Below are 143,606 nucleotides of genomic sequence, written 5' to 3'. Positions count from 1 at the left end.
GAGCAGGGTGTGGCCCTGGCTTGAGGAGATAGAACTGGGGGACTGGGGAGGCCAAGGGGGTTAGAGCATGCAAAGCAGAGACCTGGGGAGCAGAGAGCTACACACAGAGAGCTCTGGAGATGGGCAAGGATCCCAAGTCTTCACAGGAGTTCTGATCAGAACATGCCTGTGGGCAAACAACTCAAGGCCAGAGAAAGAACCACCCAAAGGAGCAGAGGGAAGAGTCCTCAGAGCTCACACAGGGCGGGGAATAGTCAGCGGCAAGAGTGGAAACGCGCCATTCATGGGGCGTCAGGCTGAGTACTCAGAAGGTCTTGCTTCAGTAAGTGGGGGAAAATTGGCCCTTAGCTAAAGACTGCTCAAAGATCAGACCATTTGACCTTCCAGAAAAAAAGCTCAACAATATTTATAGAAATACGAACATATCCAATATCCAACAAGATAAAATTCACAGCATCTGGCGTCAAATTGAAAATGACTAGGCGTGCAAAGAACCAGTGAAAGGTGACCCGTAATGAGGAGGAGAATGAATAGAAACAGATCAAGAAGTGACACGGATGAGGATGTTACTCATCGAGTATTGAGAAGAGCCATGGAGACACGGAGAAAGCAGAGGGGAAGCAGACAGACAATGCCACATGTGGAAGGAGGGGTTCTGATGGGAAGAGGTGGGTGGGGGGCTCTCCCTGAATAGGCGATCTTGGAGTTGACATCAAAGTGGAGAAGTGAGCCATATGGCTGGACTTCTGGGGAAAGAGCCATCCAGCAGAAGGAAGGCCAGGTAAAGGCCCTGAGGTGGGACGAGGCTGGCAAGTTGGAGGCCAGTGTTACCCGAGAGGGTGGAGGAGGGCGCTCTGCCCGAGGGTGGAGGCTGTGCACCCTTAGGTCTCCGAAAGCTTCCTGGAATCAAAACTCTCCATCCTATCATCCTCGTTAACCCCCAGATGTCCTTACATTCTAAACCCCATCTCCCAGAACGTCTGCCTCTTAAACCTGGAAGTCATACAATTCCCACCCCCCAGCACATCCTGATGTGGGATATGGAAAATACAGTCCAATCTGGCAATTCCTATGAGCTGTCCATTGGGCGCCGTGCTGGGCTGTCAAAACAATCGTTTAGGACCTACTCTTTCACCTCTGACTCTGAGTGGCTTCAGGGAAAACAAATGTGAACACACAGACACACACACACACACACACACACAGGCTGGAAGCAGCAACTGAATCCAAAGGAAAAACACTTTTTTCCCATGAGATGTTTATGCTCACAATTTAAGATTAAAATCAAGTCAGAAACAATGAGCAATTCATCCAGGAACCCTGCAGTGACAGCCCTCCCCACCCCACTCCTGGTTCCTCTTCAGACATCAGGATGGTGGCATCTCATGGTGCCAGCTACCCACCCTCCATCAATCCGGTCCACCTGATGCCTGAGGCCTCTGAACTCGCTGGCTCCCCTCCTCTCTCCCGTCTCCTTCACTCCCTCCAGGATCTTCAGGTACCATCTATGTGCTGCTGGCGTCTGGCTGTTTATCTTCAGGCCAGACCTGTCCTCTGACCTCCAGCTATCATATATCCCCACGTATCCATATATCCAGCTGCCCACCCTTCCCCTCCCCTTGGCTGTTGAAACGCCATCTCCAACTATGCGTGTCCCCAATGGAACCACTGCTTTCACTGCCCTCTCCATGCTCCCAGGCTTTCCCATCCTCCTTGACGGCAACTTGATTCTTCCAACTGCTCAGACCAAAAACTTGTAATCATCCTTGACTCATCTTTCTCTCACACTGGACGTTAATTCACCAACCAATCGTATAGGTTCTTCCTTAAAATACTTCCAGAAGCCAAGCACTGCCCCACCTCCAGGGATGCCCTTATCATGTCTCACCGCAGTAACACCTCAGTTGGTCTCCCTGCTTCTGCCCTGTTCTCCCCGACTGTCTAACCTCAGCATAGCAGCCAGAGTGGACCAGTTAACGTCCGAGTTGACTGTGTCTGTCTTCTGCTTACAACCCTCCAAGGGTTCTCATCTTACTCAAAGGAAAAGCCAAAATCCCGACCTTAGCCCCCCGAGGGCCTAAGTAATCCCCCCTCTTGCCTCTCTCATTCCATTCCCACCCTGCCCACTCTGTTCCAGCCACACGGGCCCTCTGCGGGTCCTCAGAAGGCCAGGCATGCTCTTGGTCTCAAGACCTTTGTACCTGCTGTGCTGTCTGCCCCAAATGCTCACCCCACTGAGCTGCCCAGTCCTCCTCGTTCACAAATGCTTCTGAGAGCCCTTCCCTCACTCAGTGTCAATTGTCAATGCCAGCCCCTGTTCCCCAGCCCCCTTCCCTGCTTTATTTTTCTCCTTAGCCCTTATCACTGTCTCTCCCACTGTATATATATTTTTTATTATTAATTTTTAAAATATTTATTTATTTATTTGGTTGCACCAGGTCCTAGCTGCGGCAGGCAGCCTCCTTAGTTGTGGATTTTAGGCTCCTTAGTTGAGGCATGGATGTGGGATCTAGTTCCCTGACCAGGGATCGAACCCAGGCCCCCTGCATTGGGAGTGTGGCGTCTTAACCATTTTGCCGCCAGGGAAGTGCCTCCCACTGTATATTTTAATTATCTGTCTGTCTGTTTGTCTTTCCCACTAGGATGTAAGTTCCACACATTTTGCTGTTTTATTCGTTGCTATACCCCCAGTCTCCAGGATAGTTTTGGCACATAGTGGGTGCTCATCAATAGTCACTGGTTGAACGAAGGACATTTACAACTGAAGGAGCATGCCCCTCTTCTTCTGACCGCCAAGCCCTCCCCCACCCCCACCCCCCCACCCCCACCCCCCCACTCCCCTCCACCCACCCCCCCACCACCCATCAACCTGCTCAGAGGCCAGTGCAGAGCAGGCATTCAGGTGCTGTTGTGGGCCGGAGGGGCTTGTGACAAGAGCATCTCCCCCAGCTCCACTCCTTTTCAGAAGGTTGAGGACGGTGGTCCTCAGACCTGTGGGAGGCTGAGTGTGTAAATAGCCAGTGAGCTCCCTGCATTTCCATCCCAGGTACAGCCTTCTGGAAGTTAGGAGGGAATACTCTTTCCCGCCCCTTTGGGTGGGGAAAGAAGCCTTCCTGTGAAGGAGATTCAAATCAGAACTCCTGGGATGTTCCTGTTGGGTTTGGTCCTGGCGGTGACGGCGTTTGTTTTCCCCGGAGTCGTGTTCCTCTGGTTGCACAAAGCCTGGGAACAGTGAGGGCGTTAGGACCATGAGCAAGGCGCACGCCTGCGGCGTCTGGCGGAGCTTCTCGGGCCGGCTGAGCGGGGAGCTATGTGTGAAAGGAAATTAGGCTGCTGCCGGCTTCACATCTGTTGAGCTGACCCGACTTGCAGGGTCCAAAAGAGGACGGCTGTCAACTTTGCCAGACTGAGGACCCACCGGCTACCCCCAGACATCTCATAGCAGCCTGACAATTCGTGCAAGGGGGGGAAGCGAAACACGTGGGACTAGACCCCTGAGCAGAAAGGAATCATTATTTTTCCCAAAGAGGAAAAGGGCATCAAAGGGTTGGGGTGGCGGGAAGCGCAAACAGTTCAGTCTGAAGTCCCTGTGAACGGGCTTTTGGAAGGCAATTAAAGACGTCCGCTCAGAGAGGACCTGGGCTGGGACTTGGGTCCGTGGCTTTCTGATTGTAAGTGGAAGCCGGTCTTACACACGCTGCTGGCAAATGTCAGCCGGGGAAAAAAGGAGCAGGTTAAGTGACCGGCAAAAAAACCTTCCAGGTGGACCCAGGAAGCCAGGTTCTGCTGCCAGCTTGGAGGAAGCCGGAGCAGGAGGAAACAGTGAATTTGAACATGACCTGTTGCGTTTGGCAAGTTCCAGCCACATGCTGCTAAGGAAGCGATGCAGGCGTGGACCTTGCAGGCTGCAATTCCTGCTGCTGGGATGTGTGTTGCTGATGCTGGCCGTGCTGCACCCTCCCCTGCCTACCCTGCCCCAGGCTGTCCCAGCTCAGGTCGCCGAGCACGGCCCCGAAGCCGGGTACCGCCTGGACTTTGGGGAAAGTCCCCAGGAATTGGTGCTGGAGTCCAAGGACGAGGACCAAGAGTACGGCCGTCTGGAGGGCTTGCCGCCCTTCATCTCGCTGCGGGAGGATCAGCTCCTGGTGGCTGTGGCCTCTCCCAGGGCGAGAGGGAACCAGAGCCAGGGCAGGAGAGGTGGCAGCTACCAGCTCATCAAGCGGCTGAGCAGGAGGCCGGACGAGGACGCCCCAGAGAGGGACTGGGCGGCCGAGGAGGAGGATGCGGGGGCATCTGAAGAAGAGGCGCTGACCTCGCTCAGCCTGGAGGAGGCGCTCAGTGCCCGCATCCCCCTGCAGAGGGCGCTGCCGGAGGTACGGCATCCGCTGTAAGTAGGCCCTTGCTTCCCCTTCCCCCGTTCCCGGAGGGCAACCAGCAAACTCAGGGATGCAGACATTCTGCATTCTGCTTCCACTGCCTCGGGGCAGCGCTTCTCCACGTGTGGTCTCTGGACCAGCGGCGGCAGCAGCAGCATGCCCTGAGGACGTGTTAGAGATGCAGAGGCAGAAACCCTGGGTGGGGTCCAGCGATCTGTCTTTAACCAGCCCTCCAGGGGAGAACCACCGTCCTAGAGACAGAAAAGGAGGAACCCTTCCTTGTCCCTTCTCTTCCCGTCCTGGGTTCTAGCCCTTCTGTCTCTGTGGATTGTCAGGTCAAACAGCTTTATCTCTATAACCCAGAGGGGCCTAGAGTGGATGTTCTCCAAGACACTTTCAGTTCCAGCACATTTTAATAGTATGATTGTTGGGTTTACTTTTATTTTGGATGAAGGTAACAATGGCAGCTAACCTTTATGTGGCTCTTGCCATGTGCCTGACTTTAATCAAAGAGCTTTTCATGTATTGACTCAAAAATCCTTACAACTTATAATGATGGGTGCTAGCACTACAATCATGCCTATTTTATGCGTATGAAAATGAGGCACAGAGAAGCCAAGTGACTTACCCGCAGTCACACAGCTAGTAGGTGCCAAAGCAGGGATTTGCTCCAAATTGCCTGAGCCCCCCACTCTACGCCCCCTTCCTTAGTCAGCGAAACTAAGGGGACAGGTCCAGGACCCAGGATCTAGAACACTGCACTCAAGCAGCCTGACCTGGCAGGGTGCCCCCACCCCCAGGAGGCAAGCTGGGAAGTAGGATGACATAGGCTGTGGCCAGGGAAATGGTGGGCTCGTCCTGGACCCCCTGCCCTCCCCACCATTACCATAGTGGGTGCAGAGGAGGGGTCTGGTTACCAGCATCCAGGAGCAGTGCAGCTGGGTAGTTGGGTGACTAGGTCCCTTCCCTATAAGCACTGCTCTTCCCAGAGCCCAGAGTCTCCCGGGAAGCAAACCCATCCTCCAGCCCTCTGGGTGGGAGGACTGGAGTGAAGCAGCAGCTGGGAGCAGGACCACATACTTCTCAGACTCCTGATGGGGCTCCTCTGAACCTGGCCACTCAGCCTCTCGCCCTCAGGGGCGTGCAGATGCAGTCGCCTGGAGGGTGAAGCCTCCTTAGACTGTGTACCTCAGAGTCTCACTCATGTCACCAAAGCCCCGGCCCTGATGCTCCGACTCTAGGTCTTGGCTGAAACAGCTCTTTTCAGGCAACTCCCAGACCCATCCAGGCCCCGCCCCCTCATCACAGGTTTGTGCTGTCTGCAGCCTTAAATCGTAACACTCATGACAACCGAAGCTAAATGGTCATTGATGTATCAGTTTATTCAGTGCCTGCTTCCCTTGCCATGCAGTGAACCTGTAGTCTCAGCACACAGTAAAGAAACGATTGCTGAAAGAATCAATATATCATTTTCCAATTCTTTTGATACATCTTTTCATTGGCCTGGAGCAAGGATGTTTTACCAACCAGACACACGGCCTCGATCAAAAGTCTCTGGCTCCCAAAGCTGTGAGTGTGTGTGTGACTCTGTGTGTCCGCATCGTGCAAGTGTGGGTGCATTGTGTTGTGCGTGTGTCAAATGGATGCTGTGCATGTCTGTTGTGTGTAGTGCGTTAGTGGTGCCCGTGTGCCTGGTGCCTGTGTAGGCTGTGATGTGATGTGCACGGGTGCAAGCTGTGTGGTGTCTTTTCATGTGTGCATGTGTGTTGTTGATGTGTCAATGTTCATGTGTGTATGCATCGTGATGGCGTGACACGTGCACGTATCATGTATGTTGTGCACATGGCATTGTGCCTGTGTGTGTTGTTATGTGGTGCTTGGGCTGTATGTTTTTGTGGTACGTGTGTCATGACTGTGTGCACATGTGTGATATGTATGATATGCTTGTGTGTGTGGTGTGTTTTACCCATGCGTTGTGTGAGTGGTGTGAAGGGCATGGGTGTATTGTGTGTGTGTGGTTCATGTGTGTATGTTGTGTATGTTGTGCACGTGGCGTGATGGGCACGTGTGCATGTCTGCATGTGTGTGTGCTGTGATGTACGGCTTGTTTGGCATGTTTGTGTGGTCTGCGTACATGCATATTTGTTGTGAGTGTGCTGCACATGTGCATTGTGTGGTGTGTGCTCCGTGTGTTATAAATGTGTTGTGCAAGGGGTGCGTGGGGCTTGCAAGTGTGTTGTCTCTGTTATGCTTGTGGTGTGAAGTGCATGGGTGAGTGTTGTGTATGTGTGTGCATGTGTTGGTACACTGTGTCATGTGTGTGATGTGCACGTGTGTATGTGTGCATGCGCGTGTGTGCACCACTTCTGAGGGTGCCTCTTCCAGCCAGGGTGACCAGCTAGTCTCAGTTTGCCGGGACTTTCCCATCGCAGTAACCCCTCGGTCCCAGGCTAACCGGGCCGGTAGGTCCCCCGCCCACAGCTTGGCTCTGTCCGGCAGGATGTGGCGCTCTCTTCTGGCCGCATCCTGTCCCTGCAGCCTGTGTGCCCCGCCTGAGACCCCAGACTCCCCTCCCCCAGAAGCACACAGGCACTGGCGCCGCCCCTTCCTGGCAGGCTCCAGGATGCACAAGGGATTCTCTGCAAAGTAAGGCCACAACCCTCCCTCCAGGGTGCCAGGACTCTCCTTCTCCCATCACTCTATTTATTAAAAAAAAATTTTTTTTATTGGAGTATAATTGCTTTACGATGCTGTGTTTCTGCTGTACAGAAATCTGCTGTATGTATACATATATCCCCTCCCTCTTGGACCTCCCTCCCCCCCATCCCACCCATCTAGGTCATCACAGAGCACCGAGCTGAGCTTCCTGTGCTTTATAGCATGTTCCTGCTAGCTAGCTATTTTACGCATGGTAGTGTATATATTTCAATCCTAATCTCCCAATTCATCCCACCCTCCCCTTCCCCCCACCCCACCGTGTCCACATGTCCGTTCTCTACCTCTCCATCTCTATTCCTGCCCTACAAATAGGTTCATCTGTACCATTTTTCTAGATTTAAAACTGGGCCCAAATACAACCCATAAAAGAACAGCCATCTCTTAAGCACCTACCCTTTGTGTCTGAGGACACTCTTTATGCCCACCAGATTGCATAGAGCCTGTTTCTCAAATTTTAACATGTATGCATATCGCCCCAGGCATCTTGTGAAAATGCAGAGTATGCTGGTAGTTGGCCAGGGGTGCAGCCCCAGATGTGACATTTCTATCAGGTCCCAGCACTGATGGTCCAGAGACCACAGTTTTGAGCAGCAAGGGACTACGTCACTGGTTCCCAAACGTATGTGCATATTAGATTCCTGCAGATTGTTTGTTTAAAACGTAGATTTTTCAGACTCCATCGCTAGAGACTATCAGTGGCTCTGAGTTGGAACCCAGCGATCTGAATTTTTACAAGCTGATAGTAGACAGTTTGCGGAACCACTGGTATAGACGGTGAGTGGAGAGGTAGTACGGTTCTGGAAGTTTCCATGGAGGAGGTAGTTCTGGGATTGGAGAATAGAGAAGAGAGGCAGAAAGGAACACAGTCCCCTTCATGGCCCAGGGTTTTACACTTAAACACAAATGTCAGGTCAGCCGTAGCTGGCTGCACGCTACCTGCTTGTGCCAACTTATAACTTGTGTTTACGGTTTGGCCCGTGTTTCCCTGGTTTATATGCCTGCAACTGTGACTAAATCATACGCCATAGAACAGTGGACCTGGGGTTGAATTCTGGACACCACCCCTTACTGTGTGACCTTGTGTAATCACTCAACCTCTCTGAGCCTCGGTTTCTCCAACTGTAAAATGTCGATGAAAATAACACCCTTGCGTAGGGTTGTGGATCAAATGAGATGAAATGTGTGCTGATTCCCCCCCGCCAGCCTGCCCCCCCACCCCCCAGTGTTCAAATCCAAACAGAAGATGCCCTTATTGTAGTCTCTAGCATAGGACCTAGGAGTGAGTTGGAAAGAGGGAGGAAGATTGGAGCAGGCAGCTGTGGGCCTCACACCACTGTCTTTTCTCTGACCCATGAGTTATTTTCTGCCCCTCCAGCTGCTAAGTCATCACAAATTTGGCAGCACGTCGGAATTACCTGGGAAGTCCTAAGAAGGAATCCTGAGCGGGTCCCACTTTCAGGGATTCTTATTTAGTTGGTCTGGGGTGAGGCCTGGGTGTCCCCTGGTAGTTCCAACGTGCAGCCAGGGCTGAGAACCAGGGCTGCGAGGCACCAGGCGCTCACTCCCCCGCCAGTGGGGGGAGGTAGGAAGGAGCATCTCCTCCTCTGCTCACCCCCCACCCCCGACTCCTGCTCCAGAGGCCCCTTTGGCAGGAGCTTTGTTGTCAAGGAGGAGGGGTGCTGCAGTCCACAGGGTCAGGTCAGTTCCTGGTGGGCAGCGAGACACCCCAGGATGGCTTTGGCACCTGGGCTGCAAAAGAGAGGAGAGGCAGCTGACAGGGCATCATCAGTAAATCTGGGAGAGTGGGCATGCCCCTTGGGGAGGGGTTAGTAGCCTGGGGCAGAGACTGGGGGCTGGAGCCCAGCTCATCCCCCTCCATCAACGAGAGAGGGAAAACAACCCAGTATGTGTGGGACTTGGCCAGCCAGGTGTCGAAGGGAATCCACAAGCACCAAGCCCCCGAGTCCAGCATAGCCACGGCCGGGAGCGGCGCCTCCCTGGATCTCCACCCTGGACCCGGCCCCCACAGTGGGCTTGTGGTATAGACAGAGCTGAGTGTGACTCCTGGAGATCGAATGCACTTGTGGTGCCCAGTGCAGTGGGGTCTCGCCTTGCGCTTCGGGCCAGCCTCGGGGGTTAGATCAGAAGTGATCAACCTGCATCTTATCTTTTTTTAATTACTAGGGAAAGCTGGTGTTATTTACCGCAGTGCCACTCAAGGTGTGGGCCTCAGACCTGCAGCGTCAGAAATGCTGAGTCTCAGGCCCACTCAGCCCTACTGCTTGAAAAACTCTGTTTTTAACAAGATCCACAGGCGGTTTATGTCCGTGTTAAAGTTTGAGTAAGCTGATGAGGCCTACGGTTCACAGCCCTGCCTGCATGTGAGCGTTTTGTGAATCATCACGGCCAGGCTCCCCACCCGCAGACCAACCAAGCAAAATACAACTCACCGGGACTCGCTCTCTAAGTGATGCTTGTGTGCAGCCAGGCCGGGAGCTACTGATCTAGGTCCTCTTAGGTGAAAAGGAACAGAGACACTCATGTGACTGCAGGTGGCAGGGTTACTTGGAGTCTTCCCAGGGAAGTAAGGAGCAGGGACTGCCCGGGGAAGACTGCAGGCAGTGCAGGAAGGGGACTCACGGGTCACAGTGCTCCTGGGAATGTGCCTTCCTGATGTCCTCTGGCAGCTAGAGGCCCGGCACTCACTCCTGCTGCAACTTCCCTGTTGATGTCCTGCTGATGTCTTGTCCTCTACTCAAGCCGTCGTCTAGCACCCACCTGTGTCAGCATCACCCAGGAGCTTGCTCACTAGAGATGCAGACTCTCAGGCCCCACCCCAGACCTCCTGGACCCCAAATCTGCATTTATGGAGATACAGGGTGATGTGGGTGCCTGTTAAGATCTGAGAAGCGCCGGGCTACCTCTTGGCTTCTGATGCCTCATCGTTGGCTTACTGCCCTTTCTGTGACCTGCTACCAGCTGCTGACCCTCGCCGTGTGTCTGAATATCACCTTGAGACCAAGGATTGATCTGGGGCATCTGGCCATTCTTGGGGCAGCTGTCCCTGTTAGGTGGAGATCTTGCACCAGGAGCCTTCAGTGTTCAGACCAGAGACTCCTAGTCGGTACCCATCTTTAGTCCAGGGCTAGGGAGCCAGGATCAGAGCAAAGCCAAGGATGCCTGGAGTCCCTCAGAAGGAGGCTGGGAGACTTCAGAGGACTCCCACAAAGAGAAGGGGATTGCATGCACCTTGTGTGACTTGTCTCCACCGTGGCGAGTGACAGGCTGGCAGCCTCAGCCTCACCTACAGGCTCCAGCCCTTCCACATTTCTTTCTCATCTGTAAGCTCCTTTGTCCATCCTTCTAAGGCATCGTCCGCAGGCTGTGTCCCCAGCCGCTCTATCCCCAGGTCTGGCCTGGAAATTGGTGTCCCCAAGATGAACTCTACCAATTAGAGACACAATGGGCTGAACCTTGGGGTTTTCCCAGAATGCAGGAAATTGGTATTATTGTCCTGTGTCTACAGCCAGCCAGCCTATACAGCCCTTGAGAGCAAGAACAGTGTCCACCTTCATTCATTGAATAATTATTTGTTTAGCGACTATTAAAAGTGAGAAGGTGAGCAAGCCCCAGCCCCACCCCCAAAGAACTCAGGGTACACTGAGGTATGCAGACAAGTAACCAGCTGTTACATCGCTGGGCTCAGGGCTGAGACAGGGAAGCCCGTCTCAGTGGGGGGGCCTCTGCTGATTTGGTAGGAGCAGGGGGTCAGTCACTCCAAACCAGCTTTAGAAAACCCGGCAGAAACCTTTCTACTCTGGCCAGGCAAGGGAAGAGCAGGAGAGGGTTTGTGTCACAGCCAGGCCATCTGGTGCACTGCTGTGACTCATTCTCTTCAGAATCAGCCTCCACATGCATGTTCTGAGTTCACGGGGACCCTGGAGCTGCATGAAGTGAGGGCGTGCATCTGTGTGTAAACACAGACGCAGACTCTCCTGATCTTGGAGTGTGAAGACATAAAATTTGCACTCATTGAGCGGCTCTCCTGGGCCTGAATGATCCCTTTTAATCCAGGCAGCAGCCATGGGCTGGAGAAAGGTCTCAGACTCCCTGTGCTGGCTAATTAAGGGATATAAATAAATAACAGAGCCAAGATTCAAAGCCACATTGATTTGATTCCAAAGCCCTGGGTCTTTCCTTCCCCACCTGCTGCCACTCAGAAGATGGACAAATGAGGTCAGGGTGGGCTTTTGGACACTTGTGTGATGTATACAAACTGAGACAGTAAACTATTCACCAGGTGTATGGTTGAAGGACAAAGAAAATGCCTCCATTATTTAATAATGAAAGCATGCATTTCTTCCTGGATCCCTTCATGAGTACCTGGTGACATTTGGACACTGCTTCACAATGTACAAAAGCTGTTTCTCTGCCCCGCCTCATTCACACCCCCCAGCAAAGCCGTGGCACAGACAGAGCAGGAAAAACATCCCCACTGGACAGAAAGAACCCAGGTCGCCAGGGGAGGGAAGCGACTTGCCCAGGGCCCCTGCGTGGACCACTGACCTTTTGCTCTCTTGCTTGTTTACCTGCCTACTTTATTCCCTCAAAGGATTTGAAGATATATTAGGAAATAGAAAATTGCTATTAATATCATGTTTAGTCAAGATAAAGGGAAGTATACTTTAGAAAATCTTTCCTTCCTTTCCTGGTACAGGCCAAGCCCCTTCCCACCTCCAGGCCTTAGCAGAGGCTGTGACCTCTGCCAGGAACACCTCTCCTGACTCACACACCTTCTCTGACTGTGTCCCACCCACTCTCAGGTCCTGGCTTCAGTTGTTGAATAATTCTTCGGTTTTCTGTTTAATAGGATATAAACTCCATGATATCAGAGACTATCTGAGTTTGGGTTCCCCCAAAGCAGACCCTAAGGAAAAGAGTTGTTTTGCAGGTGATGCCCGGGAGCCCTGGTAGGGAACAGGGAGGGTGGAGCAGCCAATGAAAAGTGGGTTTGCAGGCAGTTACCTCTGCAGGCAGCTAGAGCTCAGCCCTGGGGGGAACCTGGGAGATAGCATCTCGTGGTTACCCGCCCCCACCCTTAGGGTCTGGGTTGCTGGATATTAATACAACAACTCATTTTAGTCACTGACTAAGGGCAGCTCCCAGGGGTGGAGGGAGGTTACGATCCACCTCTTCAGGCATCTGGTACTTAAGGAGAGCATCTCTGGCAGTCAGAGAAAACGCTCGGGCAATTGGAAGTCAGGCTGTGCTGTATTATATGATATCCCCGAGGGGATCCGGGCAGGGCACCACAGATTCTTCTTCAAGGATTTTATCTACTTAATTCATCTTCCAGTCCTCACACATAGTAGGTTGTCAGTCAATATCAGTTAAATGACTGGATGGAAAGATGGAAGATCAAGATCAAAGAGAAAATTAGAATGAAAATAAGCAACCAATGACTAAATATCCTACTTCCTTACTCTGAGCTTCCTGGCAGTGGAAGTGAAAAAGGAAACACGGTAAGTATCATGATCCTTGTTGCTCAGGAAGAGGAAACACACCACGTCCTCAGAGGAGGAAAAGCTTTTCCTGGCACTTCTATGTGACAAGAATTTCCCTCCAAAGTTTCATGGAGGGGATAGAAAGTGCTGGAGGAGACAATTCCCCTCCACAGGTGTTACAGAGACTGTAATGCAAAACAGGTGTCCTGAAATGCCCTCATGTACTGTTCTCTGATCAAAGCTGAGAGCATGATGTCAAGCAGAACTCCACAGAAGCAAATTTCTAAGGCAGCCAAGACAGTGGGATCAAAGTAAGTTGCTTTCTAAGGATTTTACTGAATCAGTGTAGACAGTCCAGAGCTTGTGATGAAACCAATGGATTGCATGTTCTTCAAAAAACACCCCCCTCATCACAGTCACTGTGATCTGGATATCAGAATCCAAGCCTTATGACTCTGAATCCAGAACATTCTGTTAGCACTTCAGTCCAAGATGGGGATATGTATATACTGGTCAAGAGCACAAGGTTTAGAGTCACACTGACCATCAGCAATTTGCTGTGCAACTTTAAGCAAGTCACTTAAGCTCTCTGGGCTCTAATTTCCTCATCTTTAAAACGGGACTGTGTATCCATTATCTAGTGCTGCATACACACGACCTCAAAATTTAGTGGCTTAAAAATTGGACATCATAAAATTTTTAAATTTTGTGCTTGAAGAAAGTGAAGACACAAGCCCAGAAATGGTAGAAAATATTTGCAAATCATGTATCTGATTAGGGATTTGTATCAGAATATATAAAGAACCCTTACAATAACAATAAAAAGATATCCAACTTAAAAATAGGCAAAGGATTAGAATAGACATTTCTCCAAAGAATACATAGAAAATAGCCAAAAAGCACATGAAATGATGCTTAAATCTTTAGTCAGTAGGGAAATGCAAATCAAAATCACAGTGAGGTACCATTTCACCCACACTGGAATGGCTAATAAAAACCCCAGATAATAACAAGTGTTGACAGGGATGTGAAGAAGTTGTTGGTGGAATGTAGAATGGTGCAGCTGCTTTGGAAAACAGTTTGGCAGTTCCTCAAAATATTAAACATAGATTTACCACATGACTTGGCAATGCCAGTCCTAGCTCTATACCCAAGAGAATTGAAAACATATGTTCACACAAAAACTTATACATGAATGTTCACAGCAGCATTACTCATAATAGCCAAAAATGGAAATACTTAAATGTCCGTCAACTGATGAATGGATAAATAAAATACGGTCTATTCAAACAATGGAACATTATTCATCAGTAAAGAGGAATGAAGTACTGATACATGCTTCAACATGATGAACCTTGAAAACATTATATTAAGTGAAAGAAGCCAGACACAAAAGGCTGCATGTTATATGATTCCATTTATATGAAGTTTATAATCTTTAAGTAGTCCTCTAAAATAACTCTACTTCTTATTCTCATTTTACAGATGAAGAAACTGAGGCCTAGAGAGGTATTCAGGCCCTTGGGAGGCTTGCAAGAAATAATAATAACTAGCATGTATTGAGCTGTTACTTATGAGTAAGGCACTGCTCTAAGTATTTTGTATGAATTAACTCATTTGATCCTTCCAACAAACCCATTTTACAGATGAAAAATACTGAGGTTAAGTAAAATGCATGCTCAAAAAGGACTTACTGGAATCAAAAGTATTTCGAAAAATAACAACTGATTACTACACATGTGACTGGTTCTGGGGATCTGGAAATTGTTGAAAGGAAAGATGGTTATCAGAGAGCTTATGTCGCTTGTCCAAGTCTCGCAAGGACAGATCCAGGATTTGAACTCAATGCCAAAGCTTGATTACACATACGGACTCTTCCTAAGATGCCCTGAACTGTCACGGTGTTTGAGCTCTCAGGGTATCACATGCCACACACCCCTTCTCCACGCTGTGCTACCACATGGGCCCGTCTGCCCATCCCTACGAGACCCAGTGCTGATGACCACGGCCTGATGACCACGGACCGCAGAAGCCCAGGCATGTATCCAGAGCCCTTCCTTCCACGGGGGTCTACACAGCCTGCCCTGCCCACAGGCCCTTGCGCCTGCTCACCCCGCCCCCCAGAAACAAAAGAATCAATCCTGGTTCCTCTGAAGAGCATTTCCCTGGCCCCGAGACACAGGCCTCGCCACACCTCTGTTGATGATACTTAGCGCCGCTCTCAGACCACGGTGCGAGCACTGGCCTTCCCGCAGGAGCCCACAGCGCTCAGCCCTGAAAGGCCACGGTACCGCCACGGCTATTTCCAGTTCACGGCTCCGGGCAGCTCTGCGGTTGCCTGAAGAGGTGTTCCAGCGCCACCTGTTTATGTCTTGGAGGCCGTGTGAGCATGTTTCCACGGGGCAGGTGAAGGGTCCTCTTGGAGCTGGTGCCAGGACACCTGCCTCCGCGGCTCAGGGAGGTACTGCCCTTGGCCCTGGAAGAGCTTCTAGAAGCCCATTTGCCTTTCAAAGTCCTCTCAGCCTATTGAGCTCATCCCAGGCTTGCCTGTCATCTCTTCACCCACCTCTCTCACCAGGAAGAGAGAACACAGTTCTATCTATGCATAAAACCTAGAAAACCCTAGTGGAGGGAGAGGAGGGGAGTCCTCTGAGATTCCCTTTGAAACCCCTGCTCCCCTGGTTTGTCCTCTTCCCTTCCCCCTCTCCTATGCAAAGAAGAGCCAGGAACACAGAATTTCAAGGCTGGAAGAGCCTTCTTGATCCATCCTGTAGTGATAATACATCCTCTGATCATGGCAGCGAATACTTACACAGCGCTCAGTGCCAGCACCATTCTTAGTGCTTCGTGAAAAAGCCATCTCATCTTCACAGCAGCCCTGCAACACGGGGACTACCGTCACCCGCCTGCAGACACCGAGGCCCCAGGAAGCCACGTTACTTGTCCAGGGTCGTCTGCACAGCTAGAAAGTAGCAGGGCTCCCGCGTCCACAGCTGAATCATCTCTGCAGGGAACGTCCTGTGAGGCCAAGGAGAGAAAGTCGGTTGCCCCGGGTCCCCAGCTCTGTAGCCCGGCAGGAAGCTCCCGCGTCTCCTGACTTGAGGAGCGTTAAATATTGAGTATATTACCCAAAGAAACTCAGCGAGTAGCAGGGGAGAGATTCAAATCAAAAGTTGTCTGATTCCGAAGTCCAAGCTCTTTTGACCACCATTCTACAAGGACACATGCGTGCACACAGACAAAGACACACAGACACAGAAGTGTTGTTTCCTGTCCACATATTCTATAGATTGGGGTGGAGAAGGGGCCAGGCCCCAGGGAAGGTATGGCTGTGTTCTGCCCTGAGGTGATGAACTTCAGTCCCTCTGAATCTGCACCCATGGGCATCCCATCTGCAGGCCTCCCTGTCCCCCAACTCTCCTGTCTGACATGGAAAACAGCCAGCCTCCGAGCAATCGCCCAAGTAACGTTTTTGGGTTTTCTGTACTCACTGAGTCCACTGAGGCAAGGTATCTTTTCAACAGCCACTGGAGGTCCCCATCTCTAGAACCCCTGGATCTGCCAATATGTACAACCACACAGGAAATGGAGAACACACAAAGGAAAATTTGAACCTGTTTGTTTGTGAGCAGATCTAGAGCAGTTCTGGGGGCAGAGTGAAACTTCTCGAACTCGGATAGACTGCAGGAGGAAAGCTCCACCAGGGCCTGGAGTGAGAGGAGGGGCTGTGGGGTGGGAGAGAGGGAGGGTAGAGAGGGTCGAAGACTCAGCCGAGAGTGCAGCATGCGCTGGGGCCTCTCCGTTATCGTCGCAAAACTTCATGGGAACTGGTTCCACCTTGGATGTGTTATTTGACCATCCCTGAAATCAAGCTGTAAAGGTTCATGTATAGTATAGTTCATTATTTTATTCATCTTAGGGATGCTTCTAAGAACACTGTCATCTCTTGAGGGACTTCTTTCTGAAGTCCATAGGAATTTCTTTTAGAAATTAATGCCAGGTATAAAAACTAGTAAAATCTAAATGAGATCTGTATTGGAGTTAATAGTATTGAACCATGTCAGGTTCCTGGTTTGGATCATTGTGGATCACTCGGCGAAGCTGGGTGAAGATAACACGGGAACTCTCTGTACTATTTTTGCAACTTCTTTTGAGTCTTAAATGATTTCAAATGAAAAAGTTATAAATTGTAAAAAAAAAAAACAGTCTAGAAAGAACATTGCTTCCCCTAAAATATCTGGTATGTAACTTTTCTGATGGTAATAATTCTATTGCAGAATAAACCTCCCATTTTATTTTGGCTACCAGGAAGCTCAGAGTCAAATTTTAAATTCTCTCTAGAAATACCAAGGCCCTTTTGACCTATGAATGTATGTTCTTTCTCCAGATGTTGACTTTCTACTTGTCAGCTAAAGAAAAATGCACAACCTAAGAGTTGCCAGTTATGTTTTATTTGGGAACCTTACTGAGGACCATAGCCTGGGAGACAGGCTCTCAAATAGCTCTGAGAAACTGCTCCAAAGAGGTAGGGGAGGATATATAGGAGGTTTTGCTGAAAACAAACAAACAAACAAACCATGGAGTTGAACGTCAAAAGATAACTGCTAATCACAAAACACAGATATCTCAAGTTAATGATTTTAGTGCTTTTCTACATAAGGGAAGATGCAAAAGTCTGGGCTCATTGAAATTATTCCTTAGATAAGTATCTTAAGTATCCTCTTTTTCTGCATCCTGAATCCCCTCAGGGTGCATTGTGGGTGAGGGATGCACTGGCTGTTGGCTTGATGGCTACAACATTCTTTTCTTTTTACTGGAATGGCAGGTGACATTCTTTGTCCACACACTCTTACTTCTATTTCCCTACTCTTGACTTTTCAGCCTTATTTTTTCTTTTACCATTATTTTATGGTACATATTTCTTGAGAGTGACTTTAAATACTTTATGAAAAGAAATAGTGTATAAATACAGAAACAATAAGACAATTGTCACAGCTACCTTATGAGATGTTCATGTGCTTTTTTGTTTAATTGTCTAAGATTTCTGTTTTACCATTAAGTTAAAGCACTTACCTAGTATCAATCCCCCACCACATAGGATTTTGCCCAGAAAGTCACGGGCAGTTTTCCAGAGTGTTGAGAGCTCCAGCTTTGGCTGGGACGCACCCGGCAGAGGGATGTCCAGCTGGTGAGAAGCTCGGGCTGACCCTTCAGGTGGCATCTCCCCCGAGCAGGGCCAGCCTCCTCTGATCATCCCTCTGTGTGAAGTCCCACCAGCACAGATGCCTTTAGATGCTGGAAGTTTGAGGTCCTCGAGACAACCCCAATTCAAATGCAAATACTCCTCTGAGGAGGGACCAGTGGTTTCAGCAGCTGCAACCTAGAAAGGAGCACTCTGGAAGTGCATTTTAGGAAAGTGCCTTTTGTGGACAATGTGAGCCACACACTGCTCCATGGATCAGATTGCTATTAGAATTCATTCCACTGTGGATTCGCTCAGAACTCTCAACAGACCCCATGCACAAAAAATATAGAGCATCCCATTCACCTGGAGAGGAAAGTGGGACCTGACAGCCTCCGGGCAGAGGCCACACCACGCCCCACACCGCCCCACAGGTTAAAAGATAAAAGATAAAGAGAGGATTCTAAAGGCAGCAAGAGAAAAACAAAGAGTTCCTTACAAGGGAACCCCCATAAGACTGTCAGTTGATTTCTCTACAGGAACGTTGCAGGCCAGAAGGGAATGGCAAGATACATTCAGAGTCCTCAAAGGGAAAAATCTGCAACCTAGGATACTCTTCCCAGCAATATTATCATTTAGAATTGAAAGAGAGAGAAAGAATTTCTCAGGCAAGCAAAAACTAAAAGAATACAGCAATACTAAACCTATCCTAAAGGAAATACCGAAAGGTCTTCTCTAAATAGAAAAGAAGTAAGAATCTATAGGAAAGAGAAAATCACAGTTGGAAAGTAAATCATTTAAATAAACCAGTACACAGATTTTTTAAAAATTAAAAATTTTCTGTTAAAGCGATCGTAACCACAATGAACGGCAAAAGAATGAAAATGAAGATGTAAAATCATAAAATCATCAAAATCATAAAATATGAAGGAGGAGAGTAAAGAAATATAGATTTTTTTTCTAGAATGTGTTTGAGTCTATATGACTACCAGTCTAAACCAATTAGATATAGGAAGATGAGTTAACATACTTGAAAAACAGGGTAACCACAAATCAAAAATATACAATAGAGTCACAAAAACCAAAAAGAAAAGAACATAAGCATAATACAAAGAAAATCATCAAACTAGAAAAGGAAAAAGAAAAAGAAAGGGACAAAGAAGGAATTTAAAATCAATGGGAAAACAAGGTTAAAATTGGCAATAAATACATATCTATGAATAATTACCTTAAATGTCAATGGATTAAATGCTCCAATCAAAAGACACAGAGTCGGGCTTCCCTGGTGGCGCAGTGGTTGAGAGTCTGCCTGCTAATGCAGGGGACACGGGTTCGAGCCCTGGTCTGGGAAGATCCCACATGCCGCGGAGCAACTGGGCCCTTGAGCCACAACTACTGAGTCTGCGCATCTGGAGCCTGTGCTCTGCAACAAGAGAGGCCGCGATAGTGAGAGGCCTGTGCACCACGATGAAGAGTGGCCCCCGCTTGCCACAACTAGAGAAAGCCCTCGCACAGAAACGAAGACCCAACACAGCAAAAATAAATTAAAAAAAAAAAAAAAGACACAGACTCGAAAAAGAAAAAGACACAGAGTGGCAGATTGGATTACAAAAAAAAAAATCTACAGTATGCTGCCTACAAGAGACCCACTTTAGGGCAAAGGACATGCATAGATTGAAATATTGATTAACACGTATTATGTGTCAGATGTTGTACTAGATTATAGGAATACAAAAATAAAGAAAATAGTGTCCCTACTCCTAAACTGATGATCTCTCATGTTCACAGGACACTTACTATGTACCTCGTCCTGTTTAAGCCTCACAACAGCTCTAAGAGGTTGGTAATATTGTCATTCATTCCCACTTTACAGATTAGGACAGTCATCTGCTGAGAATGGTGGTAATACCTCTCAACTGCTATGAGAGAGGCACGGGTTAACACTGTAAAGAAGCTCTCGGAGCCTGAGTCCTGGGAGATAGTGGACAGCACTTCTGTCAGGGTGTAATTGGTTCTATTTATGTGGAAATTCTGAGAAAACCCAGAGAGAGCTGGTGAGTTGGGAGGAGAGCCATCGGCTGAAGAAGCCCCAGCCAGGGCCTGCCCGTCCTCTCAGCGCCCTGCTTCTCTTCCCTGCAGGTGTCTGCAGCAGCATCCCAGAGACAGCCTGCCCACAGCCAGCATCATCCTCTGTTTCCACGATGAGACCTGGTCCACCCTCCTGAGAACTGTGCATAGCATCCTGGACACAGCGCCCAGGGCCTACCTGAAGGAGATCATCCTGGTGGACGACCTCAGCCAGCAAGGTGCCCGTGGGCTTCCTCCAGGCTCCCTGGGGAGGGCCTGGACCCTGGGGGGTTCCCGTGCACAGACTGGGGTTTGGAACCTGTGCAAGCAAGGTTCCCCAAAGCAGACCTGCAGATGGGATGCAGCCGCAGGTAACTCATTAGTGAAGGGCCCCGGGGGCACTGCTTCTCTGTGAATACCAAAGACGTATTCTGCTGGTTGAATCTGCAGATGCAGAACCCTCAGATACAAAGGGCCGACTACACTGTCCTTTTAAATAAGGCACTTGAACATCTGCAGATTTTGGTATCTACGGGGGGTCCTGGAACCAATCCCCTCACCCAGATACTGGTTCTTCCCATCTCCACTAGTTTGCTTATCTGGGGGTACTCAGCATGCCCATACACATAGCGTTTCTGATCTTGAAAACAAAGCCTAACAAGCTTGTCTCATCCTGTCAACTCTATAGATTGTCATTCCTAAAAGAACGTTTAGACTTTTGGTATCAATTTCTTACCTCCCTTTTTCTCTTCGACCCACTGCATTGCCCAGTCACCGCTACCACTGCAGTGAGACCGCTTTGGCCAGTGCCACCAATGACCTACTGGCAGTCACATGAAATGGACGCTCTGTCTTTGACTTCCTTGACCACTGTGTCTTAGGTCAGGTACCCTAGAAGCAGAGCCTGAGATGGAGCATCATGTACATGTGATTTGGCGGGGGCGGTGCCCTCAGGGGAACACTGTAGGGGAGTGGGGAAAGCAGGAGAGGCAGAGGAAGGAGCTGAACTTAGATGTGGTGTCAGACGAAGTTCAGCCACAGCCTGATCCCAGGGGGAGTTCTGCAGTGTAAACTGCACCTCAGCATCTGTCTTGCCTTGAGGCAAGGGAGCGGGCCTGGTACCCCGGCAACGGCGGGTCATTGACTCTGGCACCTGGGGTGAGGGGCATCATTCTGCATGACTCCCTGCCACTTGCAGGACAGGTGGTTCCAATACTCTAGGGCACATCTTCAGGGAAGGCTGCTGATTGCCGTTAGCAGCCAACCCACAACAGCTGGGCACATGCAAAGTAAACCAAATCAGTAAAAGGGGTCTCAGGGCTTCTGAGTAGGGCACCAGCAGTATCTGCTTCAACCTCATTGCTGCATTTAGAGAATGTGAACGAGTTCTCTCCTCTCTTAGTTTTACGACACCATTCCTTTTGGTGTTTACTGGGGAGAATCCTGACCCACCGAAACTAATGAAGCATTTTACACCTTAACAACTACCACCATGTACGCGCTGCTCGGGACTCTTGTGCTCACCACTGCTCCCAAGATAGACCTGTTGACAATGATCCTAGTGAGGGTCATCACAATCTCACAGGCTGTGGCATCTGTGACCCCACTGTCCCGTTGATTCCAGGACAGCTCAAGTCGGCTCTCAGCGAGTATGTGGCCCAGCTGGAGGGGGTGAAGCTGCTCAGGAGCAACAGGAGGCTGGGCACTGCCAGGGCCCGGATGCTGGGGGCCACCAGGGCCACCGGGGACGTGCTGGTCTTCATGGACGCCCACTGCGAGTGCCACCCGGGCTGGCTGGAGCCCCTCCTGGCCAGAATAGCTGGTGACAGGTAACTCACCCCCGGGGGCTGCAGAGCGGGAGGTGGGAGACGGGGAAACAGTCCACAGCCTCCGCCACTCAGAGAACACCCACCCACCACTGCCTGTGCTGACCGCCAGCTCTAGTGCCCAAGCCAAGGAGTAAGAGTCATGGCCAGAGAAAAAGGAAAATTTCCAAGGGGAAATGAGCAGCACCCTCTTAGAGGTATTCCTGGCTCCAGAGGCTGTCAAGAGGCTCAAGAGCTGTTTCCCACTTGAAGACTGGTCTGGGCTCCTGTCTTAGGAACACCTAGCTCTTAAGGTTACCTAGTTCTCAGCCGGGGCTGGGCCTGCTCCATAGGGAGAAGCAAGGTGGGGCAGGGAACAGAACACCTCCATTCGGGGGCATAAATGATGGAAGGCAGTCTGAGGAGTTGTGTGTGTGTGTGTGTGTGTGTGTGTGTGTGTGTGTGTGTTGAAGAGGGGATCAAGATGCCTCCAGCCCTGCAAAGGCAGCAGCCTTCCTCCTGTCGGATGCCCACAGGAAACTCTCCAGCCTCCATCCTTCTCCACTCCCCTCAGCAGGCAGAGTCCTGGAAGGGCCAGCGTCAGTCTTGGGGTCGCACCTGAGCAGCAGAGCTCTGGGAAGAGGGAATTCAGAGCTTTTTGCTTCTCAGTATAAGATACTTCTCACAAACACGGAGAATTTGCGTGAACTTCCAAAATGACTTTATACATCGTAGAGCTGGAGGAACATCCAGGCCTGGGGAAAATAAAGAGGGGTGAGATGAACTAGGGTTCATTCTTCCTTGTGGTAAAAAGTTTGGTTGGTAAGTTTGCAACTGCAGGTAGCTTTTGGCTCTCTGGACAGTGGTGCCTTGGTTGACCTCACATATTTCAGTTAGCTGGTGTTTGTTGGTGGCTCCATTGAAACCCAAACGCTTGACCTCCTGGAGCTTAGAAACGCTTAAGAGAGGATCCATCTTGTGTCTGCCTGAGAGTTAAAACTCAGTTCACAAGTGACAGGATGATGGAGTGAGCCCTCTCCTAGCTCCTTCCAAGTCAGAACGGGAAGCTTTGCTATTTTGTTTTAAGTGAAGTCCAAGAACACCAGCTACATCTGTAGATTTGAAACACAAAGCTAAATATGTTATTTTTTTTTAACCACCTTTTTTCGAGTCCCTAGACTGTAGTTACTTCCTAATTCAGCCCTGGTTGGGCAGCCGCTATGGTCCATGGGAATGAAAACCAAAACAAGGAAACATCTTTCACTTCATTCATTGACATTTTATTCTTTATCTCTATTCAAAATGTACTCAAAGAGGCTTATGATGAATCACTTATGTATCTGGCTAAAATAGAAGGGAAAGGAGATTTCAGAAAGGAAACGATAGTGTTAGAAATCAGGGATAGGGACTTCCCTGGTGGCTCAGTGGTTAAGAACCCACCTGCCAATGCAGGGACACGGGTTCGAGCCCGGGTCTGGGAAGATCCCACATGTTGTGGGGTAACTAAGCCCGTGTGCCACAACTACTGAGCCTGTGCTCTAGAGACAACGAGCCACAGCTACCAAGCCCGCGCGCCACAACTACTGAAGCCCGCACGCCTAGAGCCCGTGCTCCGCAACAAGAGAAGCCACCGCAATGAGAAGCCTGCGCACTGCAACGAAGGGTAGCCCCTGCTCACCCCAACTAGAGAAAGCCCGTGCGCAGCAACAAAGACCCAACACAGCCAAAAATAAATAAATAATTTATTTTAAAAAAATACAGGGAAATCTGGCAAATTTAAGTTTAAAAAGAAAAGAAAGAAATCGGGGATAATACAGTTATTAGAAGTGAGCTTTACGTAGGACTGAGCCTCCAGCAAGACAGAGTAAAAAGAGAAATTTGATGAATTTTAGGGTTTTCTGATGAAAAGGGATGTACACCTTTTATCAAGAAGGACACAGCTCAAAGGTCTGGGACGAATTGATTGTGTGGACGCTTGAATGCAGTTTCCTTTCTTGTCCTGTTACCATTACTAAGATGGCACAGACTTGATGGGGTTCTTTAGAATTCAGTCACACAGCTTCCCTGGCTCTTGATTCTGAAATTCCACAAAGTGCTTTGCCAGTGGCCAAATACATCTCGATTGCTCAGCTTATTCCACAGTAAGCGGAGACTTGGGAGGGTGCCCTCCTTCCTTCCTTGACCTTGCTTCTCACTTTTCTTAGGTCAATGCGAGGTGCCCCAAAATAGTGGAGGCCAGAGAGATTAAGTTCCCCTTACCTTCCAGAGGGAATGATGTGAAAAGCGCAGGAAAAGCATATCAAGATCCTTGCTGTAAATATAAACCCCATGACTCTTCATGCTGACGCCAGTCACTTGAGGCCACAGATTAAAGCAGATCATTGAATCCCAGGACCACCCTGGCCCTCTGCATAAGGGCTGGGCTCGTGCCAGCCCTGGCTGTCTCTGAGGTGGATGGAAATTGATGGGAGTATGAACAGCATGGCTGGCATCTCTTTTCCAGGAATCTTCCTTTTCTTAGACTGGTAACTTCCAGCACCCCTGAGTTCAGGCCTGATTCATTGCATGGTACGGATTTTAGAAGAAACTATTGTGAGAGGCCAGAAAAAAAATGTGAGTGAGATACTGACTAGGTAGAGGGCAGCTCCTGCTACACCTAAGTGATTACTTGTTTAATTAAGAGGCAGAGTTTCCAACCTGTACCAATTTCCCACATCACCCTCTCTGAGGTCACGTAATCCCAGGCTGTGCAAAAAAATTGGGATAAAATACAATTACCAAGAGCAACAGTAAATGAAAAAATCAACCTAGACTCACGACTTTGCTGAGAGACACCACGTACTCATACATACACACACTTTAACAATGAGGACCCTTTTGGGGCTTGACAATCCTGATTCCTCAAGCCAATGAAGTTTTATGATCCAGGGAGGAACAAGAACTAGACCCTAGAGCAGGGCCCCTCTGCAGCTGTGCACGATATTTTGTGTATGTGCATATGATTATTTTTCTGGGGAGGGGTCCATAGATTTCCCCTGATTCTCAAAGGGATCAAAGACCCCCAAAGAAGTCAAAAGCCACAGTCCTAGAGCATTACAGCTGAGAAAGACCTTTGTGAGAAGTAGTTCAACCTCTCATTTTACGAATGAGGAAGCTGAGGCCCAGAGATGTGCAACAGCTATCTCAAGATCATACAGCACATTAGTGGCAGAGCTGAGCCTAGGTCCCTATTCCCCTGTGTCTCAGTTTTATCCTGAGAGGTTTTTAAAGAAAGGGGCAGGCATGCTTTTTAATGAAATGGGCCCCCGATTCCTTATGGAAAAATATATTTTCTAGGAGAGTACTGTTCAGTAGAAATAGAACATGAGCCACAGATATAATTTAAACATTTCTAGTAGTCCCATTACAAAAGAAAAAGAGACAGATGAAATTAATTTTAACAAAATATTTTAGTAAACTCAATATGTCCAGAATATTATCATTTCAATATGTAATCTGAGATTTGTACATCTTTTTTTTCAAACTAAGTCTTCTAAATCCAGTGCATATTTTACACTTACACCACATCTCAGTTCGGACAGATGCTATTTTACGTGCCCAGTAAACGCATGTGGCTGGTAGCTGCCATATTGGACAGCATGTGTCTGGATTATGTTTCTGTCCCCCAGCAAGTGGAGGGTGTGTATCCCTTATCTGATTCCACGATTCTTTCCAGGAGCAGGGTGGTGTCTCCAGTCCTAGACGTGATTGACTGGAAGACTTTCCAGTATTACCCCTCCAAGGACCTGCAGCGCGGGGTATTGGACTGGAAGCTGGATTTCCACTGGGAGCCTTTGCCGGAGCGAGAGAGGAAGGCCCTCCTGTCCCCCATCAGCCCCATCAGGTGAGGCTCCTTCACTCAGCCTGCTTTGCTTTTACTTCCTCAGGGTGGACTCAGCACCAGACTGCCTGGGCTATTCCTTGTTCTCCTAGTTTCTTACAAGTTATTACTTAATCAGTAAATTGGGGATAGTAACGGGACTTACCTTATAAGGTTGTTGCGCGGTTTGAATGAGCTAATATATGAAAAACATTCAGAAAGTGCCAGACGCGCAGGTATAGGTGTTATTATTCTTACATTGTTACATGAATGGAGTCCAGCGAAGCTTCCAGATACTGGGGTGGAAAGTGGAAGCACCTTATCTGGGGCCTCAACCCAGCTCTGTCTTACCAGGTAACACTGGAGTTTCCCTGCCTGGGGTGCTTTCTTGGTAAAAAGGAAGAATTCAGCCGGATGAAAGCTAGGACACCATAAGTCTCAAAATATGTCCAACTTTATGGTTTGCTTCTCATGTGTTTCATTTTTGGACAACTATTCTGTTTAAGTCAATGTTCTAGATATCTTCTGCTTTATAACAAACCATCCAAACTTAAAGGCGTGAAACAGCTGTTTTATTAAGAGCATGGACTCTGGGTTGTGAATTCTGAAAGGGAGCATTGGCATTGGCTGTCTCTGCTCCATGGTGTCTGGGCCCTCAGCAGGACTATCCTTTACTAGACTAGACTGGCTGGAAATGACTCAACAGCTCTGGGCAGGAATCCCCTGGAGTTTGACGCTGGCTGTCTCTGGGACCCAGCGGGAACTTCTTCCTCATTCTCTCCTTGAAGTCACTGAAGGCAGGTTAGTTGGGATTTCCTACACCCTGGCATTGGGTTCATAGAGCAAGTATCCAAAAGAGCCAGGCAAAGCAAGTTGTATCCCCCTACCAATTAAAAAAATAATTTATTGAGGTGAAATTCATATAACATAAAATGAACCATTTCAAAGTGAACAATTCAGTAGCATTCAGTACATTCACAATATGGGGCAACCACCACCTCTTTTTAGTTCCAAAACATTTCCATTATTCCAAAGGAAAATCCCTTACTTAGTGTCTCCAGCTGTCCCCTTTCCCCAGCCTCTGGCAATGCCCAATCTACTGTCTGTCTCTATGGATTTATCAATTCTGGGTATTTCATATCAATGGAATCGTACAATAGTTAACCTTTATGTGTCTTCTCTCACTTACTGTGATGTCTTAGAGTATGTATCCCCTTTTATAACTAAGTCTCAGAAGTCACCTAAGGTCACTTCCTCCAAAGTCACAGGCCCACCCAGGTTCACAGGAAGGAGACTTGGACCCACCTCTCAGGGGGGTCAATGTCAGTGTCACGTTGTAAGAAGAGCCCATGGGATAAGGAATCTGCCACAGCTGACCTGCCCAGTGCCAAGCAATTACCCAAGTTGTTTCCAAATGCCTAGTCCAGGGACACGAAGTGAAGGCATTGGGCACAAACAGGACTTCCAAGGGTCTGCCCGATGGTGTGCAACTCTAACAGCTGACATGTGATAAACCATGAGCTTACATACGCAAAAAATATTTTTTTATTTTCTACTAACCGGACTTAGGCAATTTCTGTCTTGACCCCTGCTCCCTAATGGCAGAAACCTTCCAGACAAATAAGACAAATTCAGTGATAGCTTAGTCATCTCATCTTTATTTTTATTTTATTATTATTTTTTTTTTTTGCGTTACGCGGGCCTCTCACTGTTGTGGCCTCTCCCGCTGCGGAGCACGGTCTCCGGATGCGCAGGCTCAGCGGCCATGGCTCACGGGCCCAGCCACTCCGTGGCATGTGGGATCCTCCCGGACCGGGGCAGGAACCCGTGTCCCCTGCATCGGCAGGTGGACTCTCACCCACTGCGCCACCAGGGAAGCCCATAGAGCTCTCTTTTCATGAAATACTGGGATTTCTGACATGCTTGCTTGGCTCCAGTCTTGAGATCTGTCTGAGCCCTGAGTCCACTCTCTGGGCCGCTGGAGCGCCCCCTACCTGCCATCCCCCCACCGCTCCCCAGATGCTCCAGGTTCTGAACCTTTCTACATAGTCTCACCTTCTCTCTCCAGGAGCCCTGTGGTGCCCGGCGGGGTCGTGGCCATGGACAGACATTACTTCCAAAACACTGGAGCGTATGACCCTCACATGTCACTGAGGGGTGGCGAAAACCTCGAACTGTCTCTCAAGGTACTTCCTGGGCCAAGGGAGGCCCAGGTGGGTTCTTTGGAGCCCTGTGTCCGGTCACAGCTTGGAGGTCAGGGCTAAGGCTTCGGGCAAATTACAGAGTCATTATACGTAGTGTGTCAAACCCTCATTTCTCCCCCTTTCTCATCTCTCTTGATTTCACCCCAGCCTGCTTCCTGAACTCGCCTGTCAAAACTGCCCTTAGGAAAGGGCGAGTTTTCAGTCATCTCCACCTGAGTGCAAAGCTTCCCCTACGTTCTCCATTCCCAGCACCCTTAGCATCTTGATAGTTTTCACAGCACCCATTGGCCAAAGCAAATACCAAGCAGTTCTGTGCATTGAGTAGTTAGGTCCAAACAACTTAATAAGTATTTGTCCGAACAACTTAGCACCCACTGGGTGCCAGACAGTTTCTCAAACCTTGGAATCAGATTGGACCCGCCACCCTCATTTCCTGTTCCATGTTGATTTTTAGCCTGATGCTTGCTTTTTCATGACAGCAACCACTGAAAACCCACCCCAACAAAGACATATGCCATTAAAAGGGCAGTGATCTAAGGCTGAAACAATGAATTGCCTTGAACTTGTACTTTTCAGAACACAGATGTCACTATGTTTCTCCTGAACAATGAAAATATCCCATGTGGCCTTTTGAGTTTGCTGCAGCACCCTGGGGTACCTTGGCACCCAGTTTGGGAACCCCATTGGTTTGGGTTCTTGGTGTGTTTTGGTTCATGTACTGCCTATCCTAGGCATGTTTTCCCTTTCCTCTTTATTCCCAAGTGGGGAATAAAAGGCTTCCTGTCAAATGAACTTCAGGCATTTGGGAGTAGGAGGGAGTGAGTGGAGAGTAGAGAAATTTCCAGAAGTAGAAAGATTCTGTTTGAGGAAAGCTTGCTTTGACCTCCACACAGATGGCTTCTGGTGCCTTTGCAGCAGGAGACTTCACAAGCTTTTAGAAATCCCCTGGCCACTAGGTATACCCTCTTCCCCGAGGAAGCAGCCTTGGGAGAATCCAGGCACTAACGGTATGGCTGCACCCTCTAAGTGCTGAATCTGGTCACGTGTTTCAGTAGGGGTGGGGAACCACAGGTCACTACCTGGGTGTGAGCCCCTCACACCACGGGTTCTGACCCAGGACAACCACCCTCATTCTCCCCACCTTGTCCCTCCCCAGTCCAGAACCCTCAGATCTGGAAATTCTGCTCCATCCTGAGAACCAGAACCAGCTTTCTCTTTTGTACTCATGATTTCCGGTGCATTTCGCCAGCCCCTCACTCCCCACGTTGCTGGATGGGAGTACAGAGGTGTTGATCTTCTCCTTTCACTGCAGACCTGGCTCTGTAGGGGCTCCGTCGAAATCCTTCCCTGCTCTCGGGTGGGGCATGTCTACCAAAATCAGGATGCCCGCTCCCCTTTTGACTGGGAGGCCACCCTGCGGAACAAGATTCGCATTGCTGAGACCTGGCTGGGCGTGTTCAAAGAAACCTTCTACAGGCACAACCCAGAGGCCTTCTCCTTGAGCAAGGTAAGAGGAGAGCCTGGCAGGGTCTTCGGTGCCCACCCAGGGCCACCAGGTGGAGGCTGTGCAGGACCACCTCCCCTCCCACCTGGAAGGGCAGATAGAAGCTTCTGGCTAGTACTTCCATGAGTGGCCCCTGTCAAGTGGCTCCTCTACCTGGCGGGGTTGTCCTCTGTCTCTTCCAGCATCTCCCAGGGGCATCATGGCCTGGAACCCCCTGATGTCTGTAGGGGTTCTGTCATCACATCTAAGGGGTGTAATCCTTCATCCTGTGGCCGGAGGAGAGGCTGGGTAAGGAGTGAGCACTGCAGTGGGCCTCCAAGGGCCCTTTCATCCCAGGCAAAGTGCTCAAGGCTGTGAAATTACCTAAGATGTGAAACAAATATAACATTGATTTACAATGTTGTGTAAAATTACCCAAGATGTGAAACAAATATAAGTATTTTTTACTTAAAAAATAAACATAAAGGACATCCCCAAAAAGGCACAGAAAAATAAACATTTTAAACATTTAATGAAGTGTCTGCAAACAGTGCATTTTCACCTGGTCCACTACCACTCAGCGCCATTCTGATGGCGTGACACGTAAATGCTATTTAATGTGGGACGTGGTTCACAGTGATGCTTGCTGTCCCCCTCCTTCAGCTTGCTCCCAGACACCTCTGTGCCTCCCAGCACATGAACTGTGATGTAAAACCAGCTTCCTCCGTCCTGCCGCCTGTGTCTCTCTCCTCCCCAGGCTGGGAAGCCGGACTGCACTGAACGCCAGCAGCTGCAAAGGAGGCTGGGCTGTCGGACCTTCCACTGGTTTCTGGCCAACATCTATCCCGAGCTGTACCCATCCGAACGCAGGCCCAGGTTCTCTGGAAAGGCAAGTCATGATAAAAACAAAGTGCAGAGAGAGAGGAAGAGAAGGGGTTGGGTGGTCTCCCAGCATAGGAACTGAAGTTCAGATGCTCTTCCATGACCCTGGCCACCCAGTCCCAGCTCAGCAGGGCCTCCTTGCGGGGGGTGGCTCTGCTGCCCCATAACACGTCCCAGGGCCCCTTCACCAGAACAGGTGCTGTCACCTCCTTCAGGAGGCCTGTCCTTAGGGTCACTGGCTTCAGCTTGACCTCGATCATTTTTATGATCTGAGCATGGGACCTTGAGCTACACTGCAGAGAGTGAAGGAGTGGTCGACAGAGGGCGTCTTTGCAGCAGAGGGCGGGATTCACTTCCGTGTGAACGTTGCTTATAGCTCCACAACACCGGACTTGGCTTCTGTGCAGACTGCCGGACAGAAGGGGACGTCCTGGGCTGTGCCATGATTCTAGCTCCTTGCAGTGACAGCCAGCAGCAGCAGGTGGGTGGTCAGTGTTCTCAGACCTGCAAGGGGTCTTTGCTGGGATGGCCCTCCCTTCCCTTTGGGGCATCTCCTTTCAGTGGTCCCACGTCCCTTGACTGTGCATGGTCCCCCACTCTGACGACCCATTCCCCAACCTGCCCCAACCCCAAGCCCAAATGTGGACCCATCAGAGAATATGAGCATCTGAGCTCGAGGGACATGGCGAGCCTGTTTAGCCAATGTTTTCATCTGACAGATGAGGAAACTGAGGCTTGGAGAGTGGCTAGCCCAGGGGCTTCAAACTCAGGTGTGTCTCCAGGGTTTAAGTGGATAAAGGAAATAAACACAGGGAGCTGGGCGGAGGCTGTTGTCACAGAGGAACACCTGCCCCAGCCTCAGTAAATGTCTTTTGTTTTGTATGAAAGAGGATCCAGTATTACAAGATCATCCAAAAATTTAAAAGACACTGGAAATCCAGAGTTTATGGAAAAGATCCCCATTTTTTTCTTTTTCTTTTTTTTTTAATCGAAGTATAGTTGATTTACAATGTTGTGTTAGTTTCTGGTGTACAGCACAGTGATTCAGTTATACATATATAAATATATATAAAATCTTTCTCAGATTCTTTTCCATTATACCTTATTACTGGATATTGAATATAGTTCCCTGTGCTATACAGTAGGACCTTGTTGTTTATCTATTTTATATATAGTAGTTTGTATCTGCTAATCCCAAACTCCTAATTTATCCCTCCCCCCTTTTTCCCTTTGGTAACCATAAGTTTGTTTTCTATGTCTGAGTCTGTTTCTGTTCTGTAAATATACTAAGTGAAGTAAATCAGACAGAGAAAGACAAATATCCTAAGATATCTCTTATATGTGGAATCTAAAAAAATGATACAAATGAACTTATTTACAAAATGGAAAAGCTCCCCATTTAAATTAAAAATCTATAATCAGAGGTCAAAGAAAACCTGTGTGCAGGCAAATTTCCACCAGGGCACCTTTCTGAAACATCTGGACCAGCTCAAGATCATTAGCCAACTAGAACCAGAGATGGAGAAAGTGGGTCACTGAGTGGGCACTATAGGCACAGAAACACTGAGGAATCAAGGGGACCCTGGAAAATGTTCCCCATTTGCAGCAGCACCTCAAACCCATAGCTCGTGACTGTTCCTAAGACTCCAGGCCTCTGACGCTGTGTCCTGCCCAGAGTAGATATGCTATGTCTTTTGGGCATTTAATGGGGATCTATGGGGGCCAATACTCCTGGGCCAGAGGGGGAACTTTAGGGCATCACAGGAGCCTGGGGCGTGTGTGTGTGTGAAGTGGGGAGAGGGCTGGATCTGGGTAGACAAGGCTCATGGCCTCTGGTGACCCTCTACCTCACTTGCCAGAGGAGACCTTACACACAGATGGGGTCATCGGGTTTCAGAGCTGTGGCCTCATTCGGAACGTTCCCACACACAGAGCAATGTGGTTTGTGAAACTCCTTCCACAGGGAGAAAGGCTTCCACTGCATGGTCAGGAGGAAGGCAGAGGGTGTAAACGCCCCTGGGGATGGGTGGGAAAGAGCACACGAGCTCTCCTGGGGCGCACTGGATACCAACTCCACGGATTTCCCGGGACCTCACTCTGCAGCGTGGCTGGACCCTTCGGTACCGAGGAAGGGCGGGGTTGCCCTGTGACAACAAAAGTTTATGGCCCAAAGGGCGACACTGAAAGTGACTGGCAGGCACTGACCACAGGGAGACTCTCTCCTTGAGCCAGAGGTCCTGCTCGTGGGTACATATGGCCAGAAGGGACCTGAATCAGGTCTGAAATCCACACTGAGTCAGGGGAAGAATCTAGAGACAGAGGGTCCTTCTAGCATCATGTGGGCTCCTTGGATATCAGGAAGGTCTCCTTCTATGTTAGGGTATTTCTTCTCTTCAAATATCCGTCTCAGGAATAACTGCCCAGGTCGTGGGACGTCCCCATGACGCTGGATGAAGGTTGGTGTGTCCACTTCTTATCACAACTTGGATGACAACCTGGAAAGTCTAGCCCACCCCCCAAACCTCTGCCTTTTCAGCCTGTGATGGGGTCTTTGCATAAGTTGTCCTACCCCAAAGGCCTGTATTAAAAAATAAACAACAAAGTGTAACTTCCTGGAGATATTGATCAAAGGAGCCAGGTGAGGCCCCAAGAGCCTGGGGTAAAAGGCAGAACAAGTCTTGGAGGGTCCAGCCCTGCAGGCAGGACTGGCGAGGCTCTGGGACCCCAGGGGAAGGCCCTGGGCCTGGAGGACACCTGGGGAAGCAAGTGCTCAGTATCCATTTGTCCCCTTTCAGCTTTGCCCTTTACCAGTGTTCTAGAACACCCCAATAGGCACTCACACCTGGCACAGGAGGACAGAGAGAAAGCTCTGTGATGGTGGAAATAGCTCACCTTCTAGCTGTGTGACATCAGGCAGACCTCTTAACCTCTCTGAGTCTTGGTTTCCTCATCTGCAACTGGGGATAATGGTGCAAAAAGAATGTTAGCTTTTGGATTTATTTATTTATTTATATTCTTGGTGGGGAGGTGGGGATTAGCAAGGGCTTCTGTATCCAGAAAAATTGTGAGCTTGCTAAGCTGAAGACACCATATGCCATATAAAAAAGAAGAAACACCCTCTTTTATGCATAAGTAACTATGTTTTTAACAAAGGGAAATCTCCAGGGGCCCCGAATCCAGAGGCAACTGAAATAGAGTCATAGGGCCATGGCCAAGCTCTCCTGCAGGGTGAAGGGGACAGTTTCTGTCAAACCTCAGGAACCCAGAGGCGTTGGTTCCAAGCAGGAGATAGTGACAAAAGCCCATCTTCAGCCCATGACAGATGAGGGGTTGGAAATGGGACACCCATACAAAGCCAGCTTTGACCTTCACAGAGTAACCTATCTGTGAAAACCTGGACTAGAAAAGACTACCTACAGCCACCGGAAGTTGACAAGGAAGCAGGTCTGTAGACAGGTCTTTGCGTCGGAGAAAATGACTCTTCCCTGAAAATTTTTAACCACAAGCTTGTGTCCAGCGTGGGTTTAGGGTTCAAATTTATAGGAACTGTGTTGTCTGGGAATCCTCAGGTGGGACTGGCTACCTAACTTGTTGGGCTCAGTGCAAATGAAGATGGTGAGACCTGTCACTCAACAATTATTAAGAATTCCTAGACAATATCAGCATTAAATCAAATATATTAGACCAAGAACATTAAACCCTTCTAAGCATGAAGCCCCTGCAGTTACACAGGTCACATGCCCATGAAGCCAACCCCGTCTCCTAGCCACAAAGTTAGCATAAAAATTAGCTCAGGCTGCATTTGGCAGGAACAAATGGAAAATGGTTTTATCAGGATGTGTTTCCAACCTGGCCCCACGAGCATCCCGCAGCTAAAGCCCCTCTGCAAAGGAATGCATGATCCAGCCCTACGGAACCCAGGAGGAAATGAAAACCATGAGCGAGCGTCAGCAGATACAAAAGACAGAAGGAAAATCACTTGCAGGGCCAGCACAGATGTGTCCAGAAAGAGATCAACTCGGGCCTCAGGAGTTTCCTCATCTGCCCTTCCAACTGTATCCTCACAAAACACACAGCATCCTTTATGGCCTCACCTATGATACAGTAAATAGAATAATGGAGGAACTTGCCAGAATGTATAAATATGAATGCAAAAGTAGATGGAATGTGGAGATTTCAGAGGCCAGGCCTAGTCCAGCATCATATTTGTGGACTTGACTATGAGATAGGGTCTTGCTGACCCCAGTAGAATTTGAAGATTGCCCCCAGACCTCAGCCCTATTGCAATGAGCTCTCCTTCCTTTACCTCCAGCTTTGGAGAGGATCTCCTTCTAGCTGTGCTAACAGCCATTTCCCTCTGTCCCAGCACCTGGATCACATGGGCAGGAAAGAGATCCACTATGGCAGCCCCCAGCACCTGTGCTTCGATGTCAGGCGAGACCAGGTGATTCTGCAGAACTGCACCAAGGAAGGCCCTGACATCCATCAGCAGCACTGGGACTACCAGGAGGTAAGAAACCCAGCTAGGAAGGATTCAGCAGTGCTGCTGGCTGGTGCGTGTCTCAGGCTTTTCCAAGAGGTCAAGTATTACCATACAAGCCTGTGTCCCTGCTGTTGAACTGAGTGACTTGACACTAAGGCCTCAGGGGGAGGTGAAGCCAACTTTGCAGCAAAGCTAACAACCAGCATCTTGAAATGTACTAGTTTTCCAGGTTTCTGTATAGCTCTGGTCTTGATATGGTAGAGATAGGAGACAGCCTCTTTTTAAAAGTTTATTAGCTTAGGTCACAAGTAGGACCATGGAGCGTGTTACAGAAGCAGTCAACCACGTTGGTGGTGTGGTTTTAGGGGCAGTGGAAAGGCCTGTCTCCTGTTCCACAACCGGATACATGAGGATGTAGATCATTCTTTCTTGCTTTGCAAATTCTGCTCTGAGCATTTCATCAGTTTAGTAAGACTTTGATTCCCATGACTCCAGAGAGAAGCCTGAGATCCTTTCCAGAGGTTATGCATCAATAAAGAGGAAATACGAGGAGGGTAAGTATTTAGGGAGAGTGAGCCATTTACAGGATTGGGATTGGAAGGTGACAGTAAGTATCAACAATAACTGTCCATACGTAGTTTTTCCTTCACCTCAAATCCCTTCTGAAATGAGTTAGGGTACAAGTATACAAACAAACAGATTAATACACACATCTTTCAAACATGCCATTCTTCAACTTTTGCTTGGGAATAAGGGGGTGGGGATTAAATAACTAAGCAGAACTCCATGCATCGGTACTCTTAAAGCAGGCTGTGAAAGAGGAAAATCGTATAGTGTAAAACTTAAGCTGAACTCACGATAAACAGTTGAGAACAAAGCTCTTGGGGCTTTGGTGACAAGTGAACCTAGGACTCAGGGGGCCCACACATGCTCAAAGAATTCTTAGAAACCAAGTTAAGGCCCTTTATGAATGATCATAAGGGATCATTCTAAGCAAGTCCTCTGGATAAGATAGATTTAGAAACAGCATTTAAAAATAATATGTAAAAGATTAGTGACTAAGATACACCCAGCATCTTTCAGGCATTAGAAAATAAGGCTTTAAAAAAGTATTCTTGGGCTTCCCTGGTGGCGCAGTAGTTGAGAGTCCGCCCGCCGATGCAGGGGATGAGGGTTCGTGCCCTGGTCCGGGAAGATCCCACATGCCGCGGAGCGGCTGGGCCCGTGAGCCATGGCTGCTGAGCTTGCGCGTCCGGAGCCTGTGGTCCGCCATGGGAGAGGCCACAACGGTGAGAAGCCCGCGTACCGCAAAAAAAAAAAAAAAAGGATTCTCATTCAGCCATAAGAAGGAGCAAGATACTGTTCATAGCAGCAGGATTCACAATAGCCAATAGGTGGAAGCAACCTAAGGGTCCAGTGATTGATGAATGAATAAACAAAATGTGCTTTATACATACAATGGAATATTTTCCTGCCTTAAGAAAGAAGGAAATCCTGTCATTTACTTCAACATGGATGAAGCTTGAGGACATTATGCTAAGTGAAATAAGCCAGGCACAAAAAGACAAATACTGTATGATTAAACTTACATGACATATATAGAGAAGCCATATTCATACAAACAGAAAATAGAATGGTGGTTACCAGGCATGAGGGGAAGTGGGGAGAGGGAAGTTGTTGTTTAATGGGTATAGAGTTTGTTTTGAATGAAGAAAAAGTTCTGGAGATCTGTTTCACAACAAAGTGAATATACTTAACATTACTAGCTTTTACACTTAAAAATGGTTAAGGTAGAAAATTTTATGTTACATATTTTTACCACTACAAAGAAAGAAAGAAAGAAAGAAATTAGGTACTATTTTGTGCTACAACATGGATGGAACTTGAAAATACCATGCAAAGTGAAAGAAGCCAGTCACAAAAGGCCCTATATTATGATTCCATCTATATGAAATGTCAAGAAGAGACAAGTCCATAAACACAGAAACTAGATTAATGATTTCCAGTGGCTGGAAGGAAGCAGGAATGGGAAGTGACTGCTAATGGATAGTACTTTTCTTTTTACAGTGATGAAATTTTCTGCAATTAGATAGAGGTGATGGTTGCATATACTTTGTGAATATACTAAAATCCGCTGAGTTGTATTTAGGGCATGTGAATTATATCTCTAAATAAATAAATGGACATTATCAGCACTGTTGGTTAAGGTTGTTTAACTTTTCATAAAGAAATTGAATTTTTTCTTGAAAAGGGGATGGCTACATTCAGTATTAAGTTTGGTAGATTTTGAGCAGGAAGCAGCTATGGTCTTCCAAATATGGCTGACTCAGGCCCTCAGTGTATCCTTAGAGCCTTACTCTATACTGCAACTTGGTGGCAGCAGTACTAAACTGCAGGATTAACAGAGGGCAGAGATTAAATTAAATCCTTTTGAAAGCAGAAATTTACAAGTACAGTGCTAACAATGAATGTCAACAATACAGTATAACGGTTGAACATGATCTTTACACTGGCATTTTACTAGCCAGAACTCTCCAAGAAATGGCATAATTACCCAACCACAATAATAATAATTGAATTAATGACCCCAAGGCTCTGTATGGTATTTCAATTTTAAGGTTACCTAAATTATATTATATAGTAACGAAAATACTCCAGTTCCTTACCAGGCCAGTTCATATCACCTTTATTATTCTCTTAATGATTAGCACAAATCTTAGAAATTTCCTTCTTTGCTGACTGATTGTGGGGGACCAACTCGTTTTCTTTTTTTTTTTTTTTTCCTTTTCTTCTCTCTTTTCAGAATGGAATGATTGTTCACATTCTTTCTGGGAAATGCATAGAAGCTGTGATGCAGGAAAACAATAAAGATTTGTATTTACGTGAGTGTGATGGAAAAGCCAGCCAGCTGTGGCGATTTGACAATGTCAGCACCGTGGATGAACAATGAATGCCACCATCAGAAGGAAAAGAGAAATGTGGCCATAGAGGTTCAACTCAAGGGAACAACAGGAGCATGTGCATATCATGAAGGAGACCCTTTGTGTTTGTGCAGTGATGATAGTAGAAACAAAAACTCCACAAATGAATATGGGAAGTCTTTCCTTCTCATACCTTACTACATTGACCACTGGCTGTTTTAGAAAAAGAAAAACATGGACCCATTGTCTCAATGTCTTCATCACTGGTAGATGATCATTACATGGTACATAAGATTCTTGGGGTTTTTTTTCATTGAGCAGTAAATAATTGCTTTTATCTCTGACTAAGGAAAGAGGCCTGGCAACACCTTCAGGATACACAATTCTGATTGATCAATTTATTTCAAATGGCCTTATCTTGGATTGTCTGTGTCACCAGCCATGAAAATTAAAGCGTGAAGAAAGTGCAAAGTCCTGACATCCAAAAAACATTGCAATAGGCTTATGAGGACAAATTTCATGTTCATTGGTTGAGGCATAGCTCAGAGGAAGGAAGGGAAATAAGCTACTGAGAGAAAATAGGGTTGGAGAGAGCTTTGACCCAATTCTTCAGCTCAGCCTAGTAGCTGAAAAGAGTCAGTAGACCTGGAATAAGATGTTCTCATGTTAATGAGAATTTCCTCAGAACTTTCTATCTCCATTCACTCTGCCCTTGCTATTCTCAATCTAGGTTAACCACAATCGGATTCTCATGCAATATTCTTTTCTTTAATCATTGGTGTTGGGTCAGCTTAGATTGAACACTCCCACTAACAGAAGTGTGTACAGTTGAGAAACTCTCCTGATGCCCTGTTACAGGGTTTGCACTGATTGGACCAGAATGAGCAACATTTGCAAAGAGGCAAATATCCCTGGGAGGGAAATGCCAGTGTCTGAGCCAAAATTCTTATGAGAGGAACTAGAGGTGGGTGTTAATGTCCATGAAGGTTGAAAGGGCTGTCTCTGAGCCAGTAGGAAATGTCTGGGACCCTCAAATATGCCCACACCTGAACATTCAGCCATAGAAGAACACATCTCCACCAGGGCAGAGCCCATGCTAGCAAAAGCTGAATGGCTCTCTTGTTGTGACTTGGCCCACCCAGTTGGGTTGTAAGAGTTGCTGAGTGGGGGTGGTTATGTGATTGAGAAGACATGGTGCTTGGTGGTGGACCCTGACACCCAAGGAGATGGGAAGAACCCCCAAGCGAACCAGTAGGATGTCGGGGGACTGAGGGGGAGGAGAAGTGGACACTGGATAGGACCGGCACCCCTGAGGGGTGGCTGAGATGGGGGAGGGGTTACCATGCCTGGAGGAACCTCAGGCTCAGACCAGGGGCCCAGCATTTCCCCTGCCCAATCAGCCGGGGAAGTCTGCCAGGCTCTTGGGCTGGGTCCTATGGCCTCAGAAGTCCCCTCTGGGCTGAGTTGGTCCTGGGGGCATAGGAGCAAGGCCGGGAGAGAACAGGAGAGGCAGACGGGAGGGACCCTCCAGGACCAGAGGAGCAGGAAAGGAGCAGAGAGGGTTTACCCCACCCACTCAGGCACAAGGAGCCTGCTGAGCTGCCAGGCCAGTCCCCCAACCTCCAAAGTCCCCTCTGGGTGCGTGGGTCCTGGGGGCATAGGAGGGAGGCTGGGGAGATCAGGAGAGGCAGGTGGGAGGAGCCCTCTGGGACTGGAGGAGTGGTAGAGGAGTGGAGGGCATTTGCCCCACCCACTCAAACCCAGGAAACCTGCTGGGTTCCCACGTGAGGTCCCCCACCCTCTGAGACCAGAGGCAGGGGCACATCTGGGCCCTTCTGTTCTGTTGAGCCTAAGGCCCACCCACCACACCCCCCACCTTTTCCAGGCCCGTGGGTCCTAAGCATAGGCCCCACTCACTGCTCAAACCTCACCCCTGCTCAGGCCCTGCCCTCCACAGTGAAGGCCTTTTCCACCTTTTCTTTTTTCTCTTCCTCTTTTTTAGTGTTGTGGTTCTGTTTTACTTTCCAGTTGTTGTTTCATCTATTTTCATTTTTAGTCTAGGAAACTAACACAGCTGTTAGTTTCCTAGTCTAATTTTATTTTTTACTTTGTTATTGTTCTCCTTTTTATTTTTTTATTTTTATTTTTTTATTTTTTTTACCACCCCATGCAGCTTGCAGGATCTTGGTTCATGAGCCGGGGGTCAGACCAAAGCTCCTGTGGTGGGAGCTCCAAGTCTAAACCACTGGACTAACAGAAAACCTCAGAATCCAGGGAATATTCATTAGAGTGAGGTCCTCGTCTCAGCACCAAGACCCAACTCTACCCAGCAGCCTACAAACTCCAGTGTTGGAAGCCTCAGGCCAAACAACCAGTAAGACAGGAGCACAACCCCACTCATAAGAAAAGAAAAAAAAATGAGATGGGAAAAAATATGTCACAGATGAAGGAACAAGGTAAAACTCTACAAGACCAAAAAAATGAAGAGGAAATAGTCAATCTACCTGAAAAAGAATTCAGAGTAATGTTGGGAAAGATGATCCAAAATCTCAGAAATAGAATGGAGGCACAGATTGAGAAGATAGAAGAAATATTTAACAAAGATCTAGAAGAACTAAAGAACAAACAAACAGAGATGAACAGCACAATAACTGAAATGAAAAATACACTAGAAGGAATCAATAACAGAATAACTGAGACAGAAGAATGAATAAGTGAGCTGGAAGACAGAATGATGGAAATAACTGCCGAGGAGCAGAATAAAGAAAAAAGACTGAAAAGAATTGAAGACAATCTCAGAGACCATTGGGAAAACACTAAATGCACCAACATTCGAATAATAGGGGTCCCAGAGGAAGAAGAGAAAAACAAAGGGTCTGAGAAAATATTTGAAGAGATTATAGTGGAAAACTTCCCTAACATGGGAAAGGAAATAGTCACCCAAGTCCAGGAAGCACAGAGAGTTCCATACAGGATAAACCCTAGGAGAAGTACAAAAAGACACATATTAATCAAACTAACAAAAATTAAATTCAATGAAATAATATTAAAAGCAGCAAGGGAAAAACAAAAAATGACATACAAAGGAATCCCCATAAGGTTATCACCTGACTTTTCAGCAGAAACTCTGCAGGCCAGAAGGGAGTGGCAGGATATACTTAAAGTGTTGAAAGAGAAAAACCTACAACCAGCATTACTCTGCCCAGCAGGGATCTCATTCAGATTCAATGGAGAAATCAAAAGCTTTTCAGACCAGGAAAAGCTAAGAGAATTCAGCACCACCAAACCAGCTTTACAACAAATGTTAAAGAAATTTCTCTAGGCAGGAAACACAAGAGGAGAAAAAGACCCACAAAAACATACACCAGACAATTAAGAAAATGGTAATAGGAACATACATATTGATAATAGCCTTGAATGTAAATAGATTAATTGCCCCAACCAAAAGACAGAGACTGGCTGAATGGATACAAAAACAAGACCCACATATATGCTGTCTATAAGAGACCCACTTCAGAACTAGGGACACATACGACTGAAAGTGAAGGGATAGAGAAAGATATTCCATGCAAATGGAAATCAAAAGAAAGCTGGAGTAGCAATACTCGTATCAGATAAAATAGACTTTAAAATAAAGACTGCTACAAGAGATAAAGAAGGACACTACATAATGATCAAGGGATCAATCCAAGAAGATATAACAATTATAAATGTTTATGGACCCAACATAGGAGCACTTCAGTACATGAGGCAAATACTAACAACCATGAAAGGGGAAATTGACAGTAACACAATAATAGTAGGGGACTTTAACATCCCACTTACACCAATGGACAGATCATCCAAAGAGAAAATAAATAAGGAAACACAAGCTTTAAATGATACAATAGACCAGTTAGATTTAATTGATATTATGGAACATTCCACCCAAAAGTGGCACAATACACTTCTTTCTTTTCAAGTGCACATGGAAATTTCTTCATGATAGATCACATCTTGGGTCACAAATCAAGCCTCAGAAAATTTAAGAAAATTGAAATCATATCAAGCAGCTTTTCTGACCACATTGCTATGAGATTGGAAACCAATTACAGGAAAAAAAAACCTGTAAAAACCACAAGTACATGGAGGCTAACAGTGCGCTACTAAATAACCAAGAGATCACTGGAGAAAGCAAAGAAGAAATTTAAAAAACGATAGCAACAAATGACAATGAAAACACAACAACCCCAAACCTATGGGAGGCAGCAAAAGCAGTTCTAAGAGGGAAGTTTATAGCAATTCAACCTCACCTCAAGAAACAAGAAAAATATTAAATAAACAATCTAACTGTACACCTAAAGCAACTAGAGAAAGAAGAATAAAGAAAACCCAAAGTCAGTAGAAGGAAAGAAATAATAAATATAAGAGCAGAAATAAATGAAATAGAATACAAAGAAAACAGTAGCAAAGATCAATAAATCTAAAAGCTTGTTCTTTGAGAAGATAAACAAAATTGATAAACCCTTAGCCAGCCTCATCAAGAAAAAAACAGAGAGGATGCAAATCAATAAAAACTGGGAATGAAAAAGGAAAAATCACAACTGACACCACAGAAATACAAAAGATTACAAAAGACTACTACAAACAACTATATGCTAATAAAATGGACAAACACGAAGAAATGAACAAATTCTTGGAAAGGTGCAATTTCCCAAGGCTGAACCAGGGAGAATTAGAAAATATAAACGGATCTATCACTAGTAATGAAATTGAAACTGTAATTAAAAATCTTCCAACAAACCAAAGTCCAGGACCAGATGGCTTCACAGATGAATTCTATTAAATATTTAGAGAAGAGCTAACACCACTCCTTCTCAAACTCATCCAAAAAATTGCAGAGGGAGGAACACTCCTAAATTCATTCTACAAAGCCACCATCACCCTGATACCAAAACCAGAAAAAGATATCACAAAAAAAAGAAAATTATAGACCAATATCACTGATGAACATAGATGAAAAAATCCTGAACAAATACTAGCAAACAGAATCCAACAACATATTAAAAGGATCATACACCATGATCAAGTGGGGTTTATCCCAGGGATTCAAGGATTCTTCAATACACACAAATCAATCAATGTGATACACCATATTAACAAATTGAAGGAGAAAAATCATATGATCATCTCAATAGATGCAGAAAAAGCTTTTGACAAAATTCAACACCCATTTATGATAAAAACTATCCCAAAAATGGGAATAGAGGCAACCTACCTCAACATATTGAAGGCCATATATGACAAACCCACAACAAACATCATTCTCAATGGTGAAAAACTGAAAGCATTTCCACTTAGATCAGGAGCAAGACAAGGATGTCCACTCACCACTCTTATTCAACATGGTTTTGGAAAGCCTAGCCACGGCAATCAGAGAAGAAAAGGAAATAAAAGGAACACAAATTGGAAAAGAAGAAGTAAAACTGTCATTGTTTGCAGATGACATGATACTATATGTAGAAAATCCTAAAGATGCCACCAGAAAACTAATAGAACTAATCAATGAATTTGGTAAGGTTGCAGGATACAAAATTAACACACAGCAATCTCTTGCATTCCTATACACTAACAATGAAAAATGAGAAAGAGAATTGAAGGAAACAATCCCATTTACCATTGCAACAAAAAGAATAAAATACCTAGGAATTAACCTACCTAAGGAGATGAAAGATTTGTACTCAGAAAACTATAAAACACTGGTGAAAGGAATCAAAGATGACATAAACAGATGGAGAAATACACCATGTTCTTGGATTGGAAGAATCAATATTGTGAAAATGACTATACTACCCAAAGCAATCTATAGATTCAGTGCAATCCCTATCAAACTACCAATGGCATTCTTCACAGAATTAGAACAAAAAATTTTACACTTCATATGGAAACACAGAAGACCCCAAAAAGCCAAAGCAGTATTGAGAAAGAAAAATGGAATGGAAGAATCAGTCTCCCTGACTTCAAACTATACTACAAAGCTACAGTAATCAAGACAACATGGTACTGGCACAAAAACAGAAACATAGATCAATGGAACAGGATAGAAAGCCCAGAGATATACCCACGCACCTATGGTCAACTAATCTATGACAAAGGAGACAAGGATATACAAGAGAAAAAACACTCTCTTCAATAAGTGGTGCTGGGAAAACTGGACAGCTCCATGTAGAATGAAATTAGAACACTCCCTAACACCATACACAAAAATAAACTCAAAATGGATTAGAGACCTAAATGTAAGACCATACACTATAAAACTCTTAGAGGAAAACACAGGAAGAACACTCTTTGACATAAATCACAGCAAGATCTTTTTTGATTCACCTCCTAGAGTAGTGGAAATAAAAACAAAAATAAGCAAATGGGACCTAATGAAACTTAAAAGCTTTTGCAAAGCAAAGGAAACTACAAACAAGACGAAAAGACAACCCTCAGAATGGGAGAAAATATTTGCAAACGAATCAATGGACAAAGGATTAATCTCCAAAATATATAAACAGCTCATGCAGCTCAATATTAAAAAAACAAACAACCCAATCAAAAAATGGATAGAAGACCTAAATAGACATTTCTCCAAAGAAGACATACAGATGGCCAAGAAGCACATGAAAAGCTGCTCAACGTCACTAATTATTAGAGAAATGCAAATGAAAACCACAGTGAAGTATCACCTCACACCAGTTTGAATGGGCATCATGAGAAAATCTACAAACCACAAATGCTGGAGAGGGTGTGGAGAAAAGGGAACCCTCTTGCACTGTTGGTGGGAATGTAAATTGATACAACCACTATGGAGAACAGTATGGAGGTTCCTTAAAATACTAAAAATAGAACTACCATATGACCCAGCAATCCCACTACTGGGCATATACCCAGAGAAAACCATAATTCAAAAGAGTCATGTACTACAGTGTTCATTGCAGCACTATTTACAATAGTCAGGACATGGAAACAACCTAAGTTGAATGAAACAACAGATGAAATAACAGATGAACGGATAAAGAAGATGTGGCATATATATACAATGGAATATTACTCAGCCATAAAAAGAAACAAAATTGAGTTATTTGTAGTGAAGTGGATGGACCTAGAGTCTGTTATACAGAGTGAAGTAAGTCAGAAAGAGAAAAACAAATACTGTATGCTAACGCATATATGTGGAATCTAAAAAAAAAAAAACAGGTACTGATGAACCTAGTGGCCAGGCAGGAATAAAGACGTAAACATAGAGAATGGACTTGAGGACACAGGAGGTGGGGAGGGGGAAGCTGGGGCGAAGTGTATGAGTACATACACTACTGAATGTAAGATAGATAGCTAGTGGGAAGCAGCAGCATAGCACAGGGAGATCAGCTCGTTGCTTTGCGATGACCTAGAGCGGTGGGATAGGGAGGGTGGGAGGGAGGCTCAAGAGGGAGGGGGTATGGGGATATATGTCGGCATATGCCTGATTCACCTTGCTGTACAACAGAAACTAACACAGTATTGTGAACCAATTATACTCCAATAAAGATCTATTAAAAAAAAAGACCTGGTACCCATCTCTCTTCCAGGTGGATTTCACTCTTCACATGGTCAGCTTAAAACCTCCCCTCAAAGATGTCGATCTCCTTTGGGCTGTCTCAGGATACAGTGTGTTTCAAATAACAAACACTAAGCAGGAGGTAAGGGTTTCTAAACAGTACACATCATAACTATGCATTTCTTCACCTGTTGAAGTCAATGGAACACTGCATTTTTCCTTCCTCAGAATACACTCTAGACCTGGGCGAGGAGCCACTGGTCACATGTGGTTATCTAAATGTAAATTCGTTAAAATTAAAGAAAATTTAAACTCAGTTCCTCAGTTGTACTGGCCACATTTCTAGTGCTCAATAGCCACTGTGTTGCAAATCACAGAGAATAGAACATTCCGTCCGTGCAAACAGTTCTATTGGATAACATTGACCTAGACAGATTTATCATCCCACTGAGAGAAGAGATTCAGCCACCATCGTCTTGCTTCAGACTTGTCTATATGCAACACAAATTCCCCTAACATCCTGAGGCTGAGATAGAGCTAAAAATTCTCAGATGGCAACCTTGTAAAGGGTATTATGGTTGAAAAATAAAAATTAAACAAGACCTCTATTTTTAAAATGAACTTTGTTATTGGCATTGTTGGTATTTGAAGTTGCTGGAATAAATTAATATAATTAAATAAAAGGCTGAATTCAATTGTATAAGTTGTGTTTGACAGTAATTAACAAAAGAACCCAGAAGGCTTATTGCTTAATTGGTTGAACAAAGCAAGAATGTGGTGTTTCTTGCTTCTTTAACCATCCCCATGATTTATTACTTTATTACAGAAATGGCGGTCAGCTCAGTCCCTGGCTGGTACTTCAAGGCCCTTAATTTAAACAAAACAGATGCCTCCATTTAGTTCTTAAAAAATTCAACCTTCTTCTCCTCATAGAGGAACAGAGTATTCAAATTCTCTTCTCTATGGGCTCATCTCTGACTTTATCCACAATGATCAATTTAAAAGTAGAGAAACTTGGCAGTTGGAAGATTTGATTCCCAAGAGTTTCATTTGTCTACCTGAATTTTATGATTGACTTTATTGTTTGGATTGTAAGACTGAATTCATCATCACCCCCAACAAGCTCGCCATCATTAGTAAGCATCCCACTGAGGGGACAGAGAGAAGTATTCAGCCAACAATCTAGAGTCAACACTCTTTGTGTTATTACACAATGAAAGCAGATGTTATCCCTGGAGGGGCCCTGATCTATTTCCTCTTTGGTCTCAATGCCATCAATCTCACTGACCAACTTAGAATCCCAACTCCCACAAACATCAAAAAGTCCCCCAGGTCCATGAGATGGTGCTGTCACTGCACCAGAATCTGACATCATTAGAGTTCGTGGTATTGTGCCCACCACAAGAGGAGTCTTCCATTTTCCACTGAAAGGCCATGAAAAACCAGTTGGACACCAAGTGATCTGTGACCAGTCACCAAATCTGGACATTGACACGGGCTGCCTTGATGGGCACCACTCTACACATTGTATACACTGTTTATGCTTATTCTTTAAAAGCTCTGTTCAGAATGCAACTTGTTTGGCCAAAGCCCAAAGCACCTACAAGTCCGGCCCTGATTCTTCAAACACCTTGATTTGGGCATATTTCCAGTGATGATGTTAAGTGCAAATAGCCAAGGAGGTGATATTTTCAGGATTCTAGAATCCTCTCCTATTTCTTTATTAATAACAGTCCCTCCAATCTCCAAACTCTTTGCAGTTTCAACCTCTTCCTCCATAAAATGTGCTCTTTAAATATGGAAGTGTGTCCTTAGCATTGTTTTAATATTGTGAGGGTCTTTGCTGGTGTGGTAATTCTTTACACAGGACTGGGATGTTGATGTTCTCTCATCACTGAAGTCTCTACATGATATCAATACACTATGCTATAATGACATAAAAGCAGCTCCCCTGATTTTATTTGGCTCAAAAACAGAGTCGGCCTGGTTACTTCACTCCTAGTGTGAAAGTTTGCAAGCTCAGCCCAAACAGATTAGATTCATGTTTGAAAATGAAAGTTTCCCAACAATTCCTAAACCGTACAGCTAACACACAGTTAACTTATATTCCAGAACCCTTGACAAATGCTAAATGAAGATGACAGGGCCAATTCTGCTGCAACTTGGGCTTATGAAAGCCTTTTAACTTTACAGTAAAATGTGACCAGAGGGTAGGGCAACTTTACTTCACTGGGCAACCTTCACGAAGGCACTGCTGACCCCTCTCCTTTAGGAATTGGCCAAGGGTGGCATTGCTTAATGTTTTATTTAAATAAGACCCAGGAGAGCATGAGAAGCTGTTTTTAAAGTCATGACCTGTCCAGATACACAAATGCTAACCCTGTTCAGAGGGTGGAGAATATCTGTTGTGTGGGAGGAGAGCAGCAAATGGATTATCTAAGCAACACAATTCTCCAACTCTAGCCATGTGGCTCCAGTGGGACCTGCCTGTTACCTCCACAGGATTCCACCCCCTGATTGGTTCCAGGGAGGACACTTGACCTAATTGGGTTAACCAGCACATTCACCAATAATTTTGTTACTGAGACTAAGAAATTAGTCTCTCTAGCAGAAATGTAAGAGATAATGTAAGAATTTATGAGCACTGAACAAATCAATTAATTGCTCAAATTTTCAGCTGTTCTCTGCCTCAGCTCCTCTCCTGGAAGAATATGAAGGCACAGAAATACCATTTACTATGGACATAGGATGAGAGGCTACTAGAGGTCCTGCCGATAGTGGTGGGGATATGGCCCTTGTCTCGAGGAGGCAGCTGGGGCCCTGGAAAGCAGATAGCCCCATCTAAGTAGAGACTCTATAGGAACCCTCTGGAGATGATCCAGGACCTGTGGCCTCTGAAAATAGCCACATCTAACAGAGAAACATGAGATTATACGATCAGAAAACAAATCATGCCGAAACCCAAAATTTGATTCTCTCAATCCTGAATCCCACAGTAAAGTTAAAGCACCATTAACTAAGAAAGAGATGCCAAATTCACCCTTCAACACCAGACTCTGTAATAGTGACATAGAGTGTTCTGGCCCTGCCCACCTCCATCTGGTCTTACAGCTTCAGTGAGCTCCTGAAGAAATTGTAACAGAGAGCATCTGCATTTCTTTGCCTGAGGGTTTTCCTCAAAGACAAAGAAGGCTTCTTTATGATATGGGGAAGCCCAGCCATGCCTTGGAATTCACCCCCCAGGGGCAACCCTCAATCACTGACTGACAGGAGTTGGAGTATAAACACCTCAGCTCCCTCACCTCTCCAGCAGGACAGCTCTGAGGTGCACGTTCTACACCATTTCCCAGCGTTTACTGTGGGATTAAGCTCTGATCACCCAAGTGGTAAATGGCTTGATGGTGCATCTGTAATTGGCTGCATTCCCGTCCACACACCCCAACTGGTACTTCCTAGGCTCACCTTCCAGATAGACCACTTGCCCTCAAATCCTTATCTCCTAATAGGGAAACCCACCCTAGAATACATGGCCTGGCCCACCAGAAGCTTCCATCTACAAGAGTTAGTTAGCTCATCAAATTCCATTCTTCATTTAGTTATCAATAGTCCCAACCCATGCACCAAATACCCCTATTCCCCTGAACTGAAATTATCCCACCAAACAGCAAGACCAGAGTATGGGCTTCCGGGAAGCTGTGTCCCGAGAGAAAGAGACTGAGGAAGGGGCACATGGTCAGTCCTTATCCCAAGCTTATCAATAATATTAGAAGTCCTTCCTCTCTGGGTAAGAATGAGTGAGGAGTAGAGAGAGGCCACTCATGTTCCACTAGCTGATGTCCCTCCCTGTGGAAACCTGAAGTCTAGGGAAGCAAGGTCCCCTCCTGCATCACACAACATTTCCCTCTCATATTCCAGTTATTTTCCAGTAACTGGTACATACCAGTATTAGAGGATGTACAGGTATACTGTGTAAGTCAGTAGTGGAGAGCATGATAGCTCTCCAGGATAAAGTGAGGGGGATTTAGGTATGAGGTGGGTATTGGGGAGGAGAAGGGCAAAACAACATGGTGAAGACCTAAAGAGCAAGATGGTCAGAAAGGGATTCCTAGTGGGGGCAGGAAGGGTTGCCAGAGGGATTTTCAGAGTGAGGTGTCTAGTCCTCAGTCTAAAGTTGTGTGCTTTATTTCCATCACTCCACACTTTCAGCCAAGCCTTCCACACTGACAGTGTCCTGTTTTGGAGAACGGGAATCAAGGAATTGGGATGAGCTCACTGTCCAGGACAGAGCCGGCATAAAGCAGCCTTTGCAGTCAGATAGATCCAGTAAGACTAGGCTCTCAGGAAGAAGAGCAACATTGGTATAGAAAAGAATGGACACCCATCCTAGCCACACGCCACCACACAATGCCGATCAAGATAAATTCACTTAGGTCAGAGAGTATTTTTAAATTATATTTGACTGTGAACTAAAGCAGGGGTCAGCAAACTTTTTCTATAAAGGGCTACATAGTAAATATTTTTGGCTTTGCAGCCCCACAGCCTCTGTCACAACTATACAACTCTGCCATTGTAGCAGAAAAGTAATCAGGGTCAATAATAAACAGGGGCTTCCCTGGTGGCACAGTGGTTGAGAGTCCGCCTGCCGATGCAGGGGACACGGGTTCGTGCCCCGGTCCGGGAGGATCCCACATGCCGCGGAGCGGCTGGGCCCATGAGCCATGGCCGCTGAGCCTGCGCGTCCGGAGCCTGTGCTCCGCAACGGGAGAGGCCGCAACAGTGAGAGGCCCACATACCGCAAAAAAAAAAAAAAAAAAAAAATAATAATAATAATAATAATAAACAGATGCCCATGCCTGTGTTCCAATAAAACTTTATTTACAAAAACAGATGGCAGGGGCTTCCCTGGGTGTGCAGTGGTTAAGAATCCGCCTGCCAATGCAGGGGAAATGGGTTCAAGCCCTAGTCCAGAAGGATCCCACAGGCTGTGGAGCAACTAAGCCCGTGCACCACAACTACTGAGCCTGCATGCCACAGCTACTGAAGCCCGTGCACCTAGAGCCCGTGCTCCGCAACAAGAGAAGCCACCTCAATGAGAAGCCCACGCACCACAATGAAGAGTAGCCCCCGCTCACCACAACTAGAGAAAGCCTGCGCGCAGCAACAAAGACCCAACGCAGCCAAAAATTAATTAATTAATTAAAAAAAGAAAAGAGGGCTTCCCTAGTGGCACAGTGGTTGAGAGTCCGCCCGCCGATGCAGGGGACACGGGTTCGTGCCCCGGTCCGGGAAGATCCCACATGCCGCGGAGCAGCTGGGCCCATGAGCCATGGCCGCTGAGCCTGGGCGTCCGGAGCCTGTGCTCCGCAATGGGAGAGGCCACAACAGTGAGAGGCCCGCGTACCGCAAAAAACAAAATAGAAAAGAAAAGAAAAGAAAGTCGGCACTGTTTTAAAAAAACAGAAAAAAAAACAGGTGGCAGGCAACTAGAGAAAGCCCACACGTAGCAACGAAGACCCAACGGAGCCAAAAATAAATAATAAATAAATAATAAATTAATTAATTAATTAAAAAAAAAAACAGGTGGTGGGGCAGATGTGCCTCACAGGCATCCTTTACCACCACCTGCACTAGAGTTTTTTGTCTCATTCCAGCTGCAGAAGGAGACAAATGACAGATGCTGTAAAAACAAACAGAGAAATATTCCCAAAGAAATTGTAAATAAGCTTGAAAAACATAAAAATAGGGTGTTTTTATAGTATAAATAACCAAAAAAGCAAAGAAAACAGAAGAGGGGAAATATTAGATCTTATTGTAAGCAGACTCCAATCCTTTTCAGAAAAAAATAGAAATAAACAAATGAATCATTTTTGTAAATCAAAATATAAAACGTTGACACTGTAGCCCTCAGCCGCCTTTCTTTTGGACACTCAGATGTCACGGGCCCTCACTGTTGACAGAGCTTGGGCAGGACCAGCTTTCCTTATGTGACCACAGGCTGCAGTAAGAACATCAACGGGAAAGGGAGGGCTGCTAAGAAGCAAAGCAACTCTCAGCATTTCATCCAAGCCAACGGGATTCAATTGTAGTAACAGATGAAATCTGACACTCGAGGTTTTATGTTATAGTGGTGCAGAGACTCACAAAGCACAATGCACACACTCCCTACCTTCCCCCAACACAATTCCCTTGCAGTTGGGATGTGAGGACAATCAGATATAAGCTCTTGCATGGAGCAAGAGCCATAGCCTCTATGTATTTATATAAACTCCGATCCTTGGCATCCAATTCAGCCAGACTTCAAAACACCAACAGGAGGAGTCGAGCCAAGTAGAGGGATTCCCAATAGCAGGGCTTGAGGCCAGGCTGTATGAGGCCAGCAAACCTTCCTCCCTGTGCTCCTAAGCCAACATGGGCCCATGGAACATGTTTAAAGGCCAGACCCAGGGATGCCTCCTGCCTGTTACAACCTACGTTCGGGGCTGCCAGCCCATCATGCCCTTGGAGCGTCAGTGCCGGCACATCCAAGTCTGGCTCCTGATAAAACGAACAGCCTGAGAACCACCTTCATCCCACATGCACAGACAGTCCAAAGCTGTCCGGCCCCATCTCTACTCTCCACACTGCTGACCCCACTTGTCACTGTCCAGCAAGCCTTCACCAAGCACAAGGACCAGGCAGCTCCATCACTCTGGCCACGCAGTTGGGAGGAACAGCTGAGGCCTCTTGTCTTCTGCTGTGGTGAGATCTTGGTTTGTTCCTCCATGTTGGTCAGATACCTCATATAACAGAAGGATGAGAATCCCCTATTCTTACTCTTTGTTGGGAATGCTATTTTCTTCTCCAGTCAACTCTGAGAATATCCTCGACTGCTCTCCATGGGAGGCCTTTGCACATGGCTCTAGGTGGTGGTTGGTTTGCTTGGTGGTGGAACTCCTACCGTCTCCCTGAGGCTCCAGCTCCTAACAATGACATCTCCTCACAGATTGATTTGAGCAATGGCCCTCCCAGCTGGTCAGGTCGCCAGTGCCCTCCTCCAACCCGCTGGCTACATCCTTGCATTGCCTCCCTACCCATCTGGCCTTAGGCTAACAGGTGGGATCCAGATGGAAACATGATATATGTTTCCTTAAGATGGCCCTTGTCCGACATTTCTATTCAATACAATAAGTCTCCTACATATGAACATTCAAGTTGCAAAATTTCAAAGATGCGAATGTGCCCCTGTATGCCAGTTGTTGTACTGTACCACTGTACTTTTCAAGGTACTATACTGTAAGATTAAAAATGTTTTCTTTATTTTTTGTGTTTGTTTGTTTTTTATGTATTATTTGTGTGAAAAGTGTTATAAACTTATTACAGTACAGTACTACATAGCCAATTGTATTAGTTGGGTACCTAGGCTAACTTTGTTGGACTTACGAATAAATTGGACTTACGTATGCACTTTCGGAATGGAACTCGTTCATCTGTAGGGGACTTACTGTGTAGCTCATGATGCAATTCTATCCCAGACTAAGCAATAGGCTTTTTTAAGCAAAGAGTCATGGTCCATACTTCCTTGTTCCCCCTAACCACTTGCCAAAAGGCTGGATGCTCGACTCCATGGATTCTATCACGGAGGAGAGAAAACCAGGAGCTGGCGTACAGATGAATGATGTTTCAAGAATTGGGAGAAAAATCAAGTAGAAAAAACTTTGGACACTAACTGGGCAAGAGACAATACGACCTCTGTGAAAAAACATATGTACCCATCATCAGAAATAATAGTAATAACTGCCACAGGTGTTAAGCCTGTGCTTAGCCCTTTACTCACACCATCTCTTGTTGTATTTACAATAAGCCAACAAAGTAGGTACCAATATAATCCTCATTTTATATTATCCCATTCTATAGTTGAAGAAAGTGAGGCTTACGTGGATGAAGCAATTTTCCCAAGGCCACACAACAAGAAAGGGATGCAGCTGTATCACAAACCCAGGTTCATCTGGTTCCAAGGCCTTTACTTTTTATTTATTATTATTATTTTTTATACAGCAGGTTCATATTAGTTATCCAATTTATACATATTGGTGTATATATGTCAATCCCAATCTCCCAATTCATCATACAAACCCCCTGCCACTTTCCCCCCTTGGTGTCCATACATTTGTTTTCTGCATCTGTGTCTCAACATCTGCCCTGCAAACCAGTACATCTGTAACATTTTTGTAGGTTCCACATATATACGTTAATATACAATATTTGTTTTTCTCTTTCTGGCTTACTTCACTCTGTATGACAGTCTCTAGATACATCCACGTCTCCACAAATGACCCAATTTCATTCCTTTTTATGGCTGAGTAATATTCCATTGTATATATGTACCACATCTTCTTTATCCGTTCATCTGTTGATGGGCATTTAGGTTGCTTCCATGACCTGGCTGTTGTAAATAGAGCTGCAATGAACATTGGGGTGCATGTGTCTTTTTGAATTATGGTTTTCTCTGGGTATATGCCCAGTAGTGGGATTGCTGGGTCATATGGTAATTCTATTTTTAGATTTTTAAGGAACCTCCATACTGTTCTCCATAGTGGCTGTATCAATTTCCATTCCCACCAACAGTGCAAGAGGGTTCCCTTTTCTCCACACCCTCTCCAGCATTTGTTGTTTGTAGATTTTCTCATGATGCCCATTCGAACTGGTGTGAGGTGATATCTCATTGTAGTTTTGATTTGCATTTCTCTTATAATTAGTGATGTTGAGCAGCTTTTCATGTGCTTCTTGGCCATCTGTATGTCTTTGGAGAAATGTCTATTTAGGTCTTCTGCCCATTTTTGGATTGGGTTGTTTGTTTTTTTTTAATATTGAGCTGCATGAGCTGTTTATATATTTTGGAGACTAATCCTTTGTCCATTGATTCATTTGTAAATATTTTCTCCCATTCCGAGAGTTGTCTTTTCATCTTGTTTGTAGTTTCCTTTGCTGTGCAAAAACTTTTAAGTTTCATTAAGTCCCATTTGTTTATTTTTGCACCACTTATTGAAGAGACTGTCTTTTCTCCACTGTATATTCTTGCCTCCTTTATTAAAAATAAGGTGACCATATGTGCGTGGGTTTATCTCTAGGCTTTCTATCCTGTTCCATTGATCTATACTTCTGTTTTTGTGCCAGTACCATACTGTCTTGATTACTGTAGCTTTGTAGTATAGTCTGAAGTGCAGGAGCCTGATTCCTCCAGCTCCGTTTTCCTTTCTCAAGATTGCTTTGGCTATTCAGGGTCTTTTGTATCTCCATACAAATTGTGAAAATTTTTTGTTCTAGTTCTGTGAAAAATGCCATTGGTTGTTTGATAGGGATTATATTGAATCTGTAGATTGCTTTGGGTAGTATAGTCATTTTCACGATGTTGATCCTTCCAATCCGAGAACATGGTATATCTCTCCATCTGTTTGAATCATCTTTAATTTCTTTCATCAGTGTCTTATAGTTTTCTGCATACAGTTCTTTTGTCTCCTTCCGTAGCTTTATTCCTATGTATCTTATTCTTTTTGTTTCAGTGGTAAATGGGAGTGTTTCCTTAATTTCTCTTTCAGATTTTTCATCATTAGTGTATAGAAATGCAAGAGATTTCTGTGAATTAATTTTGTATCCTGCTACTTTACCAAATTCATTGATTAGCTCTAGTAGTTTTCTGGTAGCATCTTTAGGATTCTCTGTGTAATATCATGTCATGTGCAAACAGTGACAGGTTTACTTCTTCTTTTCTGATTTGGATTCCTTGTATTTCTTTTTCTTCTCTGACTGCTGTGGCTAAAACTTCCAAAACTATGTTGAATAATAGTGGTGAGAGTGCACAACCTTGTCTTGTTCCTGATCTTAGAGGAAATGGTTTCAGTTTTTCACCATTGAGAATGATGTTGGCTGTGGGTTTGTCATATATGGCCTTTATTATGTTGAGGGAAGTTCCCTCTATGCCTACTTTCTGGAGAATTTTTATCATAAATGGGTGTTGAATTTTGTCAAAAGTTTTTTCTGCATCTATTGAGATGATCATATGGTTTGTCTTCTTCAATTTGTTAATATGGTGTATCACATTGATTGATTTGCATATATTGAAGAATCCTTGAAGAATCCTTGCGTTCACGGGATAAATCCCACTTGATCGTGGTGTATGATCCTCATTTCTTTTCTTTCTTTTTTCTTTATTCTCTTCTGAGCAGTGAATTCCACCATTGTGTCTTCCAGCTCACTTATCCATTCTTCTGCCTCAGTTATTCTGCTATTGATTACTTCTAGTGTATTTTTCATTTCAGTTATTGTATTGTTCATCTCTGTTTGTTTGTTCTTTAATTCTTCTAGGTCTTTGTTAAACATTTCTTGCATCTTCTCAATCTTTGCCTCCATTCTTTTTCTGAGGTCCTGGATCATCTTCACTATCATTATTCTGAATTCTTTTCCTGGAAGGTTGCCTATCTCTACTTCATTTAGTTGTTTTTCTCCGGTTTTATCTTGTAACTTTTCATTTTATCTATATTTCTGTTAATGGGTTTTTGTTCTACAGGCTGCAGGATTATAGTTCTTCTTGCTTTTGCTGTCTCAAGGCCTTTACTTTTAACCTCTACATTTTATTGCCTCCCAGTGTTTGTGACAATGACCTTCCAAATGGGAATGGGTGAAAACAAAGGTCAAGTTGTTTTAGCATCTGCAAATATTAGATGCATCAGTTCAATTAGTTCAGGTGCAAGTATAAGAATAACTAACTCCCAGAGGCTGAAGAAATAAAGATCTTCAGTTATTTCACACTCCTGATTCAAAGGTAGGTTCCCCATTGGCTGCAATAGCTTACAGACAGCATTCATCAACTGGCTCTTTTTAACCTTCTGTTCACCATTCCTGTTGGCTTTTGATTCTGATATCTACTGCTTCGTGGTTACAGGATGTCCATCACAACCCCAAACATGACATCCTTGTCCTAGCATCCCAAATAGGAAGGAAGAGATGCCACACAAGGAAGCTTTCCTCTAACATCTTTGTCTCTGTTAGGAAAGAGAGGTCTTTCCCAGAGACACCCCCCCCCCACTTCCCATCAGTGGACTTCCCTCTGCCCCAGTGGCCAGAACAATGCCACATAGTCACGGAAAGTACCCCACAGGGAGGAAAGGGCTGGGCACACTGCCACACAGACCTCACTGGGGTTCTGTGGGCCAGGAAGCTGGGAGGTTGACTGGTGCAGGGCCAGTGTCTGCAGTTGCAGATGACCCGTCTCAGGCAAGACTGGGCTCTGCTTCTGTTCTTTATCATTATGAAATGAAAATTGCCAGACCCTGAGTCCAAGACCTATACAGTTCTGTGCTCACAACTCCAGGGTGTTATCCAATCAGCTCCTGCCCCACCCCAAGGTAGAGATCTTCCAGCACCCCCCAAATCAGCTCGGCTTTCTCAGTTTGGGGGTGTGGGGAAGGCATTGTGTGCCTGCCATCCAGATCCCACCTTCCACCACCACGGCTGCTCAGACATGCTGAGAGGCAAAGGTGTTTTGATCTCTTTTCTTACACACCTTCTAGAAAGCATTGTGGCCCAAAGCACCATCCCATAAAACTCTTCCTTTATTCGCGTCTCTGAGAGACAGGTTTCTATTTGCTTTCTAAAAAAAACCATGAACAGCAAGTAAGTACGGCTTCTGAAAGTGAGAAGGGAACTTCCCTTGGGATTTATAATGAATTTCTTCCTGTTTTGTGTATCATATGGGAGTACATGATATAGGAAGTTGTTTGCAGATTTTATATAAAACAACAGTTTCAGCCTGTTAACTCCATCTGCTTCCCATGAGCGGGAGAAGTCATTACACGGCAGTGCCAAGGAGCCTCTGGATTTCCTCAAGGCTTTCTCATAATGCGAGTGCTTAAGACAAAATCCTTCAACGCTTTGGTCCTAATCCTCACCTTCTTTGTCCAGTCATTAAACACAGAGGTATGGCATCTGGTGAAAACCGTTCTGTGCTCTGACAAATTTCGATGCCTGGGCTTTCGGAGGCCCGCAAAACACAAAGTTAAGTTTCTGAATGATAAGTTTACTAACAGCAACCAAGACTATATTGCTCTTTCCAGAGTGATTTCTAAACACTTAGGGTCACTTTCCAAATTCAGAAACTGCAAATATTTCTTGAATCTCTATTAAGTACCAAGGACACGGCTAGGTCCTTGTCCCACGTGTTTTGTTAGGAATGCTAAGCTTGGATGACCTTGATGAGTCACCCATGAATCAGAAAATTGCAAAATATCATCTTTAATGCATATTATGTCACCACAGAATCAGATGGAATTGGATATGTACCCTCAGGTTTCTGGGAAGGCAGAGCTATTTATTTCAAAAACAATTCCAGGAAAGTAAATGAATATGCTTTTTTTTTTTTTTTTTTTTACTACATTTGCCAAGTGGGACAAAAAATAGACTTATATTTATAAATAATTATTTGTCAAAAATTGCCATGGCCACAGGCCCAGCATCGTGACCCTTTAAATACCTATTTGTGATGTAATAATCCACCTGTGTTCAGATAATTCCCAGGTGTTTCTCCAGCCTTAACCCCTCCTTTGCAGGATTCACTCATTCAAGCACCGTCAGTCTTCCATAAAGCTCAAGTGATCTCACCAAAATGCTCCCCTGATGGACTCCCCTCCATGGCTCCCCATTATTTTCAGAATAATGCTCTAGGTCCCTGACACGGCCTGCCTACAAGCTCCTTCCTTGCCTAGCCTTCAGCCTCTGGACTCACCTCCTGCCACTCATCCCACTGTCCCCTAATACATCACTCTCTTTTGTCCCTGGTTTTGGACGCTGTTCCCACTGCCGAGAATGCCCTTTTCTAGAGAACCCTCCTACACTGTTGGTGGGAATGTAAGCTGGTGCGGCCACTATGGAGAACAGCATGGAGGTTCCTCAGGAAACTAAACATAGCCTGGCTCTAGGAGTCTCAGCCTCTCTCATGGTCCCTGCAGCAGGGTTGTCAGCTCTCTTACCCAGCGGCTCAGCATACCCAGACCAACACAGAAGCTGCTGGTCCTCTTAAAGACCAGACTTGGAACTTGTATAGCACCCCTTCCACTGTTCTCCTTGCTCAATGCAACCAAGATCAGCCCACATTCAAGAGGAGGGCAAACAGACCCCACCCAACAAAGGGAGGAGTGAAAAAATGCAGTCATCCATAAAAATCCGTCCCCACAGGCCGAGCGGAAGAGACTGGGTTCGTGTCCCAGAATCCCCAGCAAGAGCTCTGAGGGTCACTCTGGCTAAACTGGCTTGGGGAATGCGCATGCGCCTGAACCAAACTCTGCGACCAGGGGCTTGGGAATTTTGATTGGAGCTGGGGTGGGGGAAACAACCCCAGCCAACATTATGGCTAGGAAATTCTGCAGGCAGGAGCTGGGGGTGGGTGGGTCCTAGGGAGGCGTGTTACTTTGGGGTAATTTAAGAGCAGACGGAACAAGGCCTTGGATGTGGGTGCTTTATTTGAGAGGTGACCCCAGGAGGCAGGAGGCAGGGAGTCAGGATAGTGGGGCAGAGAGGGAGGAAAAGCCAATGCAAGGGGGTCGGGAGCTTGGTTCTGCCTACTCTGAGATGCCTGCAGAACATGTTCCAGAACCATCCACCAGAAGGGCAGAGGCCGGGACGTTTTTCCACCAATTTTTCTACCTTCCTGGTTGACATGACCTCTGGGGACATCAGCTGTCTCCAGGGCACCTTTCAGGCTGCAAGGGCAGAGCAGCTCCCAGGCTTCAGAGAAGGCCCCCAGGCAGGAAAGCGGAGAGGCCTGGGCTTGACCGTCACACGGTGCAAGATGAGTCGGAGCCCGCATGGAAAGGTGCCTTAGAGCTGAAATCTGGAGGTGGCCAAGGACAAGACACTAGGCACCAAAATGTGTGCCACAGGAGACAATCAAATGCCCCCCGCAGGGCCAGAGCCCCAGTCGCCTCCCCCAGTGGCTGCCAGGAGCAGTTCTGCAGCTGATGAGGGGGCTCAGGAGCTCCAGGTCAGCACTGGCCTTCTCCCAGCCAGCCAACACCAGCAGGGATACACCTGTGGCCGCGGAACTTGGGGTTATTGCCCAGAGAGACCACACACTGTGTGGAACCATGGGGATCTCAGCAGGAGGGTGCAGGGGGGCTTGCAGATCAGAGCTTGGGCAAGGGGACCTCGGAGAGGGTGCTAGGAAGCATGGTCTTGCTCTAGACTGGATGCGATCAGAAAATGGGGCAATTTTATGATTGGGCATCTCACTTTTCTTTATTTTTACTTTTTAATATATTTATTTATTTTATTTTTGGCTGCATTGGGTCTTTGTTGCTGCGCGGGCTTTCTCTAGTTGCGGTGAATGGGGGCTACTCTTTGTTGCAGTGCGCGGGCTTCTCATTGCGGTGGCTTCCCTTGTTGCGGAGCATGGGCTCTAGGCACGTGGTCTTCAGTAGTTGTGGCTTGCGGGCTCTAGAGCGCAGGCTCAGTAGTTGTGGCGCATGGACTTAGTTGCTCCACGGCATGTGGGATCTTCCCGGACCAGGGCTCGAACCCGTGTCCCCTGCATTGGCAGGAGGATTCTTAACCACTGCACCACCAGGGAAGCCCCTGGGCCTCTCACTTTTATATAGAAGGTGATGGGAGGAACAGAGCGGGGCTAACGCTATCACTGGTGGATGGACAACCACTCCTGCTCTCCAGGAGAGGGCCTCTCTGGTCATTTTTGTAATGTACCCAGTGTTCTTGCTTTGTCTTAGCTCACACTGATGACAGTGTGGCTCTGTTTTGGTCTCGTTCCATCGCAACAGGCACAGAGCAGCCTTGGCTGATGTTGGTTTTGGGGAAATTGTGTGCTGAGGAAGATGGGGGCTCCACAGCCTGGGGGGTGGGTTTCCTTTCTCAGATCTCATATGACACAGGCTCTGTGCCCTCTTAGGAGTGGCAGGTGTCACATTAGCCCAGCTGTGTGAGCCTAGGCAACAATCAGCTCATGGAGAACAAGGGCAGAGAATAGACACGGATGAAGAGGGCTCTTCTGTCTCTCGAAGAGCTCTTTCTAAGTGTGGCTGCAGACATTTGAGTGGATTCTCTCCACCTCCGCAGTGACTCACAGCTGGGATGCTCACGGTTGAACCCAGGAATGATGCCAGCGACAAGGAAACTGACAGGGCTCGCCGACCCATTTCCTGCCATCCATTTCAGGGTGACAGAGCATGACAGTGACAGCTCAGATAACATTCTGGGCCACAAAATCCTTAAACTAAATGGAGCCAGGCTGTCAGAGAGGAGAGTGACAGGCACTCCACGTGTTGCAGTCTCTGCAGCTGGCTGCAACCATCACAGGAGAACCTGAATGTGATTTGGAGCCTGCAGAGCAGTTTTGGAAGCAGAGTTTGTGCACGGCCACTATGTTGACCAATGCCACGGTGGCCCAGTCAGGGCAGTACAGTCAGGCATCGTAACACCACTGGGCAAATCAAAGGCTTAAGGAAGTCGTCATAATTGGGGTACACCATAGAGAATGTTACATGTTCCAGAGGAGGTGCAGACTCTTGATCCCCAAATTAGCCTCACCAATGGCACTTAAACTGTGCAAAATCAAATAAAAATCTCGTCAGAATTTCTGGAAGCTCAATTTTTTCCTGCCAGGCCCATGCTTAGACTGGAGTTCTGCAAAGAGGCTACATTCTAGAGATAAGCCAGGGACTATCTCATCTGGGGCAGCAACACCTCCCACAACCTGGGGCTAGGTCAGGGGTCCCCAACCTAACCGGTCCGGTTAGGTACCGGTCCATGACCTGTTAGGAACCAGGTGGCACAGCAGGAGGTGAGCAGCGGGCAAGCGATCGAAGCTTCATCTGTATTTACAGCCGCTCCCCATCGCTCGCATTACCGCCTGAGCTCCGCCTCCTGTCAGATCAGCAGCAGTATTAGATTCTCATAGGAGCACAAACCCTACTGTGAACTGCGCATGCAAGGGATCTAGGTTGCGCGCTCCTTATGAGAATCTAATGCCTGATGATCTGAGGTGGAGATGAGGCAGTGATGCTAGCACTGGGGAGCGGCTGCAAATACAGATTATCATCAGCAGAGAGGTCTGACTGCACAGAGACCATAATAAATCAACTGCTTGTAGACTCATATCAAAACCCCATCAGTGAGTGGGAAGTGAAGACAAGCTCAGGGCTCCCACTGATTCTGCATTATGGTGAGTTGTAGAATTATTTCATTATGTATTACAAAGTAATAATAATAGAAATAAAGTGCACAATAAATGTAATGCGCTTGAATCATCCCGAAACCATCCCCCGCCCCTGGTCCGTGAAAAAACTGTCTCACACAAAACTGGTCCTTGGTGCCAAAAAGGTTGGGGACCACTGAGTTAGGTAACTTACAATATGCAGCAAAGTTCAGTAAGACTCTGTTGGTGACACCTCCTGTGCCTGCATCACATGCCTTCAGGCTGGCTCTGCTTCAGCCCCAGTTCCTGGTCAGCTCCGTGTGGCTCTGATTCCTTTAGCCCCATGCCAAGGGTCTTCTGCCCCAGGGTCTTCTCCGAAGGCAGAGAGCAGGAGCGAGCATCCCTGAGAGTTAGCACCCCAGGCAACTCTCAGTCACTGAGGGGATAGGACCCAGTGGAAGATCGCTCCAGCCTCCACCTTTCAGGAGGTAATTCTGAATGGAGGCATTCTGTTCGCCTCTCAGAATCAAGCAGAATAAAGCAGCAGGGCTTCCCTGGTGGCGCAGTGGTTGAGAGTCCGCCTGCCGATGCAGGGGACACGGGTTCGTGCCCCGATCCCGGAAGATCCCACATGCCGCGGAGCGGCTGGGCCCGCGAGCCATGGCCGCGGAGCCTGTGTGTCCGGAGCCTGTGCTCCGCAACGGGAGAGGCCACAGCAGTGAGAGGCCCGCGTACAGCAAAAAAAAAAAAAAAAAAAAAAAAAAAAAAAAATAAAGCAGCAGCTGGGAGAATGTGCCCTTATATTCACCTTTCCTTCTTCCCCATCTCAGTTCCTTGCTCACACTCCCCTGCTTCCCAGGCTCACCTCCTACATCAACCACCTGCACCCAATCCTTGCCTCAGGCTCTGCTTGCAGGGGAAGCCAAACCAAACCACACATGAACACAGCTTTCCTTTATGATGTGGCTGGTCCTGGCTAACACAGCTGATGCCAAGTAGGCCTTCAGGCTAATCCTGCCTACAGGGCTGGCCCTGCATCCTAACACAATCAAGAAAGTCTTATCAGTTTTCTTCAGTGGCTCTGCCTTTCTAGCAGGCACCTTTGGGTGGCAGGTGACAGAAATGCAAATTACACAAGCTTAGTCCTGCAGAGGCTGGGGAGATTCGTAGGAGAATAACAAAGCATCTCATGTAATTGAAGGGAAGTTTGCACAACCACACCTTGGGAAGGGCAGGGGCACGGCAGGGCCTCAGAGGACAAGCTATGATGCTGACTTTTTCACACGGGGAGGCAGGTGGCCCCCAACTGCTCAGGTGGCCCATAGAAGACAGGTGCATATACAAATATTGTAACATGAATGGGTTTCTGTAAGTTCCAGGAAGAAGCTTTGTTGCTGTTGTTCACTGATTAACCCTAGTGCCTAAAACATATCTGCAATATGGTATATAGGGTTAATAGATCTTTGCTGAATGAATGAATAAATGAATGAGTAAATAGAAGGAGGAGAGGACAGGAAGGAGAGGAGGAGGGGTGGGAGAAGAAGTTCGGGTGGGATTAAGGATGAAATTATCCAGCCCCCAGCTTTAGGCAGACACTGCTCTTTCTAGGGTTTGGGGCTGGTAATGTTGCCCTGTCATTCCTCAACTCAGAAGGCAGCTGTGGCTCCCCACTGCATGTGACAAAAACGGATGTGCTTAGTGTTACATGCAATCCCCCCCACAACACAGCCCTAACAACCTCCCTTCACAACGCTGCACTCAAGTCACATTGGCCCACAGCCCAGGGCTGTCCTGAGCCAGCGTCACTGTCCCTCCTCTGGGGAAAACATCATACATGTTTTGAAGGGGATTTTAAGTTGGTTGTATGGGGCAACATATTATCTTGTTTGTATAATACTCTACAGTGGAACCCAGTGGGGAATAGCAGGTTCTGAACACATAGTAACACTCTTCTAGGGTTGCTACGTCTTTTACCATTATTTTAGCTCTTCAGAATGTGGCTTTTTGTACCTAAATGCATTTGAACAAGAGGAAATTTTGGATGACTTAGGTACTGAAGGGTAGAGGGTATGTCTTGTATTCCAGTAACTACAGTAGTGTGTATGTGTGTGTGTGTTGTGTGTGTGGTGTGTGTGTAAGACACTCTGCGCCTTTATGAGCCATCGCACAGAAACACCGGTCGATAAATGTGCACTGAATGAATGAAAGAGGATAGAGTAGGGCCGGGATTACAGAGCATCCACTGTGCGTCTGAACTGTGCAAGGCGCTTAGCCTTTGTCATCTTATTTAATCCTCACAGCTGCCCTGCAAGGTGATTTGCACCATTCCTCGTTTGCAGAAGGGGAAACTGGCTTTCCCAAGGTCACAATGCAACAAAGGACTCAAATCCTTTGACGCTTGAGGAGCGTCAGAGCTCAATCCTTCGCGGCACTGCGGCGCTGAGAGGCGAAACTGCGCCATCTGGTGGCCGGACTGGATCAGACACAGGCCAACGCGCCGGGACACTCAGCACGCCTCCTTTTCACAAAACGGCTTGTGAAACCAGGAGAAGCAAACGCTCACTCCCAAACCCACTATCCAAAAAAGGCAACGAAAGCTACTGGGACTGTCAAAAGAAGAGCAAATAGCGCCAGTATGTTTCAGGACAAGTAACAACCGCTGGGCTGCTGGTCCTGCCCTGATGAGGTGAAGTGATTCAGAGAGGAAACTCCCATTTCCTTGTAAGCATCACCAGGCTTGGATAGCTCAAGTCACCCCCTGAAGATTCCAGCTACGATTTTAAATACTTATCATGTGGAAGACGAGGTGTCAGGCAGGGGCTGCTGTGAGCGTCTAGTTTTTAACTCTGAAACCTCTACTGTGGGACTTATCATATTTCATTTTTTTCTTTTTTTAATTTAAACATAACTTTTTTTTTTTTGTGGTACGCGGGCCTCTCACTGTTGTGGCCTCTCCCGCTGCGGAGCACAGGCTCCGGACGCGCAGGCTCAGCGGCCATGGCTCACGGGCCCAGCCGCTCCGCAGCATGTGGGATCTTCCCGGACCAGGGCACGGACCCGTGTCCCCTGCATCGGCAGGCGGACTCCCAACCACTGTGCCACCAGGGAAGCCCCAAACATAACTTTTTTTAACTTTCATTTTATATTGGAGTATAGTTGATTTTCAATATTGTGATAGTTTCAGGTGTACAGCAAAGTGGTTCAGTTATACATATACATGTATCTATTCTTTTTCAAATTCTTTTCCCATTTAGGTTGCTACATAATATTGAGCAGAGTTCCCAGTGCTATACAGTAGGTGCTTGTTGGGACTAACATGTACACACTGCTATATTTAAAATGGATAACCAACAAAACTTTTAATAAGTGACTCTTCTTTACTTAAATGAGCTGGAAGAGTCTTTGTAAATCTAACAAACTGATAAGACACCAATATGTCACCCCATCTAAAGCTTATGGTTATAGCCCAGCCACTCAGAGGGGCCTTTTGACATAGGTACCAACTATCTCTGTAAATTCCACAGCAATGCCCTCCCACTCTATTCATCTACCAACTGGGGAACTGAGACCAGTGAAAGCTGACAACCAAATCCATCTGTAACCACAAGGGACCCAGGTTATCACCTGAATCTGCACCCTCCAACATCCTTTACCCACACCTCCCCAGATCAGCTACCTACTCAGGAAACTCAGTCTTCGTAAAGCTCTCATTTATCAGATTCCCTGGATCAAACAGAACCAAGAAGATGGACCTAGATAGGACTTATCACCTTCAGCACTATTAACATTTGAGGCCAGATAAGTCTTTGCTCGAGGGCTGCCATGTGCCTTGTAGAACTTTTTGGAGCATCCCTGGCCTGTACCTACTACACAGATGCCAGGAGCACCACTCACCACCCAATTATGAAAACTAAAAATGTCTCCAGACATTATCAAATGTCTTGTAGAGGCAAAATCACAAGTGCTTTAACATTAATTCTATGATTTAACCTCACACCAACTCTTTAAAGCTCAGAGAGAAAATCTGGGATAAGATTTCCAAACTGAGACTAGAGCAAAGAACTTCCATTTCCATGACCAAGGTCCTCTCCACCATCCCACCGGTACCCAAAACGAGTGCTAAAATGCAAATGGGCCAAGGTTCATTGGATTTTTCTGTTCAGTGCTAATCCTGCTTTTTAGGAACCAGAAGGCACATTCACAACCTTCCAGATTGCTCTCTTCTTGATTTGCTTATTGCTTTAGTAACTCAGCTTCACCTCAGATAACCCAATTCATTCACCAACAGATATCACTCCTACTTATTAGATTTTTGGACGGATTTCACAACAGACTTTCTTTAGGATAAGCTGTTCAAATTAGTTTTTCTCATTTAACACAGAAGCATCTAATGCCTGGACACTGGAGTCGTGTGAGGTGTGAGGATGCTCCTAGCCAGGAAGAAGACAATGCTGACTACTGAGCTGGAACTCAACGATTCCCTGTGAAAAAGGGAAAAGAGGGGCAAGGGCAAGGCCCGCATAATGGGGATCTGAGCTTTCCTTCCATCCACGCTTGCTCTAGAGCACTGTCACCTCTAAGCCAGCAGTTGTCACATTTCATTTTAATTGTTGATTTAAGAAACAAACCAACAACTTCTCTCTGGCCACAAGTGTGAATTTCTTGAGCCTGTCTGCTTCCATTTCCCCTAACTTCAGCACCTGCCACGGTGCCAGGCACAGGACAGGTTCTCCATGAATGATAAGAGAATGCAGATTCCACTGTTCTGTTCTGTGGGGCAACCTTGGGACAGGATCATGCAGACCACGAGCTGGCAACTAGACTGTCGACGTATACATTTCAAAAAGTTAAAAACTATGACCCTCTTTCATAGTAGAATAAGCATGTGGCAAAGATTTATTTAACTCATTAATGAGAGAGTCAGCAGATTGGTAAACCTAGTTCAAAGAATAGGAAAGATTGATATAATGTTAGTGAAAAAAAGAATATTGCCTTCCAACAAAGAAAAACAAAAAAGTAAGTAAACAAAGCAAAATAAAGCCAAGAAGAAGGAGGAGTGGGGGGAGGGAGGAGGAGAAGAAGAAGAATAAAAGATGTTGAAATAGATTGCAAAATTAGATAATGTCTTCTTACAGGACAATAAATCTTTTGGGAGTTATATTTTTTGGTGGATAGAAATCATTTGCATCTGTAGCAGGCTAAAATCACTTGGAACTTACTACTCTTCTACACATTAATATCTGACTTCTTAGAGTCTGAGCCCAAATCAGTAATACATAGTAAGCCAAACAGAGGTGCATTTCTATGGCGACTTAGATGACCTGGGTGCCTTGACTCCATCACCCACTTCCTTTCATGCCCAGAGGTGTACAGGTCGCTCACCTCTTCTCCCCCCTTCACTTTCCACCTGACCCCTCCTCAATCTTTGGAAAACTATTCAAAAATAATTCTTTACAAAATGGTAAAATCATGACTCTCATACAGATATAAAAATGAACACATGTTAAAGATTTTATTGATTTCATGAGGGACCTAAAGCTTATGGTTATAGCCCAGCCCAGTAGAGACTATAACCAGTTCAAAAGAGACACCTTATACAGGAGGAATATTGACATGAATATGTACATAAATGGAGGCAAAACGGGTCTTGTCACACGGTGGGAGGGCAAACAACTGAGCCTTTCCTGGTTAGTAGAGGACTTGCACACTTCGAGATGAGAGCGACCTCGCGTTGCTGTCAGCTGCCCTCAACTACAGAGTTAAAACAGCTCAGAGACAGTCAGAGTCTAGAAGCAGATAAATTGGAGGCGATCTAACCTCTAGATGAAACATAGTTTCCCATTGAAATACACTTTTTTCTCTACCCTGGGAACATAGAAGGCCCTCACCATCCCCTTGCCCCTTCCAAATTTCCAGGGCTTCCCTTGACCCCAATCTGTAGATCTTTTAACACCAAAGATCTACCTTGTGTCTCTCTCTGTCTCTGTCCCTGTCTCTCTGTCTCTGTCTCTCTCTCTTTCCTTCCCTCCCTCACTTGCTATATCTGTATCTTTCTTTCATACACACACACACACACACACACACACACACACACACACACACCTGATAGGAGATCATATATAAAATTACATTTAAGGGGACTTCCCTAGTGGCACAGTGGTTAAGAATTCGCCTGCCAATGCAGGGGACATGGGTTTAAGCCCTGATCCGGGAAGATCCCTCATGCCACGGAGCAATGAAGCCCGTGCGCCACAACTACTGAGCCCATGTGCCACAACTACTGAAGCCCACGCACCTAGATCCCATGCTCTGCAACAAGAGAAGCCACTGCACTGCAACAAAGAGTAGCCCCCACTCGCCGCAACTAGAGAAAGCCCGTGTGCAGCAACGAAGACCCAACTCAGCCAAAACTAAATAAATAAAACTAAAAAAAAATTACATTTAAGGATTTTGAAGTATAATACAAAGTGAGTGTAGCAAAGGGCAGACAAGCTGCAGGTGTCCGGGGAGAGGCTCCGGGGCCAGGTACTGAGGGCAGGAGGCCTCCTGAACTTGGTCTGGGGTGGGGGGGAATGAGGGGCTGCCAGTCTGAGGGCTGTTGTGCCTTCAACTCCTAGGAGAAAAAAAAGAATCCCCCTGGGAGGAACAGAAATGGAATGAGGCAAGGGAAGTTGGAGTTATAGGAGCTCTTGTTCTTTATTTTCTTTTGTTTGTGTTTTGTGATTTTCCTATAATGGGGCTGCATTACTTATAGAATGAGGCAAAACAATAAAATAAACAATAAAACTATTGTTGAATATTTAATTTGTACCAGTGGAGCCCCTATTTTTCAACATTTCTGTCCTTCCTGCCCTCAGTCCCCGGTCCTGGAGCCTCTCCCCTGTAATTATAAACAACGTGGAACCAAGAATATTGGCAAAATATGAATAAGAAATAAACAGAAATAATGGAAAATTCTGAACGTTGTCCAAAAGTGTATACATGTGCAAAGCAGTTGTCGAATGTCCCGTGATGTAGCAAAATTACTAATCCTTGAAGGAATATTGACTGAAATATATGTATTGTAGATATTTGTTTTGACCAAATTCTTCCTTGAAATTGTCAGCTGACTTGCTTTTCAGCTCCAAATGTGAACCCCAGGCTTGTGGGCAGGGCTGGTCCCTCCCTTGTCTGCCCCTGGGCTCCTTTGTTCTTACAGGCCCCAGGGCCCTCGCCCCCCTGCTCTGTCCTTTGCAGCCCACTTGATCGCCAACTACTCTTTTGCAAAAGGCACACAGGCCCCCAGAATCTGCCACCTGCTTCCCCAACTAATTCACAGTAGGACTTGGGGCTCCTTCCCAGCTTCTTCTAGAAAACTGAAAGGACTTTTTCTTAGTTGCCATCGAAGTTAGAGTGATTTGAAATCTCATGCAAGACAAAGCCCCATAGCACTTAAAATGGAAATTTCACTTCATGGACTTTTATAGGAGAAATCACAGGATTAGGGTTATCAGTGAGTCTGCCACACACTTAGCAGGCCTAATCCTCTCCCTTCCTGGGCTACGTCCCTACTGGGCCCCTGGAAACCAGAGCACATTCTCTCTTCTGGTTGGGTCTCAAATGCTGGCATCCCAGGAGGGGAAATCAGCCAGAAACCCAGCCTTTCCCTCCAATCTGAGCCCATCACCTCCAGAGGGGGGCTTTCCCCTCGCCACCTCCACTCCACATGGGAAACTCAAGTCTCCTTTGGTCCTGTTGGAGAAATAAAACAATCCTGCCAACACAAAGACCCCTCTGTACTAATACAGAAGAGAGCGAACATGACTCATTATTGGTAAGAACTAACAGACTCACGTGCATTAAGGTAACAAGAAAGTGACCTCAGAGTCTGGACAGAATTTCCCATGAATTTATGCAGTAAAGTAGAAGAAGGAACGATGAAAATGTCTCTCATCCCTTTGAGAGACAGATGGGTGGACCATGTGATTGTCTGCTGTCCACCTCCAGAGGCTCTGAGTTCATTTGCACAATGTGTGTCTATGGTTGTAAGGGTCCGAAGGCCCTTGACCTTGCATTATAAAACCAAAAGGTTGGGCTTCTTATCAGGCCTATTAATGGTTTCAAAACGACCCACTAAGGAGAGGGGAGTGGGAAGGAGTTGCCTCTCTTCTCAGAGGAAGCATTATTATTTTACCTTTACAGTCCCTTCTGAAAAATCACCAATATTATTCCAAAAACCACCTCTTTTTTTTGTGTGTGTGTGTGATATGTGGGCCTCTCACTGTTGTGGCCTCTCCCGTTGCGGAGCACAGGCTCCGGACGCGCAGGCCCAGCAGCCATGGCTCACGGGCCCAGCCGCTCCGCGGCATGTGGGATCCTCCCAGACCGGGGCACGAACCCGCGTCCCCTGCATCGGCAGGCGGACTCCCAACCACTGCGCCACCAGGGAAGCCCCCACCTCTTTTTTTTGACAGAATTTTAATGGCTATCACCCCTCCCTTTTCTCTGTGCCTCGCTTGGTGAGAATATGTACAGTGCATGGGGCTTATCAGCAACTTCCTGTTTATTATCCCATCTGATTTTCCCAACCCAGGGAGGTGGTTAATTATCCTCATTTTATTGACACAGAAACAGACCAAGTAACTCTTGTAAACTTGATGTGGGGAAGCTGAGGCTTGAACCCAGGTCTTCGATATCAAACGTCTAAGAATCTATGGGGACTTCCCTGGTGGTGCAGTGGTTAAGAATCCGCCTGTCAATGCGGGGGGCACGGGTTCGAGCCCGGGTCTGGGAAGATCCCACATGCCGCAGAGCAGCTAAGCCCGTGCACCACAACTACTGAGCCTGCGCTCTAGAGCCTGTGAGCCACTACTGAAGCCCGCACGCCTGTGCTCCGCAACAAGAGAAGCCACTGCAATGAGAAGCCCGGGCACCGCAACAAAGAGTAGCTTGCCGGAACTAGAGAAAGCCCGCGTGCAGCAACGAAGACCCAATGCAGCCAAAGATAAATAAATAAATAATAAATTTATTAAAAAAAAAAAGAATCTATGGCCAAGATATTCCAATGCAAGCAAAGAAAGACATGTAATAGAAGAAGAAGAGGAAGTCCAGAGAGGTGTTTTGTTTCTTCAGTATACGAGCACTCTGGCGAATTCTGGAACAGAGGTCTCCAGTAGAACTTCCTGTGATGATGGAAATGTTCTTTACTTGGACCATCCAGTATGGTAGCCACAGGCCACAGCAGCATGTGTACATGAGTATGTGAAATATGGTAGTATGGCTGAGGAATTGACTTAATTTTATTTCCTCTTAATTGAAATATGAATTTTAGCTACTATGTTGGACAGGGAAGCCCTGGAACTCAAAGACCTAGCTAAGTGTGTCTTGAGATGCTGAGGCCAGTAACCAGCGGACGAGTTTGCCCCAGACCTGGGCTGAAGGTCCCACAGATGGCATTTGCATTAAGTAGGCTGCCCCCTGGGAAAAAGGACACGTGGGACAGGGAGGTTTTGGCTGCACATGTCCTCCTGCAAGCTGGCGGGGCTTGGGCTACCCACACTCGTGTCCAGTGGGGCTCTGGCTCCCCCGACAGGCCCTGGCCACTGTCATTCACAGTCATTCCTGTGAGGGCTTCTCTCCTCCACTCCTCTCTTCCTGCCCCCGCTCCCCAGCCCAAAGCACGGCTGTCACCTCAAGGTGGCCCCTTCAGGCTCGAGAGGACAAGTTCATCGGAGACTGGAAATAGTCATTCACCCACTCAATGTCACATCAGAACAGAGCTGAGATGTCTGAAATCATTCTTTCAGCTACGCCCGCCCCCCCGCCCTGTATTACAGTAGAGAGTCCAAGGCCTGCCCAGGTGACCAGTACTGTCCTTGGACACTTTGCCCAGGGCCCTGCCCCACTGAGTCCACAGATGGGGAGGAACACGTGTGCAAGCGAGGAAAACTGGAGCCATCTGGCCAAGGTCAGGCCCCCTTCTGCCTCCTGATGTCCAGATGGTACTTGACTGCTTAAAATACCTGATGAGTAAGGGGGTGTGTTCGGCAAAGAGAACAAAGTTTCCAATCATTTAGCTACCAACACCTACATCTGTGTCACTTACTGGTGAAAAGCGTTTCCATCCTGTTCTTTAAGTTTCTCTGTAATACAATTCTGTGTTTGTAAAATCCCCCCTTGGCACAGAGATTAGGCCTAACTCATAAACAGAAAAGGCTTGCAGCATCTTTATTGGTTGAATGACACTGCTTATCCATTTTGGTGGGTAACTACTAGTAAACTTAACACTTCTACAAGCAGAGAGTCCTTTTTTATGTCTAACTTCACGGATTTTTTTCCCCTTGACCTCAGCATCATGTGACGAGTGCTTAGCCAAGCTAGATGGACAAGTCCCGAGTAGGCCATATTTTGCCAGGAATATAAAAACTATATCTGGCAGATTCTGTTCAAGGTCCAAAGTTCAAGTTTTCAGGCCTGGCCATGCAGATCATGTCACACTTGAAGTGTGAGCTTCTCACCTGATTTGAAACGGTCTGGATAACAAACTGTTGGACACCACTGAAATGTATCAGGGAATTTGTTGCGATAAAAACACTCAAAACGAATCATCCCCAAATTCCAGCAACCAGGAAACAGACTCATCAGTAAGGGGAGGTGGGGGGGTGGTGGTCTAGGTTCCCAGGGGTATTACATCTCACTTTGAATGACACTGTATGAACATATGTCCCATTCCTCTCTAGAATTAGAGCTCATAAATCCCTTCATGTGGATATATAGAGCAGACTTTGGAAATATTAACCTATTATTACTAGAATGACATGGCTCTAAATTTGAATACAGAAAACACAACCAAAACCTTGCTCATCTCACAACACAAGTGTAGCAAAAATTAATCTCATGGGACTGTTGTCTGATGTCTGGCCAGCAAGAGAGGCTGACTTGATCTAATGTTTCAGTTAACATGGGGATAATGAAATCAACACCACAGTGTGATCTAAATGACGTCATGCTATTATCACTTTACCTGTTTAAAAACAAAAATGGTGTCCCACCCCTGCCTCGGCTTCCCCAACATTGTGTATGGTGGCAATCAGCTAAACTGGGACTATAGGACTACATATCACAGAATTCCCTTCTCTGTATGGTCCTGGGTGAGCATTGACCAAAAGAGAAATTTTGTGGAAGATTTGGAAATGAGGGAATTCCCTGGTGGTCCAGTGGTTAGGACTCAGCACTTTCACTGCCAGGGCTCGGGTTCAATCCCTGGTCGGGGAACTAAAATCCTGCAAGCTGCATGGCCAAAAAAAAAAAAAAAAAATTGGAAATGAGAAGGAAAGCAGCAGACACATTTTTATGTTCGGAAGGTTGGAGCAGGGCAGCAGGGCAGTGGGTGTGCACACACACTGTTGCCATCTTTGCCTTGTTCTGTGCCAACTACTTATGCAGCTCCCTGGGGAAGGGTGCCAGCCTCCTGCAGACATCACCCACTGAGTCAAGGTTGGCAGTGGGGAGAGACAGATGTAGCTCCAGTTTGTATTTTCTTTTGTTCACACCAAGTTTGGCTGACTTGTAGCTACTTTAGTCTCAAGACCAGACGCAGAGATAACAGCCTTGATGCCTCCTTCTCACTCGCACAACCACATAAAGCCTAACCCTCAAACAAATCCCTCGTCCTCTACTGCTCATGGCTCTTTTGCTTTTCTGGGTTGACCCCTGACACATCATGGCTGAGTTCTGTGCTGTCTTAACCTTTAAATTCAGGCAAGTTCCTCAGACCGTTAAGTCTTGGGTCATTTCTGATAGAGCAAAAAATAAGTACGATTAAACTATTTTTATTGAGTTCTTACTATGTGCAAACACTGTGCTCACTGCTTTACATGTATTATTTCACTTAATCACATTAAATGGTCCAAAGCCCCCATCCTCGTCAGTTGGCTCCTTCATCATCACCAGTTGGTAGTTCAGAGATACCTGCTGGCTACAGTAATAGTCCAGGTTCTGCCATCTGGGATTGTAGACTGGGACCCAATGCCCTCTGGGTTGTCCCTGGGTGCCCTGTCCTGCCCTCATGGAAAGAGCCTAGAACACAGGTGGTGCCCATTAACAGTTTGTTTCCCCTCTTCTGCACCCTCAGTCTTGGCGTTAATCTTTGCCCAAACGTACAGGAAAGAGCTCAATTCCCCTCTAAAGATGAAGCCTGGCCCCAAATCTTTGCCTAGTGACTGGGTCCTGCTTGCCTGTCTCAGTCCCAAGTGTTGACCCCCTGAAGCAGTGCCTGGGCTCTGTGCCACATACTGAGATGCCCCACCCCTTACTAGACATTCACCTCTATTTGGGAGTCACTTTATATGGAACCCCTTGCCCCATCAACTAACCCTCGTTTGCCAGGACCAAGGTGGCTGCCTTCCTTGGATATCCCTCCGCCATTTTAAGAATTTTGTGAGCTAGGGGATAGTATTTTTAACTGTGATTTATTTTTTATGTGTCCTTTATTAAAATATATAAATTATTTTCTTATTTATTTATTTATTTTTGGCCACGTTGGGTCTTCGTTGCTGCGTGTGAGCTTTCTCTAGTTGTGGTGAGCGGGGTCTACTCTTGGTTGTGGTGTGCGGGCTTCTCATTGCGGTGGCTTCTCTTGTTGCTGAGAACAGGCTCTAGGCACACAGGTTTCAGTAGTTGTGGCATGTGGGCTCAGTAGTTGTGGCTCCCGGGCTCTAGAGTGCAGGCTCAGTAGTTGTGGTGCACGGGCTTTGTTGATCCGCGGCATGTGGGATCTTCCTGGATCAGGGCTTGAACCCGTGTCCCCTGCATTGGCAGGTGGGCTCCTAACCACCGTGCCACCAGGGAAGTCCTTTTCATGTGTCCTTTGTTTTGAACTCTTAAGAAGGAATAATTTGTAAAATGGTTTCTCAGTGTGGTATGTAATCATGAGCAATTTGCTTTGTAGGAAGTAGGGAATAGAGTTAAAGCAATCCTAATTACTTACACATGCAGAAGCTGTCACTTCTGTAAAGTGTGTAATTAGCAGCCAGAGTGTGTTCTGGGAAAATGTGATTGTTTAAGCAGGGGGTGCAGCTAGAGGGCTACCCAGATTGGGGCTCTCCCACTGGGGTCATTAGCCCAGCTTGGGCTCTGTAGTCACTTGTTAAGGCTGATTGTATGTCTGGACACAAAGCAAGTGGCCGACTAAGCCCACTCCTGTTTCACGTGCAAACAAGGTGTGACCATTGAAAAAACTGGATCCTTCTTACTTTGTGATTATGAATTTTCTTTTCTAGCTGAGTCTAGTGGTTCTCAGCTTGGTCTGCATGTTAGAATCACAAGGGAGACTGTACTATTCCTGACGTTCAAGCTGCACCTAGACCATATGAATCAGCCTCTCTTGGGCAGCACGGCTTTTAAAATCTCCTCAGGTGGTTCTAGTGCATTGCCAAGTTCGAATGCCGGTGCTCAGCCAGTGCTTCTCAAACGTTAGCTGCATCAGAACCACCTGGAGGGCTTGTCAAAACCCAAGCCGAGAGAGATTCAGTAAGTGTGGGCAAAGGGTGTCCAATACTTTGCACTTTTCGTATTTATTCTAATAATATTGTCAGTGCTCAAAACAATGAATTCCTTTCGGTATTAGAGTAGATAACTTTTTGTTTTTGCACGTATGACAGGCATTGTGCTAAATGTTTTAGTCATTAGCTAATGTAATCATTTTCACAAGCCTGCTTCATTCTCATCCTTCAGGTCTCAGCAAAGGTGCCAGACCTGAGAAGACTTTCATCTACTCTTTAGAAAGGCACCTGTATCACATCACGTGGTTTGTTTCCTCCTGGGCCCTAAACACAGCCTGTTCTCTTATTTCCTCTCTTCTAGTTGCAAGGAAGCTCCACGATGGCAGAAACCTACCTGTCTTCCTCACTTAGTGCCCACCGTGTGGCAAGCACTCCACAGACCCTTGCTGAATGAATGAATCCACAGGGAATGCTGGGGAAAAGGTACTATCATGGTCTACATTTCACAGACCAGGACACAGAGATACAAAAAGAAACCTGTCCGAGATCATAGTGGAGGAACTGAGATTCAAACTGTGCCCTAACTAGGGCTGGGCTCTCAAACCACTTAAGAACTGATCATCAGTCTTAAATACCAGCCTTCCTTCCCAGCAATAAACTGAATTACTTACAGTCAACTATATCTGCCTTTCTGCCGCTTAATTCAAAGCTATTTTTTTCCAAATAACAATAAAAATCCAGAACTGAAACCCATGTGGCCAAACTGTAGAAAGAGTGGCAATTTCTTTCCTACTTAAAAACTGTACTGTCCATAACAGAAACCTTACAAAGTCCTAAAGTGGGTTAAAGATTTCTACCTCATACAAAAATCACATTATAACCTTTTAATACATAATGTTGGTATTTAGGGGAAGAAAAACTACATGAAAACAAATGGATGTAAATAATCTGGCTTTATTTAGCATGCCAATACAATTTATTCTGGTAATAAATTAATACGTACAGTTATCAAAAATGTTGGGTGCTTTCCAATAAAAAGGTTTCTGACTGTGTACACTAAAGTATATGCAGAATCCTTTGACATGGAGTTGCTGAAGAATGGAGCGTCTTTCTCTGTAATTCATCTTCAGCTCGTGTTTAGTTTAAAAAGGTTTCAATTACCATTCCAGCTCCTGCAAACTATGAAGCCTGAAATTATAGTACTGAGTTTAGAAATACCCTGATCCAGTCTCCTAATTGGACGGATGAGGAATCCACTGGCCTTGCCAAAGATTACAAAGCTAGCAAGAGACAGAGGCTGGATTACAACTCAGTCCTCAGAGGGGCTCTGAAATGTCTGTGAAGCTAAACAAGGCATATACACCACACCGAACTCGAGTCGTATCTGTAAGACCCTGGTTTTACTTTCTGCTTAACACAGGATTAAATCCTGATGTGTTCTTTTGCGGTTAACAGATTTAGCAACTCAGCTGCTTTGGAAATGAAACCATTCCCATTATCACAGATTATCACCGATCGCCAGTGCCGTTGGCTTTCCTCCTGGGACGTTTGGACTTGGGCAACTTTTCTTCCTGCTCTTCTACGCTCACAGTGTAAGTGACATCAGGGATGTCTGTTCTTGTTTGAAATTCATCATCACTTATCAGTATCTACAAAACCATCACATCTGAGTATGGGACGGTTCGTTTCTCTCTGTAGCTCATCCCCACCAGTCAGCACACACCCTGCTCTGTTCACCTGAGCCGTCACTCGTTCCAAAGTGACTGTGGATTACTTCTGGGGTGTCAGTGTCCCGAAGAGCGATGAGATTTCTCAACACATCAACATGCCGTACGCTTCACATAATGTACCAAGCAGTTCTGGCATACAGTTTTTGGTGATTTATGTCTCAGCCTAGTGGCTTCACATAGCCATGCTGCTGGCAGGGGAAAAAAGGCCACTGGTCTGCTTTAATTTAAACCTCCAATGAGTGGGCTGCACATTTATCAGTTAGTAATAAAATGCTCACATGCTGGCAGGCTATTTTCCTAATTGCAGAAGCCATTTACAGAGCAACCCACCAGACATAGGTGGGTTTAACTTGATGTACACACAGCAGAGGTGCGTATATAAAGGGAATTTTGGAATTTCAGTACAAGTGGTTCTATTTCTTGCTATTCTCAGGGCTGTAGCAAAGGAAGACCGATAGCCTATCTTTGTATGTTTCTTTTTCTCCAGGGCAAGAGTGAATGTCTGATGTGGTTGCAGCTTATAGAGGCTTATTAGATGTGCCCTCAGGGGCATATTTAATTGGAACAGGCATCTCATTTTTAAGTTCCTCCTCAGCAAATACAAGAGTTGCTGTCGAGGCTTTACCTTTTAGGACCAGTGACTCGATTTGGTGGTACTGCTGAAAGCAGGGCCGCTAGCCATGAAGACTTGACATTAACCCCTACCTAGAGTGAAATTTCGTTAGCCTTATCTAAAAACAAATACACACACAAGAACCCAGATACAGAAATGTTGCTTGGTCTGTTCTCACAAAACCACTCAAGCAGTTAAGTTACTAAAAGTAGGCATATTTTTCTCCTCTCGTCTGTTACCAATTTCACTTTCTTTGGCTGTTTTTCTTTTTATCTTGTCCTGATTTTCAAGGAACATGCAGAATATGGATAAGGAAATTCTATATTCTTTGACCATATCACTTTTTGACTTTTCTTCTTAACTCACTACCTTTTAACTCTGGAAAAATTGTGAGCCCAGTATATTTTCTCTTTAACACCATGACCAGAACCCAGTGTATGAAGTATAATGGAAATGACATGCTTAACAGAACACAGACATCTGACTCATGGCCAGCTCTTGAAAACTGGCCTGGCCAACTGAAGGTACAGTCCCGACTGACTAAAGGCAACTGATTTCCTTCAGTTTAGAACAGCAGAGCTGATGTCAAACTACAAAGAAAGGGCTGATTTTAATAATCTTAATAACCAAAATAAAAAATAAAATCTCTTTTTAAATTAATGAATCTTAATGACTTTGAGGTAGATGAAGCTGTTGTCAGATAATGAAGTAATTAGGTGTAAGATATAAAAATAACAAAATTGAGCAAAAGAAAGCACTGATTTGAAATTATCTTCTTTTAAGTTCTGATGGAAAATTAAGAGCCCATCCAATTCAAAGTTCTGGGCACAAAATCCGGGTATGTCATGTGGTGGACTTGCTTCTTCAACTGGAGATGAACTTGGGAGCTGATGGAAAGAATCCACACTCTATGGAACACCAAACTACAAAATGACTGTCGCCATGAAGAAGCCAGTGACTTTGCATTCTATTTTTCCAATTTGGCTCATTCCCCAAAGTTCAGGCTTTGGAATCCTAAAGTCTGCTTCAGCACTTAACTAGCTCTTTGTTGGTGGAAGGGGCCGGGACTGTCTCTCCACACATAAACTGATCCTAAGACAGAACAAGAAATTATATTAATCACGGAGTGTCTGTGTCACAGATGCATCAATGGTAAACTCATTTTGTTACAGAATCAATCCAGCTGTTAATCTAAGTTTTTCCTTTGCTCTATCACTTCATTCTTGTTCAATGAGTCAATGCCAGCACCAGAATCATAATCTTAAAAATGCATCAGTTTTTAGTCCTGAATTCATATTTAATGCACCTTATCTTATAAACAAACATGTCCCTCGTCACTACAGGGCACCCATTTCTCAGAAATCACATTTATAAAACAGACGTCACACCTTTTAATTTTCTGTATTAATTACTATTTGCACTACTACTTCTCCACTTCAATATTTGGTCACTCAAATACCTGCCCTCTTCAAAGTAATTACTTTTTTCAACTAAAGGGATAGCTCTTTATGTTTCCCAACATAGATAATGTGCAAATTAGCTATTTTGTAAATGAAGTTCGATCTCTGATGATTTAGCCTGGCTTACGCCGCCAGCCCAGGAAACCTCTGCCTCCCAGGTTACCCCTCATCTCCTGCAGTCTGATCCCCGTAAGGATCAGCCTGTATTCCGTCCCTATTGATCTTTGACTCCTGCCCAGCACCTGGAACCCTCCCACTGTGCTCTTTGGAGTTTATGGTCCACCACCAACACGATGCTCCATATTCTTTAAAATGGCCCCGTGCCTTCTTGCTCTAACACGAGGTTCTCAAGGGGTAGCGGGGAGGAGGCGTGGCTTTTGTCTCTGGGGATATCTGTCAATGTGTCGAGACATTCTGGGTTGACATACTGCGGGGTGCTACTGGAATCTAATGGGTAGAGGTCAGGGATGCTGCTAAACAGCCTACAGTAGGTGATCACCCGATTTAAAATTGCAATCTCTTCTCATACCAGCACTCCTGCTCGCCCTTACCCTGTTTTCTTTTTGTTCCAGAACACATTGAAATGCAAGAATAAATCAGTAAACCTCTTAAGTGTAGTCTAAATTATAGCCTGCTTATGTCATGAGGCTAAGTGCCTTGTTCCCCCACCCTGCCTATACTCATTTTAGAGTTCTTCCTTAAGAATGTTAAGCTTTGTTATATGACAATTATATCTCAAAAACAACAACAAAAACAAAAAACAAAACCCAGAGAAAAGAATGTTAAGCTTCTTATGATGTTAAGACTCCATTCAAAGTACTGAAAGTACCTCCACTTGGGGTGGAGGTGGGCATTTATTTTGTTTTCTATTGTCAGTGTCCTTGGGTGAAAACGGCAGAACAGCTAAAGACTAAAATGAAAATTGTAAAATTGCAACTATGACTTACATCTCAAACAAGATAATGCAGAGTTCAATGTATAAGCCAGGTAAGAGATACTATACAAATGTTCCCTCAAAATAAGTCCAAGAGCTCTAAACAATTTTAATTGCTTATTAAATAAGGGAGGAATAAACACTGTCAATTAAATAATCTTTATAATTATTTTCCTCTATTTAATAAGTAATCATAATATTCACTAGATACAGAACAGTTTTCTTTATTGCCTTCTCCAAAGCTAAAAGAGTTAATCAATTTGAGCTTTTAAAATTTTAATTTACTATACAGCCGCTTATTAATGGTTTTAAAAATTTGTTTTAAAAAACATAGCATTTACCTAACACAAGATTAGAAAACATTCTGCACCTACCTATCACAGGCTGACTACTCTAGGTGCCTGCAACCCACCCCCCACCTTTTAAAATCTGGCTCCTTACTTTGTCATAAATCACTTTTATAATGAGAGAGCAGCTAGGGCACGTTGCCACGTCTTCCCCATTCTCCAAATCTTCCTATAACAAAATCGAACACCGCACGGTCAGCATAGTCTTCTCTTGGCGATCTCCTTCTCCCAAACCCTCCCACCTCTGTGGGCAAGCTCCTTTGAGGCTGGCCTCCCCACAAGGCATGTGAGGACCAAAAGCATCTTCCAAGAGAAATGCCAGCCCCACTCTTCCCTGGAAGCGTTCACTTGGGATAAACACCCAGGAGGGTGAGTCAAGGTTCAGTCGCCTCAAAACCCCCGGGAAGACAAAAACACATACCTTCCTCCAAAGGAGTATCACAGGAAGTGGAAGCTTAAGTTGGGAAGGATGGCGCCATCCACACCCTCCCCTCCCCGCTCCGGCCCGACTAAAGGCCAGAACCGAGTGCCGCCGACAGCGCGGAGTATCAAATTTGGGGGAATTCAGAAACGGATAAAAAAGGGAGTATATAACTATGAGCCGCGTGGATCGGCGGCAGGAACTCGGCAGAGTGAAAGCGCGCCTGCTCCGAGGAGTCGCCGGGCGGGTTCCCGAGTTACCTTGGTGATGCAGAAGTTATCTCCACACGGGCAGGGGTAGAAGTACGTCTCCGAGTCCTCGTCATATTGGAAGTCCTCGATCTCCACCTCGTCGTGAAACACCGCCATCGTTACTGGGGCCAGCAAAGGTCTGTCACCTCCGCCGTCCGACCCAAGCCGGGGCCGGTCCAACTTCTAGGGCGTCGTCGCCGTGCACCTGCGCAGGAATGACCGCTTCCGGCTCAGAGACAATGACGCAACTCAGGGTTTGAGGTCAAACGGGTGACCGGGTAGCGGTCACCATGGAGATGGCGGAGCTAGGGGGCGAAGACACGGGCGGACGGAAGTGGCTGCTCTGTGGGGTCGCGCCCCGCCCCGCCCCGCCCATCGGACGGCAGCAACCAATAATATGTGGGGTTCGCTCGCGCGGCTGCTGCGTCACGTGAGGGAACACCGGAAGCTCTCCGGCGCCTGGGGCGGAGCTTGTCCCTACTTTGCGAGGTGAGTTCCAGAGGCGGCGGCGGGCTGGAGGTTCCTTATTGGGGGGTTGGTTACCTGCCTCAAGTCCGAGGGCCTTAGAGAGGCCTTAACCAGATCCCGCAGCGGGCGGCGGCCGGCCTAGGTAGCGTCGACCCTGCCCCTCGGCGACGCTGCGGAAAAGCGGGCGCGCTTTTTGAGTCTGAGGTGGCGGCGGGAACTGCTCGGACTCCGGAACGTCCCTCCCTGCCTCCCCGGTGACTGACGAAAAGCTCCCTTGGAATAGTGATTTCACCGAGTGACCGTGAGCTCTGGGCGACGCGTAGCTTGTAGTTCTGGCTGCACTCGGCTATTCAGGTACATCCCCGTCTCTTTCTCACCCTAGATTGTCTTCAAATGCCCTAAATTGTGTTGTCGAAAGGACCAAGCAAGATCTGTTAGCAAGTTGAGTTCTAGTCCCGTGTTTGCCAAGCATGTGTTGATAATATTATATAACTACAATCAGGTGTTTCGCTAAGTATAATTCTTCCATCAACCCTGGGACTTTAGACGTTATTCCATATTATTAATCTTTAAACTGAGATACAGAGAATAACGTATCTTGACCAAAATCACACACCTAGGAAATGAAGAGCTTGTCTGTCCCCAAGCCTGTGAACAAATTACTTAACTTACGTGAACCACAGTTTCTTCTTTGTAAAAGAAATGGCATCAGCATGCAGTTACTACCATGAGGCCTTTGTATACCTTAATGGGAAATGCAAATAAAACGTGATTTGTCTCAAAAGCAGCACTAGTGCCTGTCTTGGTAAAACGGGGTTTCATGGGAGTATTGCTCCATTACTAGGCATTAATTCAAATCTTGGTAGAGAAGAATGCAGTGGGAAAACCGCTATTTAGAAGCAGATCTGGGCTCAGAAGATGACCACTGGGAACTAACTCTGGCGGATGGACATTTACATTCTTTGGGCCTTATTTCCTCTTCTGACTGAAAGAGGGTTGGATTAGAGATGATTTACAAGATTCCTTTCAGATCCAACATTCTACTCTTGCGTGGAAATTACGAGTTTTACTTGGTTCAGCAATCACATATACGATATTCAGTTTATATTTATGTAATACATATGCATAATATACACATGTACACATCCTTATGCTTATTTATGTACACGTACTCCGACGTTTGCATGAAGTTACCAATTTTGTGCACGCTGAAGTTCCACCTGGTTTAGCCCTTTTAAGGCTTGAAAACCTAAAGGCAGAGGAGTCTTTGGGAGAAAATTTAGAAGTTATGTTAAAGGGATTTGTAGAAGATTATTTCAGAGGCTTCACCAACATTCTATTTTGCCTAATTGGAGATCCACCCAGGAGTTAGGAAGCATTTGCTAAACTTGTTGAGGGTTAACTGGGATGGTTCTACTCTGAGCAAAGGAGAAAGCCCACATAGCTCAGAGCCCATATAGCTCAGAGGCTGCTCCCTGAATCTTTGCAGACACGGATACTTCCCAGGTAGCCTCTTGGAGAGAGGAGGGCAGAGAGTCTGCAGTGTTTATTCTGTAGTCCCAGTGATCATTTTGAGGTTGGGAACTTTCTTTAGTTCTTCTGAGCATAAGTACCTACAAAATAAAGGTGAGCCATTTTTGAATGTACAGAAATGGGTGCAGCAGTCATACTTGGTTCATGGAACTATAAATTGGTAGACCTTTTAGAAAACAGTTTGGATCTATCAAAACCAGTTTGCTGGGGAATCTTAAAATCTGAGGTTTGTAATCCTGAAAGTTTCAGCAGTCGTTGGATAATTTTTCTTTATAATTTCCTTGTAGTTTTCCAACTTTTCTTTGAGTGTGTATTACCTCAAATGGAAAAAGAAAAATGAATGAACCACTTATTAATAGTAATTGACACTGTGCCAGGCCCTGTACCAAATGGTTTACATGCATCATGTCATGGAAACAGCCCAATGAGGTATAGGTATCATTAATCCCATCTTCAACATTGGGAAACCTGAGCTTTAGGGGCTTAGGTTTAGGAGCTTACCAAAAGGGGCAAAGCTGGTAAGTGACATTAAGCTATGGTGATCACTCAGACCTGTCTGACCCCAGAAACTAGGTTCTAATTACCTTCAGTACCATCTGTGATATGATGGTGCTTGAAGCAAAGCTAGATTAAACAAACAGCCCTGGCACCCTGTAGACTGCTGAGATTTTCTGCTAGAGCAGTGCTGGTTCCCTTGAGGCCTAGATTTGGGGGTCTCCTTGGCCTTCCATACCACTTTCAGCCTGCCGTCTGTTGCCATATCCCTTGTCTGGCCAGAGGTGGTTTCCCATATCGTTCTGCCAGTTTGAGTTCATCCTGTGCTGAGGAAAGTAAAACTGTAGCCAGTCCTGTGAGGCGTTATTTTACGCCACCCAGCATTTTTTAATAAAACATCACAATGACTACTAAACTTTACATTTATTCCTAAAAGGGAATAGACATTTTATAATATAATGAGACATCTTTGGACTCTGAGAGCATGACAAAAGCAAGTTTATTAGTTGCTATACAGTCATTTGAGATCACAAATTTATGGTTTAGAAATAATTTTTTTTAATTGTAACACTGCTGATTTGGAAAATAACAGTGACCAAAATTCTTAACGTGAGATTGAGTTTAGAACTAGATCATACTTATGTCATAGCAGCTGTTTTTTATGAGTGCTGTTGTAGATCAGGCTAAGGAGTTGTTTATTGGCAATATCAACCCACTGCCTCTCTAGATTGTTGGGCAGGGATAACGTATTTGGGTTGATTTTTAGTGACACTCCTGCTTGCTAGGTATTTCCCCGGACGTTTATTCCTTTCAGCAATCTAGTGAGGTAGTGTTGTCATTCCCATTTATAAATGGGAAAAGGTGACTGGTCTAAGGTCAGAAAGCAGAAAGGAGTCAGATGTGAGCCCAGTTCTGCTGATTCTGAGTCGAGCACTCTGTTATAACTTGTATTCCACTCGGGTCCCCTTACCAAATGCCGGGATCCCTTGTGCTTCCTCACTGGCACCTAGGATTATAAATCAGCAGGTGCCATGCTAGCTCTGTGAGTTTATCTCAGTGCATTCATGCTCTTTGAGGCATTCTTGGTTTTGCTTTCTCTCTCTGCTTGCTCACACCTCATCCCGTCTATCAGCAAGTGATAGGGCTCTAATTCCAAAATCTATTCCATGTTCATCTGCTTCTGTCTGAGTTTTATCCTGTCTACGCTTAGCCTGGTGCCTTCTAGCTGAACTTCCTGCTTCAACTCCTGCCCCTCTGCGCACTGTTCTTTACAGGGCAGCCTGAGTGATCCTTTAACGTAAATTAGATCACATCCCTCCCCTGGTTTATTTAAACCCTTCAGTTGTTGCCCATCGCCTTCAGAAGCAAGTCCACACCCTTCCTGTGGCCTGCTGTGACCTGGCACGTGGCTCCCTGCTTGACCTCATCTCCTGTCACTGTCCTTGGCTCACTGCTTTCCAGTCACACTGGCTGGGCTTCCTCTACCACACACCAGGCTTGTTTCTGTGATGGGGTCTCGCCCCAGTGCTCTGCACCCAGCGCCTGCTTGGCTGCCTCTTTCCCCTCATTCGGGTCTCAGCTCTGATGCCTCTTGAGAGAGACCTTTCCTGAGATTCCCCCACCTACCCCATCACTCTTATTTCCTTTATCACACTCATTGTAATCTGTGTCTTGTTAATTATCTGTTTACTATTATCTGTGGTAGACACTGTGATAAAAGCCTCACGATGGCAGAGGCCTTGTGTCTGGTTGTTTATTGTGTCTCCACAACCTAAAATAGTGCCTGGTGCCTCAGTAATTGTTAAAGAATTTGAATATAGTTATTGAACAGAAACTAGTATCATTCATTTTAAATCTTAATCTGTTGCTTGCAGTTCATTGCTTAAATGGGTATCTGTTTTATTTAGCATTTATGATACTCTTCTCTGTTTTAAAAATAAAATAACTTTTTGGTGAGATAAGGCCCATGAGGATACAAATATTGATGGAATATTCTTTCTTGTATGGTTTTGAAAATTACTTAATATGTTAATTTTATATAGTTAGTTAATACATTGAATGTATAAAACCATTGGACATAAATTTCAAAATATGTGTAGTTTTTTTCTTTTTTTTGTATTTTTTGAGTGTGGCTTTGTTTTTTAAAACAAATTTTTATTGAAGTATAGTTGATTTGCATTGTTGGTTAGTTTCAGGTGTATAGCACAGCGATTCAGTTATACATACATAAGTATATATGTTCTTCAGATTTTCCTCCCTTATAGGTTATTACAAAATATTGAGTATAGTTTCCTGTGCTATACAGTAGATCCTTGTTGGTTATCTATTTTATATATAGTAGTGTGGATATGTTAATCCCAAACATGTATTCCTCCCCTTCTTTCCCCTTTGGTAACCATAAGTTCATTTTCTATGTCTGTGTGTCTGTTTCTGTTGCATAGATAAATTCATTTGTATCATATTTTGGATTCCACATATAAGTGATATCATGTGGTTATTTGTCTTTCCTTGTCTGACTTCACTTAGTGTGAAAATCTCTAGGTCCATCCATGTTGCTGCAAATGGCATTATTTCATTCTTTTTTATGGCTGAGTAATATTCCATTGTATATATATACGACATCTTTATCCATTCATCTGTCAATGGCCACTTAAGTTGCTTCCATGTCTTGGCTTTGTAAGTAGTGCTGCAGTGAACACTGGGGTGCATGTATCTTTTTGAATTATGGTTTTCTCTGGATGTATGTCCAGGAGTGGGATTGTAGGATCATATGGTAGTTTTATTTTTAGTTTTTTAAGGAACCTCCATACTGTTCTACATAGAGGCTGCACCAGTTTACATTCCCACCAAGAGGGTAGGAGGGTTCCTTTTTCTCCACACCCTTTCCAGCATTTATTATTTGTAGACTTTTTGATAGTGGCCATTCTGACTAGTGTAAGGTGATACATCGTTGTAGTTTTGATTTGCATTTCTCGAATAATTTGCAATGCTGAGCATCTTTTCATTGTGTCTTGGGCCATCTGTATGTCTTTGGAGAAATGTCTATTTAGATCTTCTGTCCATTCTTTGATTGGGTTGTTTGATTTTTTGATATTGCGCTGTATGAGCTGTTTGTATATTTTGGAGATGAACCCCTTGTTGGTTGCATTGTTTGCAAATTTTTTATCCCATTCTGTAGGTTGTCTTTTTGTTTTGTTCATGGTTTCCTCTGCTGTGCAAAAGCTTTTAAGTTTAATTAGGTCCCATTTGTTTGTTTTTATTTCCGTTACTCTAGGACAGTGGCCCCAACCTTTTTGGCACCAGGGACCGGTTTCGTGGACGACAGTTGTTCCACAGACCAGGGTGGGGTGGGGTGGGGTGGGGTGAGGGGATGGTTTGAGGATGATTCAAGCACATTACATTTATTGTGCACTTTATTTCTATTATTATTACATTGTAATATATAATGAAATAATTATACAACTCACCCTAATGCAGAATCAGTGGAAGCCCTGAGCTTGTTTTCATGCAACTAGATGGTCCCATCTGGGGGTGATGGGAGACAGGGACACCCGAAGTGTGTTGCTTATGTCCACTCTACTCCGTGATCTCCTTTTGGTTGCTGTCCCTGCAGAAAACCCTGCTTCACAAGGATAGGATGTTGGAAATGGAAGCAGGCTTTTCAGTGCTTTTGTGGCAATCTCAGAATATCCCGCCTTGACTTTAATCCAGAATGTATGGAGATTTGAAGTCGACTCAAACATACTTTAAAGGACACCGTCATTTGCGGTCTCAAGCAGTTGATTCTCTTCTAGCACGGATGAAGTCGATTCACCTGGCTTATTCACAGATGGGTCGCAGATCCATTCCTTCCTGGTTCGGGAGTCTTTTGTGGTTGGGGAGTAATGCTCAGACTCTTTTGAAAGCTGAGATAGGTGATCATGCACTAGTGGGAGAAAGAAGGCCCTGGCTCAGTCTCTTTCAAAATCTCTGCTAATGTTTGAAACACGTCAAAAATCCCAATGTTCACTCGTCGCCCCCATAATTCCAGTTTGGCTTTGAATACAGCCACTTTATCTGCCAACTTGAACACAGTTGTCGTTCTCCTGTGAAATGACAGATTGAGTTCATTGAGCTGGTTGAATACGTCACACAAGTAAGCAAGTTTTGCAGCCCATTTGTGTCACTGAAATGTAGTGCCAGTGGTGACTGTTTTTCTAAAAGAAATCTCAGGAGCGGCTCTTGTAACTCAAAAACTGTGGCCAGTGATCTACCTTTAGAAAGCCATCTCACTTCTGTGTATAAGAGAAGACGTGTGTGCTCTGTGTCCATCTCCTCACAGAGCTGCACAAACAGATGTGAGTTAAGGGCATGTACTTTAATGTGGTTGATAATTTTAATCACATCCTGCAAAACCTTAAGTTCAGGTGACATTTTTCGGCTAACCAGCCTTTGTCTACGGATGACACAGTGAGTAGACTCACATTCATAAGCGACCTCTTTGACCCAAGTGGTGAAACCAGAAAGCTGTCCAGTTGTGGCAGGTGCTCCGTCCGCACATACTGACACAAAATGACCAATTCAGGGCTTCCCTGGTGGCGCAGTGGTTAAGAATCCACCTACCAATGCAGGGGACACAGGTTCAAGCCCTTGTCCAGGAAGATCCCACATGCCCATGTGCCACAACTACTGAGCCTGTGATCTAGAGCCTGTGAGCCACAACTACTGAGCCCGTGTGCCACAACTACTGAAGCCTGTGCGCCTAGAGCCCGTTCTCCACAGCAAGAGAAGCCACCACAATGAGAAGCCCATGCACCACAACGAAGAGCAGCCCCCACTCGCCACAACTAGAGAAAGCCCGCGCACAGCAATGAAGACCCAATGCAGCCAAAAGTAAATTAATTAAATAATTTTTTAAAAATGACCAATTCAGTTTTCCTGATATGTCCCGATAAGTCCAAAGAGTTGAATAGTTCTGCAGCTGTGGTGTTGGTTGGCAACAAAAGTGCGCATAACTTATCCTCATGCACATCCTTCTGAAAAATATATTGTACAAAAAACAAGTGTTGTTGCCTTGTTGTCAACATCAGTAGACTCGTCAACGTGGATTGCATACCACAGTGACTCATAAATCCTCTCTAACAATTGTGTCTCAGTATCCTCTGCTGCTATTTCATCAGTTCATCTAGTTATGGTGCTAGCTGCAAGAGGAATACATGCCACCTTTTGAACTGCAGCCTCTCCTAAAAGTTCATGACAGATGTCCTTAATAGCAGGCAGGATCAGCTTTTCACCAATATAAAGGGCTTCTTAGCTTTAACAATGTGGTCAGCCACTAAGAATGATGCTCTCAGTGCAGACACATTTGATGAAGTGGTGGCCTTCAATAATTGCTTCTGTTCTTTGTGTTCATGTTTTTTTCTTTTGAAAAACTCCAAAGGCTTGTCTTTTAATGCAGGGTGCTTGGTCTCCGTGTGGCGAAGCAGTTGAAGGTTTCATGGTTTTGTTGGATAGCCGGTTGCCACGTATTACACAAAAGCAGGCTTGGAGAATGTGAATAACTTGTTGCAGTGAACCGGTAATTATGTAGGACTCTTGGTATTTTCTTTTAAATCCAGCTTTCTTTCTGTTGGCAGTCTTAGAGTCTTCTGCCATCTCATCATTGGGTCTTTCCCCATTTTCAAAGAAGCTCTCCAGATACGTTTGTTTCTTATGCATTTTGGCTAGGGTTAGCTTGTGGGCTTACCAAAACTCTGACTGAGACAAGTGCGCAGTGTGGGAAAGAGGCACAGTGGAAGTGGTAAATAAAATAATGGGTGGGCCACGCGTGGACTAAATAAGTGTCGGATTCTGACTCAAAGCCTGCCACTAGATGCAGCTGTACAATTGAAGTACAGCAACTCACTTGCCACTATAAAGCCTGCCACTAGATGCAGCTTAATTGTCACTTACCACTCATTGATAGGGGTTTTTTTTTTTACATCTTTATTGGAGTATAATTGCTTAACAATGGGGTGTTAGTTTCTGCTTTATAACAAAATGAATCAGTTATACATATACATATGTTCCCATATCCCCTCCCTCTTGCGTCTCCCTCCCACCCTCCCTATACCACCCTTCCAGGCGGTCACAAAGCACCGAGCTGATCTCCCTGTGCTATGTGGCTGCTTCCCACTAGCTATCTACCTTACGTTTGGTAGTGTATATATGTCCATGCGTCTCTCTCGCTTTGTCACACCTTACCCTTCACCCTCCCCATATCCTCAAGTCCATTCTCTAGTAGGTCTGTGTCTTTATTCCTATCTTACCCCTAGGTTCTTCATGACATTATTTTTCTTCTTAAATTCCATATATACGTGTTAGCATACGGTATTTGTCTTTCTCTTTCTGACTTACTTCACTCTGTATGACAGACTCTAGGTCTATCCACCTCATTACAAATAGCTCAATTTCGTTTCTTTTTATGGCTGAGTAATATTCCATTGTATATATGTGCCACATCTTCTTTATCCATTCATCCGATGATGGACACTTAGGTTGTTTCCATCTCCAGGCTATTGTAAATAAGGCTGCAATGAACATTTTGGTACATGACTCTTCTTGAATTATGGTTTTCTCAGGGTATATGCCCAGTAGTGGGATTGCTGGGTCATATGGTAGTTCTATTTGTAGTTTTTTAAGGAACCTCCATAGTGTTCTCCATAGTGGCTGTACCAATTCACATTCCCACCAGCAGTGCAAGAGGGTTCCCTTTTCTCCACACCCTCTCCAGCATTTATTGTTTCTAGATTTTTTGATGATGGGCATTCTGACTGGTGTGAGATGATACCTCATTGTAGTTTTGATTTGCATTTCTCTAATGAGTAAAGATGTTGAGCATCCTTTCATGTGTTTGTTGGCAGTCTGTATATCTTCTGTGGATAAATGTCTATTTAGGTCTTCTGCCCATTTTTGGATTGGGTTGTTTGTTTTTTTGTTATTGAGCTGCATGAGCTGCTTATAAATTTTGGAGATTAATCCTTTGTCAGTTGCTTCATTTGCAAATACTTTCTCCCATTCTGAGGGTTGTCTTTTGGTCTTGTTTATGGTTTCCTTTGCTGCACAAAAGCTTTTAAGTTTCATTAGGTCCCATGTGTTTATTTTTGTCTTTATTTCCATTTCTCTAGGAGGTGGGTCAAAAAGGATCTTGCTGTAATTTATGTCATAGAGTGTTCTGCTTATGTTTTCCTCTAAGAGTTTGATAGTTTCTGGCCTTACATTTAGGTCTTTAATCCATTTTGAGCTTATTTTTGTGTATGGTGTTAGGGAGTGATCTAATCTCATACTTTTACATGTCCCTGTCCAGTTTTCCCAGCACCACTTATTGAAGAGGCTGTCCTTTCTCCACTGTACATTCCTGCCTCCTTTATCAAAGATAAGGTGACCATATGTGTGTGGGTTTATCTCTGGGCTTTCTATCCTGTTCCATTGATCTATCTTTCTGTTTTTGTGCCAGTACCATACTGTCTTGATTACTGTAGCTTTGTAGTGTAGTCTGAAGTCAGGGAGCCTGATTCCTCCAGCTCCATTTTTCGTTCTCAAGATTGCTTTGGCTATTCAGGGTCTTTTTGTTTCCATACAAATTGTGAAATTTTTTGTTCTAGTTCTCTGAAAAATGCCATTGGTAGTTTGATAGGGATTGCATTGAATATGTAGATTGCTTTGGGTGGTAGAATCATTTTCCCAATGTTGATTCTTCCAATCCAAGAACATGGTATATCTCTCCATCTATTTGTATCATCTTTAATTTCTTTCATCAGTGTCTTATAATTTCCCCTTTTATGGCTGTTAGTATTTGCCTTATATATTGAGGTGCTCTTATGTTGGGTGCATAAATATTTACAATTGTTATATCTTCTTCTTGGATCGATCCCTTGATCATTATGTAGTGTTCTTCTTTGTCTCTTCTAATAGTCTTTATTTTAAAGTCTATTTTGTCTGATATGAGAATTGCTACTCCAGCTTTCTTTTGGTTTCCAGTTGCATGGAATATCTTTTTCCATCCCCTTACTTTCAGTCTGTATGTGTCTCTAGGTCTGAATGGGTTTCTTGTAGACAGCATATATATGGGTCTTGTTTTTGTATCCATTCAGCCAATCTGTGTCTTTTGGTGGGAGCATTTAGTCCATTTACATTTAAGGTAATTATCAATACATATGTTCCTATTCCCATTTTCTTAATTGTTTTGGGTTTGTTATTGTAGGTATTTTCCTTCTGTTGTGTTTCTTGCCTAGAGAAGTTCCTTTAGCATTTCTTGTAAAGCTGGTTTGGTGTTGCTGAAGTCTCTCAGCTTTTGCTTGTCTGTAAACGTTTTAATTTCTCCATCAAATCTGAATGAGATCCTTGCTGATTAGAGTAATCTTGGTTGCAGGTTTTTCTCCTTCATCACTTTAAATATGTCCTGCCAGTCCTTTCTGGCTTGCAGAGTTTCTGCTGAAAGATCAGTTGTTAACCTTATGGGGATTCCCTTGTGTGTTATTTGTTGTTTTTCCCTTGCTGCTTTTAATATGTTTTCTTTGTACTTAATTTTTGACAGTTTGATTAATATGTGTCTTGGCGTGTTTCTCCTTGGATTTATCCTGTATGGGACTCTCTGTGCCTCCTGGACTTGATTAACTATTTCCTTTCCCATATTAGGGAAGTTTTCAACTATAATCTCTTCAAATATTTTCTCAGTCCCTTTCTTTTTCTCTTCTTCTTCTAGAACCTCTATAATTTGAATGTTGGTGTGTTTAATGTTGTCCCAGAGGTCTCTGAGACTGTCCTCAGTTGTTTTCATTCTTTTTTCTTTCTTCTGCTCTACAGTAGTTATTTCCACTATTTTATCTTCCACGTCACTTATCCGTTCTTCTGCCTCAGTTATTCTGCTATTGATCCCATCTAGAGTATTTTAAATTTCATTTATTGTGTTGTTCATCGTTGCTTGTTTCATCTTTAGCTCTTCTAGGTCCTTGTTAACTGTTTCTTGCATTTTGTCTATTCTATTTCCAAGATTTTGGATCATCTTTACTATCATTATTCTGAATTCTTTTTCAGGTAGACTGCCTATTTCCTCTTCATTTGTTAGGTCTGGTGGGTTTTTATCTTGCTCCTTCTCCTGCTGTGTGTTTTTTTGTCTTCTCATTTTGCTTATCTTACTGTGTTTGGGGTCTCCTTTTTGCAGGCTGCAGGTTCGTAGTTCCCGTTGTTTTTGGTGTCTGTCCCCAGTGGCTAAGTTTGTTTCAGTGGGTTGTGTAGGCTTCCTGGTGGAGGGGACTAGTGCCTGTGTTCTGGTGGATGAGGCTGGATCTTGTCTTTCTGGTGGGTAGGTCCACGTCTGGTGGTGTGTTTTGGGGTGTCTGTGGACTTTTTATGATTTTAGGCAGCCTCTGTGCTAATGGGTGGGGTTGTGTTCCTGTCTTGCTAGTTGTTTGGCATAGGGTGTCCAGCACTGTAGCTTGCTGGTCATTGAGTGAAGCTGGGTGCTGGTGTTGAGATGGAGATCTGTGGAAGATTTTCACCGTTTGATATCATGTGGAGCTGGGAGGTCTCTTGTGGACCAGTGTCGTGAAGTTGGCTCTCCCACCTCAGAGGCACAGCACTGACTCCTGGCTGCAGCACCAAGAACCTTTCATCCACACGGCTCAGAATAAAATGGAGAAAAAGTAGAAAGAAAGAATTAGTAGGAGGAAAGAAAGGAAGGAAGGAAGGAAGGAAGAAAGGAGGGAGGGAGGAGGGGAGTGGGGGAGGAAGGAGGGAAGGAAGGAGGGAAGGAAGGAAAAAAGGAAAGAAGATAAAGTAAAATAAAATAAAGTATGATAAAATATAATAAAGTTATTAAAATAAAAAATAATTATTAAGAAAAAAAAACGGACGGATAGAACCCTGGGGCAAATGGTGGAAGCAAAGCTATACAGACAAAATCTCACACAGAAGCATACTCATACACACTCAGAAAAAGAGGAAAAGGGGAAAAAATCATAAATCTTGCTCTCAACGTCCACCTCCTCAATTTGGGATGATTTGTTGTCTAAAGGAGGGAAGGAAGGAAGGAAGAGAGGGAGGGAGGGAGGAAGGAAGGAAGATAAAGTAAAATAAAGTAAGATAGAATAAAAGTTATTAAAATAAAAATAATTATTAAGAAAAAAAATTTTAAAAAAAACGGACAGAGAGAAACCTAGGACAAATGGTGGAAGCAAAGCTGTACAGACAAAATGTCACACAGAAGCATACACATACACACAAAAAGAGGAAAAGGGGAAAAAATCATAAATCTTGTTCTCAAAGCCCACCTCCTCAATTTGGGATGATTCATTGTCTATTCATGTATTCCACAGATGCATGGTACATCAAGTTGATTGTGGAGCTTTAATCCGCTGCTTCTGAGGCTCCTGGGAAAGATTTCCCTTTCTCTTCTTTGTTCTCACAGCTCCCGGGTCTCAGCTTTGGATTTGGCCCCGCCTCTGTGTGTAGGTTGCCGGAGGGCGTCTGTTCTTCGCTCAGACAGGACAGGGTTAAAGGTGCAGCCACTTCGGGGACTCTGGCTCACTCAGGCCGGGAGGGAGGGAGGGGCATGGAGTGCGGGGCGAGCCTTTTGGGAGGTCTGAGGTCTTCTGCCAGTGTTCAGTAGGTGTTCTGTAGGAGTTGTTCCACGTGTAGCTGTATTTCTGGTGTATCTGTGGGGAGGAAGGTGAGCTCCGCATCTTACTCTTCCGCCATCTTCCCCGGAGTCTGATAGGGTTTTGATATGAGTCTACAAGCAGTTGATTTATTATGGTCTCTGTGCAGTCACACCTCTCTGGTAATGATAATCTGTATTTGCAGCCGCTCCCCAGTGCTAGCATCACTGCCTCAGCTCTACCTCAGATCATCAGGCATTAGATTCTCATAAGGAGCATGCAGCTTAGATCCCTTGCATGCACAGTTCACAGTAGGGGTTGTGCTCTTATGAGAATCTAATGCTGCTGCTGATCTGACAGGAGGCGGAGCTCAGGCAGTAATGTGAGCGAAGGGGAGCGGCTGTAAATAGGATGAAGCTTCGCTCACTCCCCTGCTGCTCACCTCCTGCTGTGCGACCCGGGGGTTGGGGACCTGTGCTGTAGGAGACAGATCCAAAAAGATATAGCTGCAATTTATGTCAAAGAGTGTCCTGCTTATGTTTTCCTTTAGGAGTTTTGTCGTACCTGGTCTTACATTTAGGTCTTTAATCCATTTTGAATTTATTTTTGTGCCTGGTGTTAGAGAACATTCTAATTTCATTCTTTTACATGTAGCTGTCCAGTTTTCCCAGCACCACTTACTGAAGAGACTCTCTTTTCTCCATTGTATATTCCTGCCTCCTTTGTCATAGGTTAATTGAGCATAAGTGTGTGGGTTTATTTCTGGGCTTTCTATCCTGTTCCATTGATCTACATGTCTATTTTTGTGCCAGTACCATGTTTTGATGACCATAGCTTTGTAGTATAGTCTGAAGTCAGGGAGCCTGATTCCTCCAGCTCCGTTTTTCTTTCTCAAGATTGCTTTGGCTACTCAGGGTCTTTTGTATTTCCATACAAATTTAAAAATTTTTTGTTCTAGTTCTGTGAAAAATGCCATTGGTAATTTGATAAGGATTGCATTGAATCTGTAGATAGCTTGGGTAATATAGTCATTTTGATGATAATTGATTTTTCCAATCCAAGAACATGGTGTATCTTTCCATCTGTTTGTGTCATCTTTGATTTCTTTCATCAGCATCTTATAGTTATCGTAGTAGAGGTCTTTTACCTCCTTAGGTAGGTTTATTGCTAGGTATTTTTTTTTTTTTTGATGTGATGGTAAATGGGATTGTTTCCTTAATTTCTCTTTCTGATCTTTTGTTGCTAGTGTATAGAAATGCAACACATTTCTGGGTATAATTTTTTATCCTGTGACTTTACCAAATTCATTGATGAGCTCTAGTAGTTTTTTGGTAGCATCTTCAGGATTTTATATGTATAGTGTCATAATTATCTGTTGCTTGCAGTTCACTGTTTATTTTATTTATTTATTTATTTATTTTGTTGCGGTATGTGGGCCTCTCACTGTTGTGGCCTCTCCCGTTGTGGAGCACAGGCTCCGGACGCGCAGGCTCAGTGGCCATGGCTCATGAGCCTAGCCGCTCCGCAGCATGTGGGATCTTCCCGGACCGGGGCATGAACCCGTGTCCCCTGCATCGTCAGGCGGACTCTCAACCACTGTGCCACCAGGGAAGCCCGCAGTTAACTGTTTAAATGGATATATGTTTTATTTAGCATTTATGATACTTTTCTCTGTTTTAGAAATAACCTTGGTGAGGTAAGGCCTATGAGGATACAAACATTGATGTTCTTTTTTGTATGGTTTTAAAAAATTACTTAATATATGTTAATTTTCCATAGTTAATTAATACTTACGTTGAATATATAAAACCATTGGACATATTTCAAAATATGGGTAGGTTTTTTTTTCTTTAAATACCTATTGCTTTGGAAGGCACTTTGAACACAATTTGGTGAAATACCCTTCTTTTTACCAGTAGGTGGCGCTCTTGGTCATGGTTACTATTGTTACAAAACAAGATTTTAGAATTTTAAAGAGAACAGCTTTTAAAAATTAACATTTCTTTGTTTTCCAGTTCAGTTGAGCAGTAGACTGTTCAAACAGCATAATCACTAAAATATGTGTCTCAGATGAGGACAACTTATTGTAGCAGTAGTTGTCCAAAACATTGAGCAGAACAGGGTGTCCATATGTACCTACATATCAGTTAAGTTTTATCAGGGAAGTTGACCCCAAGTGACATGTAACTGTATCATTCCAGCCATTGAACTGGTTGTTCATGGGGTGGATACCCTAAGCAGCAGGAGTTACAGACAGGCCAAGGAAGATGAAAGAGAGAAGCAGCAAGACAATCAGACAAGAAAAGTGGAAACAGGAGGAGGAATGAATGGGAAGGGGGTCTTTGCGAGTCGGCTTGCTCCGCGGTGATGCTTGCTGATTACAATGAGCCTTTCCTTTTGCCTCTAAGAGACGGTGCTTTTTAATTTTCCCCAACATCGTTCGTATATGTTGTCTCTGCCGTTGCAGGAACTTTGTGAGAATTTCAGTATATGGAAACACTGTCTGTGTTCCAACTGGTATATATTCCAAAAGTCTCAGTGTAAATGCAGGACCAGAATATTGCATGTCAGTCAGTCAGCCAGCCGTACTCTTAATGACTCCTGAACTCTCATGGACTTCTAAAGTAAGTGTTGCCTTCTTTCTTTCAATGATTTATGTACCATTTTTGGTTTAGTGCATTCAAAGGAGAAAAACTACGTGTAGTAGTTTTACATGAGTTGAAAGAGGCCTTATACTTATTTCATTTACTAGAGAGAAAAATAGTGAGTAGCATGTTTATCCACAGTGATGCTGCATGGCAAGAAATAGATCTTTTATCTTGTCTAAAGACTAGTTATTGAAACAGTGGATTTTTGATATGATTTGGTTATAACTGAATAAATTACATATGACTGCTATCACTGCTCAATTTGCTTGCTTTTATTTATTTCTTGTCTTTGTCTTTTAAATGTAGGCTCCCTAAGGTCTTTGTTTTGTTCATGTTTGTATCCCCAGGACCTGCCATGTGATGGGCTTTAATAAATATTTGTCAAATGAAGGGCTAAATTAATGAATGTGGAGTAGGAATGCAGCACAGCTCACTTGAATATTTTTCTAACACTGTATTTGTTACAATTAATTTATGTAGTACCTTCCAAAGAGCTCAGGAAATAGAGTGTTCACATACATTTTCATTTATTCTCAAGCCAACTGAGATAGGAAAGGACAGATATATATGGCAATGTAACGTGTTAAAAGTGGCCATCTTAGGCAAAGAAATATTTAAAAATTGGCAGAGGAAAACAGAGTGATAGGAAGCAAAAAAAAACGTATCATTTGACTTCCAGTCAGTGCTTTCCCTGATAGGCCAGTAGTTTTTAGAATTTGAAATGTTGGAGAATCTTTCTGGCTTTTTTTTTTTTTAACTTGTTATTGAAGTGTAATATATAAACAGAAGTACATAAATCCTAAGAGGACTGCTTCATTGAATTTTTAAGACTTAATTTTTTTTTTAGAGCAGTTTTAGGTTCCCAGCAAAACTGAGGGCTAGTAGAGGGATTCCCCATACACCCCCTGCTCCCACACGTGCATCGCGTCCCCCAGCATCCACATCCCCCACCAGAGTGGGACAGTTGTTATAAGTGATGAACCTGCACTGATACATCATAATCACCCCAAGTCTAACACCACGGCTCACTCTTGGTGTTGTATGTTCTGTGGATTTGGACATATGTTTATAATGACTTTTGTCATTATGGTACCATGCAGAGTATTTTTACTGCCCCAAAACTTCTCTGTGATTTGATGAATTTTTTTCAAAATGAAAATACCCATGCAATCAGCATTCATATTAAGAAAAGACATTGTCATTGGCACCTCACCAGGAGTAAATACTAACTTGATTTCTAACTGCGTAGATTCGTTTTTTCTGTTTTTGTACTCTGTGTGGCTGACTTCTTTGAGTCTGGCTTCTTTCATTCTTTTCATTTACTGTGATATTTGTGATACTCACCTATGTGACTGCATGTAGTTGGAGTTTGTTTATTCTCATTGCCGTGAACCTCAGAAAATTTGTCTGCCCCTTTCACTTTATCTAACAAGAAATATTAAAGACTTATGCGGTGCTCTGGGCAGAATATAATTATTAGGCAGTTATAAAATCTACTGTCCTCTTCTGTAATAGCAGAAGATTAGTCCCATGAGTTTGGTCAGAGATTTTGGAAACTAATAGAGAACACGAATATTTGAACACCAATAATTACATACGTATGTGCTGTGGAGATCAGTTGAATCAGTTGTATGTAGTAGCAGAAATTTTGTCAGGGTGAAGTTAATTGTTTTGCTGTTAGATCAGCTCATAATGTCAGCAACAAAAATCTAAACTCTTCTTCACTGGCCCGTAAGATAGTCTGATATTTCCCTACTTTTCCTTAAAATATTTTAACTTTCAGTTTGTTGTTTCCCAGGAAGCACCATGGCTCTTGTGATTCCTGCGTTGCTGCAAGGCTTTGTGGGGGCCATCTGCGCTCAGGCTGCTTCGAGTAGACTGACACCCAGCACTTTGCGCCACCTTACTCTCAGCAGGTGAGTTGTCACCTTCAGTGTCATTTGAGGTTGATTTTCAAAAAGACCTGACCTGCTGATGATCATGGGAGGCATATCGTAACATCTTGCTTACATATTCATGCTATCAGGGGATCGTTAAGCTTTAGTTAGATGTGCAGATTTTCATGGGCCACTTTCTGGGATCCATGATGTTATATTGTATTGTGGATGGTCATGCTGTTGCTTTTCAGCTACAGGTATGACAGGTATTGGATAGTCAGGATAATTACTAGTGTAATTAATTTTCAGGAGGATAATACTTAATAACTTAATTTTACTTTCTATTAAAGCGTAATGAAATCCAAAAGGAAAACTGATCACTTGGAGAGAACTGCAGATGCCGTTCGCCGGGAGGTTTGTATCTTGGGCCAGGGCAGGTTCTCCTCGCTGGCAGTTTGCACGCAGTTAGGACTGGCTTACTGAGAGGGCATTACATGAGCTTGATCCCTGTGAAGACAGTCAGGGCAAGTTTGTTATTTTTCTCTTCAGGACTTTTCTGAACAGGGTATATGACAACTGATTTGAAAAGATGACAGCAAAATACTCAAATTGTTCCCTTTAAACTTGGAATGGATGGATTTTTTAAAAAAATTATTTATTTATTTATTCATTCATTCATTTTTGGCTGTGTTGGGTCTTTGTTGCAGCGTGCGGGCTTTCTCTAGTTGTGGTGAGCGGGGGCTACACTTCGTTGCAGTGCGCAGGCTTCTCATTGCGGTGGCTTCTCTTGTTGCGGAGCACAGGCTCTAGGCACGTGGGCTTTAGTAGTGTGGCACGTGGGCTCAGTAGTTGTGGCTTGCGGGCTCTAGAGCGCGGGCTCAGTAGTTGTGGCGCACGGGCTTAGTTGCTCCATGGCATGTGGGATCTTCCCGGATCAGGGATCGAACCCATGTCCCTGAATTGGCAGGCAGATTCTTAACCACTGCACCACCAGGGAAGTCCTGATGGATTTGTTTTTGATGAAGGGAGTGTAGCAGCAATGGAGGGAACTATCCTCACAGGCATAAGGTTTAAGGTTATGTTTTAGGGATAGAACTTCTTTTAGAGCCTACATTTTATGAGTAGCTTGCTTTTTCTTTCTTTCTTTTTTTTTTTTTTTGGCACCATGTCTCAAAGTCCTTGTTCTTATCCCTACTTTAGAACAACTTCCTATTTCATCAAAAGGGAGAAAGCACTAACATCTGAGAAAGGAAGGTGGACGAGCTCTCGTTACCCCTTCCTATGTGCAGATATTTTCCTCCATATTCAGACCATAGACGGGCTAATCCACTAACCCGAAGGGGTGTCGAGGGCTGGGAAATAAAGGATCCTCACCCTTTATCTCCGTGAGTAACCCCATTTTCTTTTAAAAGTGTCAGTTGGATATTTGATTTTGCTTTTGAATGATTCTTCACGTATTTGGAAATACTTAGCTTAGTTTTGTAAGTGTATTTAAACTAACAGTTAAAAACCTATTTCATATAAGGAAGGATTATACACTTCTATAAACATGGTCAGAAATTGCATTGTCGCAGTAGTTTAATTTTTAGTGTTAATAATAGAATATACTTTAAAAGAGTATTATTTAGGCGCCACCCTCAAGCTTATTCTACTTTCAGAAAATTGCTTTGGGGCCAAGAGTGGTGTGTTTGTGGATTCAGCTTTAAGCCAATGTGTTTTTGAGGAGTTTATGTAAAGTAGTTCAGCATAATAGATTTATGGCTGTGTGGGAAAATATGCCTTTCCTGCTGATGATAAATCTGAAAATGCTTTTTTTTGGTTTGTTCAACATGCAAAAATGCTGACTCTGTAAAAGTGAGATTTGTTAGTTTTTTTTTTTTTTAAGTGAAACCTTGCCAGCTTTGAAGAAAAAGCAGTTTATTTAATTTAACAGGTTTGGACTGTACTCTCTTCTGTTGTATTTTGAGGCAGGTAGAATTACGAGTTGGGTTTGGCAAACTTTTCATAAGGAGCCAGATAGTAATTTAGGCTTCCAGGGCCACCCTGTCTCAGTTACAATTACAAAACTCTGCCTTTGTAGTGTGAAGATAGCCCTAGGCAACATGTAAACAGATTGTTGTGGCTGCATTCCAATAAGAGGCATTCACCAGAACACTCAGATTTGGCCCGTGGGTCGATTGTAATTTGCCAATCCCTGAATTCAAATTTTATAGGACAGAATTTCTGAGACTTCTGAGGGGTTATTTTGAGCCAAGTTTAAGAAAACTGCACAGAAAGTTAATGGAAACTCCAGTAATGTGATTGAACAGTTGAGAGTTATAATGCCTGGAAGTTAGAGAATTACAGGGTAATTCCAGCCATGGTATCAGCTAGGCGGGAGATTTTCCAGTTGCACCTCCCCTCCTTCTCTGTTTCTCATTTCTGCTTCTCTGCCACACAGAATGAGAGTGGGGTGCTGGGGTGGGGGGAGCTGGATAAGCCAGGTGGTGTCTGGAACCACGACCTTAGTGGTGTAAGGTCATCAGGGGCTCACCTGCATCCCTCCAGAGTGCAGCTCCTAGCCATGGAACAGGCACTCAGCTTGGACTTGTGGAAACGACCAGCACCTCTGGTCAGGCCAGACCACTTTCTCCTCTCTTGTCTGCAGACCCTGCCTTCCCTTTGTATGGCTAGCATACTGCACAGAACTCCCCATGCGTCATTTGCCCTTCAGTTCCAGCCTGTGAGGCAGCCTAAGGATAGCTTGGCATCTCCATGTTACAGAAGAGGCAGCAGAGCCTGGGGCCAGAGGGAAGCTCCAGGTCTCTGATTCCTAGGCCAAAGGACCCTGCTGCTTCCTGGAGTGGGTCCAGAATGGAGCGCTCACCCGCCCGGAAGTGTCCTTTCCTGACTAGGCCTGGGGTTCCCTCTGGAGAATTTACTGAATGACCATATTATGATGTTAATATTTCTTACTTGGGGCTGTAACTGTAAGCTGTCTGGAGTCCTGCTGATGAGGGAAACTGAGCTCTGAACTGAATGACATTTGACTGTGATGCTGTGGCTAGGACTTACAAAACTATGTTGAATAAAAGTGGCAAGAGTGGACATCCTTGTCTTGTTCCTGATCTTAGAGGAAATGCTTTTAGTTTTTCACTGTTGAGTATGTTTGCTGTGGGTTTGTCATATATGGCCTTTATTATGTTGAGGTAGATTCCCTCTGTGCCCACTTTCTGGAGAGTTTTTTTTTATCATAAATGGATGTTGAATTTTATCAAAAGCTTTTTCTGCATCTAATGAGATGATCATATGGATTTTATTCTTCAGTTTGTTAATATGGTGTATCACACTGATTGATGTGCCTATATTGAAGAATCCTTGCATCCCTGGGATAAATCCCACTTGGTCATGGTGTATGATCCTTTTAATATATTGTTGGATTTGGTTTGCTAGTATTTTGTTGAGGATTTCTGCATCTCTATTCATCAGTGATACTGACCTGTAATTTTCTTTTTTTGTGGTATCTTTGTCTGGTTTTGGTAGCAGAGTGATGGTGGCTTCATAGAATGAGTTTGGAAATGTTTCTTCCTCTGCAGTTTTTTGGAATAGTTTCAGAAGAATAGGTGTTAACTCTTCCCTATTTTAATTTAATTTAATTTTTTATTGGCATCTAATTGCTTTACAATGTTGTGTTAGTTTCTGCTGTACAGTGAAGTGAATCAGATATATGTATACATATATCCCCTCCCTCTTGGACCTCTTCTCTAAATGTTTGATAGAATTCGCCTGTGAAGCCATCTGGTCCTGGACTTCTGTGTTCTGGAGTTTTTAAATCATAGATTCAATTTCAGTACTTGTAATTGATCTGTTCATATTTTCTATTTTTTTCTGGTTCAGTCTTGGGAGATTGTACCTTTTTAAGAATTTGTCCATTTCTTCTAGGTTGTCCATTTTATTGGCATGTAGTTGCTTGTAGTAGTCTCATGTGATCCTTTGTATTTCTGTGGTGTCTTGTAAATTCTCCTTTTTTGTTTCAAATTTTGATTTGGGCCCTCTTCCTTTTTTCTTGATGTGTCTTGCTAAAGGTTTATCATTTGTTTATCTTTTCAAAGAAGCAGCTTTTAATTTCATTGATCTTTTCTGTTTTCTTAGTCTCTATTTCATTTATTTCTGCTCTGCTCTTTATGATTTCTTTCCTTCTTGGTGTTTTGTTCTTCTTTCTCTAGTTAGTTGCTTTAGGTGTAAGGTTAGGTTGTTTGAGACTTTTCTTGTTTCCTGAGGGAAGCTTGTATTGATATAAACTTCCCTTTCAGAACGGCTTTTGCTATGTCCCACAGGTTTTGGATCATTGTGTTTTTGTTTTCATTTGTGTTTAGGTATTTTTTTATTTCCTCTTTGATTTCTTCAGTGATCTGTTGGTTGTTTAGTAGCATATTGTTTAGCCTCCACATGTTTGTGTTTTTTGCAGTTTTTTCTTGTTGATTTCTAATCTCATAGTGTGGTTGGAAAAGATACTTGACATGATTTCAGTTTTCTTAAATTTACTGAGGCTTGCTTTGTGGCCCAGCATGTGATCTGTCCTGGAGAATGTTCCATATGCACTTGAAAAGAACATGTATTCTGCTGCTTTCAGATGGAATGCTCTGTAAATATCAATTAAGTCTGTCTGGTCTAATGTGTCATTTAAGGCCTGTGTTCCCTTATTGATTTTCTGTCTGGTTGATCTGTCCATTGATGTAAGTGGGGTGTTAAAGTCCCCCACTATTATTATGTGACTGTCAGTTTCTTTTATTTCTGTTAACATTTGCCTTCTATATTGAGGTGCTTGTGTGTTGGGTGCATATATATTTACAGTTGTTATATCTTCTTCTTGGATTGATCCCTTGATCATTATGTAGTGTATTTCTTTGTCTCTTGTAACAGTCTTTATTTAAAAGTCTATTTTGTCTGATATGAGTATTGCTACTCCAGCTGTCTTTTGATTTCCATTCGCATGGAATACCTTTCTCCATCCCCTCACTTTCAGTCTGTATGTGTCTCTAGATCTGAAGTGGGTCTCTTATAGACAACATATATATGGGCCTTGTTTCAGTATCCATTCAGCCAGTCTGTATCTTTTGCTTGGAGCATTTAATCTGTTTACATTTAAGGTGATTATCCATATGTATGTTCTTATTGCCATTTTATTAATTTTGGATTTGTTTTATTAGGTCTTTTTTCTTCCTTTCCTCTTTTGTTCTCTTCTCGTGTGATTGATTATCTTTCGTGTTGTTTTTGGATTCCTTTTTCTTTTTCATGTATATATCTATTACAGATTTTTCATTTGTGGTTACCATGAGGTTTTGATATAGCAGTCTATATATATACATGATTGTTCTAAATTGCTGGTCTCTTAATTTCAAATGCATTTCAAATATCCTGCCCTTGTACTCTCCTCCTCATGATTACTGGTTTTGATACCATATTTGTGTGTGGATGATTTCCTACTTTTACCATATGTTTGCCTTTACCGGTGAGCTTTCCCCTTTCATAATTTTTTTGTTTCTAGTTGTGGCCTTTTCTTTTCACTTAGAGAAATTCCTGCAGTATTTGTTATAAAGCTGGTTTGGTGGTACTGAATTCTTTTAGCTTTTGCTTGTTTTTAAACTTTTGATTTCTCCGTCAGATCTGATGAGAGCCTTGCTGGGTAGCGTATTCTTGGTTGTAGGTTTTTCCCTTTCATCACTTTAAATATATTACGTCACTCCCTTCTGGCCTGTGGCGCTTCTGCTGAAAAATCAGCTGATAGTCTTATGGGGATTCCCTTGTATGTTATTTGTTGCTTTTCCCTTATTGCTTTTAATATTTTCTTTGTCTTTAATTTTTGTCAATTTGATTACTGTGTGTCTACGTATGTTCCTCCTTGGGATTAATAACTTTTTAAATTGTACTAGTGTACTTCTTTTAGAAGCCTATGCCTTATCCTACAAATGCCTTATGTGTATTATTGCCTGTTGTTTACAAAGCCCTCAATTAGACAATAAGTTGTTACTTGATTCTCACAGCCACCCTGGTGCTTATCCCCATTTCACAGATGAGGAAAGTAAGGTTTAGAGATTTAGATAGGATGACCCTGCTTTCTGTTTGCCTGGGGTAGTCCTGGCTTATAACTCTTCCTCTGGTATAATTGTCAGTAGCACCCCCTTTCACTCTCACAAGGGCCCTGTTTTGGGTGATAAATTACATTGTTGGCCTAAGTTTAAAGGACTTGTTCAAGTAAATGGAGAACTCAGCCCTTGAACTCAGATCTTTGTTATCAATTGGTCTTTCTTTCTAATGTAACAGAGGATCGTGACACTGGATTTAGACAAAGTTCAGTTGAGCAACAAAATGGGAGGTAAATTTCACACAGCCTTATCTCTGTTCTAGATCAAAACTTCACTTAGTGTTACTGGGCATAACAGACAGGGAGTTACTGCTGACACAGTAAAACCAAATGACTGGGCTCCTGGGTCAGAGACATTTGGGGATCCTGTGAGTCCCGTTGCTGGTTACTGAGTGCTGAGAATCTGCTTGACTTTGGGTTTTGCCGAGGCTTGGATTTGAGTGGAATAGGCTGCTTAGTTGGAGAGCTGGATGGTGTTCTGAGTTTACCTCTTACACTTCTCGGCTAGTCATCACCTGTACCTTTGGGGAAGATTGTGTGCTGGAGCGGCCTTCTTCAAGTTGGGAGGTGGGGGGGGGCATCTTCTTAATATGAATGTTTCCCAGCAGTTGGACAGCTAATTTGCTTCGACTGATGGTCAGAGAACCTTTTAGAGATTATCCAGATTGAGATGAACAGTACTTGGCATTCATGGCACTGTCAGCTCTGACAGAGCAGAGGGGGTGGGGAGACCTCAGGCACCTGCCACCTAGAGGCAGCTGGGGGCTTGGGGGGGTCTGGGCCCCAGTCTCTTGGAGAATCTCCCAGGGGGGTGCAGTCTGTTGGCCCTGGCAGCTGGCCTCCAGCTCCTCAGGTACCCAGCACCCTGCTGTGAGTGGAGGCCTTCGAAGAGGGAAGCCACTGTAGCCACAGAACCTGGCATAGTGCTGACATGACATAGGCACTCAGTACCTGTTTCACTGAGTAGAATAAACAAGTGTTACTCCCCCTGTGGACAAAGAATGTCACCTCCCCATTTGGGGCCATCAAGCCATCAGCCACTGTAGCCACCATCCCCCATGGTGCACACTGAGGGGATTCAGGATGGAGAAAAGCAGGATACTGGCCCTAGATAGCCAAGGTGCATATCAAAGGGATGATTTCAGTAAGCTCAGACTCTTGCATCTTCCCATACATAGAAAAGCACTAAATTCATTAACTTGAGATGTCTGGTTTTTCTTTAATTAGCAGTAATCTTTTGATGGTCGATTACAGGGTTTTTTTTCTTTTTTGCAGAAACTCCTATATATCCTGGCTCCCCCCTTACCTCTTTGGAACAGTATCTCAGAGCTATCTGGGAGGCTGTATCCTAGACTTAAGTCTGCAGTAAGTCCACGGAATAAAGTATAATTCTCAACTTTTAGGCTGTGTATTTTTTTTCACTCGACACCTCTTCTGTGGCTGATTACCTGTACTGCCTTGGATGAGTCCCTTTGTAAGGTAGGGACAGTGATGATACGCAGATAAGGCCTGTGAAAATGAGAACTTGCCTCACCTGCTACTTCTTAACTAGACCCAGAACTTAACTTGTTAGTGTCTGAAATGTATAGTGTCATTGCTTTTCACAGACACACTTTCTTTCAACAAATTAAGTAATCTAAGAGGTGGCTCTTTTCCATTTTTCCCTTAGGGGATCCAATCAAATGAAACAGACATGCATTGAGTGCCTGCTGTAACCTAGCCCCATTCCAGATGTGGGGAATACAGCAGTGCATGAGGCAGGTAAAGCCCCTGAGGTATGTGGGGCAGGTAAACCAGAAAATGTCAGATGTGATAAGCACTATGAAGGAAATAAAACAGGGGGGGTGGGAGGGTTATTTCCTATTGGTTTGTAACGTTTGGGCTGAGACTCGAATAAGGAGAAAAGCCAGCCAGCCTAGTGCACAGCATTCCTGGCAGGGGGACTGGAGAGTGTGGAGACTTTGAGGCAGGAACGAGCTCAGCGTGTTCAGAGAAGGTGATAGATGAGAGGTGGGCAGGGTCCAGGTCATAGAAACTGCTGTGGCCTTGGACAAGGAGTTGGGGTTTTATTCTCAGGGCGACAGAAGGTTTAAAGCAGGGAAATGACGTGTGGTTTACATTGTAAGTGGGTCGTCTGTTGGCTCGGTAGAGCTCTGGGCTTCTGCGGTACTTTGACACCAAGTTGGAGGCTACTGACATAGTCCGGGGAGAGATGACGGTGGCTTAGGGTAGCCTGGTGGGGTTGTGGGTGGGGCTGATGGGATTCACAGGTGGGGAGGGGGGTGTACAGCTAGTGAGAGGACAGGAGACCAAGAGACTTCTAGTTTGGGATTTGAATCATCCGGGTAGATGATGGTGGTGGCACATATTTACTAAAATAGAGAAGAACAAGTTTGGAGGAAGGGGATAAAGAGCTCAGTTTGGGGATAATCTGGGGTGGGAGGTAGATGGAGTTACAGATGAGACAAGATCAGCCATGAGCTTTGTCACCTCACATCAACTGTTGAATGTGGGTCATGGCTACATGGAGATTCATTATACTATTTTTACTAGTTTTGTGTATGTTTGACGTTTTCCATAATAAAAACGAAGAAACTTTGAGAGATAAAAGAGCTCTATGTTGGATGTTTTGTTTGAAATGGAAATTGAAGTCAGCAGTTGGGTATACGAGATTGGAGTTCACTGCTGGAGATGAAAAGTTTAAGCCACATAGAGAGGAGAGGAAGAGGACCCGGCACTCAGTCTGGGGCATGTCAACATCTAGAGGTCAAGCAGGAGAGGAAGGGCCAGCGGAGGAGATGGGGAAGCAGGGGCTGAGCAGGCAGGCGGGCGATCAGCAGGTGTTGGTGAAGCCAGGAGGAAAAGTGTTTCCGGGAGGGAGCAGCCAACCACGTGGAAGTCTGCTGAGAGGCCGTCACTGGATATAGCAGAGTGGATAGCAGGCCACCGGAGTGGCTGGCTTCAGTGTCAGTGCATCGCTGAGCGTGAATGCCTGATGGATGTGTTGGGGAGAGGGTGGGAAATAGGGAAGTGGAGCCAGGACCATATATCCCTCTGAAATTTTTTATGTGGATGGTAGCAGAGAGATGGGGTAACAGCTGGATTAAGGGAGAGGCTTGTTTTAATTGTTGTATTTTGAGAAGCAGCAAAGCACAGTGGTCAAGTGCCTGGATTCAAATCTCAGCTTTGCCACTTACTAGCTCTGGGACCTCAGTTTTCTCACATATAAAATGGGGATGATAGCAATACCCACCTCTTCGGGTTGTTGTGATGATGGAACGAATGCTGTACGTGGAGTGGCTAGCCCGTGGTGAGCGCTGTGTGTAGGCGTTTGCTGCCGGTGTCCTTATGTGAGGCGGCAGACCCGAACGCTCGCATGTGTTGTCATGGAGACAGGGGAGGCTTAAGGGGGCAGAGAGCAGACTCAGCCCAGGTGGACGGGTGAGTCTTTGGGAGGAGCAGGGAGAGCGCATTGTCCCAGCAGGCCGTGGTGTTGACGGCACACACCGCTGAAGAGGTTATACAGTTGACAGAATTGTGTGGTCTTTCCTTGTCAGTAATTTACTTCAGTAAAACCATTTTCTTTTAATCAGATTCCTACTCATCAGATTGGTGTTCAGCCACAGTTAAAATCATGTCTCTGGGCCTTGGTGTCCTTATGTGTAGGATGACACACTATTCTGGATGATGACTAAATTTTCCTTCACCTCTGAAATGCTCTGTGCCCCACCTGTGTTTTTGTTTCAGGTCGTCTCTGCTCCTGACTTTGTCTAAATTTTTAAGCCAGAAAATGAATGAATGGGAGTGAACTGGGGAAGGCGGCCAGGTTTCCCAGAGAAAGGCCCATTTCCTGAACAGAGACTTTTGTAGCAGCAGTAACATCAAAATATCGTCCATAAAACCCTTTCAGTCAGTATGATGGCATTTCCTTTTAGATGCTGACTCTGACAAAGCATTAAAAAAGTGTGCTAGTAAAAGTTGGCAGATGTATTGTTATTTTACTGAACAGTAGAGAGTCTAGATGTTATTTTATGGAAAACTTCATTTCCTGCCATGTGTTTTAACTTAGGACGTGGCTAGCTGAGGTTTCAATTGCGAAATCTTTTGATCCATTAAGTATGAGAACAAGTACAAATGTTAAAACATACAGTTTCTCCATCATGTTTTGCTTATTCACTAAAAGTAGAGAAAGAATGGCATATAACCAGAGCCACAATCATGGCTTAATTATATGAAATAGCTTCAGAATAAAATAAAAGACACGGCCTTCAAAAAGATTTTGCTAATGTTTTTAATCCCCATTGCTAGAAATCTTTGTATAGTGAACAGTATTTATATTAAGAAAATAAGGTGTTAGGAGGGAGGCATGTCTTTAAAAATCATGAATTGTGCAAAGGTATTTTGTGTGACCAGTTACAGCAGTTTTGCCCAGATTATTTGGACTAATAGCAACAGGTATGTTGCTTTTTGTATTAATACCAGTAGGCATAAAGCATCTGGGATCATTTTTGGTCATGGGGGCTATCCAGATGAAAATAGGACTTCTTCAATGGGAAGTATAGCTTCTTTCCCTTCTTCACTGAATTTTTTATTTGGACATTGGCAGATGATTGTTGAATTCATTTTATGTAGTCTAGCATTTGCTGGTCAAGCATGCTCATGTTTCAGCTGAAATTCTCTTTGCCTTTCCCCACCTCCCCTGTGATTATGCATGTCATTTCCCTGTGACCAGGTGACTCTGGGATGTGTTTAAAGCTTATACCTATCTAGTTTTTAATGAATCTGACAGCTGCCCATTAAACTGTTACAAATGAAATAATCTAGCTCTTGGCTGTATTTTTGCAGATTATTATATTGAAAGAAAATAATGACTGTTTACAAAAACAAATGTTTCTTTTTTGTAAACCTAAAAAAAATGAGAGTAATAATGTCATGGAGAGTCCTCTGCTGATGGTTGTTACTTTGTCTTTGTAATAAGATATTTAAAATAGAGTGTGTGGCAAAGAAAGGAAGATTCTTATTCTACTGAAGAAATCCCTGCCTTCCCTGACTTTTCCACACTTTTGAACATGAATTTAGATTTTCTTTAGTGGTCCCCCACTTGCTTTTTTTTTCTTTTTTTGTTTTTTTGAACAACAAATAGCTCCTGAATTTCTACTAACCTTTGTTTTGGAAACCAATTTTAAGTCACTTTAAGTTAGAGTTTTCATTCATTCTGCAGATATTTACTGAATCTTAACTATGTGTTTGGCTCCATGCTTGAGGCAGGGAAGTGATCTAGATGGAAATTCTATCCAGTACGTGACCTCAGGAGGCTTGTGGTCTGTGTGTGGAAAAGATCTGTTCACGAGTATTTATATTTACATTAAATGTGCTAAGTATGATAAGACAGGCGGAAAAATTTTATTGGCAGAGTTGAGGATGAAGAGGAGAGGGAGGACCTGGGCCTGGGCGAGGGGTGGTGTTTGAGCAGGGCCTGGGGGCCTGGGTGGGAGGGTGACAGGACTGAGGGCGGGTGCCTGCCCAGAGACCTCAGCAGGGCTTTGAGAGGTAGGCAGGTGTCAGGTGCCTTTAAGGACTGGCAAGTTGTCTAGTTTGGCTGGTAAACCAGGAGGAGCTCAGGCTGGTATGAGTTACCAAGGCCTCTGAGCATTTTGTTTGTAGTTGAGAATTAGGGAGCCCTTGGAGGGTTTTGAGCTGGTGAGTAACTCGGTGAGGTCAGAACATTAGGAATATTCGCCTGTTGGCTGTTTTGAGAGAGATAAGAAGGAGGCTGAGGCAGAAACTCAAGTGAGAACAGAGTTCTTGGCTTAGGATGGTGGTGGGTGAGCAAGGGGAGGAAGAGGCGTAAGCTGAATTCGTGGAACTGGCCTGTGTTAACGATGAACCAAGACTGTGTGTGCAGGTACCAGTCGATCATGGATTTGACTTACTGACTCCAAGGTCGATCCAGAATTGAAACCCTGGTCGTGAAAGGCAGCTGCTTTTGTGGGGCCCTCTGAGGGCAGGAGCAGCCTTCTCCACCTCTGCGCCTCCAGCGCCAGGCACCAAGTTCAAGAAGGGTTTGTGCAAGGAATGAATGTGCTGGGTTTAGTTGTGCACATCAGTGAGTTTGCCATTGGACCAGGACTTTCAGGTGGTCAAGGGCCAAGCAGACCTGGGTGTGAATCCCGACACGGCCATTTCTGAGTGATCTGGAGCAAGTTACTGAACCTTTCCATTTCCTCATCTGCAGAATGGAGGGTAACAATGCTCTCTCTCGGGATAGAATATGGTTATTCATATTAGCTGAATGAATTAATGCACATAAAACATTTAGCTCAGCACCTGGCATACACCTGAGATAAATGCTCCTCAGACGTTGGCTGTTTTTACAGGGGCGTGTAGATGTGAGCCTGTGATTGGCAGAGAAGTAACGGTGAATTGGGGTGGAGGGTTGTAGCTTTGGGAGTGCTTGAGGGCCTCAGCCCGGAGGTGAAGAGGGTGCAGGAGGGAGGCAGATCAGAGGAAATGCCTGGTAAGGAAGTGGGAGGAGGGGCGGAGAAGGGGCAGGAGGACCAGGTCAGAGAGGCAGGAGGGGGCCGGGAGAGTTCAGTGTCAGCTGTCCCAGGCAAGGAGGGTGCTTCAGGACGGAAAGGAAGTAGGAAACATCAAATTCAGAGAGACCAGGGACGCTCAGAAGGGAGGCTGAGAACTGGGACTGGATGTTGAGTTTGGTTGTTCGGCAAGACATCCACCGAGCTTGGGAGAAGTCACAGGAGAGCAGAAGCCAGGTTTCCCATGGGTGCTGAGGGCATCAAGGGAACAGGGAAGGTTCTGTCGGATAAAGAAGTATAGGTAGAGGCCAGTGTTAAAGGCAAGATTTCCAGAATAGCTTTTAAAGACGGTATGGCTTTTAAGTTTGTTCTAGCAAAACAATGAATAGGCTGTGGTACCAAGACCACCATGCTTTATAGTCTGTACTGTTGTCCATGAGAACAGCTCCCCAGGGTGTGCGGTGCTTGGTCTGCGAAGCCCTGCATGGCGGCACTGGTGAGGTGGCATGTGCGATCGTAAATGGATAAAGTGTGAGATTTCTTGTAATAACAAATAAATACTGATAAATTCATTATAACTAATGCAATAAAATACATTAAAACAAACACTTAAGGAGCACTTACTGTGGGCCAGCAGCATTATGTGAGCTTTGCATATGTTGTCTCCTTTAATCTTCCCACCAACTCTGTGAGGTACAGGTGCTGTTATTCTCATCTCCCAGCTGAGGTGGCCTAAGGTCACACGTGTGCCCAGGGTCACACAGCTGGTAAGTGGTGGCACCAGGCTTCAATACCAAGCAGTCTAGCTGTAGAGCCTGTGCTGTTAAGAGCCATACTCTGCTGCTTCCTTTTTGCTGCTGAATTGTTGAGGATGAGCAGTTAGCATTAGACCTCATGTCTGATGAGTCAGGGGGTCTAGAGGAGCAGGTTGAACGTGGAAGAAAGGCTGGTGGGAGCTGGTGAAGCAGCATTTCGTGCAGGGTGGGGGTGGGGCCAGGCTCAGAGGCTCCAGAGGGGATATTCACCCCACTTGCTCTCAGAGAGAGGAGGAGAGAGAGGACTGGCAAAAATACAGAGAAAGAGAGGCAGGGGATTTTACAGGAGCAAGAGAAAGGGAGAACATTTTAAGAGGTTTGTTGAGGTAGAGAGGGAGACCATCATATCTGGAGAATTTTCCCGTGGATTTTTAAGAATTGTCTCCCGCTGATAGTTTGACTGGACTTGGTCTTATTGGAAAAAGGGGGCTAGGGGAGCTAGCATTAGGGTGGGAGGCTCACTGACCTCGACAGATTCCCAAGGCGCCCCCTAATGGAGCTGTGAAGGTAACACAGTCAAGGAGAAGGACTGTGTTTGGTCACCTGCTACTGATTTGATTTGCTGCCAGAAGTGGAGCTGAAGGGCAGTAGGTGGAGGAAAGGGTCATATTGTCTTTTCAGCCCTGTTGTGAAGAAATCCCAGGTTTAGGAGGAAGAGAAACCCACAGGCGGAAGAAACAAGGAATGTAGGAAGTAGAGGCATTTGGAATTTGAGGGGTGTTGGAGGCATGGATGTCACTGAACTCAAGAGTACCTGACTCAGACCTTTTTAGAATTTTCTAGAAATCAGGTACATCGTTTAAAATAGTGTTTCTCCAATTATCTGTAGCAAAGGGTCGTTTTTGTTGTTTGAAGGTTGTGAACGGTTTATATCTTGTAAAATATAATAAAAAATGAATTAGAAAAAATAAATGAAGAAAACAAAGGCACAAGGAGTACAAACCCAATTTGTTGTCTGTTATTAGATTAAACAGGCACACAATTTACTCTGTGAAAATTGCTTTTAAAAAAAGTTTCTAAGTGCTTGCTTTTAATTTCTGAAGTCAGCTTGGCATGGGCTTCTGGCGGGCTCAGAACAAACACAGGCTTGTGGCTGACAGTGGGTCTCATTTGCGTGCATAGTGCTGACAGAGCAGTCAGGCTCCAGGCAGGGCTGCATGGGGCTCTGGTGCCCTGGCTCTTCCCCAGAGCACCCAGCCTCATGCGTGGCACACACTGCACACTCCACAAATAACACGCTTGTTAAATAGTCCCTTTCAGAGGTGAGTATTGTATGCAGAATAAAATCCTCCCAAAATAATTAAAATTTGTTCACCTGGTGGTAGGCAGAATTCTAAAGCAAAGTGTGCTTTACCTTGTTTTGCAGTTTTCAAAACCCACATCTTTGTAGATTTAAAAAAAAACCCAAAACCTATCTACCAGAAAGCCACAGTTTGTTCCTGAGTTGTGTGCACCTAACCTCGGCCACTGTTGTCTTTTGGCTCCAGGTCGTGTCAGCAGCTAAGGTGTGTGGAGCAGCTGATGAGTCCCCGTCTGTGAAGAGGCTCCTCCTGCTTGTAGCTGATAAAGACTTTTCTTTTAAAGCTGGCCAGTGGTAAGTGGCTTTTCTGTTTCCTAAGTGTGTGTGTGTTCAAGGTGCCCTCAGATACAAGAGCTTGTTTTTCCTTCTGGAAAGGACTTCTATGGCTACTGTTTCTCCCAGGGATTAGGAATTCTAGAGCATCTCCATTCGGCCTGAGCCTCTTTTTGGCATGGAGAATCTGATTCATTTCCTATCCTCAGCTCACCTTGGTTTTGAGCCCATGACCCTCTCAGTCTTAGATCAAAATTGCTGCCTTGAGTTTTCCAGATTGAAACAAAGCAGCTAGTTGCGGTCCGAGGACCTGACAACTCTGATAATTACATTCTGCAGGAATGGCTGCTAATAGAATGCACTGCAGTAATCTAATCTGCTTCAGTTGTGTGTTGCTGGGGGTTGATAAACTTTAAAAAAATTTATTTTATTTATTTTTTATACAGCAGGTTTTTATTATCTATTTTATACATATTGGTGTATATATGTCAATCCCAATCTCCCAGTTCATCCCCCCTCCGCCTTTGTTGTCTACATCATTTGTTCTCTACATCTGTGTCTCTATTTCTGCCTCGCAAACCAGTTCATCTGTACCATTTTTCTAGATTCCACATATATGTGTTAATATACAATATTTGTTTTTCTCTTTCTGCCTTACTTCACTCTGTATAACAGTCTCTACGTCCATCCACATTTCTACAAATGATCCAATTTTGTTCCTTTTTTATGGCTGAGTAATATTCCATTGTATATCTGTACCACATCTTCTTTATCCATTCGTCTGTTGATACGCATTTAGGTTGCTTCCATGACTTGGCTATTGTAAATAGTGCTGCAAGGAACATTGGGGTGCATGTGTCTTTTTGAATTATGGTTTTCTCTGGGTATATGCCCAGTAGTGGGATTGCTGGGTCATAATGGTAATTCTATTTTTAGTTTTTTAAGGAACCTCCATACTGTTCTCCATAGTGGCTGTATCAATTTCCATTCCCACCAACAGTGCAAGAGGGTTCCCTTTTCTCCACACCCTCTCCAGCATTTGTTGTTTGTAGATTTTCTCATGATGCCCATTCTAACCGGTGTGAGGTGATACCTCACTGTGGTTTTGATTTGCATTTCTCTAATAATTAGTGATGTTGAGCAGCTTTTCATGTGCCTCTTGGCCATCTGTATGTCTTCGTTGGAGAAATGTCTATTTAGGTCTTCTGCCCATTTTTGGATTGGGTTGTTTGTTTTTTTAATATTGAGCTGCATGAACTGTTTATATGTTTTGGAGATTAATTCTTTGTCCATTGATTCGTTTGCAAATATTTTCTCCCATTCTGAGGGTCGTCTTTTTGTCTTGTTTATAGGTTCCTTTGCTGTGCAAAAGCTTTTAAGTTTCATTAGGTCCCATTTGTTTATTTTTCTTTCTATTTCCATTACTCTAGGATGTGGGTCAAAAAAGATCTTGCTGTGATTTATGTCAAAGACTGTTCTTCCTATATTTTCCTCTGAGAGTTTTATAGTGTCTCATCTTACATTTAGGTCTTTAATCCATTTTGAGTTTATTTTTGTGTATGGTGTTAGGGAGTGTTCTAATTTCATTCTTTTACATGGAGCTGTCCAGTTTTCCCAGCACTACTTATTGAAGAGAGTGTTCTTTTCTCCATTGTATATCCTTGCCTCCTTTGTCATAGATTAGTTGACCATAGGTGTGTGGGTTTATCTCTGGGCTTTCTATCCTTTTCCATTGGTCTATATTTCTGTTTTTGTGCCAGTACCATGTTGTCTTGATTACTGTAGTTTTGTAGTAGAGTCTGAAGTCAGGGAGCCTGATTTCTCCAGCTCCATTTTTTTCCCTCAAGATTCCTTTGGCTATTCGGGGTCTTTTGTGTTTCCATACAAATTTTAAGATTTTTTTTGTTTTAGTTCTGTGAAAACTGCCATTGGTAATTTGATAAGGATTGCATCGAATCTGTAGATTGCTTTGGGTAGTGGAGTCATTTTCACAATATTGGTTCTTCCAATCCAAGAACATGGTATATCTCTCCATCTGTTTGTGTCATCTTTGATTTCTTTCATCAGTGTTTTATAGTTTTCTGAGTACAGGTCTTTTACCTCCTTAGGTAGGTTTATTCCTAGGTATTTTATTCTTTTTGTTGCAGTGGTGAATGGGATTGTTTCCTTAATTTCTCTTTCTGATCTTTCATTATTAGTGTATAGGAATGCCAGAAATTTCTGTGCATTAATTTTATATCCTGCAACTTTACCAGATTCATTGATTAGCTCTAATAGTTTTCTGGTAACATCTTTAGGATTCTCTATGTATAGTATCATGTCATCTGCAAACAGTGACAGTTTTACTTCTTCTTTTCCAATTTGTATTCCTTTCATTTCTTTTTCTTCTCTGATTGCCGTGGCTAGGACTTCCAAAACTGTGTTGAATAATAGTGGCGAGAGTGGACATCCTTGTCTTGTTCCTCATCTTAGAAGAAATGCTTTCAGTTTTTCACCATTGAGAATGATGTTTGCTGTGGGTTTGTCGTATATGGCCTTTATTATGTTGAGGAAGGTTCCCTCTATGCCCACTTTCTGGAGAGTTTTTAATCATAAATGGGTGTTGGATTTTGTCAAAAGCTTTTTCTGCATCTATTGAGATGATCATATTCAGTGATCTCTTGGTTATTTAGTAACGTTATTGTTTAGTCTCCATGTGTTTGTGTTTTTTATGTTTTTGCCCCTGTAATTGATTTCTAATCTCGTAGCATTGTGGTCGGAAAAGATGCTTGATACGATTTCAATTTTCTTAAATTTACCGAGGCTTGGTTTGTGACCCAAGATGTGATCTATCCTGGAGAATGTTCTGTGTGCACTTGAGAAGAAAGTGTAATCTGCTGTTTTCAGATGGAATGTCCTGTAAATATCAAATCTATCTGGTCTGTTGTGTCACTTAAAGCTTGTGTTTCCTTATTAATTTTCTGTTTGGATGATCTGTCCATTGGTGTAAGTGAGGTGTTAAAGTCGTCCCCCACTATTATTGTGTTACTGTTGATTTCCTCTTTTACAGATGTTAGCATTTGCCTTACGTATTGAGGTGCTCCTATGTTGGGTGCATATATATTTATAATCATTATACCTTCTTCTTGGATTGATCCCTTGATCATTGTGTAGTGTCCTTCCTTGTCTCTTGTAACATTCTTTAAAGTCTATTTTGTCTGATAGGAGAATTGCTACTCCAGCTTTCTTCTGATTTCCATTTGCATGGAATATCTTTTTCCATCCCCTCGCTTTCACTCTGTATGTGTCCCTAGTTCTGAAGTGGCTCTCTTGTAGACAGCATACATATGGGTTTTTTTTTTTTTGTATCCATTCAGCGTGCCTGTGTCCTTTGGTTGGAGCATTTAATCCATTCACATTTGAGGTGATTATCAATATGTATGTTCCTTTTACTATTTTCTTAATTGTTTTGGGTTTGTTTTTGTAGGTCCTTTTCTTCTCTTGTGTTTCCCACTTAGAGAAGTGCCTTTAGCATTTGTTGTAGAGCTGGTTTGGTGGTGCTGAATTCTCTTAGCTTTTGCTTGTCTGTAAAGCTTTTGACTTCTCCAGTGAATCTGAATGAGATCCTTGCCAGGTAGAGTAATCTTGGTTGTAGGTTCTTCCCTTTCATCACTTTAAATATATCGTGCCACTCTTCTGACTTGTAGAGTTTCTGCTGAGAGATCAGCTGTTAACCTCATGGGAGTTCCCTTGTATGTTATTTGACGTTTTTCCCTTATTGCTTTTTAAAATTTATTTATTTATTTATTTATTTATTTATTTATTTATTTATTGTTACGCTGCGTCTTCATTGCTGCACGCCGGCTTTCTCTAGTTGCGGTGAGCTGGGGCTCCTTCGTTGCGGTGCACAGGCTTCTCATTGCGGTGGCTTCTCTTGTTGCAGAGCATGGGCTCTAGGCACTTGGGCTTCAGTAGTTGAGGCTCGCAGGCTCTAGAGTGCAGGCTCAGTATCTGTGGCGCACGGGCTTAGTTGCTCTGCAGCATGTGGGATCTTTATGGACCAGGGATCGAACCCACGTCCCCTGCATTGGCAGGTGGATTCTCAACCACTGCGCCAGCAGGGAAGCCCCTCCCTTGTTGCTTTTAATAATTTTTCTTTGTCTTTAATTTTTGTCAGTTTGATTACTATGTGTTTCAGCATGTTTGTCCTTGGTTTATCCTGCCAGTGACTCTCTGCGCTTCCTGGACTTGGGTGGCTATTTCCTTTCCCATGTTAGGAAAGTTTTTGTGTATAATCTCTTCAAATATTTTCTCGGGTCCTTTCTCTCTTCTTCTTCTGGGACCTGTATAATGCAAATGTTGGTACGTTTAATGTTGTCCCAGAGGTCTCTTAGGCTCTCTTCATTTCTTTTCATTCTCTTTTCTTTATTCTGCTCTGTGGCAGTGAATTCTACCATTCTGTCTTCCAGGTCACTTATCCTTTTTTCTGCCTCAGTTATTCTGCTATTGATTCCTTGTAGTGTATTTTTCATTTCAGTTATTGTTTTGTTCATCTCTATTTGTTCTTTAATTCTTCTAGGTGCTCTTTAATTCTTCTAGGTCTTTGTTAAATGTTTCTTGCATCTTCTTGATCTTTGCCTCCATTCTTTTTCCAAGGTCCTGGATCATCTTCACTATCTTTATTCTGAATTCTTTTTCTGGAAGGTTGCCTGTCTCCACTTCATTGTTTTTCTGGGGTTTTATCTTGTTCCTTCATCTGGTACATAGTCCTCTGCCTTTTCATCTTGTCTATCTTTCTGTTAATGTGGTTTTCGTTCCACAGGCTGCAGAATTGTAGTTCTTGCTTCTGCTGTCTGCCTTCTGGTGGATGAGGCTATCTAACAGACTTGTGCAAGCTTCCTGATGGGAGGGACTGGTGGTGGGTAGAGCTGGGTGTTGCTCTGGTGGGCAGAGCTCAGTAAAACTTTAATCCGCTTGTCTGCTGATGGATGGGGCTAGGTTCCCTCCTTGTTGGTTGTTTGGCCTGAGGCGACCCAGCACTGGAGAGTACCTGGCTCTTTGGTGGGGCTAATGGTGGACTTTGTGAGGGCTCATGCCAAGGAGTAGTTCCCAGAACTTCTTGAGTTTTCCAGATTGAAACAGAGCAGCTAGTTGTGGTCTGAGGACCTGACAATTCTGATTACGTTTTGCAGGAATGGCTGCTAATAGATTGCACTGCAGTAATCTAATGTGCTTCAGTTATGTGTTGCTGGGGGGTGATCCACTTTTTTTTTTTTTTTTTTTTTTTTCTTTTTGCGGTATGCGGGCCTCTCACTGTTGTGGCCTCTCCCGTTGCGGAGCACAGGCTCCGGATGCGCAGGCCCAGCGGCCATGGCTCACGGGCCCAGCCGCTCCGCGGCATATGGGATCCTCCCAGACCGGGGCACGAACCCGTATCCCCTGCATCGGCAGGCGGACTCTCAACCACTGCGCCACCAGGGAGGCCCTGTGATCCACTTTTAAAAATGTCTTCTTTATGTCAAATGCAGAGTAAACACAGCAGTCTGAAACTGGTTGTTCTAACGAGGTATGTCACAGAGCTGCCCACCCTCTCACCTGAATTCCTGTATCCCTCATAACTTGTCTGGGTTGAGTTGAAATATTTTGCTGAATTTATTATCAGGATCCCCCATGGGGCCCAGCCCACATCACACTCAGGACTCTGAGAGCTGGTCAGTACGCTGACAGGGTAACAGCCCAGCTGTCCCACTGTTCCCACAAATGGCCTCACTGCGTTGGGATTCAAGTTGAATTGTAAAGAAAGCAACTTGTATTTCCTTAGGAAAGGTGTGTTTGGGTGTCTGTTTCCTTTATTTAAATAAAGCATTCATTTCTAAATGAATTTCTGGCATGTCAGTCTTGGTCGTCTTTCTTAGGAGTCACTTGACTAATTTTGGCAGTCCATCTGGAAATGTGGTTTTGTTAGAAGGATGTGTGATAATAGCAAATGTGATAATAGCAAGAGTTAGCAGTCTTGTGTTAATAGTTTGCCTTTGAATTTAGAACTAGAAAACAAGATGCTGATTGCCATGATTTGCGTTTGTGAAGCAATTTACTGCAATCTTTGCACATGTTCAGTGATACATATTAAGTGAATTTAGGCTGTTTTAGGGGGGAGGGCAGCGTTTTTACCCTTCCAAACTAGTGTAGCAGTTATTACATTGAAAAGTGCAAACTTTAATTGTAATGATCTGTCTTTCCACATTTCCCTTCTGGGGAAGTGTTCGTGTCCTGTGCACACAATTATCTCCCTGCCTCCAACTCAGAATTGTGCCAAGACTCTGACCCCAGAGTCCTGATTAGAAAAAGCCTGTGCCTTCGTTACACTGCTGCTCCCATGGCGTGCGTGCGTGTGAGTGTGTTAGCACTTGCAAACTGTAAGTTTGCAAACTGTTACCTGATAAGAAAAATGTCATCGTTCCCTGGTGATATACATAGAAATAGGGTCTCCCTGTGGGCCTCAAGATAAAATCACTCAGGGTGGGCGTTACATGCGCCATATCAGTGAATGGATTTGGAAATATCACCAGTGTTGGGTCTGTCCCCCTGGGAAGCTGTATCATAGCGTCACACGCCTTGTGCTCTGCAGACTGCCTGGCCCAAAGGCTCGCTTTTCTACCTGCTGGCTCTGTGATATGGGCGGCTTCCTTCTTGCTCTGGGCTTCCGTTTCCATGTCTTTAAACAGGGAATAGTACTATTTTTGTGTCTTGGGGTATGTCAGGCAGAGTTTGTTTTGTTTTTTGTTGTAGCCAGTGTTTCACAGTCAGTTAGATCATCTGTGTAGGTGAGGCCCAGGGGACAGCTTGTAACTCTTAGCTCCTCTGCCAGTTCCCCTGCAGTGAGGCTCTTGTTGGAAGAGCAGCAGAGCTGCGAGGAGTGGCGAGTGCACAGCTCCACTCCCTGTGATGCTGCCCTCGTGTACGGTCAGTGTGCGCTCCACACCTGGGCTGTGCAGAGGCACACCCAGGGGAGCAAGGCCCAGGAGCTTCTGGAGAGGGAAAGGTGTGTCTCTGACTTCGTACAAGATAACACAAGGTTTTATGCTTGCAAGTGACTGGGCTGTACTAAGAGGAGGAGAACATTGAGAAGAAAGCGATTAGAGGAGCAAGATTAGAGAAATAGTACTCTTCCCCCCGCCACCCGCTGGCAGGGCAGCTGTGCTGTAGACGTATATGGACGGCCTCACAGCCCTGACTCACAGGGCCACACTGAGGAAGTGCTGCGTTCCTTGACGTCTTTGTTCACATGGTGTCCTCCTCCACTGCTTGTCTGATGAGCACTGTCTTTCAGGACTCCTCTGTGAAGTCCTTCCTAATTCCTCCACCCCTAGTGGAATTGACTACTTCTTCCTCGCCTCCCCTCCGCACGTCCCACCCCTCAAGCAAGTTTTTTTTTAAGTAAAGCAGCGGCTTTATTAGTATTTGCCTGAGAAAATCAGGATCACATATGTTGGAGCGAAGAAGAAACCTATACTAAGTACAGGTACTTCCAGACAGATCTCAAATGATGAGCGTTTTCTCTCTGCCAAGCAGAGTTTTTTCATAGCCCCATTAATCGTGTTTATTTGTTAATTTTCCTCCCACTTGGGAGTTTTTTGAGGGCAGGAACCAAGACATACTTGCATCTTTACCTGCAACACCAACCCCAGTGCCTGTTCATGGTGGGCAGATGCCGTCTGTCACGTTTGCCGAGTACGGTAGCTGACGGCTAAAGCATTGTCATTCGGCTGTGGTTTGTGTGCCTGCTCTGTGCTGGGCCCTGGGGCAGGATGCCGCTGCCTGGTGTGTCACATTGGATGTGGATATGTGCGCTTCACTACAGAACTAGGTCCTTTCTCTCCGCTCTTCATGTACTCACTCATCTGGGTGCTGATTCTGCAGAGGGCATTTTTAAAGGGGTGCGTGTGCACGCGCTTGTGTGTTTAAAACTTAATTCTTTCTTGGAAAGATGTTTTATTAAATACGTATTGTACATATTTTCTTAAGTCCATTCAGATGAGGTTCTTCTGTAGCATTTCACTAAGGAGTCCTTTTAAAGGCAAAGGGTTTCCAGAGTTACTAGAGAAGAGGGATTCCCTTTCACTCACCTGAGAGAAAGGTCTTTATCAACATCAAGCAGCAGAGGGTGCTGTAGTTCAGGAGATAAAGCAGCAAAAGTAGCTCAGAGATTAATTTTTTTAAACACAGAAGCTATGGAGATGCCATTTACCTCTTCTCTGAAAGCATATAGCAACTGTGTTAATAAATGTTAGCTATAGTCTTTTAAAATTTGTATCTTGTCTGAAATGGAAGGGGAATTAGAGTATTCATGGGAAAGAAGGAAGTGAATAAATGCGAAAACAGCCTGGGGACCTTTTCTGGAGCACTTCCAGTCCAGAACTGGTTTTCTAAGACTATAAAAAAATGACCAGATATCTAAGGCCAGAGATGAGAAGAGAACATCTTTTAAGGCCATACATAGATCAAATCAGGAGAGAACATCAAGTGCTTTTCGTGTAAGCCTGCTGGTAGGGAAGCAACTGGAGGGGAAATGATACTATTGCTTTTTTTAAATACTGTCACTCTTTGATGGCTGAGAAACAGCTATATTGGATATTTGAGTTTCCTGGACATGGAGATGAGAATTTCCTGTGGTCCCAGTTTCTAATAAGTTTCTCTTTCCTTGGTATGTGACTAGATTTGTTGCATTTCCTAGAATCCCCACCCCACCCCCCAGAAAAAAAGTTTCTGTGGCATAGGATTCAATTCAGTAGAAGGCTTGAGACTCACAAGAGTTCTCGACTACAGGAGAATGGTTAGAAGAGAAGAAGGAAAATGAGACTCTTGGAACTTAGGAGCCTGCATCAGCCTGTTTAGTTTTTCAAATGCCAGTGAGAGAGTGTTTGTTGCCATTTTTTTCCCCACACTTAAAAGAAAACTTTTATTGAGATATACTTTACATATCATAAAGTTCACGCATTTAAAGTGTACAATTCAGTGATTTCTAGTATATTCACAGAACTGTACAGTGATCAATCAGCCCAGACAAATTTTAGAATGTTCTCATCATCCCAGAAAAAAACTCTGCACTGATTATCATTCAGTCCCCATCCTCACCCTCTCAGGCAACCACTGTTCTACTTTCTGTCCTTGCAGATTTGCCTAATCTGGACATTTAATATCAATAGAAATATACAATATGTGATCTTTTTTTTGTGACTGTTTTCTTTAACTTAACATAATTTCGTTATCCATCGATGTGGTGGCATGTGATCAGTATTTAATTCCGTCGTGTGGATGTACCACATTTTGTTTATGCATTCATCAGTTGATGAATATTTAGATTATTTTGAAACTTATAGACTATTATCAATAATGCTGCTGTGAACATTCATGTACATGCTTTTGAGTGGACATATATATTTTTTTCTTTTCAGTATATACCTAGGAGTGGAATTGCTGGTCACATATGTTTAACATTTTCAGGCACTGCCGAATTGTTTTCTAAAGTGGCAAGACCATTTTACATTCCCATCAGCGATGTGTAAGGGTTCTGATTTCTCTGATCCTCACTCACACTTGGTATTGTCTTTTTGATTAGCCATCCATCCTAGTGAGTGTGAAGTGATAGCCCATTGTGATTTTGATTTGCCTTTCCCTAATAACTAATGATGTTGAGGATTTTTCATGTACTTATTAACCATTTGTATATCTTCTTTGGAGAAACGTTTGTACAAATCCTTTGCCCATTTTTTACTTGAGTTGTCTTTTTATTACTGACTTGTTAAGAGTTCTTTATATAATGTATATCCAAGTCCCTTATTAGATACATGATTTGAAAATATTTTCTCCCATTCTGAGGGTCATCTTTTTCTTGATGGTATCATTTGTGGCACAAAGTTTTTCATTTTATGCAGTCTAGTTTCTCCATTTTTTCTTTGCTTTGTGTTTTAGTGTAATTTCTAAGTATCTGTTGCCATAAAGAGTTACTCCTGTGTAAGTCTTTTAAGAGTTTATAATTTTAGCTTTTATATTTAAGTCTGTGATCTGAGTTAATGTTTGTATATGGTGTGAGGTAGGGGTCCAACTTTATTCTTTTTGTGTGGCTATTCAGTTGTCCCAGCACCAGTTGTTGTTTGTTTGTTTTAATTGAAGTATAGTTGATTTACAATGTTGTGTTAGTTTCAGGTGTACAGCAAAGTGATTCAGTTGTATGTATATATATATATATATATATATATATATATATATATATATATTCTTTTTCAGGTTCTTTTTCCTTATAGATTACTACAAAACCAGCACGACTTGTTGAAAAGACTATTCTTTTGCCATTGAATTGTGTTGGTATTGTTGAAAATCAGTTGACTGTAAATCTAAGAGTTTATTTCTGGATTTTCAGTTCTTTGCCATTGATATATACGTCTGTCCTTACACCAGTTCACAGTGTCCTCATTACTGTTGATTTATAATAAGTTTTGAAATCAGAAGGTATGAATCCTCCAAATTTATTCTTCTGTGATTCTGGGTTCCTTGAATTTCATATCAGTTTTATGATCAACTTGTCAGTTTCTGCAAAGAAACCAGCTAGGGTTTGATAGGTATTGTATTGAATCTGTAGATCACTTTGGGCACTAATGCCATCTTAACAGTGTTAGGTCTTCTAGTCCATGAGCATGAGAAGCCTTTTTGTTTATTTAGATCTTCTTTGATTTTTTTCAACAACGTTTTGTAGTTTTCAGTGTACAAATCTTAAACTTTTAAGATTATTCCGTTATTTTATTATTTTATTCTATTATAAATAGAATTATTTTTCTTAATTTCACATTTAGATTGTTCATTGCTAGTGTGTAGAGGTAAAATTGGTTTTTATTACTGATTTTAAATCCTGCAGCCTTATTTGAACTTGTTTATTAGTCTAATATATTTATAGTAAATTCCTTGGAATTTTCTATATACAATATTAAGTCATCTGCAACTTCTTTCCCTCTAATCTGGGTACATTTTATTTCATTTTCTTGCTTAATTGCTTTGGCTAGAACCTTTAGTACAATGTTGAGTAGAAGGGGTCAGAGCAGACATCTTTGTGTTGCTTCTGTTCTTAGTGGGGAAGTTTTTGGCCTTTCAAGGTTAAATATGATGTTGGCTGTAGATATTTTATAGTTGCCTTTATCACGTTGAGGAAGTTCACATTTATTCCTGGTTTGTTGAGTATTTTTATTATGTAAGGGTATTGAATTTTGTCAGATGCCATTTTTGCATCTATTGAGATGATCACATGGATTTTGTCCTTTATTCTGTTAAGTGAGTTTATTTCATTGGATTGATTTTCATATGTTAAACCAATCTTGTATTCCTGGGATTTTTGCATCTATATTCACAAGGGATGTTCATCTGTAGTTCCTTTTCTTGTAATAGCTTTGTCTGGTTTTGGTATCAGGGTAACTGACCTCATAGAATAAGTTGGGAAGTGTTGTTTTCTGTTTTTTTTGGAAGTATTTGTGAAAGATTAGCATTAATTCTTCATTAAATGTTTGATAGAGTTCACCAGTGCTGCCGTCTGGACCTATTCTTTTCTTGTGGGAAGTTTTAAAATTACTAATTCAATCCATTTACTTATTATGGGTCTGTTCAGATTTTCAGTTTCTTCTTGAGTCCAATTAGGTAATTTGTGTCTTTCAAGGAATGTGTCCATTTCATCTGAGTTAGCTATTTTTTTTATCTTATTCATAGAATTCCTTTATAATCTTTTTTTTTTTTTTTTTTGGTGAGGTTGGTGATAATGTCCCATCATTCATTCTTGATTTTAGTAATTTTATTTTTTTCTCCTTTTTTCTTAGTCTAGCTAAAAGTTTGTCAGTTTTGTTTACCTTACTACCCACTTTTAAAATTGCTTCAACAATAGTCATTTACTTGCCTTTCCTTTTAGGGTTGACTTCTTTATCCCAGGAGTCTCTGTGGTTGGTGGGTTCTCAATATGCTCCAGCCCCAGACTGCTAGAACAAGAGAGAATGATAGAATTGGCAGTGAAATACACAAACCACCCTCCTGCTCTCTGGATTCACAATCAGGTGAGCAAACCTCTGTTTAAACTTGGAGATCTGGGATCTCTGTCTCCCACAGAATTTGTGTTCAGCTCACTTAATCCACCTAAGAAACCTAGGCTTGTGTGAAAAGGGTAGAAGCTCACAAAGAGCTCCCCTCCATCCAGAATTCAGACTGTAGCAAGGTTAAAGAAGCGGAACCTTTTTGATGCACTAAGGATGATGCAAAGATACTTTGGGGTCTTGAAATACCTTCTGGGTCACCAAACAGTATTCAGTTGAATGCTGCTTTAGGATTAAAACATTTTACTTCATATGTACATTTTTGAAAATTGGCTCTGTGTGTGTCTTGTAACTGGTAAATCTATAAATCAGATTATTTTGTCCTAACGATCTTAAACGAAGGGAATTAAGCTAATCATTCTCTCATTATTTGGAGAGGAAACAATCTCTGATTACTTACTTCTCGTGCCCAGTTGAGCACTGCTAAACCTGTGGTGCCACTGCCTCTCCATTTCAGTCTCTGGAGAGTGCTTCACATGTGATTTTGAGGAGTCCACATTTGCTGCTAATAATTCATGGTTCATCATGGACCTCAACACGACCCTATGCTGCTGTTCATTACCTACTAGAACTCTGATAACAAAGTGTGAGCTCAGAACAGATCAGTTATTTGTCTTCTTAGCTTTTGACCTTTGTCTTTTTTTTAACTGCCATCCCCTTCACTTCTAGAGTGTGCCTTCTGTATTTACCAACAACCTCCATCCCATCTCAGGCACTTGCTTATCCCCTTTACCAAAAAGGAATGTGCTATATTGCAAATATTGTAGATACAAATAAACTGATTTTAAAATTTATATGGAAGAGCAAAGGAACTAGGGTAGCAAAAACAGTTTTGAAAAAGAAGACTAACGGGAGGAATCACATTACTCAAATTTCAGATTAAAATAAAACTACAGTAATAAAAACAGTGTGGTATTGGTGAAGGGATAGATATATAGATCAATGGAACAGATTAAAGAGTTCAATAGACCGGCACACATACGGCCTTTTGATTTTTGACAGAGGTGCTAAAGAAATTCAATGGAGAAAGGATAACCTTTTCAACAAATAGTGCTGGAATTTGTCTATCCATATGCAAAAAAAAGGAACATTGACCTAAATCTCATACTTTATATTCAAAGTTAACTCAAAATATATTGTAGGTCTAAGTAAAGGTTTTAGAAGAAAACACTAGATATATTCTGAACATCAGGGTAGGCAGATAGTTCTTAGACATGACACCAAAAGCAGGATCCCTCAGAGGAAAGACTTATATATCAGACTTAATCAAAATTAAAAATTTTTTTCTGCAAAATATGCTATAACAGAATTTTCAAAAAGAAGCCACAGCCTAGGAGAAAGTATTTGCAAATTAGATATCCAACAAAGGACTCATATCCAGAATATATAAAGAACTTGCAAAAGGCAGCAAAAATAAAACAAACATAATTTTTAAATGGGCAAAGGATTGAACAGACGCTTCCCTAAAAAGGACATAAGGATGGCAAATAAGCAATGAAACAATGGTCAGCATCATTAACCATTAGGGAAATGCAGATTAAAACCATATATAGTGAGATACCTCTACAGACGTATTAGAATGACTAAAATTTAAAATATCGACAATACCAAGTGCTGCCAGTGATGTGGAGCAACTGGAACTCTTATATTGCTTATATTGTTAGAAGGAAAGCAAGATACTACAGCCATCCTGGAAAATATTTTGGCAGTTCCATATGAAACTAAATATACACTTAGCATAATACCCAGCAGTACCACTCCTGAGTATTCATCCTAGAGAAACAAAAGAATTGTCCATATAAAAACCTTACATGAATGTTTATAGTGGTTCTATTCATAATTGTCAAAAACTAGAAACAACCAAAACATCCTTCAGCAGGTGAATGGATAAATAAACTGTGATATCAATACATTCATACAGTATACAGGCAGACCTTGTTTTACTGCGCCTTACTTTACTACACTTTGCAGATAATTGTGTTCTTTTACCAATTGAATGTTTGTGGCAACCCTGCCTTGTCAGATGATAGTTAGCATTTTTTTTTAACAATAAACGTTTTCTTTATATGAAGAAATTTTTTAAATTAAAGTATAGTTGGGCTTCCCTGGTGGCGCAGTGGTTGAGAGTCCTCCTGCCGATGCAGGGGACATGGGTTCGTGCACCGGTCCGGGAAGATCCCACATGCCGCGGAGCGGCTGGGCCCGTGAGCCATGGCCGCTGAGCCTGCGCATCCGGAGCCTGTGCTCTGCAACGGGAGAGGCCACAACAGTGAGAGGCCCACGTACTGCAAAAAAAAAAAAAAAAAAAAAAAAAAGTATAGTTAATTTACAACGTTATGTTAGTTTCAGATGTACAGCAAAGTGACTCAGCTATACATATATATGTATGTGTGTATATATATACACACACATACATATATATCTTCTTTTTCAGATTCTTTCCCATTATAGGTTATTACAAGATATTGAATATAGTTCCCTGTAGTATATAGTAGGTCCTTGTTGTTTATCTGTCTTATATATAACAGTAGTATATGTATGTTAATCCCAAACTCTTAATTTATCCCTTCCCCAGCTTTCCCCTTTGGTGGCCGTAAGTTTGTTTTCTATGTCTGTGGGTCTATTTCTGTTTTGTAAATAAATTTTTTTGTATTATTTTTTTAGATTCCACATACAAGTGATATATTTGTCTTTGTCTGGTTTACTTCACTTAGTATGATCATCTCTAGGTCTATCCATGTAGCTTCAAATGGCGTTATTTCATTCTTTTTTATGGCTGAGTATTATTCCATCATATATATGTACCACGTCTTCTTTATCCATTCATCTGTTGATGGACATTTAGGTTGTTTCCATGTCTTGGCTATTGTGAATAGTTCTGCTATGAACTTTGCAGTGCATGTATCTTTTCGAATTAGAGTTTTCTCTAGATATATGCCCAGGAGTGGGATTGATGGATCATATGCTAATCTCTAGATATATGCCCAGGAGTGGGATTGATAGATCATATGCTAAGTCTGTTTTTAATTTTTTAAGGAACCTCCATACTGTTCTTTATAGTGGCTGCACCAATTTACCTTTCTACCAACAGTTTGGAAGGTTGCCTTTCCCCACACCCTGTCCACCATTTATTTGTAGATTTTTTGATGATGGTCATTCTGACTGGAGTGAGGTGGTACCTCATAGTAGTTTTGATTTGCATTTCTCTAATAATTAACAACATTGAGCATCATTTCATATGCCTTTTGGCCATCTGTATGTCTTCTTTGGAGAAATGTCTGTTTAGGTCTTCAACCCATTTTTTAATTGGGTTTTTTTTTTTCATATTAAGCTGTATGAGCTGTTTGTATATTTTGGACATTAATCCCTTGTTGGTAGCATTGTTTGCAAATATTTTCTCCCAGTCCACAGGTCGTCTTTTCGTTTTATTTATGGTTTCCTTCGTTGTGCAAAAGCTTTTAAGTTTAATTAAGTCCCATTTGTTTATTTTTGTTTTTATTTCCATTACTCTAGGAGATGGATCCAAAAAAAATATTGCTGAAATTTATGTCAAAGAGTGTCCTGCCTGTGTTTTTCTCTAGGAGTTTAATAATATCTGGTCTTAACATTTAGGTCTTTAATCCATTTTGAGTTTGTTTATCTATATGATGTTAGAGAATGTTCTAATTTTATTCTTTTACATGTAGCTGTCCAGTTTTCCCAGTACCACTTAGTGAAGAGACTGTCTTTTCTCCATTGTCTATTCTTGCCTCCTTTGTCATAGATTAATTGACCATAAGTGTGTGGGTTTATTTCTGGGCTTTCTATCCTGTTCCATTGATCCATGTGTCTGTTTTTGTGCCAATACCATACTGTTTTGATTACTGTAGCTTTGTAGTATAAAGTATTTTTTAATTAAGGTATGTACGGTTTTTTTAGACATTGCTACTGCACGCTTAATAGACTAAAGTATAATGTAAACATAACTTTTATATGCATTATAAACATAATTGTTATATGCACAGCAACCAAACAATGGCTGTGACTCACTTAATTGTAGTACTAGCTTTATTGCAGTGTTCTGGAATCGAACCTGCAGTACCTCCCAGGTCCGCCTCTATTTGTTAATTAAGCAGTAAAAACAGATCAACTGTTGATGCACACCACAACTCAGCTGAATCTCAGGGGTGTTATGTTGAGTGAAAAAAGCCAGTCTCAAAGGTCCCATACTCTATAATCTCATTTATGCCACAATCTGGAAGGCAGAAATACAGTGATGGAAACGTGGTTGACAAGGGATAGGGTGGGGGTGGGTGTGAGCAGAAAGGGATAGCATAGGGGAGTTTTGGGGGGTGATGGAACTGTTCAATACCAATTTTGGCACTACACTTCTCTATGTTTGTGTTAAAATTCATAGAACTGTACAACAACAAACAACTGTTACCGTAAAGATAATGTAGAAAATAAAAGATTTCTAAATCTACAGCAGCATAAAAAAATATTCTTCCTATGGTTTACATGTCAGGCTGTATCTGTTTACACACATTTCCAGCTGCTTGCCTTAGCATTTCCATTGTAAATGTATCCTGTCACATTTCTACCCTGCGACCTTCTGAGTCCTTCCTTGGGTGTGGCCTCGGCTATCTCATTCCTTTTTATATTCTCTTTGGGTTTTCTTCCATCACTATCTCCAGGTTGCATCCTGAGTTGTTAAAGTATGCCCTGAGGGTGGGACCAGCAAGGGGTCCATGTGCCCCGAGCTCAGTGCTAAAAGGAGCTTAGCCATCCGGGCTCCTGGTTCCACGTGCCCCCTCCAGTTGTTGGCCGCCTACGTGACCTGGACCTGTTCCTGGTCCATAGCTCCCTGCTGGGTTTCATGGCTCATTGGCATTTCAGTGAAGGAACTTATTCCAAGAGGCTGTAGAAAATCTCCAAGTGGCATTGCTTGAGTGCACATCCTAATTGTAGTGCCTGCTCCACTCTGCCCAGTGGGAGTTGCAAACAGCCTTTATGAAGTCAGATTTTTCTTGGAACCATTCTCAGGTGTCTGTTTTCCTCCTGAGGATTCGTCTTATTAAGCTGTTAGAGTGGACAATAGAGGCACGTGAGTGTCTCGGTGGCAGCAGGCTGCTGTGTTGGGACATGGAATAAAGTGCCATAAATGTCTTCCTTTATTTTCTCTGCTTTGGCTCAAGCTCCTGGTAGGGTAAAGGGTTGTAGACAGCTATTGTGTGCTGGGCGCCAATTGCTGTGGAAAAGTTGTTTATTTCAAAAGTAGAAAATCTATATCCAAATTAGATACATTGCCATGTAATTGAAGGTAATGTCCCTTTACTCTCTTCCATTTTATACTCTACAGCACTTTGAGTCTCATGTTCATGCTACCCCGGCAGTTTTTATTGATCAACAAAAGACAAAGATGGCTTTTGATTCTTTCCAGATGCTAGCAAATTAGGAGATAGATCTACTGAAGATTATTTTGTCACTAAGGAGACAACAGGCTTCTTGATTATTATCTTTCTCTGGGGCATATTTTCTTGACAACTTAAGGGTTGAAAATGCTCTGGTTTCTAAAAACAGTAACCTAAAGGTTTTGTTTGTTGTCATTACTAAGCACTCTGAAGGTGACCATTGGAGGGAATTATTTCTGTCTTGTTTCTTAGTCTCTTTTACTCTTAGATTCTTAGAGATAAAGAGAAATGTACGGGCAAGAAGGAGAGGAGGGGAGAGAGATTAACTCTACTGTCATCATTAGACAGAGCCTCCACAGATTTCTGTTTTCAAGACTTGAAAGGAAAGAGCATTTTAAAGCACTTTAGAAGCCAGTGTAGCAATTCCTAGATTTTAGTTTTTCCTAAAAGAATGCACCCTTGCTGCTAATTCCTTCTGTCAAAAATGAAAACCCACGTACCGTCCTTCATGTAAAAATCTCCTGCATCTTTAAAATAGTTAAGTTCAGATGGGTTTTTTTTTCCCCCTCAGAGAAAGGATTTCCATTCATTTAACATTTCTTGACCAAAAAGGACCTGTTCTGTGAATTCACATAATTTTCATTTTTTCTTAGATTTTCTCTAAGTTCTTTAAATTGTAGAGCCCCAAATTAAATTCATATCAAAAAGTACTTACTGTGCACCTGTCAGGCAAGGCACCAGTTGAGTGCTCAGGGTTGGTCTTCAGAAAGTGCCTGAACTGAGGGAGTCTACTCAGTTGATTTGTGTCAAGAATGTTCCTAGTCTAAATGATTTCTTTATTCCTAAGTTCTGTTTTTTGGTGACAGGGAAGAAGGAAGCAGGCACCCCCTACGTTTTTTCTTCTGTGACAGCCACATGACCAAAATACCGTCCATGTAGTGCTTGATGCCAGCAGGGGTTCCCCCACAGTGTCATGCAATGCCCACCGTGGCCCTGGGGGGTGAGCAGGACGGGCTAGAACCCATTTTCCACATGCGGCAGCAGAGGCTGAGAGGAGTGAAGGGACTTGCTGGATTTCATAGGGGCTGTGATTAAAAGTTAGCTTTCCGACTCCTAGATCAGTGTGTTTTTCTCCAAACTAAGGGTTCTCAACACTGCCGGATCCAATGCCCCCTTTCATTTCTGAAATGAAATTCAAAGTTAGTATATACATAAGTACACACATTAAATAAATATATTTAAAATATAACATAATTCTCTAAATACAGTACAAAGGAGAAATAAAAGAAAGTGATCCATATTCAAAGACTCTATTTCAGTGTATAAATGGTGGGACATGTCTAAACTAGAAGGTAGAATGAGGTAGGCAGGTTGCTGTTCCTCAGTGTAGGATCACCGTGAATACACGTATACAGATGCAGATGGTACAGGTGTTTCCTGGCAACAGAAGGACCACGCATATGTGCTGTACACTGGGATGTGGTTCTCCAGAATAGTGAACATGTTTGGTAAATTTCTGGACACAACAACATACAATCTGCATGGCAGTGACATTCTGGAAAATTCAGACCACATTAGATCCATGCAAACAATACTTTGAATTGTTTTTGTTTCTGTTTTTTTTGTTTTGTTTTTTGGGGTTTTTTGGCGATAAGCGGGCCTCTCACTGTTGTGGCCTCTCCCATTGCGGAGCACAGGCTCCAGACACGCAGGCTCAGTGGCCATGGCTTACGGGCCTAGCTGCTCCACGGCATGTGGGATCTTCCCGGATCAGGGCACGAACCCGTGTCCCCTGGATCGGCAGGCAGACTCTCAACCACTGTGCCACTGGAGGGAAGCCCTCTTTTTTTTTTATACAGCAGGTTCTTATTAGTTATCCATTTTGTACACATCAGTGTATACATGTCAATCCCAGTCTCCCAATTCATCATACCACCACCCCCCAGACCCCGCTGCTTTCCCCCCTTCATGTCTATACATTTGTTCTCTACATCTGTGTCTCAATTTCTGCCCTGCAAACTGGTTCATCTCTACCATTTTTCTAGGTTCCACATATATGCGTTAATATACTATATTTGTTTTTCTATTTCTTACTTACTTCACTCTGTATGACTGTCTCTAGTTCTTACCATGTCTCTACAAATGACCCAATTTTGTTCCTTTTTATGGCTGAGTAATATTCCATTGTATATATGTACCACATCTTCTTTATCCGTTCATCTGTTGATGGACATCTCGGTTGCTTCCATGTCCTGGCTATTGTAAATAGTGCTGCAGTGAACATTGGAGTACATGTGTCTTTTTGAATTACGGTTTTCTCTGGGTATATGCCCAGTAATGGGATTGCTGGGTCATATGGTAATTCTATTTTTAGTTTTTCTTTGTTTTTTTTGTGGTTTTTTGCGGTACGCAGGCCTCTCACCATTGTGGCCTCTCCCGTTGCGGAGCACAGGCTCCGGACGTGCAGGCTCAGCGGCCTATGGCTCACGGGCCCAGCTGCTCCGCGGCATGTGGGATCTTCCCGGACCAGGGCACGAACCTGCGTCCCCTGCATCGGCAGGCGGACTCTCAACCACTGCGCCACCAGGGAAGCCCTATTTTTAGTTTTTTAAGGAACCTCTATACTGTTCTCCATAGTGGCTGTATTAATTTACATTCCCACCAACAGTGCAAGAGGGTTCCCTTTTCTCCACACCCTCTCCAGCATTTGTTTGTAGGTTTTCTCATGATGCCCATTCTAACTGGTGTGAGGTGATACCTCATTGTAGTTTTGATTTGCATTTCTCTAATAATTAGTGATGTTGAGCAGCTTTTCATATGCTTCTTGGTCATCTGTATGCCTTCTTTGGAGAAATGTCTATTTAGGTCTTCTGCCCATTTTTTGATTGGGTCGTTTGTTTTTTTAATATTGAGCTTCATGAGCTGTTTATATATTTTGGAGATTAATCCTTTGTCCATTGATTTGTTTGCAAATATTTTCTCCCATTCTGAGGGTTGTCTTTTCGTCTTGTTTGTAGTTTCCTTTGCTTTGCAAAAGCTTTTAAATTTCATTAGGTCCCATTTGCTTATTTTTGTTTTTATTTCCATTACTCTAGGGGGTGCATCAAAAAAGATCTTGCTGTGATTTATGTCAAAGAGTGTTCTTCCTGTGTTTTTCTCTAAGAGTTTTATAGTGTATGGTCTTACATTTAGGTCTCTAATCCATTTTGAGTTTATTTTTGTGTATGGTGTTAGGGAGTGTTCTAATTTCATTCTTCTACATGGAGCTGTCCAGTTTTCCCAGCACCACTTATTGAAGAGAGTGTTTTTTCTCTTGTATATCCTTGTCTCCTTTGTCATAGATTAGTTGACCATAGGTGCATGGGTATATCTCTGGGCTTTCTATCCTGTTCCATTGATCTATGTTTCTGTTTTTGTGCCAGTACCATATTGTCTTGATTACTGTAGCTTTGTAGTATAGTCTGAAGTCAGGGAGTCTGATTCCTCTAGCTCCATTTTTTTCCCTGAAGACTGCTTTGGCTATTCAGGGTCTTTTGTGTCTCCATACAAATGTTAAGATTTTTTCTAGTTCTGTAAAAAATGCCATTGGTAATTTGATAGGGATTGCATTGAATCTGTCGGTTGCTTGGGAAGTATAGTCATTGTCACAATATTGATTCTTCCAATCCAAGAACATGGTATATCTCTCCATCTGTTGGTGTCATCTTTAATTTCTTTCATCAGTGTCTTGTAGTTCTCTGCATACAGGTCTTTTGTCTCCCTAGGTAGGTTTATTCCTAGGTATTTTATTCGTTGTGTTGCAGTGGTAAATGGGAGTGTTTCCTTAATTTCTCTTTCAGCTGTTTCATCATTTATGTATAGGAATGCCAGAGATTTCTGTGCATTAATTTTGTATCCTGCAACTATGTTGACTAATAGTGGTGAGAGTGGACATCTTTGTTTTTTTCTGATCTTAGAAGAAATGCTTTCAGTTTTTCGTCATTGAGAATGATGTTTGCTGTGGGCTTGTTGTATATGGCCTTTATTATGTTGAGGAAGCTTCCCTCTATGCCTACTTTCTGGAGAGTTTTTATCATAAATGGGTGTTGAATTTTGTCAAAAGCTTTTTCTGCATCTATTGAGATGATCATATGGTTTTTATTCTTCAATTTGTTAATATGGTGTATCACATTGATTGATTTGTGTATACCGAAGAATCCTTGCATCCCTGGCATAAATCCCACTTGATCATGGTGTATGATCCTTTTAATGTGTTGTTGGATTCTGTTTGCTAGTATTTTGTTGAGGATTTTTGCATCTATATTCATCAGTGATATTGGTGTGTAATATTCTGTTTTTGTAGTATCTTTGGTTTTGGTATCAGGGTGATGGTGGCCTCACAGAACGTGTTTGGGAGTGTTCCGTCCCCTGCAGTTTTTTGGAAGAGTTTGAGAAGGATGGGTGTTAGCTCTTCTCTAAATGTTTGGTAGAATTCACCTGTGAAGCCATCTGGTCCTGGATTTTTGTTTGTTGGAAGATTTTTAATCACAGTTTCAATTTCATTACTTGTGATTGGTCTGTTTATATTTTCTATTTCTTCCTGGTTCAGTCTTGGAAGGTTATACCTTTCTAAGAATTTGTCCATTTCTTCCAGGTTGTCCATTTTATTGGCATAGAGTTGCTTGTAGTAGTCTCTTAGGATGCTTTGTATTTCTGCAGTGTCTGTTGTAACTTCTCCTTTTTCATTTCTAATTTTATTGATTTGAGTCCTCTCCCTCTTTTTCTTGATGCGCCTGGCTAATGGTTTATCAATTTTGTTTATCTTCTCAAAGAACCACCTTTTAGTTTTATTGATCTTTGCTGTTGTTTTCTTTGTTTCTATTTCATTTATTTCTGCTCTGATCTTTATGATTTCTTTCCTTCTACTAACTTTTGGTTTTGTTTGTTCTTCTTTCTCTAGTTCTTTTAGTTGTAAGGTTAGATTGTTTATTTGAGATTTTTGTTTTTTCTTGAGGTAGGCTTGTATTGCTATAAACTTAACCTCTTAGAACTGCTTTTGCTGCATCCCATAGGTTTTGGATCATTCTGTTTTCATTGTCATTTGTCTCCAGGTATTTTTTGATTTACTCTTGGGTTTCTTCAGTGATCTCTTGGTTATTTAGTAACGTATTGTTTAGCTTCCATGTGTTTGTGGTTTTTGTGGGTTTTTTTCCCTGTAATTGATTTCTGATCTCATAGCATTGTGGTCAGAAAAGATGCTTGATATGATTTCAATATTCTTTAATTTACTAAGGCTTGATTTGTGACCCAAGATGTGATCTATCCTGGAGAATGTTCTGTGCACACTTGAGAAGAAAGTGTAATCTGCTGTTTTTGCATTGAATGTCCTATAAATATCAAATGTATCTGGTCTTTTGTGTCATTAAAGCCTGTGTTTCCTTATTACTTTTCTGTTTGGTTGATCTGTCCATTGGTGTAAGTGAGGTGTTAAAGTATTATTGTGTTACTGTCGATTTCCTCTTTTATAGCTGTTAGCAGTTGCCTTATGTATTGAGGTGCTCCTATGTTGGGTGCATATATGTTTATAATTGTTATATCTTCTTCTTGGATTGATCCCTTGATCATTATGTAGTGTCCTTCCTTGTCTCTTGTAACATTCTTTATTTTAAAGTCTATTTCCCCTGATACGAGAATTGCTACTCCAGCTTTCTTTTGATTTCCATTTGCATGGAATATCTTTTTCCATCCCCTCACTTTCAGTCTGTATGTGTCCCTAGGTCTGAAGTGGGTCTCTTGTAGACAGCATATATATATGCATCTTGTTTTTGTATCCATTCAGCGAGTCTGTGTCTTTTGGTTGGAGCATTTAATCCATTCACATTTAAGGTAATTATCAATGTGCATGTTCCTATGACCATTTTCTTAATTGTTTTGGGTTTTATTTATTTTTTTTGCGGTACACGGGCCTCTCACTGTTGTGGCCTCTCCCGTTGTGGAGCACAGGCTCCAGGTGCACAGGCTCAGCGGCCATGGCTCACGGGCCTAGCCGCTCCACAGCATGTGGGATCTTTCCGGACTGGGGCACGAACCCGTGTCCCCTGCATCGGCAGGCGGACTCTTAACCACTGCGCCACCAGGGAAGCCCTTGGGTTTGTTTTGTAGGTCCTTTTCTTCTCTTGTGTTTCCCCCTTAGAGAAGTTCCTTTAGCATTTGTTGTAGAGCTGGTTTGGTGGTGCTGAATTCTCTTAGCATGTCTGTAAAGCTTTTGATTTTTCCATCGAATCTGAATGAGATCTTTCAGCTGGGTCGAGTAATCTTGGTTGTAGGTTCTTCCCTTTCATCACTTTAAATATATCATGCCACTCCCTTCTGGCTTGTAGAGTTTCTGCTGAGAAATCAGCTATTAACCTTATGGGAGTTCCCTTGTATGTTATTTGTCATTTTTCCCTTGCTGCTTTCACTAATTTTTCTTTAATTTTTGCCAGTTTGATTACTGTGCGTCTCTGCGGGTTTCTCCTTCGGTTTATCCTGTATGGGACTCTCTGCACTTCCTGGACTTGGGTGGCTATTTCCTTTCCCATGTTAGGGAAGTTTTCGACTATAATCTCTTCAAATATTTTCTTGGGTCCTTTCTTTCTGTCTTCTCCTTCTGGGACTCTGTAATGCGAATGTTGTTGCATTTAATGTTGTCCCAGAGGTCTCTTAGGCTGTCTTCATTTCTTTTCATTCTTTTTTCTTTATTCTGTTCCACAGCAGTGAGTTCCGCCATTCTGTCTTCCAGGTCACTTATCCGTTCTTCTGCCTCAGTTATTCTGCTATTGATTCCTTCTAGTGTAGTTTTCATTTCAGTTATTGTATTGTTCATCTCTGTTTGTTTGTTCTTTAATTCTTCTAGGTCTTTGTTAAACATTTCTTGCATCTTCTCGATCTTTGCCTCCATTTTTTTTCAGAGGTCCTGGATCATCTTCACTATCATTATTCTGAATTCTTTTTCTGGAATGTTGCCTATCTCCACTTCATTTAGTTGTTTTTCTGGGGTTTTATCTTGTTCCTTCATCTGGTACATAGCCCTCTGCCTTTTCATCATGTCTGTCTTTCTGTCAATGTGGTTTTTGTTCCACAGGCTGCAGGATTGTCGTTCTTCTTGCTTCTGCTGTCTGCCCTCCGGTCGAGTCTTTTTGTAAAATGATTTAGGGTCTAGTCTCAGGTCATTCCAAACCAGTTTTCACCTGCATGTATGTCCCATGGGTCTTTTAGAAGTCTGTGCAGGGCAGCCCTGTGCATCACAGAGACTGGTGTGTCACCAGACCAGCTCTCTGACTTAAAAACCCTCGTTTGCCTCATTTGCTGATTTCTGTGCTGTAAATACTCCCACAGTGGCTGGCATCAAACTACCAGTAGAAACTGGCCCACAGAATTCCTGCAGATTTAACCATCTGCTTAGTAGGAGCCAGTTTCGGGACACCACTAACTTCACAGGACATCTGGTGTCGCTGGCCTTGCCCTCTAAGTGCCAGTTGGATTCCGTAAGTCATCATGACCTGAAAAAAGTGTCACCACAGATTTCCAAAACACCTCCCTCAGGGGCAGTATCGCCCCCGTGGAGAACCAGTGCATTCAGCTCCGATGGTATCTCTGGTGTAAGTGACCTCACCCAGTTGTAGCTGCTTTACCTGGGTGGGTGTGAGTGGTACTTAACCCCTAGGCTGGAACCTCTGGCTGCCTGTTCTGCTCCAGGGAGAAGCTGACAGCACTGAGCAGGACCGCAGTGCTGGCCTCAGCCTGTGGAGCAGCCTGGCTGTTCCCTGCTGGCGGCTAGGAGGGGGACCCCCACTTCTCAGCCCTGATGAGCCCAGGGTAGCCCCATCCCGCCTCTCGGCTCCAAGGCTTTAATCAGAACACAGGAGCACAGCTCAGAAAAGGACACTCATACTTCAGGGCTGTCCCCTGGGCCCAATGCCTCTTTGCACAGCCCAGTTAGTTCAACACCTGAGAAGTTAGCAAATGGCAGGGTTCCTGAAGCGAGCCTCCGTCTCTCCACACCAGAGTGGCTGTGCAGCTTGCATCCTGAAGGTGGAGGAGCACATGGCCTGTAGGAGGCACAGGTCGGATCAGTTCACGGCCCTGCGAGAACTGAGAGCAAGCTGTAAAAATGGCCCTAGAAACTGACCAAAATATATGAGGTGGATGTGCTCTGCTTTCCGAAGGAAGAACATGGTTTAAGGCCTCTGCTACACAGCATTAAAGGCTCGTTTCTCTCCCCCCTCAGTGTACACTGGACTCGGAAGTGGCCTTGAGAGTGGGTGGAGAGTTCCTCTTTGACCCTCAGCCTGCAGACGCCTCTAGAAACCTTGTGTTGATTGCGGGAGGAGTTGGAATTAACCCTCTGCTTTCCATCCTGCGCCACGCAGCAGACCTCCACAGAGAACGGGCGAACAAGGGACGTGGGTATGAGATTGGAACAATCAGACTGTTCTACAGCGCAAAAAACACCAGCGAGCTCCTGTTCAAGGTAAGGGAGGAGTGTGTGTCACATAGCTTGCTGTGAGCAGACTCGCATCGTGGTACTAGTGTCCACGGACCTTTCTTGTCTCCATTGCGTCTTCTCTGCAACAGTTCAGAGTCTGGAAAGGCTGAATCATGTTCACATGAGGCCCAGGACAATTTAACAAGCTAGTGCTGAGGAGGCTCCCAGTGCAGTGACAGGAGAGGGCAGGGCTGGGGGCTTGAATCAGGAGGTGGACGAGCAGGAAGATCAGCGTGGCGCTGGGGTTCCCCAGAGAGTCACGGGGACTGCGGGTGGGCTCAGATGGCACAGGAGTAGGTGAGACCCAGCTGGGTGTGTGGAACCCCCAGCGGCTGCATCTGTGGAAGCTAAGTCCATTTGACAGGAGAAGGGGTTCACTCTGGATTGCTTTGCAGCTGCAAGGATAACAAAAGAACAGAAACAGTTAAAAGACACAACTGTGGTCAGTGAAACTGCTGCTTAATTGCCCACGCCGGAGAAAAAGGAAAAAGAAAAAACTCCCGGAGAGTTAGTAATATGCTTGTTAGCATATTCAGATTTCAATTAAAGCCAAATAGCCCTCTGTACTCTGAATGCTCTGGCCTGCTCGGCTGCAAACAATATCTCTCTAAGTAGAGAGCGGAGAGGCAGACGTGTGCAGAATGGCAGTGGAGGTTCAGCATCCCTGGGGGTGCACATCTGTTTTGATTTTTTTAAATTGTAGTGTGACCAAATATGTTTGACATTCCAGAAAAATATCCTTGATTTAGTAAATGAATTTCCTGAGAAGATTGCATGCAGTTTGCATGTTACAAAACAGACTACACAAATCAGTGCAGACCTCAAGCCATACATCACAGGTGAGTCCCCTAAAGATGTTTTGACTGTATCCATACCATTATTTTGTGGATGTGCCAGTTGGTTGAGTGTAGATGCTTTATTGTTGGGAGTTGTCACTACCTGGGGAATTGAGAGATGATTCATCATGGAAAAATACGGAGAGGTTAGTTGGATTTACTTATTATATACAGATCTCCTGCTGCCCATATTAAAAATTTATTTTCTGCATTTTTTAGGGGACCTTTGCGTCATCGCGGTAGTATGCATACAAAGAATTATACTCCGGCTTTGACTGAATCAATTCCATTTGCCATTAATAGTAATTTAAATTTCTCGTGGTTTCCCCTCCCTGGAAGGAGTTCTCACAAAGCAGTTTATTTACTTTGCTGAAGGCAGTTTTGAATCTCTCCCAAAGATCAGTATGCTCCCTGGCCCTGTCTGGAGAGTGCATTATGATCAGCTGTCCTCATTGCTTGCTGTGGATTCAGGAAACCTGGAGACACACTCTCTGCTTGGGTCCGGCCCGGACACCAGCAGGAGCTGGCATGCTGATGACTCAGGACGCAACCCACTGAGCTTATTACTGAAAATAAACACTGTTGCCGAGTTGTGGTTAGTCCTTCCTCTTTTCAGTACAGACACGTCTGGCTTAAATTGGTGTTTATTCTGTTTTTTGGTAGAAGGAAGAATAACGGAGAAGGAGATAAGATATCATATTTCGAAAGAGACCTTGTTCTACATTTGTGGCCCACCTCCCATGACAGACTTCTTCTCCAAGGACCTGGAGAGCAGCCACGTTCCCAAAGAGCACATCTACTTTGAGAAGTGGTGGTAGGGGGCAGGCGCAGGGGCAGAAGGGTGGGATGGAGGGCCACGAGGACAGGGACAGACAGTACACTCTGTGATTCGTGGGGGATGAATTCACCTCTGCCCAGCCTTCGTTTTTAAGGCTGTGAACTCAGTGACAGGTTGGAGAAACAAGAAAAACCAGCTGACAGACTTAGATGATAAACTTGTTGCAAAAACTTCATTGATTAAACTGGTTTTCACTACGTTGACTTTCTTTTATGAATAACTGCTTGATTATCTCATGATGTACCTCGAATTGGTTGATAGGGATTTTCTTTGCCCTTAAGGGAAAAAAAGACATAGACTTTTATTCAGTCATATGAAAATATGGTTTTGTGTGTGAAATGTAGGCTATCTTTAAATTATTTGATAACAACCTATATATCTTATGTTGAATAAATTTAAACGTAATTTCATTTGAAATGCTTTATTATATTTAATGTCTTAGGGACTTCCGTGGTGGCACAGTGGTTAAGAATCCGCCTGTCAATGCAGGGGACACGGGTTCAAGCCCTGGTCTGGGAAGATCCCACATGCCATGGAGCAACTAAGCCCACGTGCCACAACTCCTGAGCCTGCGTGCCACAGCTGCTGAAGCATGTGCGCCTAGAGCCCATGCTCTGCAACAAGGGAAGCCACTGCAGTGAGAAGCCTGTGCACCGCCACGAAGACTAGCCCCTGCTTGCTTCAACTAGAGAAAGCCCGCATGCAGCAACAAAGACCCAACGCAGCCATAAATAAATAAATAAATAAAATTTAATGTTTTAGTTTACCTTATTGTGGCCTGCAGCCTTGCTTCTTCAGAAGTTGAGTTTGGAAGTAGAAAATTATTAGAAAAACTGCTTTATGGAATTGAACATCCAGCATATTTGTTTCATGTTAATAAACAACCTCAGTATGTATCCTCATTGTTAGTTTCTTCTCAGATGAAACCCTTCCTGGGGTCTGTGTCTTGGCCGCCTGCCTCAGTGCTACATGTGGGAGGCGGCTTCATGTTTGGGACAAAGGTAAGGATGACTGCCATGTTCCCTGTTGAATCTGCCCTTAGTGGCTCGGCTGGCTGGCTATAAAAATGTGCTTAGGATTGATTAGGGGGTACAGAGCCAATTCCAAACCCTGTTCCTCTGCCTTTTATTTCATTCTTTTGCCAGGGTTGTTCCTGGCACAGCAGCTTCTCATATACCTGTTGAGTGACTAAAAGCAAGCAACTACCGTTTAACCCCTTGCTAAGCCTGGGGTTGGGAGGTGGTCCCCAGGATGCATGGAGAGAGTGGAGAGCATCGTCCTAAGGCTGCTCTGGTGGAACTGATAGAAAGCAGACTTTACTTCTTATCTCTGTTTAGAGTTTAAAAAATGTGAAATAAGTCCCCAGGCTCAGGCCAGGCCCTCCTTTCTGACAGGCAGTCTTGGACCATGGCCACTTTCCTGGAGAGCCCCATGAGGTAAGGGGGGTCCGGGAAGAAGGGCAGACCAGAGCCGGAGTGCAGGGGTCCATGGAGAGGATTCTGTTCTCCAGCTGATGAGAGAGGGCAGGAGACCCTTTCTCCTCTCTGGGGTTGCAGGTCTCACGGGGACTCCAGGGCTTAAACACATCACTGATTTATGGGGTCTGGCGATGGCTAGCATCACCATTCTAGCCTCTGCCCTGTTTTGAATTTTGTTTTAAGCAGGGATCATTTGTCAACTGTTTCAATCCCAGATTTGAATTCCGTAGGAGGAGAGGGGGACCCTTGACCCGACAGGAATATCAGAGTCCGTTCAGGGTAATGATCGTCACCATTTCAGAGGTGAGGGGAACGTGAGGAGCTCTGACCTCCCTAAGGAGCCTGAGTCACCCGTTGGCCCCAAAGTGTCCAGGCCGAGAGCTGGCCTTGAGGGCGGAGCACTCGGAGGCACAGAGCATGCTGAGGTTCAAGGGCGTGGGAGCACGGCAGGGCCCTTCCACCCACTGGCCAGGGCAGCTGGTAGGGAGGGGACACCCAGCTACCGAGAGGGAGTCCACCCCAGGCCTTTCTGTGTTGGGAGTGGAGGTGCCAGGGAGTAGCTTCAGTGCAGCATATGGGATGGGGGCCTGTGTGCCCGCTGTTGTGTCACAGAGCGAGGGCCACCTGTCGAGATCCCAGCTCTGCCCGCCACCCTGCCAGACACTGTCGCCATCTGTAAATCACTGAGGGGCCAGGTCATGACCTTTGCCTAGACTGTAGCTCCTTCCAGCTCTGTTCTTTCTGGTGCTGAGCGCTGAACAGTATTTCTGGTCCCCTGGCCAAGGATGTCCTTTTGCCCTTGCTTGCTGGGCCAGTGAGAATCTCTTTGGTCCTCAAATTAAGTCCAGCCAGGGTGACTTGGAATTTATAGCGTGGTGGCTGAGAATGTCAACTGGAGAGAGCCTGTGAGCCCGGCTGCTTGGGTTCAGACCTCAGCTCTGCCATGTACTGGGTAGATGATCTGGAGCATGTCACTGACCTGCGTGATGCCTCAGTTTGTAATTACACACATGTGGGCACATATGTGCCCCTGCGTGTGAAACAGGTAATAATACCCCCTCCCTCATAAGGCTGTTATGGGGATTAAAGGTGATGAAACATATGAAGTGCTCGGTAGAGCAGTGCATGAGTGTGAGTGTGTTATTACTTTGCTTTTCCTCATCCTATTCAGGAAGGGTGTAAGAGGCTGGATGGCGCCGGTTTAGTCCACCTGCCTGTAACCTGCACACGGTAGGGCTCTGTTGTTCAGCGCTCACTTTCGCACATGGTAAGTACTTAGTAGATACTTCTTACATGAGTGAGAGGACCTGCCC

At 44.1% G+C, this 143,606-nt stretch overlaps 3 protein-coding genes across 6 annotated transcripts; 2 read left to right on the top strand and 1 right to left on the bottom strand.

Annotated features, from left to right (window-relative positions):
* Positions 1-3,131: 3,131 nt before the first annotated feature.
* On the top strand, positions 3,132-37,958 carry GALNT15 (polypeptide N-acetylgalactosaminyltransferase 15). The gene is made up of 10 exons (XM_082625409.1): positions 3,132-4,387; positions 19,920-20,086; positions 21,472-21,676; positions 25,368-25,535; positions 27,580-27,697; positions 29,028-29,222; positions 29,956-30,087; positions 30,457-30,561; positions 34,447-34,590; positions 37,367-37,958. The coding sequence occupies exons 1-10, from the start codon at positions 3,708-3,710 to the stop codon at positions 37,511-37,513; spliced, it is 2,061 nt and encodes a 686-aa protein (XP_082481535.1). The 5' UTR covers positions 3,132-3,707; the 3' UTR covers positions 37,514-37,958.
* A 38,857-nt stretch (positions 37,959-76,815) lies between these two features.
* Positions 76,816-80,808, bottom strand: DPH3 (diphthamide biosynthesis 3). Of its 2 annotated transcripts, XM_082625140.1 has the most exons (3): positions 80,466-80,805; positions 79,879-79,953; positions 76,816-78,135 (listed from the first exon to the last, which is right to left on the bottom strand). In XM_082625140.1, exons 1-3 carry the CDS (start codon positions 80,571-80,573, stop codon positions 78,070-78,072), a joined length of 249 nt encoding a protein of 82 aa, XP_082481266.1. In that variant the 5' UTR covers positions 80,574-80,805; the 3' UTR covers positions 76,816-78,069. The 2 variants fall into 2 exon arrangements, with proteins under 2 accessions (XP_082481266.1, XP_082481267.1); XM_082625141.1 differs by lacking the exon at positions 79,879-79,953 and having other exon boundaries at positions 80,466-80,808.
* Positions 80,809-80,924: 116 nt separating this feature from the next.
* On the top strand, positions 80,925-141,581 carry OXNAD1 (oxidoreductase NAD binding domain containing 1). Of its 3 annotated transcripts, XM_082625137.1 has the most exons (10): positions 80,925-81,278; positions 96,036-96,192; positions 98,015-98,132; positions 98,444-98,507; positions 113,056-113,162; positions 125,068-125,209; positions 138,884-139,126; positions 139,872-139,980; positions 140,641-140,791; positions 141,258-141,581. In XM_082625137.1, exons 3-10 carry the CDS (start codon positions 98,023-98,025, stop codon positions 141,358-141,360), a joined length of 1,029 nt encoding a protein of 342 aa, XP_082481263.1. In that variant the 5' UTR covers positions 80,925-81,278; positions 96,036-96,192; positions 98,015-98,022; the 3' UTR covers positions 141,361-141,581. The 3 variants fall into 3 exon arrangements, with proteins under 3 accessions (XP_082481263.1, XP_082481264.1, XP_082481265.1); XM_082625138.1 differs by lacking the exon at positions 96,036-96,192; XM_082625139.1 differs by having other exon boundaries at positions 140,641-141,581.
* The last annotated feature ends 2,025 nt before the right edge of the window (positions 141,582-143,606 follow it).

The sequence above is a fragment of the Mesoplodon mirus genome, assembly GCF_964341445.2.
Source record: "Mesoplodon mirus genome assembly, chromosome: 6".
Lineage (NCBI taxonomy): Eukaryota > Metazoa > Chordata > Mammalia > Artiodactyla > Ziphiidae > Mesoplodon > Mesoplodon mirus.
The sequence above is the reverse complement of the archived record's forward strand: the minus strand, read 5'-3'. Positions and strand labels throughout refer to the sequence as shown.

What these genes read in the sequence shown, in the direction of transcription:
- GALNT15 (XM_082625409.1), top strand. Translation starts at nt 3,708, where the DNA reads ATGTCAGCCGGGGAAAAAAGGAGCAGGTTAAGTGACCGGCAAAAAAAC. An exon ending in GGACGACCTCAGCCAGCAAG is followed by an intron (nt 20,087 to 21,471) that starts GTGCCCGTGGGC and finishes CGTTGATTCCAG; the next exon opens with GACAGCTCAAGTCGGCTCTC. An exon ending in AGCACTGGGACTACCAGGAG is followed by an intron (nt 34,591 to 37,366) that starts GTAAGAAACCCA and finishes CTCTCTTTTCAG; the next exon opens with AATGGAATGATTGTTCACAT.
- DPH3 (XM_082625140.1), bottom strand. Translation starts at nt 80,573, where the DNA reads ATGGCGGTGTTTCACGACGAGGTGGAGATCGAGGACTTCCAATATGAC. An exon ending in ATAACTTCTGCATCACCAAG is followed by an intron (nt 79,954 to 80,465) that starts GTAACTCGGGAA and finishes ATTTTGTTATAG; the next exon opens with GAAGATTTGGAGAATGGGGA. An exon ending in TAAAAGTGATTTATGACAAA is followed by an intron (nt 78,136 to 79,878) that starts GTAAGGAGCCAG and finishes GTTCTGTCTTAG; the next exon opens with GATCAGTTTATGTGTGGAGA.
- OXNAD1 (XM_082625138.1), top strand. Translation starts at nt 98,023, where the DNA reads ATGGCTCTTGTGATTCCTGCGTTGCTGCAAGGCTTTGTGGGGGCCATC. An exon ending in CCAGCGAGCTCCTGTTCAAG is followed by an intron (nt 139,127 to 139,871) that starts GTAAGGGAGGAG and finishes TTGACATTCCAG; the next exon opens with AAAAATATCCTTGATTTAGT. An exon ending in CCTCAAGCCATACATCACAG is followed by an intron (nt 139,981 to 140,640) that starts GTGAGTCCCCTA and finishes GTTTTTTGGTAG; the next exon opens with AAGGAAGAATAACGGAGAAG.